Source organism: Anomaloglossus baeobatrachus, chromosome 3 (genome assembly GCF_048569485.1).
Source record: "Anomaloglossus baeobatrachus isolate aAnoBae1 chromosome 3, aAnoBae1.hap1, whole genome shotgun sequence".
In the NCBI taxonomy this organism is placed as follows: domain Eukaryota; kingdom Metazoa; phylum Chordata; class Amphibia; order Anura; family Aromobatidae; genus Anomaloglossus; species Anomaloglossus baeobatrachus.
This window is the reverse complement of record NC_134355.1, coordinates 335,000,174-335,144,352: the sequence shown is the minus strand read 5'-3', so window position 1 is coordinate 335,144,352 and position 144,179 is coordinate 335,000,174. Positions and strand designations below refer to the sequence as shown.

The 144,179-nt window shown below is 46.2% G+C and overlaps 1 protein-coding gene across 1 annotated transcript; it reads right to left on the bottom strand.

Moving 5' to 3' along the window:
* Nucleotides 1-25,484: 25,484 nt before the first annotated feature.
* POPDC3 (popeye domain cAMP effector 3) lies at nucleotides 25,485-135,071 on the bottom strand. The gene is made up of 4 exons (XM_075340088.1): nucleotides 134,839-135,071; nucleotides 94,003-94,822; nucleotides 29,242-29,350; nucleotides 25,485-26,322 (listed from the first exon to the last, which is right to left on the bottom strand). The coding sequence occupies exons 2-4, from the start codon at nucleotides 94,572-94,574 to the stop codon at nucleotides 26,002-26,004; spliced, it is 1,002 nt and encodes a 333-aa protein (XP_075196203.1). The 5' UTR covers nucleotides 94,575-94,822; nucleotides 134,839-135,071; the 3' UTR covers nucleotides 25,485-26,001.
* Between the last annotated feature and the right edge of the window lie 9,108 nt (nucleotides 135,072-144,179).

Here is a 144,179-nt window from a genome sequence, read left to right as displayed (position 1 = left end):
TTTAAAATGTGGTTTTGGTGATGTATGTAATGTAAGATTACCTTGGACCAAAAAAATGTTGAGCACCCCTGCCTTACAGCATATAGCCCCCAAATTACTTAGCAAAAACTTACTGACAGAGACCCTTTAAAGTTTCATCATACTGGAAAAATCAATCTTACAAGAATCTGCACAAATTTGCAAGTCAAATTTATATATGAGATAACCAAGATGATTGTCTATAAAATGAAGAATGCTGTAAGCTGTAGCAGATGGTGAGATATGGAGTCTGAAAGTAAAAATTTCAAAATATTTTTATCCTTTTACTCGTACTTACTCTTATAAATCGCTGCGGTTTCCAGGGAGCAGCTGCGGGAAACATGAGGACGTACCTGCGGATATATCCGCAGCGAAATAGCTGCGGAAAACCTGCAGACATTCATACGACTTACCTGCGGAAGTCCCGACTCTATCTCCATAGTGGAGGACCGGGAATTCCGCAGGTATTTCCGCAGAAATAATTGACATGCAATTACGTGCGGCTGCGGGACATCCGTAGCATATTCTGCAGCCGCACAGCATGGACACAGACACTTCCCATGTCCCATAGGATAACATGGGGAGTGTCTGTACTTGCTTAACCCCTTAACGACCGCGGGCAGTAAAATTACGTCCTAAATGACATAATGTTACTGCCCGCGGTCCTCCGGTGGCAGCATGCCGCAATTGGCGCACATCTCAGCTGATTTTCACAGCTGAGATGTGTGCCTGCTAGGTACGAGCAGAATCGTTATCTTCTCGTGCCGATTAACCCCTTAAATGCGTGACAGCGCCATTATAAGCGCGATCGCGGTAAAGTTTTACTTACCGCCCGATACCGGAAGTCACATGACGCGATCACGTGACTTCCGATAGTTGTCATGGTAGCACAGGGTCATGTGATGACTCCTGTACTACGCCTGACTTGCTTTCACTTTCGCTGTGCCAGCGGCACAGCTAAAGAGAAAGAGAGCGTATCTGCTGTTTACAGCCTTGTAGCTGTGATCAGCAGATACTGCAGAGCGATCGGAATGCTGATCGCAATAGCCCCCTAGGGGGACTAGTAAAATAAAAAAAAAAAGTTAAAAAAAAGTTATAAAAAATTAAAAAAAAACAAAAAAAACTAAAAGTTCAAATCACCCCCCATTTGCCCCATTGAAAATTAAAGGGTTAAAAAAATAAAAAAATATACACACTTTTGGTATCGCCGCGTTCAGAAACGCCCGATCTATCAAAATATAAAATCAATTAATCTGGTCAGTATACGGCGTAGCGGCAAAAAAATTCCAAACGCCAAAACGACATTTTTTGTTGCCACAACTTTTGCGCAAAATGCAATAAGAGGCGATCAAAACGTAGCATCTCCGCAAAAATGGTACCGTTAAAAACGTCAGCTCGAGACGCAAAAAATAAGTCGTCACTGAGCCATTGATCCCGAAAAATGAGAACGCTACGGGTCACAGAATATGGCGTAAAACGTGCGCCACTTCTTTTGGACAAACTTCCGATTTGTTTTAACCCCTTATATAAAAGTAAACCTATACATGTTTGGTGTCTACGAACTCGCATTGACCTGAGGCATCACACCCACACATCAGTTTTACCATATAGTGAACACAGTGAATAAAATATTTCAAAAACCATAGTGCTATCGCACTTTTTTTGCAATTTTTCTGCATTTGGAATTTTTTTGCCGTTTTCCAGTACTCTATATGGTAAAACTGATGGTTTAAAAGTACAGCTCGTTCCGCAAAAAATGAGCCCTCACATGACCATATTGACTGAAAAATAAAAAAGTTACGTCTCTCAGAAAAAGAATGGCAAAAAAAAAAAAACGAAAAGCGAAAAATCGGCCGGTCGTGAAGGGGTTAAACCTGCAGATTTATCTAGAAAATCCAGATAAATCCGCAGGTTTTCCGCAGCAAAATCCGTGGGTACAGAGTCCCGTGGGCACATAGCCTAATGCTCACCCACCGCTGTCTTAATCGGTTATTGCAGTTCATGACTTGCTGGCTGCTACAGTGTTTCATGGAGCGCGCTGGAGGTCACAGCTCAATGCAAGTCTACAAGATCCTTGTTCTTGCTCTGATAGAGTTGCATTGAGAATTCATCATGTAACTAATGATTTCTGGCCAATCAGAAGTTGTGGTCACAATAGGAGGGAGGGTCCCTGGCGGCTTCTCAGCCCCTGCTGCCCTGATTTGACAGGTCTCTATCTATAAATACATGTACAGTCATGGCCAAAAGTTTTGAGAATGCTACAAATATTAATTTTTACAAAGTCTACTGCTTAAGTTTTTTTAATGGCAATTTGCATATACCCAAGAATGTCATAAAGAGTGATCAGCTTAACAGCAATTACTTGCAAAGTCAATATTGGCTAAGAAAATGAACTTTAACCCCCAAAACACATTTCAACATCATTGCATTCCTGCCTTAAAAGGAGCAGCTAACATTGTTTTAGTGATTGTTCCATTAACACAGGTGTGGGTGTTGATGAGGACAGGGCTGGCGATCAATCAGTCATGATTAAGTAAGAATGACACCACTGGACACTTTAAAAGGAGGCTGGTGCTTGGTATCATTGTTTCTCTTCAGTTAACCATGGTTATCTCTAAAGAAACACATGCAGCCATCATTGCTCTGCACAAAAATGGCCTAACAGGGAAGTGTATCGCAGCTACAAAGATTACACCTCAGTCAACAATCTATCGCATCATCAAGAACTTCAAGGAAAGAGCTTCCATTGTTGCCAAAAAGGCTCCAGGGCGCCCAAGAAGGACCAGCAAACGCCAGGACCGTATCTTAAAACTGTTTCAGCTGCGCGATCGGGCTACCAGCAGTGCCGAGCTAGCTCAGCAATGGCAGCAGGCTGGTGTGAGTGCTTCTGCACGCACTGTGAGGCGGAGACTGCTTGAGCAAGGCCTGGTTTCAAGGAGGGCAGCAAAGAAGCCACTTCTCTCCAGAAAAAACATCAGGGACCGACTGATATTCTGCAAAAGGTACAGGGAGTGGACTGCTGAGGACTGGGGTAAAGTCATTTTCCCAGATGAATCCCCTTTTCGATTGTTTGGGATATCTGGAAAACAGCTTATTAGGAGAAGAAGAGGTGAGCGCTACCACCAGTCTTGTCTCATGCCAACTGTTAAGCATCCTGAAACGATTCATGTGTGGGGTTGCTTCTCAGCCAAGGCAATCGGCTCACTCACAGTCTTGCCTAAAAACACAGCCATGAATAAAGAATGGTACCAGAATGTCCTCCAAGAGCAACTTCTCCCAAGTGTCCAAGAGCAGTTTGGCGCCCAACAATGCCTTTTCCAGCATGATGGAGCACCTTGCCATAAAGCAAAGGTGATCACTAAATGGCTCATGGAACAAAACATAGAGATTTTGGGTCCATGGCCTGGAAACTCCCCAGATCTTAAACCCATTGAGAACTTGTGGGCAATCATCAAGAGACGGGTGGACAAACAAAAAACAACAAATTCTGGAAAAATGCAAGCATTGCTTATGCAAGAATGGACAGCTATCAGTCAGGATTTGGTCCAGAAGTTGATTGAGAGCATGCCAGGGAGAATTGCAGAGGTCCTGAAGAAGAAGGGTCAACACTGCAAATATTGACTTGCTGCATTAACTCATTCTGTCAATATAACCTTTTGGTACTCATAATATGATTGCAATTATATTTCTGTATATGATCAGACAAACACAATTAAAAACCAGAGGGCAACAGATCATGTGAAAATATAATTTTGGTGTCATTCTCAAAACTTTTGGCCATGACTGTAGAAACAGACTTCTCAGTCCAGGGTTGCAGTAGAGTGAAGGTACCAGGAATCCACCTGTCCACCTGGTTCAGTCCTCAAGGGCTTTTAAGGTATGTTCTTCTCTGAAAAAGATTACTTACTGAGGTCATGGAGCCAATGTCTGATAAATGCTGCCCATGGATTGGTAAACCTTTACAGATTGAGGGTCAACCCCTTCACGACCGGCCGATTTTGTCGCATTCCGTTTTTCTATTTTGCCTTCCTTCTTCCGAGAGCCATAACTTTTTTATGTTTCAGTCAGTCTAGTCATGTGAGCGCTCATTTTTTGCTGAACGAGCTGTAGTTTTAAATGAAACCATAAGTTTTACCATATAATGTACTGGAAAATGGCAAAAAAATTACAAATGTGGAAAAATTGCCAAAAAAGTGCAATTGTACTTTTGTTTTTGAGATATTTTATTCACTGTGTTTACTGTATGGTAAAACTGATGTGTGGGTGTAATGCCTGATGTGAGTGCGAGTTCGTAGACACCAAACATGGATAGGATTACTTTTATCAAAGAGGTTAAAAAATAATCAGAAGTTTGTAAAAAAAAGTGGAGTACGTTTTGCACTATTTTCCGAGACCCGTAGCGTTCTCATTTTTCGGGATCTATGGCTCAGTGATGGCTTATTTTTTGCGTCTTGAGCTGACGTTTTTTAACTATATCATTTTTGCGCCGATACTATATTTTAATCGCCTTTTATTGTATTTTGCGATAACCAAATAACGTAATTTTGGCGTTTGGAATTTTTTTGCCGCTACGTAGTTTACCGATCAGATTAATTGTTTTTATATCTTGATATATCGGGCAATTCTGAACACGGTGATACCAAATATTTGTATATTTTTTTAATTTTTTTAACTTTTTAATTGGCAGAATGGGGGTGATTTGAACTTTTAGGTTTTTTTATTTTTGTTTTAATTTTTCAAAACTTTTTTTTTAAATTTTTTACTAGTACCCCTAGGGGATTATAAGGATCAGCAGTCTGATCACTCATTCATTTCTCCCGACCAGAGCAGCACGGCCCAGATTGGGAGAAATGATCATCTCTTATAATCTGCAGTTCTTGGCTGCTGGTTAAAGGACATGAGTCATGTGAGCTACAGGAGTGATCACATAACCCTGTTCTACCATGACAACCACCAGATCCACGTGATCACGTCACATGACGTCCGGTATCGGGCAGTGAGTAAACTTCTACCGGGATCGCCATTAAAATAGCGCCATTTAAGGGGTTAACAGGTATGGGTGGTTAGCAATTCCACTCGCACCTGCGAGGCACATGTCAGCTGTATAAATCAGCTGACATGTGCACGGATCCGCGCCTGCAGCAGCAGGCGGGTATTAACACCATGACCGCAGAGACATAATATTACTGCCTGCGGTCGTTAAGAGGTTAATAGCTTATTTTCAGAGGCAGACTGCAGTAAACAACGCACACTGAGCTATCTGTACAATACACATGGGCTGCCATAAATCTCAGCAGTGCGAGTCCTAAACAATATACTGCCAAGAATGATGATCTTTTGCACTGCCCAAAATATCAATTCACTGGATGAACGAGCTCATTCATCAGGTGATTGGCAGCTTCTTTACACAGAAAGATTATCGGGAAACAAGCATTCTTAAGAATGCTCATTCACAATTATCTTTTAGTAGACATGCATCTTTAGAGACTGGCTTAGGCGAAAGAACAGATGTGGTGAACAGAAAAAGTAAAAGTTATTTGCTGATAATTTTATACAGAAATGAAGACACCCTTAATCAGCATGGCTACCACAGCATTCTGCACCAACAGGTTTATCCATTTGCTTTGTTCATCGCTGGGCCATTATTTTTAAAAAAATATTGACTAATTTTGGGCGAGCACGCTCGCCACTGTTTGGTACATTATAGACCATTGGGGCGCTCGGGTGCTTGCGGTGTCCAGCCGAGTATTGCGGATGCTTAGATGTTTCGGCCGTGAAACAATGACCCCAAAACACAGGCTGAGTTCACTGCATGATGTGTCACCCCAGGGAGAGCCATTCGCAGTCTCTGAATGGCTCTCACTGGGGTTAAAACAACATTTTGGATGTAGTGTGTAAAAAACAAAACAACCCACCCTACCCCTAAAAGTTCTGTTTATGGCTGGCTGTATGTGGGCAGAGAGACAAACTGCCCAATCACTGACGTCCATTATACTCGTTACTTGAGTTGATCCCGTCCGAGCAGCTCTATTCGAGGATCGAGCACCCGAGCGTTATAGTGCTCACCATCACTAGTATTGACCCAAACTACACCTTCATGTTATGTAATACTTCCCCAACAATAAAAATACTTCTTGTTTTGTCCTCTATAGTTCCTTGAACAAAATGCAACAGGGATAGTTTGAAATGATCTGGACAATCAAAGACAAAGCTGCTGACACAGCAGACATAATGGCAACACACATGCAAATTTCTTCTCCCAACTGAATTGGTTAGCAGTTATGTAATTATGTAGCATAATTGTTGGAAATAAACATAATCAATATCTGTTGCAGTTCTATTGAATATATTGTATGGTTTTATTATTGTGAGGCAAATGTCACAAATTCTTGCGAAGCTGCGCCTCGCTCTCCATTTATAACATTAGATCTACAATTACTGAAGCAGCTGCTGATGTCAGAAGCCTCGTAGAATCTTTTGTGCCTCAGCAATTCAATTTGTGTGATGAGCGGGACTCCTAAAGGAAATGAAAAACCATATTACAAAGGATAACATTGAGTATGGTAATATTACCTATTAATTCACTTGACATCTGCCAACACATCTGGGTGAAACTGTGGGCACTTAGAAGTATGGCAGATGTTTGAACTAATGATAGGCCATGCTGACATGCAGATTTTTCTACAGATTTCACCCCCTTTTTCAGCACACTGAGTACTTGTACCCTATGGTGCACAGTATACAAAGCTTTTCCTTGACCTTGAGAAGTACTGGATACATTTTACCAATACAATTACTTTGGAATCAGAGAAAGCAAGTAGATAACTCAACCAACAACACCACCTATACAATATATCCATTTCTTAAGAACATGACATCCACTGTAATTTTAATCAGAAAGGCTTATTGCCAAAATTACAATGTGGTCTTATAATAATGTACATATATTTAAAATGTGTTTGTTCTGGCAATATTACAGATTTTTAAATCTGGCCCATTTTGCACCTATTAACCCCCAACGGATGTCCTTCCAGTTGTCACTAGAACTGTCCTGGTCGATCACGCACAATGTAGTCTCTCAGTTGTCTTCCTGCTAGCAGAGCCATGCCTGCACCTTTGACACTGTGTATTCCACCCTTTGCTCCTGTGCACTGAATACTTCTGTATCATACTCTACCTGATATATTGATAAGGATGGCAGAAACTAAAATCTAAAGATGGCTTTACACACTGCAACATCGCAAACGACATCGCTGTAACGTCACCGGTTTTGTGACGTAATAGCGACCTCCCCAGCGACATTGCAGTGTGTGAAACACATCAGCTACCTGGCCCCTGCTGTGAAGTTGCTGATCGCTACAAATCGTTCAGGACCATTCTTTGGTCCTTTGTTTCCCGCTGTGCAGCATGATCGCTAGAAAGTCTCAGTGTGTAAAGGGGACTTAAATGTGCAGGCAGCAGGAGCCGGCTTCTGCGGACACTGGTAACCACGGTAAACATCGGGTAACCAAGAAGCCCTGTCCTTGGTTACCCGATATTTACCTTCGTTACCAGCCTCCGCTGCTCTCACTGTCAGTGCCGGCTCCTGCTCCTTGCACGTGTAGTAGAGTACACATCGGGTAATTAACCCCATGTGTGCTGTAACTAGCAGAGCAGGGAGCCAGCGCTAAGCAGTGTGCGCTGCTCCCTGCTCTCTGCACGTGTAGCTGCGTGCGCTGGTAACCAAGGTAAATATCGGGTTGGTTACCCGATATTTACCTTAGTTACCAAGCGCAGCATCGCTTCAGTGTGTCGCTGCTGGCTGGGGGCTGGTCACTGGTTGCTGGTGAGATCTGCCTGTGTGACAGCTCACCAGCAACCCGTGTAGCGATGCTCCAGCGATCCCTGCCAGGTCAGGTTGCTGGTGGGATCGCTGGAGAGTCTGACTGTGTGACCTCTCACCAGCAACCTCCTAGCAACTTACCAGCAATCCCTATCAGGTTGTATTGTTGTTGGGATCGCTGGTAAGTTGTTTAGTGTGATGGTACCTTAACTGCTAGAGAGTTTTACATTATTGTTAGCTGGTGTCTAGCCAAGCTCAACTCTCCTGCACCAAGAGGTTTGTAATAATTCAGCAATACAGAGCTAAACTGTGTTTCTTGCCTGCTGCTGACAAATCAATGATGTGAAATTGTAAATGTTGCTATTTTGATGCATCTGGGGAAGCACTATCCTTTGCCATATGCAACAATAATGTAGCAATTGCAGTGTCACATCACTGATCTCTCAGAGCAGGTAAAAACAGCTCAGCACTGACCAGTACAACAAAGTTGAGCTCTGCTAGAAACCAGCTAACAATGTAAAAACATACAGGCAACTATACTGATGTTGATGGCAGAAGATAAAATATGTCCTGCAAAGTACTGTATAAGAGCACAGAAGCAGAAGGTGAATTCTAGACTTAGGTTATTTTAGTGATAACTTACAGAGGTGGGGCCTCTCAGGAGGGATGTGTGTACAGCACTGAGGAGAAGCAAGGTGCTGTTGTAGTTTTAGCAGTGCAAGAATAGGACTGTTCATTCAGTTATATAAGTTGGATGCACAGAGTAGCAAATAGAGATGAAAAAAGCAAAGGTACAGGAAAAAAAACTTTATGTTGGGTTTAGTATGTACACTGTTTGCAGAATTATTAGGCAAATGAGTATTTTGATCACATGATAATTTTTATACATGTTGTCCTACTCCAAGCTGTATAGGCTTGAGAGCCAACTACCAATTAAGTAAATCAGGTGATGTGCATCTCTGTAATGAGGAGGGGTGTGGTGTAATGACATCAACACCCTATATAAGGTGTGCTTAATAATTAGGCAACTTCCTTTCCTTTGGCAAAATGGATCAGAAGAGAGATTTGATGGGCTCTGAAATGTCCAAAATTGTGAGATGTCTTGCAAAAGGATGCAGCAGTCTTGAAATTGCCAAAACTTTTGATGCGTGATCACCGAACAGTCAAGCGTTTCATGGCAAATGGCCATCAGGGTCGCAAGAAGCATGTTGGGCAAAAAAGGTGCAAAATAACTGCCCATGAATTGAGGAAAATCAAGTGGAAGCTGCCAAGATGCCATTTACCACCAGTTTGGCCATATTTCAGAGCTGCAACGTTAATGGAGTATCAAAAAGCACAAGGTGTGCCACACTAATGGACATGGCCAAGGTAAGGAAGGCAGAAAAACGACCTTCTTTGAACAAGAAACATAAGATAAAACGTCAAGACTGGGCCAAGAACTATCTTAAGACTGATTTTTCAAAGGTTTTATGGACTGATGAAATGAGAGTGACTCTTGATGGGCCAGATGGATGGGCCAGAGGCTGGATCAGTAAAGGGCAGAGAGCGCCACTCCGATTCAGATGCCAGCAAGGTGGAGGTGGGGTACTGGTATGGGCTGGTATCATCAAAGATGAACTTGTGGGACCTTTTCGGGCTGAGGATGGAGTGAAGCTCAACTCCCAGAACTACTGCCAGTTTCTGGAAGACAACTTCTTTAAGCAGTGGTACAGGAAGAAGTCGATATCGTTAAAGGGAACCTGTCATCAGAAATTTCGCCCAAAAGCTAAAAGATTCCCCCTCTGCAGCTCCTGGGCTGCATTCTAGGAAGGTCCCTGTTATTATTGTGCCCCATGTGAGACCAAAATAAAGCCTTTATAAAGTTCTACCTTTTTGTATGCAGCTTCTGTAAATCCGTCACGGGGGCGGGCTCTCTGCCGTCCGTTATTCTGCCCCCTGGTCCTGTATGCCGCCCCCATCGCTCCTTTCCATATCTGATGCACCGCCCACTGCTCCAGCCATCCCCGCGCATGCCCAGTGCCAGTCTCACAGGACTGAGCAGTGTGACCGCTGGTGACGTGTGCGCAGGCAAGTGATTATGGACGGGACTGTGACTGTTATCAGCAAGTACCCGGCCATAATCTCTGGAGCGCGCAAATCTCTCCAGCATTCACACTGAGCTCAGTGTAGATGCTAGACTGTATGGGCTGCTTCCAGGAATGACGTCCCTTTGTCACGTGATAGTATTTCGAACACGCCCCTATCACATGACAAAGGGACGTCATCCCTGGAAGCAGCCCATACAGTCTAGCATCTACACTGAGCTCAGTGTGAATGCTGGAGAGATTTGCGCGCTCAAGAGATTATGGCCGGGTACTTGCTGATAACAGTCACAGTCCCGTCCATAATCACTTGCCTGCGCACACGTCACCAGCGGTCACACTGCTCAGTCCTGTGAGACTGGCACTGGGCATGCGTGGGGATGGCTGGAGCAGTGGGCGGTGCATCAGATATGGAAAGGAGCGATGGGGGCGGCATACAGGACCAGGAGGCAGAATAACGGACGGCAGAGAGCCCGCCCCCGTGACGGATTTACAGAAGCTGCATACAAAAAGGTAGAACTTTATAAAGGCTTTATTTTGGTCTCACATGGGGCACAATAATAACAGGGACCTTCCTAGAATGCAGCCCAGGAGCTGCAGAGGGGGAATCTTTTAGGTTTTGGGCGAAATTTCTGATGACAGGTTCCCTTTAAAGAAAAACATGATTTTCATGCAGGACATCGCTCCATCACATGTATCTAACTACTCCACAGCGTGGCTGGCCAGTAAAGGTCTAAAAGATGAAAAAATAATGACATGGCCCCCTTGTTCACCTAATTTGAGCCCCATAGAGAACCTGTGGTCCCTCATAAAATGTAAGATCTACAGGGAGGGAAAACAGTACACCTCTCGGAACAGTGTTATATTAACCTATAAGGAGCCCCTTTAAATCTCAAAAGTTGATTCCCATCAAAAGACCTAATACCTATAATTAAGACACAGGAATCTAAATTGCTTGCAAAAAGTGAAACAATTGTTTTTATTATTAAAACAAAGTGCATTTACATTGTAATTAGTGACATTTCACAAAAGGACCATAGTTTAGTGAAAAAGATAGAGGGAAAATAGTATAGCCACACTAATAGTTCATATGGTGATGCACCCCGAGTAGGCAGAAACCCTTTTAATTTTACCAATTTATTGAATGCCAGTTGAGACCAACCGACTACATTGTCAGGGGAATGCTGTCTATGAGATTAAACCCATGTATTCAGATCTCATCAAACATATGTGCCAACCAACCTGTTGGGGTCGAGTAATAACACTAATTATATGTGGATGTGACCACCCTCAATCCGACAATACAATTGAGAGCTACACACAATCACCCTAAGAAGCATATGCCAAAAGTATACAAAGGGTTAATTTGTTATGGTCTATAGTGACACTATTTATATGTGGATGTAAACACCCTCAATCCTACAGTTAGATTGAGAGCTGCACAAGAACCCCAAGAAGCATATGCCACAGGTAAATAGTGGGTTAATTGGTGTATCACCCCAGAGTTAAAATTACTCCAGGCCACACGTAAGTATATTCTTAAATATCAATAATAAGGTCAGAAGACACATTAACCCTGCAATAAACCTGCAATACAGACGATTTGGTCTTTACCTGAAGTCATATTTAGTGATGGCTAGAGGGTTTCCACGTGGTCGGGGTCCGTCACCAGTGACTCTGCCTCAACGCGCGTTTCACCGCTTCGGTTTCGTCAGGAGGCTTGTGTATTGAAAAGTGATGTCCCCTCTTATAGATCCCCCGATCAGGTACAGGTGTGCACGGACGGTCAGCTGTTATGGACGCGCCCACCGACATGATGCAGATCCCGCGAGCCCGTCGCCAGTCGAGCGCGTCACACGCCGCATGACCGCGTACGTGCGGTCAGCGGTCATGTGACACGGAGCCAGCAAGGAAACCGGATGTGTCATCCGGTCGCCATGCCAACTCACTCAGTCGGCTGACTTGCTCGCGGTGATGTGCAGCGCATGCTGGAGGCGCGTCAGAACCGTCATCCTGCACAACCCGAACCCGGTCGTTCAAGATCCTGATTGTATCATAACCTCACCAATAGTAAGTAACCCATTTTACAGAACGCATCAATACACGTGCACACCTGTACCTGATCGGGGGATCTATAAGAGGGGACATCACTTTTCAATACACAAGCCTCCTGACGAAACCGAAGCGGTGAAACGCGCGTTGAGGCAGAGTCACTGGTGACGGACCCCGACCACGTGGAAACCCTCTAGCCATCACTAAATATGACTTCAGGTAAAGACCAAATCGTCTGTATTGCAGGTTTATTGCAGGGTTAATGTGTCTTCTGACCTTATTATTGATATTTAAGAATATACTTACGTGTGGCCTGGAGTAATTTTAACTCTGGGGTGATACACCAATTAACCCACTATTTACCTGTGGCATATGCTTCTTGGGGTTCTTGTGCAGCTCTCAATCTAACTGTAGGATTGAGGGTGTTTACATCCACATATAAATAGTGTCACTATAGACCATAACAAATTAACCCTTTGTATACTTTTGGCATATGCTTCTTAGGGTGATTGTGTGTAGCTCTCAATTGTATTGTCGGATTGAGGGTGGTCACATCCACATATAATTAGTGTTATTACTCGACCCCAACAGGTTGGTTGGCACATATGTTTGATGAGATCTGAATACATGGGTTTAATCTCATAGACAGCATTCCCCTGACAATGTAGTCGGTTGGTCTCAACTGGCATTCAATAAATTGGTAAAATTAAAAGGGTTTCTGCCTACTCGGGGTGCATCACCATATGAACTATTAGTGTGGCTATACTATTTTCCCTCTATCTTTTTCACTAAACTATGGTCCTTTTGTGAAATGTCACTAATTACAATGTAAATGCACTTTGTTTTAATAATAAAAACAATTGTTTCACTTTTTGCAAGCAATTTAGATTCCTGTGTCTTAATTATAGGTATTAGGTCTTTTGATGGGAATCAACTTTTGAGATTTAAAGGGGCTCCTTATAGGTTAATATAACATTGTTCTGTTATTTCAGATGCCTCAGCCAGTGGCTACATGGATTACAAAAAACGTGACAAAACGTGGATCTCACAAATAGGCACACTGTTTGGTGAAGGGAGTGCCACAGAAAGTGATGTACCTGATATAAGGGACTTGAAACTCAAAATCAAGGACTCTCTTAAGCGTCGCACTCGCGTATGGTGGAACAAGGTGTCCTTAGAAACATATCTGCAAAAAAATATAGTCCCACGTGGACTGCGTATACAAAAATTTCCTACAGCAGTAATTTCTGACTCCCTGTTTATTGAACGGTGGGAGGAGGCATTGACTAGATGCTCTCGCACTCTTATAGAGTTACTTATAGGATTAGATAAAAAAGCCATTGACTCAGTTGAGAAGGACCTGGATAACTATAAGATCCAAATTCAGGAAAGCCTATCTCCAGAGGAGCATTCCAAATTCGATAAAGAGCTTGAATCCGAAATTAATAAATGTGAAAAGGAAGTTCAAGATAGGAAAATCAAGAAATACCAACGTGATTTATCTGATTACCAAAATAAAAAGATATACCGTTGGTATAACAATAATTCAAGTGGGAGAGGGAGGATTGCTAGAAATTCAAGATCATCATCCCTAGCATCAAGTTTTTCTGACGAATCATGTGGAGAACATTTTTTAGCCAAGCGGCAAGGGAGGGGAGACATATCGGAGCATGGCCCCCCACCCGATGCCATAAATCCAAGTGGTTCCGGAAGAACTCTGAGAAATCAAAAGAGAGGAACACAGAAAAACAGGATAAATTAAAGGTAATTAACCTCTCTAGTATAACACTCACTAAATCCCAGATAAGTGTACTTGAAAAGGGACTCACTTTTTCTCCCACAGCTAAATTAGATCATTTTACTATCATTAAGGACTTAGAGCTGTTTGCGAGAAAATTGAGGTACAAAAAATTCTTTGCTAACAGTAATGATAATGGTCTATTCTCTACATTTAGGGAACAACAAGCTCTTTCGGATTTGGAATCCTTACTGGAAGAACAGCAAGAGGTGGAAGCATCTACACCTGTCAAATTTCCTACTTATCTGCACAGCCGAACACAAGTTTTCCCCCCTCATGGCCTCTGCCCGAATGTGGATATCTTCGTGAAAGTGGTAAGAGAGGCATTATATACCATTCCAGAAAAAATTAAAAAACATAATTTGACCTTTAATGAACGACGAGCAATAAAAGAGTTGAAAAATATGAAAACGGTGGTGATAAAACCCGCCGACAAGGGGGGGAACCTTGTAGTGTGGCCTGCAGATCAGTATGAATGTGAGGTGTATCGACAACTAAACACTAGGAGTTGCTATAAGAGATTGGAAGCCAACCCTACCGTTCAGTTCAAAAGGATATTGGATGACATAATAGAAACGGGCTTTAGGAAAGGTATTATTTCATGTAAAATGAGAGATGGACTCATGGTTGATTGCCCCAAGACTCCAACCTTTTATGTCATTCCTAAAGTCCACAAAAACAGGGATCACCCACCTGGTCGCCCCATAGTATCGGGAATTAACGGACTAAATGAAAAGGCTTGTAAATTTATTGATTTTTTTCTCCAGGGATGTGTCGGGACCCTGCCTTCATATATCAGGGACACAACAGATGTCTTAAGGCGCCTCAACCACATTCAACTTGAGCCAGATATGTATCTGGTGACATGTGATGTTGAGGCGCTATATACCTCAATTGTTCATAGCCATGGGACCACTGCGTCTAGAACCTTTCTGCAAATGACCAACATGGACACAGAACTTATGGAATTTGTTATGGAGTTATTGGATTACATCTTAACCCATAACTATTTCATTTTTAAAGACCGTTATTACCTACAGCTCCAGGGGGTGGCAATGGGGGCGACGTGTGCGCCCTCATATGCTAACCTTTTCCTGGGGCTGTGGGAGCGGGAGGTTGTCCAATATATAGAGGGTTTCGATGCAGTGGTCTCATGGCATCGGTATATTGATGATATCCTGTTTATATGGCAGGGCCCTGAGACATCCCTGGTGAATTTTTTGAAAAGATTGAATGTGAACGAATATAATATTCGGCTCACATCCAAATATGACTATTCAAGAGTGGAGTTTTTGGACATTCTAATCATTAGAGGTGAGGACGGTCAGATAGTCACGGATGTATTTAAGAAAGAAACGGCGACTAACACACTTCTGCACGCCTCGTCCTCACACCATCCTCAAACTATCAAAGCGGTACCCACAGGACAATTCTTACGCATGAGGAGAATATGTTCGAGTGATAAGAATTTTGATATTCAAGCCCAACGATTACGGACCAATCTGGAAGAACGTGGGTATAAGTCTAAAAACATCAGACAGGGCTTCATGAGGGCAGCAAAAAGTGAGCGAGAGCATCTATTGGTCACACATAAAAGAAAACAGAACCTCCAACCAGTTAGATTTATCACTAATTTTAGTGATAGATGGAACGAGATTGGAGGTATCTTTAGAAAATATTGGCAAATTTTGCTGGCAGACAAGGATCTGGCCAAACACTTGGCTACATACCCAGCAATGACTTGGCGGAGGTCCAAAAATTTGAGAGACATGCTCACGCGTAGTCATTACGTCCCCCCGCCATATAATATACTGGGTCAAAAAGGACCTAGATGGGGATGTTTTCAGTGTGGGAACTGCACTGCGTGCAAATATATACAGAGGAGCATGACGTTCGATGACAGTTCTGCCTCTAAAAATTACTCCATCACTCACAATATTACCTGTAGGACAGATATGGTCATATATTACGCTTGGTGTCCGTGTAACAAAATATACATAGGCATGACTACAAGGCAATTACGTGTGCGAACCCTGGAACACGTAAGGGACATAGTCAATGCTAAGGGTTGCCAGGACATAGTGGGTTTAAAATCAATACCACGGCATTTTTTTCTCCACCATAAGAGTAACCCTACAGGGTTCAAGGTAAAAGGCATTGATCATGTCAGCCTGGGCTCCAGACCGTCCGTGCACACCTGTACCTGATCGGGGGATCTATAAGAGGGGACATCACTTTTCAATACACAAGCCTCCTGACGAAACCGAAGCGGTGAAACGCGCGTTGAGGCAGAGTCACTGGTGACGGACCCCGACCACGTGGAAACCCTCTAGCCATCACTAAATATGACTTCAGGTAAAGACCAAATCGTCTGTATTGCAGGTTTATTGCAGGGTTAATGTGTCTTCTGACCTTATTATTGATATTTAAGAATATACTTACGTGTGGCCTGGAGTAATTTTAACTCTGGGGTGATACACCAATTAACCCACTATTTACCTGTGGCATATGCTTCTTGGGGTTCTTGTGCAGCTCTCAATCTAACTGTAGGATTGAGGGTGTTTACATCCACATATAAATAGTGTCACTATAGACCATAACAAATTAACCCTTTGTATACTTTTGGCATATGCTTCTTAGGGTGATTGTGTGTAGCTCTCAATTGTATTGTCGGATTGAGGGTGGTCACATCCACATATAATTAGTGTTATTACTCGACCCCAACAGGTTGGTTGGCACATATGTTTGATGAGATCTGAATACATGGGTTTAATCTCATAGACAGCATTCCCCTGACAATGTAGTCGGTTGGTCTCAACTGGCATTCAATAAATTGGTAAAATTAAAAGGGTTTCTGCCTACTCGGGGTGCATCACCATATGAACTATTAGTGTGGCTATACTATTTTCCCTCTATCTTTTTCACTAAACTATGGTCCTTTTGTGAAATGTCACTAATTACAATGTAAATGCACTTTGTTTTAATAATAAAAACAATTGTTTCACTTTTTGCAAGCAATTTAGATTCCTGTGTCTTAATTATAGGTATTACCTCTCGGAACAGTGTCTGGGAGGCTGTGGTGGCTGCTGCACGCAATGTTGATCGTAAACAGATTGAGCAACTGACAGAATCTATGGATGGTAGGCTGTTGAGTGTCATCAGAAAGGAAGGTGGTTATATTGGTCACTAATTTTTTGGGGTTTTGTTTTTGCATGTCAGAAATGTTTCTTTCTAAATTTTGTGCAGTTACATTGGTTTACCTGGTGAAAATAAACAAGTGAGATGGGAATATATTTGGTTTTTATTAAGTTGCCTAATAATTCTGCACATTAATAGTTACCTGCATAAACAGATATCCTCCTAAGATAGCCAAATCTAAAAAACCCCTCCAACTGCCAAAAATATTAAGCTTTGATATTTATGAGTCTTTTGGGTTGATTGAGAATATAGTTGTTGATCAATAATAAAAAAAAATCCTCTAAAATACAACTTGCCTAATAAGTCTGCACACGGTATATATTAACAATAAAAGGTATCCCTTTACTGTGCTCTGTTAAAAATAATGCAATTGTGGGAATAATCATTTACGTTTTCCAGGCACTGTAATATTCACTTTTTGTTCAGAGTATTTCTGATTCTAACAGTCATTACTCTGCCATTTCTGCAATGATAAAGAAGAACTTTAAAGTGTAGATTATTGTTGCATTTCTATTAGAACATGTAGGAATTACCTGAATCATCCTCCTTTCTGCATTGCTGACAAGCTGAACAAGCAGAGCATATATCAAAGGATAGAGAAGCAACCAGAGCATCTGATGAGACAAAGTGGGTTTGAGTACCAAATATTCCATTTAAGTCTGAATCAGTGATCCCACAGCTACCCTAATATAACACCTAAAAAAACATTCATTACAGTGGTTTTCATGTGCTTTTTTGAGAACACAACTGAGGAAATCTTTGAAAGCCAGTGATCTCAGTTTTTTTCTCATTTCCGCCAGTAATATGGATAAATTACTTGCTCACAATAAGAAGTCTCTTCTATATATGATTGGGTCTAGTCATTCCCTCTGCAATCATTATACCGACCAATCACTCAGTTCCCCTCAGGAATTGAATATAAATAATTAATAATGTTTAGAAGCCGCATATTCTTGACCTTGATGGTGTTTGTGCTATGCTCATAAGCCACACATCTTCACCTCTCACTTGCTCTATGCTGTATAAATGGAAGATACTGAACTCTAGATTTAAAGGGGTTTTCCTACAAAGTTAAGTTAATTTTAATCAATTGATCTTGGAATAATAATAAGATCCACAATTAGATGTGTTTAAAAAAAATGTTCCCATGCTGAGATAATGTTATAAGTGTGCACTGCTGTGTACTGTGTAATGACCGTGTCTGACCGTACAGGGACATTGTCTGATCATATCACATCTCCTGGGCAAGGGAGGAGTATGTAGACAATCAAGCATGAGATCACGGCTGATTGCTTTTGTGAGGTAAAACATTTCCCAGTCTGTTTTTAAGAAATGTTTTATCTCATAGAAAGATTTGCGATCCCATGTTGTAATGTTTGTATAATTTTTTACATCCTCCCCAGCCCAAGAAATGTGATATGATCAGACCATGTCCCTGTACGGGCACACGGACATTACACAGCACATGGCACGGACATATTTATAGGATTATCTGACCACAGGAAAATATATATTAATTTTAAACCCAACCAATTGTGGAAATTATTATTATTCCAAGATCTTTTGATAAAAAAGGTATTTTGTTCGTAACACAACCTCTTTAATGCTGAATAAGGCAGCCTGCACGCCAATTAAAATAGGCCTGGAAGAAATATCTTGTTTTAACAGGCATACTATGTTTAAAGCACCACTCCAGACATTTTTTTTCCCCAGTGCTGGAGTGGTACATTTACCTGCCCCTACTCTTACTAACCCTCTGGCTTTTTCACCTTTTTTATGTGACGCTCAGGTCCCAGGGCATCATCTGGTGACCACAACTTACAGTATATCTTATGCTAAATGCAAGTCTATGAGAGCCAGAACAAGACCAGAATGATGCTCTCATAGACTTAAATTGAGTTGTGACTAGTGATGAGAGAATCCACAGATACCCGGGATCGGCGGGTCCAACTGGATTTAAAAAAACTAAACAAATCAGGTTCAGGCCCGGAATTAATACCGGACATCTGGCTCCACACCAATCCCCATACAAGTCTATGGGGACCTGAATCATGCACTTTAAAATGGTGGTAGAAAGGAAGAAGAAAAGGCGAAACATATGTTGGGGTGACGGGACGTGGAGGGAGTTGAAGTGAGTACTGTGCGGGTCTTTATGCCTTCTATATTTGTATGGTGATTACGGCTGGGTCCGTCACTTGTAACAGGGAGTAGCATATACCTCGCACATCGCACTTAATCAGCAATAAGCTTATAACTCTGGGTGATCTAGATACCGCAGTTGCTGTTCTGATAGAATATATGTATAGTGACCATATAGAACTATTGAGCATGAATATTTCTGGGAATTCCTTAATGATATGAACCATATTAAAAAAAAAAATTCTGCACTTGCTTTATAAACTTGGTGAATATATGTATTAAAACTAAGCACTCTACAAGTAGTGCTGTTTATTTATTTATTTATAAACACCTTTAATATTTTTCTATCTATTTATTTAAACTAATTAGTTCATACAGTTAAATTGAGTCTAACCAGAAGTATTTGTGTTTTTATATATATATATATATATATATATATATATATATATATATTAACTATGTGCATACTAAATTATTTATCATAGAACAGATCGATCACTTACAAGGATATATATATTATTAAATAATTTATTAAAATCTATTTATATTTGTAATTAATATATATTTCTTATTAACCCCTCGTGTCCCTTGTTGTATTAAAGTGGAACTCCTTTGGAAATTTTATTATTGTATGTATTAATATTTTTTGATATTTGAAATAGAAATTATTTTAATGATTTATTGATTTCTATAGCTTCTTTTGGTTTGGGAATTGGTTTTAACCAAACCACAGTGTTTTACTTTAAAATGGTGGTAGAAAGGACTAGGGGGATTAGAGTAGTGGGTGGAGGAAGAAGTGCATACACACATGGTCAAAATTGTTGGTACCCTTCGTAGAAGTCCCAAAGAGGGGTCATTTAACATTTCTACCATTGAAAACCTATGCAGCTCGAAATTTCTGGGACTTCTAGTGTTAATGAAAGAAAAACCCACAATGCTCACAGAAATAACTTGAATCTGACAAAAGTAATAAAAAAAATCTATGAAAACAAATGAAAGTCAGACGATGCTTTTCAACCATGCTTCCACAGAATTTTTAAAAAACTAAAACTCATGAAACAGGCCTTGACAAAAATGATGGTACCCCTGAAAATAATGTGACAAAAGGGACATGTTAAATCAAAGTGTGTCCACTAATTAGAATCACAGGTGACTAAAATCTTGTAATCAGTCAGTAGGCCTGTATATAAGGCTATAGATACTCACTATGCTGTTTGGTGACATGGTGTGTACCACACGCAACATAGACCAGAGGAAGCAAAGGAAAGAGTGGTCTCAGGAGATTAGAAAGAAAATTATAGACAAGCAGTTGCACAGATTATTCAGAAATTTAAGATCCATAGGTCTGTAGCCAACCTCCCTGGACAGGACGAAAAATGACGACAAATCAAAGAAAAACCTCTTAAGAGATTAAAGGTGAACTTCAAGCTCAAGGAACATCAGTGTCAGATCGCACCATCCGTCGTTGTTTGAGCCATAGTGGACTTCATGGGAGACGACCAAGGAGGACACCATTGTTGAAAAAAAAAATCATAAAAAAGCCAGACTGGAATTTGCCAAACTACATGTGACAAGCCACTAAGATTCTGGGAGAATGTTCTATGGACAGATGAGGCAAAAATGGAACTTTTTGGCAAGGAACATCAGCTCTATGTTCACAGACGGAAAAATGAAGCATATCAAGAAAAAAACACTGCTCCTATTGTGAAACATGGAGGAAGCTCAGTTATGTTCTGGGGCTGCTTTGCTGAATCTGGTGCAGGGTGTCTTGAATCTGTGTAGGGTACAATGAAATCTAAAGACTATTAAGGGATTCTAGAGAGAAATGAGCTGCCCAGTGTCAGAAAGCTTGGGCTCAGTCACAGATCATGGTCTTGCAACAGGATAATGACCCAAAACATACAGCTAAAAACACCCAAGAATGGCTAAGAGGAAAACAATGGACTATTCTGAAGTGGCCTTCTATGAGCCCTGACCTAAATCCTATGATCTTTGAAAAGATCTTAAACATGCCGCCTGGAAAAGGCAACCTTCAAACACGAGACAACTGGAGCAGTTTGCTCTTGAGGATTGGGCCAAAATACCTGTCGAGAGGTGCAGAAGTCTCATTGACAGTTACAGAAATCGTTTGATTTCAGAGATTGCCTCAAAAGGTTGTGCAACAAAATATTAAGTTAAGGAGGAGGGAACCATCATTTCTGTCCAGGCCTATTTCACGAGTTTTATTTTTTTTAAATTCTGTGGAAGCTGAAAAGCAATGTCTGACTTTCATTTTTTCATTTTCATGGATTTTTTAATTTATTATTACTTTTGTCAGATTCAAGTTATTTCTGTGACCATTGTGGGTTTTTCTTTCATTAAACGAGGGGTACCAACAATTTTGACCACGTGTGTATGCATGAGGTTAATGAGCAGCCCTAGAATTAGTGTCACCAGCACGCAGGAGACTGGTAAGTGTAATGCAACTGCTTTATTCTTATTTTCATTTTGCTTTCTTTTTTGTTTTTGTTTTAAAATACCAGGGAGGCTGGATACAGATAATTACCCAGTGTTTCCTGAGAACTTTGGGACCGAGATCGGTGCATGGTAGAATTTAACCCGTGCGGAGGCGGACTTTTACAGTCCGGGTCCACCCATCACTTCGGTAGTTGTGACCCCTGTCTCGCCTCATGAAACACTAAAGCAGCCAGCAGATCATAAATTGCAAAAGACCGACCAGAGCGGTGGTGATAACAGATGAAGATGCTGGAGAGTGAGTATAAGTCTAGGGGCAGGCGATTTGGATTAGGAGCTCCACTTCAGGGGTGAAATAAAAAATAAATAAATGATTGAGTGGTGCTTTAACTCAGCTTCTCATTTATTAGAATGTTACTCTCAATCATATAATGTAATGTTAATTAAAATGTACTTTTATTAAAGTTTGCTCATGTTTGGGATACCTTTAGGATCCAATCCAAATGTAAAATATGCATTTGTTTGACAGAAACTTTGGTTTATGATTTTTTTTTGTTTACATTAATTTTGAACATATCAGTTTCTGTGTGTCACGCTTGAGTAGGGGAGGTCCAGCGTAAGGCTAAAAACACAACTAAACAGGGAAAATACAACAACAAACAAGGGGTACACCAGGGACACTTCAACAACGGAGGGCCCTAACGCTAGTGAAAGGGAAGATGGACACCTCCTCACTTATTTGCCGCAATACCCTGCACTCCTAGCCAGTCCCTACACAGTTTTCTCATCTGTCACCGAGCCGGAAACTGAAGCCCTGAGCTGACCATACTAGTTCCTGACTAGGGTGTGAGCAGGTGACGGATGTATGCGTCACCACTGCACTGAAACAAAACACCGAGAAAGGAAGACAGTCAGGGGGAAAACACCACAACAGACTGATAGTCAGCACAAGGACTGCAGCCACACCAACAACTCCAAGAGAAGGATGAAGCAGCTCCGTCCTCCTAAATCAGAATCCAAATAAATCAAGAATAACCAGCACCCTCTGCAGGTAGCAGAGGGTATATAAAGGGACTGGGAGTGGTCCAAACCGGAAACACCTGATCAGGAGTCTGAGGCTGCGGCAAAGCAAACTGACATCAACTCTCTATACGCCAAAAGAAAGAGAACCACATTTAGGGCTCATGTCCACTTGCGATTTCCATGTGCGAGTGCGATCCGATAAAAAAAAAAAAATCAGATTGCACTCGCACCAGTGTTAAGCGGGCTTTACACGCTACAATATCATTAATTAATTATCGTCGGGGTCACGTTGTTTGTGACGCACATACGGCGCCATTAACGATATTGCAGCGTGTAAGACTTATGTGCGACCGCAAAATCGCAAAAGCGGCCAAAATCGTTTGCCGCGGAGAGGTCGTCCTAAAACAAAAAAATCGTTTTCCTCTCATTAACGATGTTGTTCCTCGTTCCTGCGGCATCACACATCGCTGTGTGTGGAACCGTAGGAGCGACGAACATCTCCTTACCTGCCTCCATCGGCAATGCAGAAGGAAGGAGGTGGGCGGGATGTTTATGTCCCACTCATCTCCGCCCCTCCGCTTCTATTGGCCACCTGCCGTGTGACGTTGCTGTGATGCCGCACGACCTGCCCCCTTAGGAAGGAGGCGGGTCGCAGTCCAGAGCGACGTCGCAGGGCAGGTAAGTCCTTGTGATGGGGGTAAGCGAGGTTGTGCGCGATGGGCAGCGATATGCCCGTGTCACACAACCGACGGGGGCGGGTACGATCGCTTGCGATCTTGCTAGCGAGATCGCAGCGTGTAAAGCCCGCTTTAATCTATGTGATAGTGTCCTCTTGCTTAATTTTATATGGCACGAATCGTGCTCTCGGTGCAATCGCAGCATGTCTCAGCTCACGCGTGTGTAAAATCGCACTGGACTCAAATGTTATGCGACTGCAGTGAAGTGTACGCAGAGACAGACAGTGGAAGAGATGGGGAGAGAGTGCTCCCTCCATGTTCTCCGCCCCTGTGATGCGATCGCAAGATCGCACCACAGCCGCATGACCCTTGGCTGACACCGCAGCAGAGGCTCATTAGCATACCGCTTTCAATGCTCTCGCATCGGAAGCGGTATGCAAGTGGACAAGAGCACTTAAAGTGAGACTCAGACCCAGAATGTCACTAAACTCTTACCGTAGAGAGACGACCGTGACACTGTCTCTGAACACCTCCTGTTTTCTACATATGCACATAGCTCAAAATAAATTAAATAGATATCTTAATGGTTCACAATCACAGCGCATTACAAAACCATTTCCCATAAACTTTAATGTTAAAAAAAAAACAAAACAGCAACAAAAAATAAAAGCCATCCGTTTTTCCTGCGGTCCATATTTTTGATAGAAAACAAGATTGTATGGACTACATTTTTTTGTACCTCCAAAACATGGACAGGAGATGGAACAGATTGACTTTAATGCTAAAAATAAAACCTATGGGAAATGGGTCGGAATGGGCTGACAACCATTATGCCATCCATTTAATGAATTCATTTTTAAGCTCTGCACATATGAAAAACACAGGAGATCTTCGGAGACAGAAACAGATCTGGTCAAAATGAATGTAAACAGATACAAATCATAAACCTGAGGTTTCAGTTTTAAATAAAACAGAACGGAGCAGACAGAGCAGATGTAAGCTGATGACATTTCAGGAAAAATAAAAAATTAAAATGAATGGATCAGAAAAACGGATGTGAGGACACAACCTTATTTATACAGGCAATTGTACAATTTTTGCATTTAAAGGGAACCTGTCACCAGATTTGTGGCCTATAAGCCGCACCCCCCACCAGTGAGCTCTTATATATACAGCATTTTAGTATGCTGTATATAAGAGCCCAGGCCCGTGTGTAGAGCGTAAAAAACAATTTATAATACTTACCTAAACGGTCGATGCAGAGCAGATGAGCGGGCACCTCCTCTTTCAGCCATCTTTGTCCTCCTTCTTCTGAAGCTAGTGTGGAAGACGCGTCTGACGTCATCCAGAATAGCCGGCATTGAGGTATCGGGCACACTACAATACTTTGATCTGCCCTGCGCAGGACCCCAGTGTCGGCTTGTGTGGATGATGTAAGACGCGTCATCCACACTAGCTTCAGAAGACGGAGGACAAAAGATGGCTAAAAGAGGAGGCGCTGGTACCGGAGAACGAATACTCCCCTCCGACCCATCTGCTCTGCTCCGACCGTTTAGGTAAGTATTATAAAGAGTTTTTTACGTTCTACACAGCGGCCTGGGCTCTTATATACAGCATATTAAAATGCTGTATATAAAAGAGCCCACTGGTGGTGGCCGCAGCTTATAAGCCCCAAATCTGGTGACAGGCTCCCTTTAAACACTGGTAACAGGATAATTTATCTCACAAACAAAAAGCATTTGTAGGTGAAAATAGTGAACGAAAATGACGGACTGAAGTTGAATGTTCTTGGAAAATCCCTCATCTGTGCGTGACCGTCTTCCCCTCTAGTAGACCCTTCAAATCTTACAACTCCTGTCATACTTGACTAATTCTGGATTGTCATATTTTGACAAAGTTGTAGAAGAGGGAAAGCCAGCCTGGAGGATCACAGTGGGAGATCAGGTAATCTGTCGTAATTCAGGACCATTATCTCTCCAGGATTCTTTCATAAATATTCATCAGTTCCTACTAATATGAGGTACAACGTGCTCTGATATGCGCGAGCAGATGTGTTTTATTATTAACATTTCTTTTCATTGAGTGTCTATTAGTTTCCAACTGCAACGTGCAATTTCAGCTTTAGTTTAGCATAAGTAGGAAAAGAATGGCCGAGTCTGACGTACAAACAAGGTAAGAAAAAAAAAAAACAAAAAACGTTACAACTGATTTTTTTTCTATGATTACATGTTTTGTTTATTTATGATTCACTAATATTAGAAATTTCTAGCAGAATATCTTGCTTACAAAATTCTTGATTGCATATACAATCTGAATGGCGAAGAAGTTCCCAGTAATCATGAAATGTCAGAAATAAATAAGTTCTTCTTTCTGTAGCTTGTACTACAGAAAATCCAGGGTAGAAGATCCTATGTGGAACACGTATTACATTTACTTGGCAGCCGTTCAGTGGAAGATGCATCACATGTCTACTAGATATTTAGAAGGACTACAAGGATTACGTTGGATTATCTTACAAAATGCCTCATTTACCCCTAAGATAATACTATGGCTGTCTGCAATACCTTTAATATTGTCTTTATTAAAATTTCAACTATTAGAAGGCATTGTCAAGAAATCAGTAGACCATGAGCGTTACAAAAACAGTGAATCATGAATTCCTGCTAGGGATGAAAGCAGCAAGTGGCACTTTTACTTTGACCAGTTAATGAGTTATGGAGCTAATAATCCAAATCAGAGTCAGAAAGTTGATGAATGGTTTGTTATGGCCTCTTTCCTGCTTTTTTTCCGTGTGGAGAAGTCCTGAACACGAATGGTGGGAGCACTCGACTGTGAGTGTTCTGGCAAGGCCATGTGGTAATAGTTTGGGAGCCTGATGTCAAATCGAAATCCACTGTCCACATATACCTTTTCATTTAATGCATAGAGTTTATTTGCAATATCTCCTCTTATCAACATTGAAAAAAGTCTTGAGATGAAGCGATGTTTCGCAAATAATAAATAGAGTTTTTTCCTCCTCCAAGTAATGTACTTGCACTTTGTTTCTGCAGTAAGTGTTACCTAAAAAAAATAAAAAAAACAGCATTAAAAATATCAAAAACAAGTGAAGACATTTAGCTTGATCAGAAAATGTGAGATTAACCTTTATTACTTTACTAAAGGAAATCTGTCACCAGATCTGTCCCCTATAAGCTGTGGCCACCACCAGTAAGCCCTTATATACAGCATTCTAGAATACTGTATACAAGTGCCCAAGTGCGATGTGTATAACATAAATAACATCTTTTATTATACTCACCTACAGGCGGTCCGGTCCGATGGGCGTCACTGGTCTCAGTCTAACGCCTCCTCTCTTCTTGCGATCGCCATCCTCCTTCCCTGCTCCATGTGCATGACGCGTCCTACTTCATCCACACAAGTGTCCTCCATTGCACACCAGCACTTCTTTCTGCTCGGCTGAGGGCAGATCAAAGTATTGTAGTGCGCATATGTGGGCGGTCTTTGACCATTCCCTGCTCCTGCGCATTACTGTACTTTGCTCTGACCTCAGCAGGGCAGCTAGAAGTACGCCTGAGAAGGAGCGAAGTGAAGGACACGGTGTGGATGATGTAGGATGAGTCATCCGCACAAAGAGAACAGCAATCATAAGAAGATAGGAGGCGCCGTGCAAAGACCAGTGACGCCCATTGGACGGGACAGCTCCACAGGTGAGTATAAAAGCTGTTTTTTATGTTATAAAGATCGAACTGGACACGTATATACAGTATTCTAGAATGCTGTATATAAGGGCTTACAGGTGGTAGCCGCAGTTTAAATGGGAAAAAGCTGGTGACAGGTTCCCTTTACAGCAGCTCTCCAAGCAATTTTTATTTTCTCTATCTCTTCCTAAAATGTGTGTGTGTGGTAATATGTAAGTGTGCTAAAATACTGTTATATTCTTCAGTTCCCATCGCCGCTCCTGTTCACTTCTGGGATATATATGACCACCATTCAGCTTTGTCGACTCACATAAGGTCTACATGGTGGAGCACTGGCAGCTTTCCCAATGTAAAGCGGGCTTTACACGCTGCGACATCGCTAATGCGGAGTCGTTGGGGTCACAGAATTTGTGACGCACATCCGGCCGCATTAGCGATGCCGTTGCATGTGACACCGATAAGCGATTTTGCATCGTTGCAAAAACGTGCAAAATCGCTAATCGGCGACATGGGGGTCCATTCTTAAAAATCGTTACTGCAGCAGTAACGAAGTTGTTCCTTGTTCCTGCGGCAGCACACATCGCTGCGTGTGACGCCGCAGGAACGAGGAAGCTCCCCTTACCTGCCTCCCGGCCGCTATGAGGAAGGAAGGAGGTGGGCGGGATGTTACGTCCCGCTCAGCTCCGCCCCTCCGCTGCTATTGGGCGGCGGTTCAGTGACACTTCAGTGACGTCGCTGTGACGCCGCACGGACCGCCCCCTTAGAAAGGAGGCGGTTCGCCCATCACAGCGACGTCGCCGGACAGGTAAGTATGTGTGACGGCTGTTGTGCGACACGGGCAGCGATTTGCCCGTGTCGCGCAACAGATGGGGGCGGGTACCCACACTAGCGATATCGGGACCGATATCACAGTGTGTAAAGTAGCCTTAAGTCTATGAGACTTCGAACGAGGATGGTAGAAACTTAAACTGATGAGGCACGCTCTCATCTGCGTATAACAAAATTAGTAAGATTTTCATCCACAAAAATTGGATCAGTGAAATCCGTTTGGTATTCCATATGTCATGCGAGTGCTTTGCGAGTTTGCGATCTTTTTCCTGCCTTGCATCCGTATGCTATGGTTATTTTTTAACTCAGCGATTGTTATTCTACAATCATTTACCACAGCATGGTAATGTATCCATAAAAAACGGACGGCATATGTATGGTCCGTGTGCCGTCCATTTTTTTCCGCTCACCCATAGATTTGCATTGGCGAGTCTCAGTCGTTTTACACGACCATACACACCATGCTGCAATTTTTCCCTCAGGCCAAAAACAACTGGAGGCAAAAAAAAAAATCGAAGATCAGCACTGACTCATTGAATAACATTAGTGCAATGCGATTTTTTTATTGACTTGCACTCAGCGTATTTATACGCAGATGTGAGAGAACCCATATAGAAACTTCTGGTCCACACAAAACCCCATGGAAGCCGGTTACTCTGATTGAGGTCACGTAGTCGTGAAAAAAAGGGGAGTGACGCTAGAAACCAGAAAATATGGAAATTGGTAAGAATTTTAATACAGTTACACTGAATACATACTTGGAAAGGATTAGGGAAAAACTGTTGGAAGCTTCTTTAGGGTCACTTTTTCCATAAAGAATACTTGAATTCATGCATGACTTAAAGAGAACCAACCAGCAGCATTTTGCTATATGAGGTAAAGGCAGTGCCATACTAACAGTAAATGCTGAATGTAGGCATACCTGTTCTAGAAAGATCTGATGCTTGGTTGCAGAATTATCTTTAAATGAAAGTTGCAGAAATGCACTGCACTTTAATTAATGTGTGCAATGGGGCAGGCCTTTGTGGGTTGGGTCATCGCGTTTATTTCTCCTCCTACAGCGTCCTCTTGGTTTGCATTAAAATGGCGCCAGAGTCCGCGAATGCAAGTATCGCGATCTCGGGCGCCCCTTTATTGAACATACTGCGGTGAAGACCATGAGAAGCATCGGCGTGCGCGCAGATGTTCTTTTTTTATCTGCACACGCGCCGATACTTCTCAGTCTTCACCGCTGTGTGTTCAATAAAATGGCGCCGGATATTGCAATATGCACATGAGCGGACTCTGGGGCCATTTTAATGAAGACCTGAGTACTGTTGCAATCCTGTTGATTGGTCCTCTTTAAAGTGGCCCTCTAGTCCTAGTCAATAGCCATCTTGTAACCCAAATGTTTACAGCCTATCATAAATTGTCCTAAATAAGCTAATTTTTGACAAAAACACCAATACTTTACCTGAAAAACACCCTCTTCAGAAGGTCTCAGCGAGTCCCATTCTGGAGAATCCAAAAACTGAAGTGGGAAAACATAATGAAGAAACTCTCCATCGACTGTCACACGTATTCTGTAAAATTGATAAGATATCCATCATTACATAATGGTTGACATCCTCGGGTTACATGAACATATTTGATTCTGCTTGGAGGTTGTTCAAGAGTAATTCAACAGTAATAAAATCCTTTGTATTTCCATACAATTTCACTTGCAGTGTAGTATCATATGATAGTGATCACTATTATTACAATATGCCACAATCAGGTTACATGATAAATTTTAGATTATATGATTATATCAAGAATTTAATGTTCATAGTAGTAATGCATGTCTATATTCCCATATTCTTTGTTACACATATCTTAGCACTAAAGAGTGCAACTATCTCCTTTTTGTTACTATGTCTCATGTTCCGTTTGCACCTGTTCACATTAGGAAGGTAGGATGTGTCATCAGTCTTTTCTTAGATAAAAGAGTTATGCCTTCTGATTGAGCACTCCTACTCTTCATCCTTATGCCGGCGTCACACGGTACGATATATCGGGCGATAAGTCGTTGGGGTCACGTCGTTCGTGACGCACATCCAGCATCGTCAGAGATATCGTACCGTGTGACACCTCTGAACGACTGTGAAGGAGCAAAAATACTCACCTTATCGTTGCTTGTTGACACGTCGTTCATTTTCAAAATGTCGTTCCTCCTTCTGTGCTCCGGTTGTTCATCGTTCCCGAGGCAGCACACATCGCTCCGTGTGACACCCCGGGAACGACTAACACAGCTAACCTGCGGCTACAGCCGGCAATGCGGAAGGAAGGAGGTGGGCGGGATGTTACGTCCCGCTCATCTCTGCCCCTCCGCTTCTATTGGCCAGCTGCCGTGTGACGTCGCTGTGACACCGAACGTCCCTCCCCCTTCAGGAACAGGATGTTCGCTGCCCACAGCGACGTCACCCGGGAGGTAAGTGCGTGTGACGGGGGTTAACAACCTTGTGCGCTAATGGCAACAAATTGCCCGTGACGCACAAATGACAGGGGCGGGTACGCACGATCGCACGATAGATCATCCCATGTGACGCAGGCATTAGGCAATTTTAATTCTCCATTTGCAGGTTCCTGTCTGCCCATAAACTGAAGGTTTTTTAACCCAACGAGAGGCTTTAGTTTGATATCGACCCAACGAAGAGAGGTTTGCCTTGCCATTGGCTGTTGGGCTCACATAAACCTGGCCATTTTTGTGTGCTAAGTATCTCAAATGTTACATGTTTATCATAGCAGTAATGCATGTCTATATTCCCATATTTGTTGTTAAATATATCTTTAAAGGTAATCGGTCACCTGTTTTTTTGCCACCTATGCTGAGAGCAATATAACGTAGGGGCAGAGATCCTGATTCCAGTGATGTGTCACTAACTGGGCTGCTTAGAGTAGTTTTCATAAAATCACTGATTAATCACCAGTAGATTATCATTAGAGGACTACTTGGAGTGCTGCATATTCATGAGCTCTGTATAGCTGCTAGAGAAAACATTGATTCTATCAAAATGATAGCAAATAACTCAGTAAGTTTCACATTGCTGGAATCAGGGCCCCATGTCCCTACATTATGCAGCTCTCAAATGAGGGAGCAAAAACCTAATGACATAGTCACTTTAGTGTTACATTTAAACTGGTTGTGCCATGATACAACATACTGATTATGCTGTACATAGTTTGTAATTAAATATTTTTGTAATTTAAAATGTATTAAAAATTATGCTTAGTTTAAAAGACTGCAGCCCCCTAGTGTTAGTATTACTTGCCGCTCCATCCGTCCATCTAATCCTCTCTTCTGGCTGAGTATGTGCGGTTTCCGCTTTGAAATGGCCGCCTATAATATACAGGAGGATCCCTCTGTGCACGTCAGCCAGCCGGATCTTATACAGCTGATTGCAAGCTAGTATGTGCTGGGAGCATCTGAGATGCCTATATATAGATGCTCCAGGCATATCATCAGGGCAGGAGCTTCTCACCAGGCACAGACGTTATCTTGAACTGTATTACAACCTTCTGCCCAACATCAATCAGTGCAACTGGCAGCGGTCCCTTGTCTTCTCACTCACTGCTGGCAGTGCAGAGCACAGGGGTTGTGATGAGTTTGTCATCTGGCTGCTGCAATATGTACACAATGTGACAGATGACAGGAGTGTAATAAAGTGAGCTCTACCATTTTGGGGTATACATTTTTTAATGCTTTTTATTCATCATTTTCTGAAGCAGAATGAATTAAAACCAGAAATTCAATTATTGTTTTTATTTTTTTGTGCAGTTCACCCCGCGGTAACTGATAAGACCAATTTATTCTTCAGATCAGCACGTTAACAGGGATACAAGACATATAGCTTTTTTATGCTTTCCTACTTTCACACACTGAAAACAATATTTTAATACACTTAATTTGTTTTTGCTTTGCCATATTCTGTACCTTTTTTTAATTTTTAGGTGAATGAGCCATATTAGAGCTTGTTTTTTTGCATGACGGTTTGTCGTTGTCATTCATACAATTTTTTTGACAAATGACAATTTGTTCAAAATTTTTATTACTTTTTTTTGTGTGCAAGTATGCTGAAAAAGATATTTTTGGCATTTTTTCATTATTTATTTTTTCGGGAATTGGCCTTATGGAATAAATGTTGTGTCTCATGAATGGGAACAACGTGTTGTATATATTTCTTGCATTGCATATTTTTCCTCCTATCAGGAAATTCCTTATTGTTACTAGGTAGATTTAGACTGTATGAAGTTTGTCCCTATGTGCCTCCCTTAGTTGGCTTCGGTATAGAATGCTCCTCCCTTTCTTCCTCAGTTTAGTCTAGAGAGGAACCATTGCTGAAGACACATGTCTACAACTCTGTACAGATTATTCCTTTTTACCTGCCTTTACTTTGTACTAAATACAATATGTTAAAATAGCAACAAAAAGAGGACAATGTCCTCCAAAAATTAAGTATTACTCACAGCAAGTTGGGCTGCAGGCAAAGAGAACCCTTTCACTACCTGCTCTAGAGCAACAAGAGAAAGACATGGACTCACACTTAAATTACAGTGAAAGATCTAAGCGGTTGACCAAACCAACATGGAAGGTTAAAGAGAACCTAGAAACAGCCAGAAGGGAACTGCTTACCCACACAACATTATTGTGGCAAAGAGTGCAAAAACAAGTGACTGTTTTATCTACGCCCGATGCTCATGAGCTACCACCAGAGGGAGCCCTTGAACAATTGTACTCAACATACCGGTCCTACAAAGAAATTTGTAAAAAATATTCCTTTACCCTGCTGAGATCAAATACGTCTGAGTCTCAAAAAGAACTACAGGACTTCCAACAGCTTAATGCTGAACGAGACCAAACCGTGCGCGACATTGTGAGCGAGACTGAAGCAAAAATGGCGCAAATGTCAGGAGCGGCATCTTACAAACCAAGGTCCGTTAAGAGCTCAAGGCACTCACTCAAATCAGGCTCATCAAGGTGCTCAACCCTCAACGAGCAGCTCATAAAAGGTGCGCGCTGAAGCAGAAACAACAAAAGTACAAGCCATCTTCGCCCAGAGAGAAGCAGAGATGAAAGCAGAATCTGCACACAGAGAAGCAGAGATGAAAGCAGAATCTGAACACAGAGAAGCAGAGATGAAAGCAGAATCTGCACGCAGAGAAGCAGAGATGAAAGCAGAATCTGCACGCAGAGAAGCAAAGATGAAAGCAGAATCTGCACGCAGAGAAGCAGAGATGAAAGCAGAATCTGCACGCAGAGAAGCAGAGATAAAAGCAGAATCTGCACGCAGAGAAGCAGAGACAATTGCAGAATCTGCACGCAAGGAAGCAGAAATTGAAGCCCTACAGAAGAAATGTAAACATGTGGCAGACATGGCAAGGCTAAAGGTCTTTGAGCAAGCTCTGGGTGGGAGCCAAGAAGGCAGCGCCAGTTTGTGTGATCTCGACACAGAAAACTCACTTAAGCGTACAAGAGATTATGTGCTGAGCCAAGCCGACGAACTGCCAACTACCATCAACATTCCAGTCAGCGCTAACACTTCTCCAGAGCTTTAAGACACTGATCCACCTACAGCTTCCAGTCTTCCAGGTCAGTCTAATGTACCTCAGACTTTCAAGCCTGAACCTGCTTCATATTCCAATGCACAGCCACACCCTGCGCATCAGCAACCTCCGTATGCCCATGTCTACATACAACCTAACATGCCGGCAAGGCGCTACACTCCCAACAACTGTGTAGTTCCGGCCCCGCATACAACAAAGATTGTACACACCAAACCGATCACTGGTCTAAACGCCTACGCCACTCCGTACTTTCACATGTTCCCGAACCAAGAAGCTACGAACCACGCAACCAGCACCCCACAGTCAGCAAATGTGCCCCCAATGTCGGAAAGATCAGACATGTCCAACTTTGCGAGGTACATAATCCGCCGAGAACTCACCAACACCGGCCTCACAAAGTTTGATGACCAGCCCGAAAACTACAGAGGGTGGAAGTGTGCCTTCAAAACTGCAACGCGTGACATCGGCATTACGGCTGCTGAAGAGCTGGACCTGCTAATCAGGTGGCTAGGGCCACGGTCTACCGAGAGAATCAAGAGACTCAGATCCGTCTACATCAGCGACCCAACAACTGGTCTCGCAGCCGCATGGGAAAGACTAGAGAAAAGCTTCGGCAGTCCTGAAGCAATTGAAGATACATTGCTGAAACAACTATATGACCTTCCCAAAATATCTGGCAAGGATGCTTCAAAGTATCAGGAATTCAGCGACCTGCTGTCCGAGCTCCAGCTGGCCAAAACAGACAAACACCTACCTGGGCCTCAGCTCCCTGGACACTGCTCGTTGGGTGAAACCCATAGTCGCCAAGTTACCTTACAACGTGCAGGAAAGGTGGAGCAAGTTAGGAACAAACTATAAAAAAGAGCACCAAGTCTCCTTCCCTCTATAATCCTATTTCTGCGAGTTCATCAACGGCATCGCGGAACGTAAGGCAGACCCCAGCTTCACCTGTGGAGAACCCACTGACTCCACTTCACCAGCTCCCAGGTATGAGAGCACTCATCAAAATGACAGAAAACGTAGGGGCCCAGTATCTGTCAAAAAGACCGATATTCTACCACCTACACCAACGTCAGCAACAGACAAGGGCAATGAAGGCGGGAAGGCGGAAAATCCAAACCGCCAGTGTCCTATTCACAAACTGCCACACCCCCTGAAGAAGTGCATTGGCTTCAGGAAGAAACCCCTTCAAGAACGAAAAGAACTCTTGAAAAGGTTTGGGGTATGTTTCAGGTGTTGTGCCTCTACAGAACAGCTTTCCAAGGACAGTAAGGTTACAATTAAGTGCAAAGAGTGTGACAGCACAGATCACGTACAAGCGCTCCCCCCATCTCAGCCTAATCCTGCACCTACATCTTCTCCTACCACAAGTCATGGTGGGGAGAGTACAGGCCAAGCTGCAAACCACCTCACAGTATCCTCCTCGTGCACCGAAGTCTGCGGAGAAGATCTCTGGGACAAGTCTTGTGCGAAAATATGCCTAGTAAGGGTATTATTATTATTATTTATTATGATAGCGCCATTTATTCGCCATGTATATCCCAAAGGTCAACCAGAAAGGGCCGTGAAGGTGTACAGCATCCTGGACGACCAGAGCAACAGGTCACTCGCCAGGTCTGAACTCTTCGGCTTAAAAGGAAATGCCTACCCTTACCCACTAGGTACTTGCAGAGGCATCTCAGAAGCTTGCAGAAGAAGAGCCAGTGGTGTCGTGGTAACATCTCTTGAAAATACTGTAGAGATACCTTTACCGACACTTGTCGAGTGCATACAGATACCGGCTAACCGGGAAGAGATTCCGACACCTGAGGCAGCTCTTCACCACCCTCACTTGAGAACTATCGCCAGCAAGATCCCAGCTCTCGATCATAGTGCTAAAAACCTTATTCTGCTTGGAAGGGACATCCTCCGGCTACACAAAGTACGCCAATAAATCAACGGGCCACATGACGCGCCATTCCTTCAGCGCTACGACTTAGGCTGGGTGATCATAGGAAGCGTCTACGTAGGAAGAATGAAGAGTCCCAACACGATCTCCTCCTACAAGACGCACATCCTCCCAAACGGTCGCGGCACTCGCTTGCAACCATGTCCGCATCATTACTGGGTGAAAGAGAGGCTGAGCAACACCAGGTGGCGACAGCAGCCGCCTGACTGCGCGGACGCACACCATCTGTGGGATAACGACTTAGGGTCAACAGTGTTTGAGTCTACAAATGAAGACAACAAGTTGGCACCGACGAGAGAAGACAAGGAATTCATAAAGATTATGGATAAAGAGTTCTCTCAAAATGACTAACAGTTGGGTAGCGCCATTACCCTTTCGATCTCCAAGGCCAAGGTTGCCAAACAACTTCCAGCAAGCAACCGCAAGGTTCTCCTCTCTAAAACGAACCTTGAGAAGAAAACCAGAAATGGAGAAACACTTTGTTGAGTTTATGCAAAATATCCTCGACAGAGATCATGCTGAACAATGGCACCACATTCCCACCGAACAAAACCCAGCTGACCGAGGAAAGGGACTCACTGCTGTGTTCAAACTCGGCGACAACATGTGGCTGACACCTCCAAGTATCTTATACGAGGAGACCTGCGATAACTACGTCGACAACATGTACGAGCTGGTGGAACCAGAATCCGACAAGAAATTAGACCAATCGTCTCCGCTCGCTACACTTCAGTGACATCAAAACAGACCTCATCGACCTTGAGACCTCATCGCTTCGAGCGCTTCTCAAGCTGGTCATCTGCGGTACGAGCCGTAGCTCGTCTTATTCACATTGCTCACTGTTTCACTGACTACAAGTCTTAAACGTGCCACGGCTGGCACATGTGCGTGAATCATCCTGCTGTCATCGACAAAGAACATGCCAAACAATTCCGGTCCGACTGGGGAACTAATTTCACAGGGGCTTGTAAGGAACTGCAGCTAAATAAACTTCTTGGATGACAATGGGTGTACCTGGGTGTTCAATCCCCCACACTCATTACACATGGGTGGATCCTGGGAACGCATGATCGGAATCGCACGAAGAAGCTGCTAGATCACAAACGTCCTTTCACCCACGAAGTGCTGGTGCCCTTCCTCGCAGAGGTATCCGCTATAATAAACGCCAGACCTCTGGTTCCTGTATCATCCAACCCCGACGCTCCAATGATTCTCACTCCAGCCACACTCCTCACACAGAAAATTGGAGCTGTTTCAGTCCCTCCTGGGGACTTCAATCAAAAGGACATTTTCAGACATCAATGAAAGTACAACATCTGTCAAACATGTTCTGGCATCGGTGGAAGACCGAGTATTTGCATCTGCTTCAAAGCCGTCACAAATGGCAGAAGTCATCTACTAACATGCAAGTACGAGACGTTGTCTTGCTGAAAGACAGAGAGGCTCATCGCAACGAGTGGCCAATAGGACTCATCACCAAGGCAATACTCAGTGATGATGGAAAGACCCGGAAGGTAGAAGTGCAGGTGACAAAGGGCGGTTCAACCCGAATCTTCTTTTGTCCAGTCACCGAACTCGTGCTGCTTTTACCGAAAGAGGACGCCACATGAACTAACTTTGTCGTTGGACACTGCCACGGCAGGGAGCGTACCTTTCCTTACCCCTGCTGTACTAAGACACAACTGTCCGTGTCCAATTGAACCTTGAACCTTTCCTTTGGACTAAAACTTTACTGTTGGATTATTGGGTTGGAGGAAGAGTTGGCATGTTTGCGGCATCCCCAATCTGAAGATGGGTTTTTTGAACTTGAATTAATTTTCCATTTTTTCTACTTTTACATTTTAACGCAAGGACTATGCATCATCGACCAAGCATGGACTTGAATTCAGAGCATTACCGTTGCATTTTTTGTGTTTCTCTCTTTTTGTGACATCGAGGGACAGGATCGACTCCTTACGTCGTACAAGAACTTGTGAAATCAGATGATTCCAGACGGGGAGTGTTGTGTCCCATGAATGGGAACAACGTGTTGTATATATTTCTTGCATTGCATATTTTTCTCCTATCAGGAAATTCCTTATTGTTACTAGGTAGATTTAGACTGTATGAAGTTTGTCCCTATGTTCCTCCCTTAGTTGGCTTCTGTATAGAATGCTCCTCCCTTTCTTCCTCAGTTTAGTCTAGAGAGGAACCATTGCTGAAGACACATGTCTACAACTCTGTACAGATTATTCCTTTTCACCTGCCTTTACTTTGTACTTAATACAAGATTCTAGAAGAAAACTACAGCGTTTCTCCTTGTCTTCCTACAAGTCATCGTTTCTGGCTGAGTTGAACTATCTGTTGATGTCGGTAGTGTGAGTACAATCATACAGTTATCTAAGGGACTGATAATTAGAGCGCTTGGGATTCACAACTACCAAGAAAAGACAGAATAATAAATAAATCTTTCGATTTTATGGATGCAGCAATACTAAATGGCATATTTTTTTTTGTTTATTTCTGTTTTAAATACAAAAGCTGCGTTTCTTTTGTGGCAAAACTTGTTTTCATGATTTGTGTGCTCTTTTATTCCTGTGTGGGTTTTTTTTGTACTTTATTCTTTACTTTTTTACTTAGTCTCACTGTGGGACATGAATATTTTTTACTTTGATTTCTGGTCTCATGTATTGCAGTATTGTTTAACAGCAATGATGTCAATTATTCACTGACTGTGCCTGTAAGATCCTGCTATAAGCAAGGTCTAACAGGCCACTGTACCCTGGGATCATCAGATAACCTCAGGGCAACATGGCAACGATAAGCATCCGCAATTACGATCGTAGGGCACAACTCTGCCAAAGGGAGTCTTTTAAACCCCTTTTAACCTCTTAGATACAGCTGTTGTCAGCAGTATTTAAAGGGAACCTGTCAGCAGAAATTTCCCCTAAAACCTAACAGATTCCCCCTCTGCAGCTCCTGGGCTGCATTCTAGAAAGGTCCCTGTTATTATTGTGCCCCCTTTCTGACCAAAAAAAAGAGTTTATAAAGAGGTACCTTTTTGGCTTCGGATTCTATAAATGTGACACGGGGGCGGGCAGCCTGATGGCCGTTATTCTGCCTCCTGGTCCTGTATGCCGCCCCCATCGCTGATTTCCATACTTTTGGACGCCGCCCACTGCTCCAGCCATCCCCACGCATGCCCAGTGCCAGTCTCACGGGACTGAGCACTGTGACTGCAGGTGACGTGTGCGCAGGCAAGTGATTATGGGCGGGACTGTGACTGTTATCAGCAAGTACCCGCCCATAATCTCGTGAGCGCGCAAACCTCTCCAGCGTCACACTGTGCTCAGTGTAGATGCTAGACTGTATGGGCTGCTTCCAGGGATGACGTCCCTTTGTCACGTGATAGTATTTTGAACACGCCCCTAGCACGTGACAAAGGGACGTCATCCCTGGAAGCAGCCCATACAGTCTAGCATCTACACTGAGCACAGTGTGACCGCTGGAGAGGTTTGCGCGCTCACGAGATTATGGGCGGGTACTTGCTGATAACAGTCACAGTCCCGCCCATAATCACTTGCCTGCGCACACGTCACCAGCAGTCACAGTGCTCAGTCCCGTGAGACTGGCACTGGGCATGCGCGGGGATGGCTGGAGCAGTGGGCGGCGTCCAAAAGTATGGAAATCAGCGATGGGGGCGGCATACAGGACCAGGAGGCAGAATAACGGCCATCAGGCTACCCGCCCCCGTGTCACATTTATAGAATCCGAAGCCAAAAAGGTACCTCTTTATAAACTCTTTTTTTTGGTCAGAAAGGGGGCACAATAATAACAGGGACCTTTCTAGAATGCAGCCCAGGAGCTGCAGAGGGGGAATCTGTTAGGTTTTAGGGGAAATTTCTGCTGACAGGTTCCCTTTAAAGGCTTAATAGGCCCCGATTTTTTTTTTTAATACAGATCATGATTTAGAAAAAAAATAAAATAGCACAAAGTAGAAGAAAATACATAGATACAAAAACCTGTCTAATCTTTCTTCAAATGCAACAGTGCCTCAAGTATATACTCTCATGGACAGCACTTCAATACTCAATTGAATTCCATTAGTCCAATGTAACGCATCACTGGATTTTCTAGAAGTGACTAATTCAAATTAGTAATAAAAAATAGCTTTATTAAATGATAATTAAAAGAAGCTACAATGTAATACAGATAAATTATATGATAATAGGATAAAGTGCAAGTGCTTCCATAATCATCCCTCAAAATTCATTACCATACTGTTTACTTTATATACACTCTTTCAGGAAAATTTGAGGTTGGTATGCAATAACTGCCATAGAATAAGCAAAGCAATCTATACAGGAATCAGGTATTAGGCAAATTATGGCTATTAACAATGCTTTGGAGATAGAGTGCAGAATGAGTCTGGCATCCTCTCACCCTGAGCATGTTTTGCTGTGGCTTGTTCAGGGGGCATATCAGGGTAAAGAGGACCAGACTCACTCAGCTCTCCATCTCCAATATATTGTTAATAGCCATAATTTGCCTATACATTGTCTTGTGTTTTCTATAGCACTTGCACTTTATCCTCATCATGTTATTTATCAGTAATAAATGTACCTTCTGTCTGGGCCAGTGTCCCTTTATTTTGCTAATTTTTATTCTAGGTTTTATTTATCATTCAATAAAACTATTTTTTATCAATAATTTGAGTCACTTCTAGAAAATTTAATGATACCTTATATTAGACTAGTGGAATTTATTCTTTCTTCACGTGAACACCATTCCCCAGTTTCCTGCTTGTCAGGACGAAGGGGTGGTGCACTCATGCAGATTGACAGTTAGCCAGTAGTATGACCACGTCGCTGGTCCTAACCATGCCTCCGCCAATGCTACAACCACAGGCACTTTTACTCCTCAGCATTGGAGGAGCGCAGGGGCATTGGAGCCATCAGGTCCAGTGATTACGCTTTTCAGCAGAAAGGCAGGGGAGGTATGGTTTAGACCTACCACTGCACTCCACATACAACGTTGATCTTAGCAAATGTGGTGCCTCTGAGTGTCAGGTGCCACAGGGTACTGCATCCAGGAACAGGTGTAGTGCTATTCTCGGGATTCCTGGAAGACCAGTGCCAGTAAATAACATTCAAAACACACATCCATGCCCTTTTTTCCCAGACTGGGTAACAGGCTAGAGATGGATCTGATGGATGGCCACCTATTGGCTGGGGCTCATCCAAGCCACTAGTCAGAAACCCGGGAGGAGGAGGGGCTAGTCAGTGGAGTTGACGGAGACAGACATCTTGACAGACTTTGAGTCTAGTAAGACATCCGGTCAGTTCAGAAATCAATGCACAGATGGAAAGGAGGGCTAAAGTACGGTTGCCAGGGAGAGTACAGTGTGAGTACTCACTGGACCGAGCACCGGCGGGGTGCGAGCCCTAGTTCAGGAAGACGTTTCAAGCTCACCTGATAAATCTGCCCGGTGAGGGAATCACCACGGTTCCTCACCAACGTTAGTGTCCGGGACACAGCAGCAAAGAGGGAACCCAGGAATGGGGACAGAGGTCTGACGCAAGAGAGGTTCAAGCTGCCTGCCATACGGGCCAGGACTGTGACAACAGGAAGAGACCCCAAAACTCTTCAAGCCACGGGGACCCACCAATTGCAGACGGGTGCATGGAAGTAATGTTCTCCAGGTCACTACATCGGCACTGGGATCAAAGGAATACCGGATTATATGAGGACCAGATCAGTAGAGACCAGCACCAGTCGGGTTGCAGCTACTCCGAACCAGTGAATAAAGCACAAGTTAAACCGCAGCCCCTGTGTTGTCTGAATTCTTCCTATAACTCTGCATCACCAATTTCCACCATACTACAATCACCATTATCCTCCCCTGGGGCCTAGCTCTACTTGCAGAGGGCCATAACATCCAAGCTGCTCAATACCACCAGCCTCAGCAGTGAGAGACTTTGCAGCGGCGGCTTTCCCCACATAGTCGCATACTGCAAGTGGTGTCACGAAAAACACTATTTTTTTCCCCTTTTATTTTTCTCCTTTTTAAGCAACCCCAGGGTCACGGAAGCGGGCATCGGCCACCCGTGATGCGTCCCTGTTATTCAAGGCCTGGGAGAGAGTACCCCAAGGCCCTGGGGTGCGTCACAAAGAAGGCAGAGTGAGTCATATGGGTAGCACAAGATAAGGACCATATACGAGAAACGTTAAAATCGTTTTTAAATTCTTAGGTGGAGGGTCGCTTTAACCTCATTCACAAGATCAGAGTTATGTGGCGTTTTGGACCCTGTTTCTTGTGGTGACAGATGTCATTAAAAGCCGCTTTACACACAACAACATCGCGTTGGGGTCACAGAATTCAAGACGCACATCCGGCCTCGTTAGCGACGTCATTGCGTGGGAAACGTACAAGCGATCGCTAAAGAGCAAAAATATTCACCTTTTCGTTGCTCGTTGACACGCTCCTCCATTCCCAAATATTGTTGCTGCTGCAGGTACGATGTTGTTCGTTGTTCCTGCAGCAGCACACATCGCTATGTGTGACACCGCAGAAACGAGGAACCTCACCTTACCTGCGGCCGCCGGCAATGAGGAAGGAAGGAAGGAGGTGGGCAGGATGTTCGTCCCGCTCATCTCTGCCCCTTCGATTGGGCGCCCGCTTAGTGACGTCGCTGTGACGCCGAACGAACCGCCCCCTTAGAAAGGAGGCAGTTCGCCGGCAACAGCGACGTCGCTAGGCAGGTAAGTACGTGTGACGGGTTCGAGCGATGTTGTGCAGCTGTGCGGCACGGGCAGCGATTTGCCTGTGACGCACAACCGACAGAAGCGAATACGCACGATAGCGATCTTACTAGCGAGATCGCAGCGTGTAAAGCGGCCTTAAGACTGGGCAGCTTTCAGAAACTTTCTCATTTGTCAGTATACACTAAATCAATCCTAGCAAAAGGAAGTCTGTGACAAACCGTAAAAAACCTCTGTCATGTAATGGTTAACACCATCACTAGAACAAAAAGGTAACTACCTCAAAACACTATTTTGTCCTCATTAAGTTTTGCATTTTCAAAGCAAATAACCATGTACCAATGCATTTATATTTATTGGAATGTCTGGGCATTTCTGACAAAGTCTTGCAGTGCGCTCCTGTGCTTGTCATACAATCTATAACCTAGCCAAGTGTCACGCGCACATGTAGGTTCCACTCACAATTTGTTTCCTAGGGTCCATGTGTATCTGCAGGTCATCTTTCTATTTCTGGCACATATTCAATGGCTGTGAAAGATTTCATTCTCCATTCTCCTGTTTGGGAATGTGCTCTTTGTAAAAAGAAACAGAGCAGGACAGCCTCTTGTTATGTGACAAGTAACAAGTGTACAAAAAGTGATAAGGTTTGGTGACAAATCTATGCTGCCTTGAAAAGAGGCTTCTATATATTTACATTCATATTCAGGGGATGGATGAAGGTCTTGTAAATGTCACCGAGGAGAGAGGTAGCACTGGTGACCAAATAAGGTAGCACAACTGGATTAGAAAGTAAGTGCTCCAGGAGTACCTTATCACACGAGTAGTAATCCATGACAAAAAGTATCTATATACTAATACATCGGATTTGGTATGGGCACATTTAAAGGATTGTCAACACCTTTCAAAGTTGCTCACTTACCCCTGGAAAACAGAGGTGTTTGCCAGAGGCATCCAAAGCCAGCTCCCCTACAGTGGTCTTTCAGGGAGCAACCTATTTTTTTGCCACTCCCTCCCCCAATTCATTACTTTCTGCATTCGATTGAATTCACGTCTTTGAGATGTGGATATAATTGAAGATATGAGCACCAGGGCTGCAAGCAGAGAGGTAACGTGCAGCGGTGTAATGAGATCACCTCATCACATTGCAGATGTCACAGTGAAGACATGGGTTATGGCAAGTGTTTTGTAGAGAGGTGGTAGTTAATGTAAGTGCACATTATGGAGGGGAATCCAGAGTAGAAAAAAGTTTAAGTGTCTACAGTTTAATGGTATAATGTGAAGAGTGGAACCATGGGAGGGAAGGATAGTGATGAAAAGGACAGTGTGTAGGGTGGCAGTGTGGACAAAGGGACAGAATGAGGGGGTGGGGAAACAGTGTGAAGATGAGGAGAGTGCAGCATGAGGGCAGTGTGCAGATATATACAGTGTGGACAAAATAGTTCATAAGTGCGGATGGTGTAGCAGCCATAGTTGATAAGGGTAGATGATTTAAACTTAAGTCATAATGATGGACAGCATAGAGGCCATAGTTCATAAGGAGGGACAGCATTGCAGTTAAAATTCATAAGGGTCACAGAGAGTAGAGATTTAAGTTCATAAGGGTGGACAGTGTGGAGGCAATATTTTATGGTGGAGAACAGTGTGCACAATGTACCATAAGGGAGACAATATGGGAAACATATCTTGCACAGGGAATACAGTGAGGGACAATTATTTGTTCAAAGGAACAGCATGGTCATTATATCACCCCTTAAAGGGTTTATCCGGCTTATTTTGGCTTGTTTTTGTTTTTTAACTATGGGGCTACATTGGGGCAGGTAAGTAGATAGTGACCACTTACCTACCCTGCTGTCAGCCCCTCTCCCCCGGCTCAGAGCGGTTATGTGACCGCTTCTGCCATCATTTTGCTGCTTCCGGTGATTTCATGTCAACAGGGGCAGGACCTTGTTGACATGCAAAACAGTGAACAGCATGTTGCCGCCCTGGTGCTTAGTGGGCAGGTATAGTGCGATGAGTACGCGCCCCACTTCCCCGCCCCCTCCCACACATTTCGTAGTCGCCCTCCCCCCGCCTCCTGTGCCCAGCTACGTATCACCTGATAATCCAGCCGATTCACAGTGTCCAGTTCAATAAGGCAAGGAACAAGAAAGTTGCCCACTTGCTTTCAGGGACACTATCAGCGCTGTGTCCCCAGTGCTTTATCATGTTTAGTGCCCGACGCCCTGGGGACTGTCTCCCCCCTCCCCCGTGCACTCTTCTCAGTGCAGCGTTTTTATACTAAGGAGCCGGGAGTAAAGACCAGCACTAATCTCCTGCATCTCGGACATCCGCTCACATCGGAGGTGGGAAGAGAGAGCACGGAGAGTGGGAGAAAGCACGGCAGGGGGACGAGAGAGCATGGGGGGGAGACAGAGCACGGGTTTGTGAGAGACAGAGCACAAGGGGGGGGAGAGCACGGGAGACAGTGCACAGGGGGAGAAGAGAGAGAGCACGGGAAGGGGGGAGAGAGAGCACGGGAAGGGGGGAGAGAGAGCACAAGGGGAGAAGAGAGAGCAAGGGAGTGTGGGAGAGAGAGCATGGGAGAGCGTGCACAGGGGGAGAAGAGAGACCACGGGGGGAGGAGAGAGAGCACAGAGGGAGAGGGAAGAGATGAACCCGAGTGTGGGAGACAGAGCACAGGGGGAAAGAGCACAAGAATGTGGGAGAGAGCATGGGGGGGAGATCACGGGGGGAAGAGAGAGCACGGGGGTGAAGAGAGAGCACGGGGGGGGAAGAGAGAGCACGGGGGGGAAGAGAGAGCACGGGGGGGAAGAGAGAGCACGGGGGGGAAGAGAGAGCACGGGGGGGAGAGAGAGCACGGGGGGGAGAGAGAGCACGGGGGGGAAGAGAGCACGGGGGGGAAGAGAGCACGGGGGGGAAGAGAGCACAGGGGGAAGAGAGAGCACGGGGGGGGGGGAAGAGAGCACGGGGGGGAAGAGAGAGCACGGGGGGGAAGAGAGAGCATGGGGGGGAAGAGAGAGCACGGGGGGGAAGAGAGAGCACGGGGGGAAGAGAGAGCACGGGGGGGAAAAGAGAGCACGGGGGGGAAGAGAGCACGGGGGGAAGAGAGAGCACGGGGGGAAGAGAGAGCACGGGGGGGAAGAGAGAGCACGGGGGAAGAGAGAGCACGGGAATGTGGGAGAGAGAGCACAGGGGGGTAATAGAGAGCACAGGGGAAGAAGAGAGAGCACGGGAGTATCGGAGAGAGAGCACAGGGAGGGGGGGGAGAGCATGGGGGACAAGAGACCATGTTCCGCACCTCGCCAGTCCTTTAACACTGACAGTGCCGATCTGGGAGTTCGGGGTAGCCCCGCACCCCCCGGCCAGCATTGTCAGTGTTAAAGAGCTGGCAGAGTGTGGGGCATGGACCCATACTTTAAACCAGATTACGATACTTGAGTCACCAGAGGTCATACCGTGGGAACCCAGAAAGTAGAAAAAACAGCTCATCCACCTGGAGATCCGATAATGGCCAAACGGTGCAAGGAAAATTCAGCAGAGCCCAACTGAGATCAGTAGAAAGGAAAAAATCCAGCATCCAGTTCTGGCAAATCCATAAAATGAATTGTTTATTTATCAAAAATTAAAAAGGTAGACATCCTTCCATAATATTAAAACCACCTCATGGCAAGATAATAGTAATACGGTATGGTACTCTAAAGAGTAAGGAGGCAACCCTCCGAAACGCGTACCGTATTACCATTATCTTGCCATGAGGTGGTTTTAATATTATGGAAGGATGTCTACCTGTTTAATTTTGGATAAATAAGAATTCGTTTTATGGATTTGCCAGAACTGGATGCTGGATTTTTTCCTTTCTACCGTGGGAACCCAGGTATGACCTTCGGCAAACTGACTGATGTCACTGCTGCCAGCCGGGTCCTTCTAGTCAGTGTTTCCTGGAGCCTAGAGAGATCGGACATGTTTTCGGTCTCTCCAGGCTCAGATGTAGAAGAACCCAGGACCGTCATGGCACGTTGTGTGGATTACGGTGTGACTTCAAACATATTTTTAGGTTTAAGGACTCATTCAGACGGCCATTCCATCTGTCCTGGTCAGTTCCTGTTTTTTACGGACCTACTGACAGGACCATCTCTTCAATGTCTTTTGTGTCGAATCGGATAGCACACTGAAGCACTTCCTTATGCATCCAATCCTACAAAAAAACACATCGGATGCCATATGTCTGTTCCGTTATTATGAAACATGTGCCCACATTGCATTGTTTCAGCATCTGTCCGCACTGCGGTGTGTCAGCATCTGCGCGCACTGCAGTGTGTCAGCATCTGCCCGCACTGCAGTGTGTCAGCATCTGCCCGCACTGCAGTGTGTCAGCATCAGCACGCACAGCAGTGTGTCAGCATCAGCACGCACAGCAGTGTGTCAGCATCTGCCCGCACTGCAGTGTGTCCGCATCTGCCCGCACTGCAGTGTGTCCGCATCTGCCCGCACTGCAGTGTGTCCGCATCTGCCCGCACTGCAGTGTGTCCGCATCTGCCCGCACTGCAGTGTGTCCGCATCTGCCCGCACTGCAGTGTGTCCGCATCTGCCCGCACAGCAGTGTGTCAGCATCTGCCCGCACAGCAGTGTGTCAGCATCTGCCCGCACAGCAGTGTGTCAGCATCTGCCCGCACAGCAGTGTGTCAGCATCTGCCCGCACAGCAGTGTGTCAGCATCTGCCCGCACAGCAGTGTGTCAGCATCAGCCCGCACTGCAGTGTGTCCGCATCTGCCCGCACTGCAGTGTGTCCGCATCTGCCTGCACCGCAGTGTGTCAGCATCTGCCCGCACTGCAGTGTGTCCGCATCTCCCCGCACTGCAGTGTGTCCGCATCTCCCCACACTGCAGTGTCACAATCTGCCCGCACTGCAGTGTGTCAGCATCTGCCCGCACTGCAGTGTGTCAGCATCTGCTCGCACTGCAGTGTCCGCATCTGCCCGGACAGCAGTGTCAGAAGCTGCCCACACAGCAGTGTCAGAAGCTGCCCACACAGCAGTGTCAGAAGCTGCCCACACAGCAGTGTGCGAGCAGCTGCGGGGATGATGAAGGTTGCTGTCAGGAGGAAGTTCTTTACCTGCGGTGATGAAGTCCTGCACTCCTAACGTCAGCGCTCGTCACTGCCTTCTAAGCCCGCTGCGTTCTCAGATCACCTCTCGCTGGCAGCCCGAGACTGTTACTAGCGGTGACGTCATGGGCCACTCGCGATACTTGGTTTGTGAACCCAGCGGTCAATGAACTCCTGACGGTAGCGCTAGTCATCCCCTGCAGTGATCTGGCCTGACCTCATGATGTTAGCTCATTCACTGCTGAAAAACTAAATTCTGAATGGGAACACAGCTCCACCCATTTTGGCCATGTTTTTGCCCATCTCCTATATAAGGGTGGAAACACATCTACGCGAGTAAAATCGGTCTGACTGGGCTGAAAAAAACTCAGCTGATTTTAGTTCACGTTAGGTCCGAGTGCAACGTAAGTGCGATGCTTTTTCTGAATAAATTAATGATTTTACTAGCATGTGTAATGCGTGTGTAATGCGTATTTTTTACTATGTCATCTGCCATTCAGCGCTGCTACATGGCCGCTGACAGCAGACAGCCATGCAGCAGAGCTTAATGGCAGATGACAGCAGACACAGACAGAGCCACACTGTCAGAATGAACTTCACCCGACTTCATTGTCATGCTGCGGCTCTGTCTGTGCCGCGTCCTGATTAGCGGTCACCTGTGAAGGACTCACCGGTGACCGCTAATCCCCTGAGTGACTGAAGTTAGCAGCCCTCTCTCATACTCACCGATCCCCAATCCCCAGCGCGGCGCTGCACGGCGTTCACACTGCTGCAGCGGCTTTTACTATTTTGAAAAAGCCGGCCGCTCATTAAACAATCTCGTATTCCCTGCTTTCCCCGCCCACAGGCGCCTACGATTGGTTGCAGTGAGACACGCCTCCACACTGAGTGACAGGTGTCTCACTGCAACCAATCACAGCAGCCGGTGGGCGGGTCTATACTGTGCAGTGAAATAAATAAATAAATAATTTAAAAAAATGGCGTGCGGTCCTCCCCAATTTTAATACCAGCCAGATACAGCCATACGGCTGAAGGCTAGTATTCTCAGGATGGGGAGCTCCACGTTATGGGGAGCCCCCCAGCCTAACAATATCAGTCAGCAGCCGCTGTGAGGTAGCACGGTCGGCTGCGCAGCAGAAGACACGGGATCCAGGCATTAAGGTTCACAGCACACGGTTTTAATGTCCAAACAAAAGTCCACAACTAAATACATGTGCCTCTCCAGCAGAAAACTCAGGGAGTTCTGTTCACTCCCCCACACCCGACACACCTGCCCTTGTTCCTGATTCTATTTAACCCTTCCTTCAGCCTGTAGGGAAACAGCATTAACCCTAGAGTGGATTTACTTTCTATCATGGAGTGAGCACAACCGGGGCGAGACATACCGGCCGTCATAGATAACCCCGGTCACAGTCTCACATACCCCCCCCCTCAGTTCAAGCGTGCGGGGTTGAACTCCTGCCAAACACGGGCCACGGGACAAGGCATCGGCGTTGCCCTGCAACCTACCGGCCCGGTGTTCAACCGTAAACCGGAAGTTCTGCAGAGAAAGGAACCACCGGGTAACCCGGGCATTCCGTTCCTTGGCGGACCTCATCCAGACCAGTGGAGAGTGATCCGTCACCAAGCGAAACTGCCGTCCCAGCAGGTAATAGCGTAGGGACTCCAAGGCCCACTTGATCGCCAGGCACTCCTTCTCCACTACGCTATAATTCCGCTCGGGAGGGGTGAGCTTCCTACTTAAGAAGGTGACGGGGTGTTCCTCCCCCTGAACCACCTGAGACAACACTGCCCCCAGGCCGACCTCTGAGGCGTCAGTCTGTACTATGAACTCCTTCCGGAAATCAGGGTGTACAAGAACGGGCTGTCCGCACAGGACCCCCTTCAGGGCCCGGAAGGAGTCCTCGGCCTGTGGAGTCCAGCGCACCATGACGGACTTCTTGCCTTTGAGAAGGTCCGTCAAGGGGGCTGATAGTCCCGCAAAATCCTTTACAAACCTCCTGTAGTACCCCACGATACCCAGGAAGGCCCTAACCTGCTTCGTGGTCAGGGGTCTAGGCCACTTCTGGATCGCCTCAACCTTGTTAATTTGGGGCTTAATCACTCCTTGGCCTATCACGTAGCCCAAGTAGCGGGCTTCCGTGAGTCCCAATGCACATTTCTTGGGATTGGCTGTCAATCCGGCTGTTCGAAGCGCGTCCACCACCGCTTGTACCTGTTCCAAGTGGGTCTGCCAATCGGAGCTGTAAATAATGATGTCATCAAGGTACGCTGATGCATACGCCTGGTGGGGTTGCAGCACTAAGTCCATCAACCTCTGGAACGTGGCCGGAGCGCCATGTAACCCAAAAGGCAAGACAACATAGTGGAAGAGACCCTCCGGCGTAACAAAAGCGGTTTTCTCCTTGGCGGACTCCGTCAGTGGCACCTGCCAGTACCCCTTGGTCAGGTCGAGCGTGGTAAAATATCGCGCCTGTCCCAGCCTATCAATCAGCTCATCCACCCGGGGCATGGGGTAGAGATCGAACTTGGATATTTCGTTCAATCTCCTAAAGTCATTGCAGAACCTTAAGGAGCCATCGGGTTTTGGTATTAGGACAATCGGACTAGCCCATTCACTTCGGGATTTTTCGATGACCCCCAGGCGTAACATTGTCTTTACTTCCTCCGATATGGCTTGTCGTCGAGCCTCCGGTACCCGGTATGACTTCAGGCGTACCTTCAGGTGGGGCTCGGTGACCATATCATGTCGTATCAGACTGGTCCTACCGGGCAGCTCGGAGAAGACATCGGGGTTCTGCTGAACCAACCGTCTGGCCTCTCGCCTCTGAGTCTTGGTGAGGGCTTCTCCAATCCTTACTTCCGGTTCGTCCTCTCCGGAGGTCGCTGGAGCCGGATGTGAACGACCCGAAGAGGAGGGAGGTGGGGAAAAAACAGCCATCAGGCTTTCCCGTTCCTGCCAAGGTTTTAATAAGTTGACATGGTATATTTGTTCAGGTTTCCGCCTACCGGGCTGCAATACTTTATAGTTAACCACCCCGACTCTTTCCTTTATCTCGTAGGGGCCTTGCCACTGAGCCAGGAATTTACTCTCCGCCGTGGGGATTAATACCAACACCCGATCCCCGGGTTTAAAGGTCCGCACGGTGGCTTGTCTATTGTAGCGGCCGCTTTGCGCGGCCTGAGCCTCCTGTAAATGCTCCTTCACAATTGGCATGACCGCGCTTATGGGGTTCTGCATTCCTAAAATGTGTTCAATCACGCTTTTATGGGGGGTGGGCTCTTGCTCCCATGTTTCCTTTGCCAGGTCCAACAATCCCCGGGGATGTCGCCCGTATAACAATTCAAAAGGCGAAAACCCCGTGGATGCCTGTGGCACCTCTCGTATGGCAAACATCAAATAGGGAAGCATCATATCCCAGTCTTTCCCGTCTTTTGAAATCACCCTTTTGAGCATGGTTTTCAGGGTTTTATTGAAACGCTCGACTAAACCGTCCGTTTGAGGATGATACACAGACGTACGCAACTGCTTGATCTGGAGTAGCCGGCATAGCTCTTTGGTCACTTTAGACATGAACGGGGTCCCCTGATCCATAAGGATCTCCTTGGGCAACCCCACCCGGCAGAACACAGCAAACAACTCCCGAGCTATAAGCTTTGCTGCAGTATGTCTGAGAGGTATCGCCTCGGGATACCGGGTGGCATAGTCAACGATCACTAGGATGTGTTGGTGCCCTCGAGCGGACTTTACGAGGGGCCCCACCAGATCCATCCCTATCCGTTCAAAAGGGACTTCTATAATGGGTAACGGTACCAACGGACTGCGAAAATGGGTCAGGGGTGCGGTAAGCTGACACTCCGGGCAGGTTTCGCAGAACCGTTTTACCTCCCCAAAGACCCCGGGCCAATAGAACCTTTGCAATATTCGCTCCTGCGTTTTCTTGACCCCTAGGTGGCCACTCAGGTATTTATGAGCCAAGTCGAGGACCCGCCGGCGATGCGGCTGGGGCACCACCAACTGTTCTACCCCCACGCCCCGTATTTCATCTACCCGGTAGAGTAAATCCTGCTTAAGAGCGAAATGGGGGTACCTTACCTGGGCACCGGGCAGCTGTGCCACCCCGTCAACTACTATCACCCGACTCCGGGCATGTATTAACGTAGGGTCCTGGAGTTGGGCTGTCCTAAACGTATCCGGGGACGCCTCCAACTCCGGGATGGGCTCGACCATCTCAGCCTCTCCTGCCAATACCTCTAGGGGTGACCTATCGGGTTCACACTCTGTCCCTATCATGGTGACCCCTACGGCAGGCGTCCCGGATTCAGGATTGTAGGGCTCAGGTCCCGGACTGACCGATATCTGAGGGGACTTAGGGGGTCCCCTCCATAAAGTCCAAAAATAGGGCAGATCCCTTCCTAGGATCACGTCATAAGGAAGAGTGTTAAGAAGTCCCACCTCATGTTGCACCTGACCGCAAGGTGCTGTGATGGTGACAATCCCCGTGGGATAGTCTCGGCGGTCCCCATGTATGCAAACCACCCCCACGGTACGTCCTGTGGCCTTTACTTTAGCCCTCAAGGTGGATCGAACAAGGGTCACTAAGCTTCCGGAATCCAACAATCCTGTAACCGGACATCCATTCACCTGTATTTGGCACAAATGGGGCTCCGTCTCTGGGGGGACCAGGTCAGCGGTACACACCACCTGAGCATACATTGAACCCCGCCGGGTAACCCCACAATCCATGGGCTCCGTGGTGAGTGGACACTGGGCTTCCATATGTCCCACCCGCTGGCACCGCCAACATCTAATGGGGACGGAAACCCCCTTGACGGGTTGTCGTTTAGGGTACAGAACCTTCCGGACCTCAGGAATGGCGGCCGCGGCCTCAGACGGGACGGTAGGGGACTCCTGCACCATTGTCAGCGGTGGGTCCTTGGCCCTAGGCTTGGAGGGGCCGGACCGACGGGCGGTACGCAAAGTCTCAGTGTCCCGTATCAAGTCCTGCGTAGCCACATGCCGCTCTACCAGGGACACTAATTGGTCCAGGGTACTCGGGTCACCCTGTCCTACCCACCGTTGAACGTGACGGGTAAAGTGCGCACAAAACGATCCACTACTACCCTTTCCACCATTTGCGCCGGGCTCAGAGTGTCAGGCTGCAACCACTTTTTTACAAGATGCAATAAGTCATAGGCCTGGGGGCGTAAGGGTTTGGCTTCCTCATAGAACCACTGATTTACCCGCTGAGCCCGTACATATGTATTCACCCCCAACCGAGCCAGTATTTCGGCTTTCAGGGTCACATAGTCAATGGCGTCCTCGGTACAGAGGTCCAGGTACGCTTTTTGGGGTTCCCCCGTCAGATAGGGCGACAATACCTCAGCCCACTGGGGGGTCGGCAGCTTTTCCCGCTCGGCCACCCGCTCAAACACCGCCAGGAACGCTTCCACATCATCCCCCGGGGTCATCTTTTGCAACGCTTGTCTCACCGCTTTCCGGACGCTGCCGTCGTCACCCGGTCCCGGGGTTGTTGCTGCCGGTCCGGCACGGATCGACTTGGCCAGGAGAACCATCTGTTCTTGGTGCCTTTTTTCCTGCCCTTGCAAGGATTGCTGCTGACGTTCCAACGCCCGGAGCAGGTGTGCATTGGTCTGTTGCTGCTGTGCATTAGCCTCTTGTAGCTGTGCATTAGTCTGCTGTTGCTGTGCATTAGCCTGTTGTTGCTGTGCATTAGCCTGTTGTTGCTGTGCATTAGCCTGTTGTTGCTGTGCATTAGCCTGAGCCAGCTGCTTTAGTATGTCCTCCATGGCGTCACCGGGTTTGGGCTGCAGTATAGCCGCTCGAATCCAGGACATGTGCTACTGGGTCACCAGGGATGGATGCTACACCTCACCGGCTGTCATGCCCGCATTCTCCACCATATGTGAGGTAGCACGGTCGGCTGCGCAGCAGAAGACACGGGATCCAGGTATTAAGGTTCACAGCACACGGTTTTAATGTCCAAACAAAAGTCCACAACAAAATACATGTGCCTCTCCAGCAGAAAACTCAGGGAGTTCTGTTCACTCCCCCACACCCGACACACCTGCCCTTGTTCCTGATTCTATTTAACCCTTCCTTCAGCCTGTAGGGAAACAGCATTAACCCTAGAGTGGATTTACTTTCTATCATGGAGTGAGCACAACCGGGGCGAGACATACCGGCCGTCATAGATAAACCCGGTCACAGTCTCACACCGCCCAGAATTGCCGCATACATTAGATGCGACAGTTCTGGGACTGTACCCGGCTCTTCCCGATTTGCCCTGGTGCGTTTGCAAATTGGGGTAATAAGGAGTTAATGGCAGCCCATAGCTGCCACTAAATCCTAGATTAATCATGTCAGGCGTCTATGAGACACCCTCCATGATTAATCTGTAAGTTACAGTAAACACACACACCTGAAAAAAAAGCCCTCCATGTCCGGCGTAATCCACGGACCTCCAGCGTCGCTTCCAGCTCTGCTGCATTAAGGTGACCGGAGCTGCAGCAGACACCGCCGCTCCTGTCACCTCCACACAGCAACTGAGGTGAGTAGCACGATCAGCTGAGCTGTCACTGAGGTTACCCGCTGTCACTGGATCCAGCGGTGGCCGCGATTAACCTCAGTGACAGCTCAGCTGATTGCGCTACTCACCTCAGTTGCTACGTGGAGGTGACAGGAGCGGCGGTGTCTTCTGTAGCTCCTGTCACCTGCATGCAGCAGAGCTGGAAGCGACGCTGGAGGTCCATGGATTACGCCGAACATGGAGGGCTTTTTGGGGCTTATTAAATTGCTGAACCAGGGAATTTGTTAGTGTTTTTAATTTCTAATAAATGATTTTTTCAGGTGTGTGTGTGTTTATTTACTGTAACTTACAGATTAATCATGGAGGGTGTCTCATAGACGCCTGACATGATTAATCTAGGATTTAGTGGCAGCTATGGGCTGCCATTAACTCCTCATTACCCTGATTTGCCAACGCACCAGGGCAAATCGGGAAGAGCCGGGTACAGTCCCAGAACTGTCGCATCTAATGTATGCAGCAATTCTGGGTGGCTGCTGACTGATATTGTTAGGCTAGGGGGCTCCCCATAACGTGGAGCTCCCCATCCTGAGAATACCAGCCTTCAGCCGTATGGCTGTATCTGGCTGGTATTAAAATTGGGGGTACCGCACGCCATTTTTTTTAATTATTTATTTATTTATTTCACTGCACAGTATGGACCCGCCCACCAGCTGCTGTGATTGGTTGCAGTGAGACAGCTGTCACTCAGCGTGGGGGTGTGTCTCACTGCAACCAAACATAGGCGCCGGTGGGCGGGTAAAGCAGGGAATACGAGATTGTTTAATGAGCGGCCGGCTTTTTCAAAAGAGGAGAAGCTGCCGGAGCAGTGTGAACGCCGTGCAGCGCCGCGCTGGTGATCGGGGATCGGTGAGTATGAGAGAGGGGGGGAGAGGGATAGACCGACATGGACAGAGAGTGAGGGACAGAGATAGTGACCGACCGACAGACCGACAGAGAGATAGTGACCGACGCAGAGAGAATAGAGTCCGAGAGGGAGACACCGACTGACAGAGAATAGTGATTGACAGACATTGTGAGACATCACTCGTTTCCAGATTTTTAGGAAACATGCGAGAAATGTATTTAGAAAATCGCATGTCACTAGGATGATGTGAGTGCCGTCCCGTGACATCCGATTATTTACACGCTCCCATAGACTTGCATTGGAGAGACTCGCAGTAGAAACTCGCAAAAAAGCAGCATGCTGCGATTTTTTCTCAGTCCGATTTGGACTTAGAAAAAAAAGTCGCAGATGAGAGCTGAATCATTCACTAACATGTGTCCGATTCCAATGCGAGATTTTCTCGCATTGCTCTACTGCGAGAAACTCGCAAGTGAGAAGCAGCCCTAAGAAAGTCCTTGGTTACCCTTCTCCACACACAGAAGTTTTTAATTGCAATGAGATGACACAGAGTTAGGGTCACAGATCTAGGGACCCCAATATAGAGATAAACCTTGGCGAGGTATGTCGGCTCAGTTACATTGATCAATACGATTGCTAAATATCTCTTTTTTCCCCAAATATTCATAGCAGGTATGCATATCATTATTCACACTTTCACTTTCTAGTTAGCAAATTGCATTTTGTTGATGTGTAGCCTTCATCTTTATTGATTACGTATTTTTGGCTTGCACTCAGTACATATATATATATATTGGTGCTCACTTCAGATATATTTTTTAGTTTCACAGGAATACTGTCATGACAGGCATGGGGGTCTTTAGCAGACCTCTGGCTGTCCTGGCAACCCATTGGCACATAGTGGGTGCACCGATGGGTGGTTAAAATAGCACACACCCCTGCTGGTGCACTATAAATGCTGCTTAGATACATTTTGCCAAAAGGCAACTAAACCCCTAAACTAAAGACTCTCATTAAAATATAACTTTTAATAATTTCAAACAATAATAACACAATATAAACGCACAGTGTTCAAATATTTAAAATTACTTAGCGCAGCGATAGGTGTATTAATTACTGAGCAAATTGCTTAGATGAAGTGGACAGACAGCCCTGATTAGTTATATAGTTTGCATATAGCTGAACATCGATTGTCAGCACTAAATGCATGTAAGGGGCAGCCCTGATATTATCACTGCACTTGCTTTATTAAAATACAATCATTTGCCTCCCCAACATGTTTCACCGCACTGGCATTATCAGGGGTCTGAAGCTCAGGCAAGACAGGCACTATTTTCATTTCTGTTTTACACCATTTACCTGCAAGGGCGATTGCATCAAGTATCCTATTGACCCCCCCAAACAGCTGATATTCCTGTTAAGCTGCAGTCAGGCAGGCATTTTATTGCAGGAGATATTGCAAGGGAGATGTAACATCACGAGACAGTAATATAAAAGGAGTCGAGAAAGGTTGACTCTTCCCATGTACGATGTCCATATACCCTATATAATTGTGTTCTATAACCTCTTCACGACACATACCGTACTGGGTACGTCATGGATCGTGCGAGGTTAATCCCCGTCGGCAGTCCGTGGTGATCTGTGCATATATCAGCTGATTTCAACAGCTAACGTGTGTCTGCCAGCAAAAAAATTCCAAACGCCAAAATTACTTTTTTTTTGGTCACTGCAAATTTCTTCAGCGCTCTATTGGGAGACCCAGACGATTGGGGTATAGCTACTGCCCTCCGGAGGCCACACAAAGCACTACACTAAAAAGTGCAAGGTCCCTCCCCTTCTGGCTATACCCCCCCGTGACATCACGGGTTCTCCAGTTTTTAGCTTTGTGTGCGAAGGAGGTCAGACATCCATGCATAGCTCCACAGATTTTAGTCAGCAGTAGCTGCTGACTATGTCGGATGGAAGAAAAGAGGGCCCATATGGGGTCCCCAGCATGCTCCCTTCTCACCCGTGGATGGTGTTGTAAGGTTGAGGTACTTATTGCTAGTACAGAGGCCGGAGCCCACATGCTGTTTTCCTTCCCCATCCCCATGAGGGGCTCTGGGTGAAGTGGGATCTTACCGGTCTCCAGGCACAGAGACCGAGCTCCATCCACAGACCCAAAAGAACCTGCTGGATATGGAGCTGAGTATCGTCAGGGACAGGGCCCTGCTACATCAAGGTACTCTGTGTCCCCGGGCAAGCGCGCACACACACACCAGCATTGCTGGGAGTGTTAGTGCGCCGGGGACAACAGCGCGGAGCGCTGGTGCTATTATTCACTGCAGCTTTGCTGAGTGAATTTATGTATTGAAAACGGCCGCGCCGGCCGCTGCTGATTGTTTTTTACATTGTGGCGCGGCTGGGACTTGTGGTGCGCCGGGGGACTTCGGCGTCGGCCGTGCACATAGGACGGCCGCGCTTATTACTCGAGTCCCCGGCTTTGCGGCCTAGCTTTCGTTTCGTTCCCGCCCCAGCCCTGCCAGTCAGAGGAGGGGCGGGACGCTGTACAGAAGCTCAGCGCAGGGAGCTGGAGTCTGCTTTGCATTCTCCAGCCCCCTCTCACTGAACACAGTGAGACGCCGGGTTCCCGCTCTTGGCTGGGGCTCGCCCACGGCCCGCCCCTCTGCACAGGACGGGGAAGAGAAGCCGGCAGCCATTATGGTTTCCACTCTGGGAGAACGGAACCAGTCACAGGTTTTTGGGCGACCTCACACCCGCTCTTGTGCGGGCGGTAAGCAACTGACACCACTAATGCTGAAGTGGGCTTTTGGACTGTGTGCTGATATGCTATGCACTGTACTGTACTGTCGCTATTCTGGGCAACAGCAGCAAATAAGCAATGCTGCTGAGGCACAAGCTTTCAATGCTTCGTCGTTTGCATGTGCTGCAGTGTTTACTGTCAGATTGGGCAACAGCAGCAGTAGAGCAATTTGTGCTAAGGCACAAGCTTTCAATGCTGCTTCGCTTGCATGTGCTGCACGGTTTATTGTTATGATATACATTCACTGTATGTCGCTATTCTTGGCTAATGCGCCCAGATAAACAGACAAAAGCAGCAGTAGAGCAATGGTGCTACGGCACAAGTTTTCAATGCTGCTTGACTTGCATGGGCTGCAGTGTTTACTGTCATGCTTGTATGCTATACATTCACTGTATGTCGCTATCCTTGGCTAATGTTCCTGGATAAATAGACAACAGCAGCAGAAAGGCTAGGGTGCTAACGCGCAAGCTTTCAATGCTGCTTGGATTGCATGGGCTGCAGTGTTTACTGTCAGGCTTGTATGCTATACATTCACTGTATGTCGCTATCCTTGTCTCATGCTCCTAGTTAAATAGACAACAGCAGCAGAAGAGCAAATGTGCCAAGCCGCAAGTTTTCAATGCTGCGTGTACTACATGTGCTGAAGTGTTTATTTGTACTTCATGCTTGTATGACTATTCGCTGTACGGTCGCTATCCTCGGCTAGGCTCTTAGATAGCTAGACAACAACAGCAGAAAAAGACAAGTTGCCAATGCACGGGCTTTCTATGCTGCTTGTACTGCATGTCATACGGTTCCAGGACCCCCAGTGCGTGCAATTGCTCAACCGGGGTCTCTGCTATATGTGGCCAAAAGAACCACCTGTGATCTCTGTCCAGAGACAGGGACGAAGTTGCAGTTTTTCCGCTGATATATTGTCTGTGACTATGACTGACATCTTACAGACTTTGCACCCCAAGCAGACCGTGGGCAATATGGTTGCAATGACCCTGGCTGCCCTGATTTGGAGCATCTCAAGGCGCCAGAGTGATTCCAGGCATCCCAGAGAGCAGGCATCCGACACGGTCGACAGTCCCAGATGGCCTAAGCGGGCTCGCTGGCATTAGCCCTCGACTACATCACTGGTCAAGGTCCCAGCTGGAGTACTCTCTGTACGTTGAGGCAGACGTAGCTGTTCAGGACTCTGATCCTGAGACCGCTCTCAATCCGGATACACCGGATGGTGACGCTATAGTGAATAATCTTATTGCGTCCATCAACGAAAGGTTGGGTATTTCTCCCTCAACTCCTCCAGTGGAGGGGTCAGCTTCACAGCAAGAGAAATCTCTATATATTGAGTACTTGTTTAGCACTCTGACTCCAGAGACGCAGTCCAGAAACGACACGCTTATCACGATAAGCGTTTCTCCGACCGTATTAATGAGACGCGTGTCGCTCCCCCCTGACGTGGTCAAGCGCTAGACCCAGTATCTAAATGTGGATTCCCCAATCTCCATGCTTGCAGCTAGATCTATAGTTGTAGTGGTGGATAGGACTTCACTTCAAAAGGCCATTGACAGGCAGATTGGCCTCTGGTTGCAATCTGTCTATGAAGCTATCGGCAGGTCGGTTGCTCCGGCAGTCGCAGCCGTGAAGGCACTCCAAGCTATTTCAGCTAGTATTGCGCAGGGGGTCGCTGTCACAGGTACTCTCGGTCCCAGCAGCGTCTTTAACTCGCAATGTCGGCATGGCGAATCATGCTGTTATTGCTGTCCGAGACTCTACGAGCCGGACGTCAGTGGCACCCGCCAACTCCGTGTTTTTACGCAGAGGCTAGTAGTTGAGAGATTGGAACAGAGGCTGCTTCCAACGAAGTGCTTAACCAGGTTGCCTTTATCTAGTGATAGTCTGTTGGTAAGGGTTGAATGAAATCATTCAACTATCCAAGACGACTCAAAAAGCCCAGAAGGGCATAGATTCCTAGCGGGCTCAATCACGCCCGGGGAAGGTAGCCGGAGGACCCGCTACCAAAGTGTTTTTCCTCATAATTTTCAGCCCTCTCACTCCGCAACCGCGGGGGGGCAGACTCCCCCGCTTTAGCGGCATTTACCTACCGCAGGTCAAGGGCCTGTGAGTGAGAGTCAGTTTGTTTTCAAACTACCGCACCGACCGAGCCGAGGCTCTTCTGCAGGCGGAAAGAGCGGTAATCCCTGTTCCTCTTCAGGAACCAGATACGCATTTTGTTCCGACCTGGTCGTGGTGCCAAAATAGGACGGCTCCTTCCGTCCCGTTCTGGCATTTATACTGCTTAACAAGCACGTGAAAACCAGGCGGTTCCGGATGGCATCACTCCGCTCCGTCATTGCCTCTCTGTCTCAAGGAGTTTTCCTAACATCAATAGACATCAGGATGCTTATCTACACGTGCCGATTGCTCCGAGGCACCGGCGTTGGCTACGAATCGTTAGTAAAGACGAGAATATTTCGTTTCGTAGCCATACCCTTTGGCTGGCGACAGCCCCACGGGTGTTCACCAAGTTCGTGGCAGCAGAGGGAGCAGTCCCGCGCTCTCACGGTCACTCTGTGATCCTTTACTTGGGCAATCTACTGGTCAAGGCACTCTCCTTTAGAAGCATGCCAACACAACCTGAACATGGCGCTGGACCCTTCCCAGAGTTTCGGGTGGGTCTTCAACTTTTCAAGGTTGAACCCAATCGCTGGCATCTCCTGGAGAGTTTTCACACTCTCTCAGCGATAGTGAAGCTTCCGCTGGACAAACAGCGTTCACTACAGACGAGGGGGCAGTCTCTCCTTCAAGGAGGCGCCTCATCCAGAGGCGAGCTTTTTTCACGCAGTTTCATCTGCGTCCGCCTCAATAGCACATTCTTCGCTTATGGGAGGGAAGTCGATGTCCCTACACAGGAACGTGTCACTTTTCCAGACGGTCAAAGACCGTCTTCAGAGGAGTCCACTCTTCAACTCAGTGGTCTGGAGCTCTGGGCAGTGTATCTTGCACTGCAAGCCTTCCTGCAGTGGCTGGAATGCAAATAGATCCGAATTCAGTCGGACTATCCACAGCGGTGGCATACACCAACCACCAAGGCGGACTACGCAGTCGACAAGCCTCCCAAGAGGTCCGGCGGATTCTGCTATGGGTAGAAGACAGAGCATACACCATATCAGCTGTTCATATCCCGGGCGTACAACACTAGGAAGCAGAGTTCCTCAGTCGCCAGGGCGTGGACGCAGGGGAATGGGCTCTGCACCCGTTTGTTTTCAAGAAACCTGTAGCCGCAGGATGAAGACGGACGTCGACGTCATGGCTTCTCGGCAACAACAAGGTCCCGATTTTCATGACGCGGTCTTACGATCAAAGAGCTCTGGCGACAGGCGCCTTGGCTCAGGATTGGTCACAGTTCCAGCTACCGATTGCTGCCACACCATCCTCGTCGCCCCAAACTGGCCGGGGAGGTCGTGGTACCGAGATCTGTGGCACCTCACCGTCGGTCGACCGTGAGCACGACGTCATTGCCACTATGAGACGGGCTAGCCAGCCGCGGTCTGCCAAGATCTACCACAACTCGTGGAAGATATTCTTATCTTAGTGTTCTGCTCAGGGAGTGTCTCCCTGGCCATCGGCATTGCCTACTTTGCCTTCCCTCCTGCAATCTGGTTGGGAAAGAGGTTGGTCGCTCGGCTCCCTTTAAGGGCAAGTCTCGGCACTATCCGTGTTCTTTTCAGAAGCGTCTAGCACGTCTTCCTAAGGTGCGCACGTTACTACAGGGGGTTTGTCATATTGTGCCCCCGTACAAGCGGCCGTTAGATCCATGGGATCTGAACAGGGTACTAGTTGCTCTCCAGAAGCCGCCTTTCGAGCCTCTGAGGGAAGTTTCCCTTTCGCGCCTGTCACAGAAAGTGGCCTTTCTGGTTGCGATCACGTCGCTTCGGCGAGTGTCTGAGCTGGCGGCTCTGTCATTCAAGGCTCCCTTCCTAGTATTCCACCAGGACAAGGTGGTGCTGCGCCCTATTCAGGAGTTTCTCCCTAAGGTTGTATCCGCGTTTCTTCTTAATCAGGATATATCCTTACCTTCCTTTTGTTCTCATCCGGTTCTCCGGTATGAAAAGGATTTACAGTTGTTAGTTCTGGGGAGAGCACTCAGAATCTACATTTCCCGCACGGCGCTCATGCGCCGCTCTGATGCATTTTTTGTCCTTGTCGCTGGTACGCGCAAGGGGTTGCAGGTTTCTAAAGCCACCATGGCTCGATGGATCAAAGAACCAATTCTAGAAGACTACCGTTCTGCGGGGCTTCCGGTTCCTTCAGGGCTGAAGGCCCATTCTACCAGAGCCGTAGGTGCGTCCTGGGCATTACGACACCAGGCTACGGCTCAACAGGTGTGCCAGGCAGCTGCCTGGTCGAGCCTGCACATTTTTTCACCAAACATTATCAGGTGCATACCTATGCTTCGGCGGACGCCAGCCTAGGTAGAAGAGTCCTGCAGGCGGCAGTGACATCCCCGTAGGGGAGGGCTGTCTTGCAGCTCTAACATGAGGTGTTTCTTTACCCACCCAGGGACAGCTTTTGGACGTCCCAATCGTCTGGGTCTCCCAATAGAGCGCTGAAGAAGAAGGGAATTTTGTTACTTACCGTAAATTCCTTTTCTTCTAGCTCTTATTGGGAGACCCAGCACCCGCCCTGTTGTCCTTCGGGATTTTTTTGTTGTTTGCGGGTACACATGTTGTTCATGTTGAACGGTTTTTCAGTTCTCCGATGTTACTCGGAGTTAATTTGTTTAAACCAGTTATTGGCTTTCCCCCTTCTTGCTTTGGCACTAAAACTGGAGAACCCGTGATGTCACGGGGGGGTATAGCCAGAAGGGGAGGGACCTTGCACTTTTTAGTGTAGTGCTTTGTGTGGCCTCCGGAGGGCAGTAGCTATACCCCAATCGTCTGGGTCTCCCAATAAGAGCTAGAAGAAAAGGAATTTACGGTAAGTAACAAAATTCCCTTCTTTGCGCAAAATGCAATCAAAACGTAACATCTGTGCAAAAATGGTACCATTAAAAAAGTCAGCTCGAGACGCAAAAAATAAGCAGTTACTGAGCCATAGATCCCGAAAAATGAGACCGCTACGGGTTTCGGAATATGGTGCAAAAAGTGAGCCATTTTTTTTAACAAACATGAATATTTTTTAACCTCTTAGAAAAAAGTAAATCTATTTGTTTGGTGTTTGCAAACTCGTACTGACCTGAGACATCACACCAACACATCAGTTTTATCATGTAGTGAACGTGGTGAATAAAATATTCCAAAAACTATTGTGCGATTGCACTTTTTTTTTCCAGTTTTTCCGCACTTGAAATTTGTTTGCTGTTTTTCAGTACACTATATGATAATACTTATGGTTTCATTGAAAAGTACAACTCGTCCCGCAAAAAACAAACCCTTATATGGCAAGATTGATGGAAAAATAAAAAAGTTACGGCTCTTGGAAGAAGGGGAGCAAACAAAAAACAAAACAAAAATCACCCGGCGGTGAAGGGGTTAATATTATGACTCAACGTAGACAAGTTACTATATACTTCATGAAACACAGCTCATGAATGGAAGTGTAAATTTTTTAGTATTGATGGAATAATTAGAAAACAACAAAAAATGATCTGCAGGTAGTACATTCATAAGGGCATTGGATAATTGGATACAAGCCTAAAGTGCCAGCAATCGAGTGTTTACATTGCCCAAAATCATCTGTGTGACATCGCCTATTGGTTAACGATACCATATACAGTAAATAGGTGAGTTTCATTTAATGCTTATTTGGATATTAAAGACCACCCTCCTCATTAACCCTCTCCATCCTTCCCCACAGCATATGGCACCGCTGTCAAATGAATCATCATAAGGTCGGTACTGCAAGAAGTAGCGAGCGACACCAGTGCCGCCTCTTGATGACGCTTCGTTTGAGGGCAGTGATAAAGGCTATGGGGTGGCACTAATGTAAGAGGTGGTAAAATCCCTGCGGTACAGAATGTTGATACAGTGTGTAATGTGATGTGATATAAAGTGTAATATGTTTCTGCATAGTAATATATAGTCAGACGGTATAAAAGCATAAGGTAATATATGTGTATTAGGGAATGGTATAAGATAGGTTGCCCGGCAACAGACTGCAAGGCATGTGATAGTTGGTAGTCAGGTTTAGCCCTTGGGGGCAGGAGCTAGTGCTGAGAAAAAGGGCAGTCTCTATCTTGTAATTCAGATAGGGTTTCTAACTAAGAGAGCGAGTTGCTGGCATAGGTGCAAGGCACTAATGTGGCACCCTGTGTCTGAGTCACAACAAACATTAGCTGCATGTGTATTTCAATACAGTGCTGGCCAAAAGTATTGGCACCCCTGCAATTCTGTCAGATAATACTCAGTTACTTCCTGAAAATGGTTGCAATCACAAATTCTTTGGTATTATTATCTTCATTTAACCCCTTCACAACCTTTGACAGGTGTATCCGTCATGGAGCGTGTGAGGTTAAGCCCCACCCCCTGCTGCCGGCAGGATGCGGCGATCCGTGCACATATCAGCTGTTTTTAACAGCTGACATGTGTGCCTGCATGATCCGAATGGAATCGCATTCCACCCGGAACATTTAACCCCTTACATCTCACTGCCAAAGTCTGGCAGTGAGATGTATATGCGCGCAGCCATGGTTTTTACTTACCTCCGCCCCCACCAGAAGTAACGTGCGCGATCACTTGACTTTCGGTGGTTGCAATGGTAGCAAAGGGTCATGTGAGGACTCCTGTAGCTAACATGAGTCACTTCCTTTCAATGCCGGAATACAGCCGGCATTTAAAGTAAAGCACCGTATCTGCAGTTCTCAGCTCTGTAGCTGAGATCTGCAGATAGAGCAGAGCGATCGGATTGCTGATCGCTATAGCCCCCTAGGGGGACTAGTAAAATAAAAAAATAAAAAAAAAAAAGTTTAAAAAAATAAAAAAACCCTAAAAGTTCAAAAAAAAAACCCCTTTCGCCCCATTGAAAATTAAAGGGTTAAAAAAATAAAAAATATACACATTTGGTATCGCCACGTTCAGAAATGCCCAATCTATCAAAATATAAAATAAATTAATCTGATCAGTACACAGCGTAGAGGCAAAAAAATTCCAAACGCCAAAATTACGTTTTTTGGTTGCTGCAAGTTTTGCGCAAAATTCAATAACAGGCGATCAAAACGTAGCATCTGTGCAAAAATGGTATCATTAGAAACGTCAGCTCGAGGCGCAAAAACTAAGCCATCACTGAGTCATAGATCCCGAAAAATGAGAACGTTATAGGTTTCAGAAAATGGCGCAAAACGTGCGCCACTTTTATTGAACAAACTTGTGATTTTTTTTAACCCTTTAGATACAAGTAAACCTATACATGTTTGGTGTCCACAAACTCGCACTGACCTGAGGCATCACACCCACACATCAGTTTTACCATATAATGAACACGGTGAATAAAATATCCCAAAAACTATTGTACGATCGCACTTTTTTTGCAATTTTTCCGCACTTGGAATTTTTTTGCCGTTTTCCAGTACACTATATGGTAAAACTTATGGTTTCTTTTAAAAGTACTACTCGTCCTGCAAAAAACAAGCCCTCATATGGCAAGATTGACGGAAAAATAAAAAAGTTACGGCTCTCGGAAGAAGGGGAGCAAAAAACAAAAACGGAAAGTGCCCGGGGGCTGAAGGGGTTAATTTGTCTTCAATGAAAAAAAAAAAATGTCAAAAAGCCAAATTGGATATAATTCCACACCAAACATAAAAAAGGGGGTGGACAAAAGTATTGGCACTGTTTGAAAAATCATGTGATGCTTCTCTAATTTGTGTAATTAACAGTACCTGTAACTTACCTGTGGCACCTAACAGGTGTTGGCAGTAACTAAATCACACTTGCATCCAGTTGACAAGGATTAAAGTTGACTCAACCTCTGTCCTGTGTCCTTGTGTGTACCACATTGAGCATGGAGAAAAGAAAGAAGACCAAAGAACTGTCTGAGGACTTGAGAATCCAAATTGTGAGGAAGCATGAGCAATCTCAAGGCTACAAGTCCATCTCCAAAGACCTGAAAGTTCCTGTGTCTACAGTGCGTAGTGTCATCAAGAAGTTTAAAGCCCATGGCACTGTGGCTAACCTCCCTAGATGTGGAAGGAAAAGAAAAATTGACGAGAGATTTCAATGTAAGATAGTGCGGATGGTGGATAAAGAACCTCGACTAATATCCAAACAAGTTCAAGCTGCCCTGCAGTCCGAGGGTACAACAGTGTCAACCCGTCAGCATCTGAATGAAAAGAGACTGTATGGTAGGATACCCAGGAAGACCCCACTTCTTACCTCGAGACATAAAAAAGCCAGGCTGGAGTTTGCCAAATCTTACCTGCGAAAGCCTAAAATGTTTTGGAAGAATGTTCTCTGGTCAGATGAGACAAAAGTCGAGCTTTTTGGGAAAAGCCATCAACATAGAGTTTACAGGAAAAAAAAAAGAGGCATTGAAAGAAAGAAACACGGTCCCTACAGTCAAACATGGCGGAGGTTCCCTGATGTTTTGGGGTTGATTTGCTGCCTCTGGCACTGGACTGCTTGACCGTGTGCATGGCTTTATGAAGTCTGAAGACTACCAACAAACTTTGCAGCATAATGTAGGGCCCAGTGTGAGAAAGCTGGGTCTCCCTCAAAGGTCATGGGTCTTCCAGCAGGACAATGACCCAAAACACAATTCAAAAAGCACTAGAAAATGGTTTGAGAGAAAGCACTGGAGAGTACTAAAGTGGCCAGCAATGAGTCCAGACCTGTAGAACACCTGTGGAGAGATCTCAAAATGGCAGTTTGGAGAAGGCACCCTTCAAATCTCAGGGACCTGGAGCAGTTTGCAAAAGAAGAATGGTCTAAAATTCCTGCAGAGCATTGTAAGAAACTCATTGATGGTTACCGGAAGCGGTTGTTCACAGTTATTGTGGCTAAAGGTTGTGCAACCAAGTATTAGGCTAAGGGTGCCAATACTTTTGTCTGGCCCATTTTTGGAGTTTTGTGTGAAATGATCAATGATTTGATTTTTGTTTCATTCTCTTTTGTGTTTTTTCATTGCAAGCAAAATAAATGAAGATAATAATACCAAAGAATTTGTAATTGCAATCATTTTCAGGAAGAAACTGAGTATTCTCTGACAGAATTGCAGGGGTGCCAATACTTTTTGCCAGCACTGTATGTATAACATGCACTGCCAGCTTTAATGAGACTTGGTTTTCCCTGCTGTTCACCACATACAAACATTTGCCCACAATCTCTTTCTGGGGCTGTTCTCCTAAACTAATAACAAAGCTTGGATGTGCACTCTAAAAGGAGAAAGGGGAGGAGCTTAGGTGTGACGTAAAGTCAGTGGAAATTCAAGTTGATGTCAGTGTGTGAGGAGTGTAACATGGAGATGGTCCTGTCCTGAGGTAACCTTTGAAACCTCTGGAGGGGCCAGCTACAAATTGACAGGGTATCAGTCCCTAGGCCACCTGGATTTTCAAGGTCAGTGGCAAACTGAAAGACTGCTATTAGCTTTTTCATAGGGAGCAGTAAATTTGCCCAGGAACTAAGAGACGTTATTGAGTCTGGAAACTTGTAGAAGAAATAGAGAGTTTTCGCTCAGGATTCAAGTCGCCTGCTCACTGGAAGAGATCAAGGATCCAGAGTTTTCTGGTCTAGAAAATCCCAGGATTTCAAGACACCTAATCCCAGGTAGGGAAGTAGTGGCAGCAGGATTACACTACCACCACACAGCAGAGAAACCAAACACTCATTGGGGTAGGTCACACCACCATCATTGTGAATGCTGTAATGAATGTTCCAGACTGTTCTGCAGAGCTTCAGTAAAAGCTAAATTGTTCTCTGCTGCACCATCCTGACCTCAACATCCCCAAGAGCCAGCCCTAGTTGGGGGGGATGGCAAGGGGACAACCCTCTGGCACTGTGCATCACCACCTAAGCCCTGGAGAGTTTCATCAGTGCCCGGCCATACCAAAGCCGAACATCCCAACTGGCATCACAAACTCTCATTTTTTTTATTGTTATTCTCTCCCTTTTTAATATTATTTTTAAACCCCCATCACAAAAGCCTGTCACACGCGCCTGGTATGGCCACATCGCCACTCGGACCCACCATCATGACATCAGAGGTCTACTGGTGGTGGCACACTACCAGATATCTCATTGTTAACTTCTGAATGTCTGGAGCCAATGAATGGTATTTGGTGCCAGAGTGAGCATCCATTTTTCCTCCAATGGGGGATACAGACGTGGAGTTCAGCTGTGGGAAGAAGTAACAAGCCTGTTAAGAACCACAGACCTAAGCCAGGGGGTCGGAGTATAAAGTACAGAAAAATGCAAATAGATCAGCTGGGAGCCAAAAGAAAGTCATGAAGTGAGTTGTAACCTAAGAAGGAAGAAAGGCAAGAAAGTGTCTTTGTGCATATGTTGTACCACCATTTGTTGAAAAAGACTTTCAGTAAAGTGAGTTTTGAAGAAGAATTTTGGTTGTCCCGTGATTCATGTGTGGCCAATCCGGAGTGCCGAAACTTGGAAGATGGCAGTAAAATACAAGAAACCTGTGAGTGTACAATACACACAACCATCGATCTATTTTCACTGCATCTAGCACCGACATCTTTCACACAAGCAACAGCGGCAAAGAAAGAAGCAGCATGCTGCCTCTCTATTAACCTCGGCCAGAGCAGTCACACATTTTCCAGGATACAGGACATCAGAGGAAAGAAACAATTAACTAACTGCAGCGCTACCCCCTGATGACGTACTGTTCCAGTAGGGACAATGATGAGTGCAGCCCCAGCCTCCTGTGACGTCATATTTAAGACTCCTCTCAAACGAATTGTATAATAAAGTCAATTACAAAAGCGGTTAGGGGGTAGAAATAGAAAGTTAAGCACATTTTAGGTGTTGAACCACCCCTTTTAAAGGGAACCTGTCACCACATTTGGTGACTATAAGCTGCGGCCACCACTAGTGGGATCTTATATACAGCATTCTAACATGCTGTATATAACAGCCCAGGCCACTGTGTAGAACAAAAAAATGACTTTATAATACTTACCTAAAACGGTCATTTCGGTGCAGATGAGTCAAATGGGTGTCTCCATTCTCTGGGTGCGGTGCCTCTTCTTTCTGTCATCTTTGTCTTCCTCCTTATGAAGTCGGGGTGCATGACGCGTCCTGCGTCATGCACACGTGCCGACATTGAGGTCCTGCGCAGGCGGACTTTGATCTGGCCCTAAGCAAGGCAGATCAAAAGAATTGTACAAAACCAGGCCACAGCCGATAAGATGGGATCAAAATATATAAACAGTTTTACCAAAAAGAAAACCCCATTAAAATATAACTTAATAATGATATTAAAGGGTCAAAGACCATAAGCACAAAAAAAACCCAAACAATTGTGCAGAATGTGTAATAACAGAAGCTATGTGGGAGGAAAAAAGTTCAGACTGGCCCTAGATAAGCCATAATAAATCTCTCCCTACCTAGCAATGGAGGGTATGATGCCCTAGGGTTGTGGCGCCCCCATTCAATGACGGGAGACCCTTTTTAGCCCTAATTAGCCCTGCACAGATTAAACAACAACATCACCATTTAGAAATAAACAGAAAACCCCCATCAATTAGATGGTGAGTCAAAAAAACGTATCTAGAGAAATGTGTTACAGAGGACGCGTTTCCTTCCAAAGGATGCCAGGGATTCATCAGGGGACAGCCAGGGAGTAGAAAGTCAATGCAGGAGTCTCCCTGGGGTACCAGAAAGGTGGTACAGGAGGGTGATACCTGAAGTGCCCTGGTGTATGCTTGCTCTTATATCTTGCTTAGGCAGTGACCCAGGAAACAGGAAGTACTGTAAATCAATTCATCCATGGTTATTATGTACAAAACATAACAAAATGTATAGTGGATCAACTAAATAATATTGAGAATCCCATTAAGTATACCAGAATTGTATAATAAATAATATTGTATAAGTAAAATATACTGCCCGGAAATAGTAATGGCTGTTTCAAGAAATTTAATGTGTGGAACGCAAATGCGTTCCAAATTGCGCACCCAAAGTAAATCATCCCGGTAAGATGCACAGGACCTCAATGCCAGTGCGTAGGACGCGTCATGCATCCCGGCTTCAGAAGGAGGAAGACAAATATGGCCGAAAGAGGAGGCGCCGCACCCAGAGAATGGAGACACCCATTTGACCCATCTGCACCGAACTGACCGTTCAGGTAAGAATTATAAAGTCATTTTTTCATTCTACCCAGTGGCCTGGGCTCTTATATACAGCATGTTAGAATGCTTTATATAAGAGCCCAGTGGTGATTGCCGCAGCTTAGAGTCACCAAATCTGGTGACAGGTTGCCTTTAAATTGATCCTTTAGTGCAGAGTAAAAGTTGGACTACACATAGCAAATGTATGGTACACATACAGTAACTGGTGTACACAAACCCTTCTTTTGAAAGCTGTTGCCATCATTCTTCATTCTTGAACTTTGTTCACAGTCTGTAAAATGACTGCCAGTCTCCAAATATCCTGTGCACATTGAGGGGTAGGTTGATTTGTCTCAGATTTCCTTAGAACACTGTACCATAAGCAGTATCTGTCTTGTGACCTGGACAATCAGTAAGTATCCTCTCATGATGAATCAGCAAGCTGGAGACATTGCCTCCCAATGAGGAAACTGAAAGCTTGCCTAAATTAGCAAAGCATGTGATCTATGTTAAATGGAAAGACAGAAACCAGACCATACATTGTTGGCTGCATTGCCTTAAATCAGTGGACCTGGCTAACTTCCATCTGATGAGTGTGGGCAGCTTAAACAGAGGGGATCATCTACATGCGACCAGAGAATCTCATCTTTTTCCCCTCTTTCTCCTCAAATGTTCTTGGGTAAAGTTTATTAACTAACGTATACATTAGATCTAATTGTGTGTCAAATTTGCAATCTTATTGAATTCTACAGTTCTATGATGTTATTTTGAGTATTTTAATAAAAACTTTTAGGCTATGTCCGCACGTTGCTTTTTACCTGCTTTTTTGCTGCTTTTTCAACTGCAGCGTTTAATGCCAAAATGGATGTGTTCTGCTTTTCAAGCAAAGTCTATGGGAATTTGGGTTTCTTGTCCGCACTATGCAGTTCAAACTGCAGCCTTTTTGTTGCAGAACTTTGGTCAAAAACTCAGCTTTGCAGGGCAAAACCCAAATGGCAAAAACAATTGTCCTGTTTTTGCCATTTGGGTTTTGCCCTGCAAAGGTGAGTTTTTGACCAAAGTTCTGCAACAAAAAGGCAGCAGTTTGAACAGCATAGTGCGGACAAGAAACCCAAATTCCCATAGACTTTGCTTGAAAAGCAGAACACATCCATTTTGGCATTAAACGCTGCAGTTGAAAAAGCAGCAAAAAAGCAGGTAAAAAGCAGGTAAAAAGCAACGTGCGGACATAGCCTTAAATGGACTTATTTTTGTATTTGGCCTTGTGCGCACTAGGCGTTTTTGCCGCGTTTTTAGCGGCGTTTTTTACAGCGTTTTTGTGCTGAAAACGCAGTGACATTGCTTCCCCAGCAATGTCAATGGGTTTTCATAAGTGCTGTCCGCACACACCGTTTTATTTTAGCTGCGTTTTTGTGGTGACCACAAAAACGCAGCATGTCAGTTATTTCTGCGTTTTTCACTGCGTTTTTCACCCATTGAATTCAATGAGATGTTAAAAACGCAATGAAAAACGCATATAGCCGCGTTTCTATGACTAAAAACGCAGCTATAAACGCAAGGGGTGGGTACTACAGTGACGTGTACAGGAAGAGGATTCCTTCTGTTGGTAAACACAGAAGCATGAATCCTCCCGGTACCGTCACCACTGCTTCCACCTCCCGTCCTGTGCATGTCAGCTCCGTGCGGCGCCATGTCTGGGCGGGAGGTGGAGGCAGCGGCGAAAACCAAAGTGAACAGTAGAAAAAAAAAATGTCATATATACTCACCTGTCTGCAGGGTCCCGGTGCCTTGCCCGCTCCCAGATCCTCCCGGTCCCGCCACTCTGGCTGTGTGCAGTCTCCCCGGGGCAGGACCTTGCTTGCAGGACCTGGCGGTGGATCACCTGATGCAGTCACCTGACGCATCAGCTGATCGTAGTCTCGCCGGCTTTTTCGCGCCCGGCCGGCTATCAGCTGATCCTGCCTTCAGGGGACTTCATCAGCTGATTACCGGCAGCTCCTGCAGCGATCGGACGGGATCAGACTCCTGTCCAATCGATCGCTCCAGGAGCTGCCGGTAATCAGCACAGCACATAAGTGAGTATTATTTATTTATTTTTTTTTTCTACTGATGCATCAGCTGATTGTATAATCGGCTTTTATACAATCAGCTGATGTATGATGTGATTCACGTAGTTTAACCTGACACATCATCTGATCGCTTTGCCTTCCAGCAAACCGATCAGATGATATTGGATCCGGATTGGACGGCGCGGGACCCTGACCCAGGATTACTGCGGAGGGGGGTTTATTTCAATAAAGATGGAGTCACTAATTGTGTTGTGTTTTATTTCTAATAAAAATATTTTTCTGTGTGTTGTTTTTTTTTTATCATTACTAGAAATTCATGGTGGCCATGTCTAATATTGGCGTGACACCATGAATTTCGGGCTTAGGGCCAGCTGATAATATACAGCTAGCCCTAACTCCATTATTACCCGGCTAGCCACCCGGCTTCAGGGCAGCTGGAAGAGTTGGATACAGCGCCAGAAGATGGCGCTTCTATGAAAGCGCCATTTTCTGGGGTGGCTGCGGACTGCAATTCGCAGTGGGGGTGCCCAGAAAGCATGGGCACCCTGCACTGTGGATTCCAATCCCCAGCTGCCTAGTTGTACCCGGCTGGACTCAAAAAATTAGGCGAAGCCCACGTCATTTTTTTTTTTTAATTATTTCATGAAATTCATGAAATAAATAATAAAAAAAAGGGCTTCTCTATATTTTTGGTTCCCAGCCGGGTACAAATAGGCAGCTGGGTCATAACGACCTTTGCATAAGCTCATAAGAAACTTAAAGGGTATGTGCGCACTAGGCGTTTTTTTCACGCTGCGTTTTTATGTGCGGTTTTGTCTAAAAAAACGCACCCGCGGCTAAAAAATGCGGCAAAAACGCATGCGTTTTGCCGCGATTTGGTGCGTTTTTTTTGCTGCGTTTTTGCTCACTGCGTTTTTAATCAGTGCACAATGCCATTAAAGATTGTTGATGAAAAAAAAAAAAAAGGTCTGATGTCATTTCCTTCTTCAAAATGTTCATTGTATGCAGGAGAGCAGACAGCTGCAGAACTAGTGTATGCAGGAGAGCAGACAGCAGCTGCAGAACTACAAGTCTCAGCATCCTCCATTCACTAGTGTATGCAGGAGAGCAGACAGCAGCTGCAGAACTACAAGTCTCAGCATCCTCCATTCACTAGTGTATGCAGGAGAGCAGACAGCAGCTGCAGAACTACAAGGCTCAGCATCCTCCATCCAGGACTGTATGCAGTTTTTTGCCCAAAAAGAAAAAAAAATGACATGGGCTTCGCCATATTTTTGTATGCTAGCCGGGTACAGCAGGCAGGTACGGGCTGCCCCCAACCCCCAGCTGCCTATTTGTACCCGGCTGGGAACCAAAAATATAGAGAAGCCCTTTTTTTTTATTATTTATTTCATGAATTTCATGAAATAATTAAAAAAAAAAAAATGACGTGAGCTTCACCTAATTTTTGAGTCCAGCCGGGTACAACTAGGCAGCTGGGGATTGGAATCCACAGTGCAGGGTGCCCAAGCTTTCTGGGCACCCCCACTGCGAATTGCAGTCCGCAGCCACCCCAGAAAATGGCGCTTTCATAGAAGCGCCATCTTCTGGCGCTGTATCCAACTCTTCCAGCTGCCCTGATGCCGGGTGGCTAGCTGGGTAATAATGGAGTTAGGGCTAGCTGTATATTATCAGCTAGCCCTAAGCCCGAAATTCATGGTGTCACGCCAATATTAGACATGGCCACCATGAATTTCTAGTAATGATAAAAAAAAAAAAAACACAACACACAGAAAAATATTTTTATTAGAAATAAAACACAACACAATTAGTGACTCCATCTTTATTGAAATAAAGAACCCCCCTCCGCAGTAATCCTGAGTCAGGGTCCCGCGCCGTCCAATCCGGATCCAATATCATCTGATCGGTTTGCTGGAAGGCAAAGCGATCAGATGATGTGTCAGGTTAAACTACGTGAATCACATGACACATCAGCTGATTGTATAAAAGCCGATTATACAATCAGCTGATGCATCAGTAGAAAAAAAAATAATACTCACTTATGTGCTGTGCTGATTACTGGCAGCTCCTGGAGCGATCGATTGGACAGGAGTCTGATCCTGTCTGATCGCTGCAGGAGCTGCCGGTAATCAGCTGATGAAGTCCCCTGACGGCAGGATCAGCTGATAGCCGGCCGGGCGCGAAAAAGCCGGCGAGACTACGATCAGCTGATGCGTCAGGTGACTGCATCAGGTGATCCACCGCCAGGTCCTGCAAGAAAGGTCCTGCCCCGGGGAGACTGCACACAGCCAGAGCGGCGGTACCGGGAGGAGATGGGAGCGGGCATGGCACCGGGAGTCTGCAGACAGGTGAGTATATATGACATTTTTTTTTTTTCTACTGTTCACTTTGGTTTTCGCCGCTGCCTCCACCTCCCGCCCAGACATGGCGCCGCACGGAGCTGACATGCACAGGACGGGAGGTGGACGCAGCGGTGACGGTACCGGGAGGATTCATGCTTCTGTGTTTACCAACAGAAGGAATCCTCTTCCTGTACACCTCACTTTACTGCCCACCCCTTGCGTTTATAGCTGAGTTTTTAGTCATAGAAACGCGGCTATATGCGTTTTTCATTGCGTTGTTGAACATCTCATTGAACTCAATGGGTGAAAAACGCAGTGAAAAACGCAGAAATAATTGACATGCTGCATTTTTGTGGTCACCACAAAAACGCAGCTACAAAAAAACGCTGTGTGCGGACAGCACTTATGAAAACCCATAGACATTGCTGGGGAAGCAATGTCACTGCGTTTTCAGCACAAAAACGCGGTAAAAAACGCCGCTAAAAACGCGGCAAAAACGCCTAGTGCGCACAAGGCCTTAGAAGTCTCATTATCAGAAGGCTAAAATAGGTGTGCTGGTGTGAAAAGTGCAACATTTCTACAAAGTGGATTTTGTTTTGTTTTTTATAAAGGCTGTAAATAGGAGAGAAAAATAATATTGCCAAATATTGCACACAACTTCTTAAGCCAGGAAATCAGTGGTTTTCCTGTGAAAAATGTTGGGTATATAGTTTCTAAAATAAATATGAATAAGGCTACTTTCACACATCCGGTTTGAGCAGTGCGGCTCAATCCGGCTGTGAAACCTATGCAACGGATGCGGCGAAAACACCGCATCCTTTGCATAAGTTTTTACATGCGGCCCGTCCGTTTTTTTCCGGTTGCGGCACGCTACTGAGCATGCGCAGTGGAAGAAACCGCATGCGGCGGCCGGATGCGTTTTTTTTCCGTATCGCGCCGCATCCGGTGTCCATAGGCATGCAATGAAAAATGCGCCGCAGCGGCCGGATGCGGCGCAATGCTTTTTTTTTTGCCGGAGCAAAAAACGTTGCAGGCAACGTTCCATCCGGCCGCGCGATCGGCTAAATCTGTCGCATGCGGCAAGAACCGGACCGAATGCAAGCCTATGCGGCACAATACTGCACTAATGTAAGTCTATGCAAAAAAACCCGCAACCGGCGGCAAAAAAACGGTTGCGGTTTTTCTGCAGAGCGCCGTATTGTGCCGCAGAGCAAAAACCGGATGTGTGAAAGTAGCCTAAATAAGATCTGAGCTAATAAGGCTATAGGATCGAGCCTCATTTTACAATTCCGACCAGTGTCACTTTATGGCTATGTGCCCACGGGACTCTGTATCTGCGGATTTTTTTGCATCAAAATCCGCAGCTTTCCCCCAGAATCCGCACCTTTTCATAGGTGCGGATTTTGTGCAGATTTGACGCGGATTTGATGCGGACTTAGTTGCGGATTTTGCGATTTTTTTTTTTTTTTTTTTAATTCAATTGAATAGGCAAACTCCGCACGAAGATCCGCATGCTGCAGATTTTTCCGCACAAAAATCCGCACGATTTCCGCTGCGGAAAAATCCTCAGCGTGGGCAAAGCATTTCCCAAATGCCATAGAAATGGCTGGGGAGTAGCTGTGCTGCAGATTTCTGGAAAATCCGCGGCTTTTCCGCGAGAAATCCGCGGCAAAATCCGCGCATTTTCCGCAGCGTGGGCACATAGCCTATTATCAAGTAATAACTCTGGAATGCTTCAACAGATCCCAGTGATTATGACACAGTTTTTTTTGTGACACCTAATACTTCATGTTGTTGGTAAATTTTGTTCGATATGATTTTATGAAAATATCAAAAAATTGAAGAAAAAAAATGTTCAAACTTCTAATTTTTATGCCATTAACCCCTTCATGACCCCAGACTTCCTGGAACATCTAAGGTCCCATCTCTGGCTTTGATGCTGGCTCGCCCTCCGTGCAAGGATCTTTTCTTGCACATGTCGGCTGATCTGACCAGCTGACATGTGCCTCAAACAGCGGTGGGAAGATTGGAGATCCGCCCACCACTGTTAACTTGTTAAATCCCGCTGTCAGTCACTGACTCGTGCTATTTCCCGCTCCCATCAGTGGGCCAGTGAAGTGATTGTAGGGCGCCAATGGGATTTTATGACAGCTAGAGGTCAGCTGATGATCCTTGTTACGATGAACTTCCTGTGAACGCCGGCTGCGTGCCAGCATTCTGCTTTACAGAGCAGTGCTGAAGTCCTCTTCTGTACAGCACAAGCAATCAGAAGATCGCAGCTTCAAGTACCCTAAGGGGACTAATAAAAACCAAAAGTTGGGAAAAAAGTTTGTATATATAAATAAAAAAGTCCAAATCATCCTCGCATTGCCCCATTGAAAATAAAACAACAAAAACAAAAAAACACATATTTGGTATTGCTGTGTTCAGAAATGTCCGGTCTATTAAAATCTAAAATAAATTAATTTAAATCTGTAAACAGTAATGAAAAAAAAACAAATAAAAAGCCGGAATTTGGCTAATTGAATAATTTATATTATTTGGCCGCCGCAACAATGCAATAAAATAAAAGGGGTGATCAAAACATCTACCCAAAAAGAGTATCAGTAAAAAGGTCAGCTCAAGACGCAAAAAATAATCTCTCACACAGCCCCAAATCCCGAAAAAAAAGAGATCATTACGGTTCTCGGAAAATGTCAACAAAAGCTTTTTTTTTTTTTTTTAAATAAATTTTAAAAAAACTATATGTTTGGGATCTATGAACTCGTACTGACCTGGGAAATCATATTACAGGTCAGTTTTACCTTATAGTGAAAATGGCAAATAAAAAACCCCAAAAATAATTGTGGAATTGCACTTTTCTTTTGCAATTTCAGCACACTACATTGTAAAATTAATGGTTTCAGTCAAAAGCACAACTCGTCCCGCAAAAAACAAGCCCTCATATGGCTATGTTGATGGAAAAATAAAAAAATGTTATGGTTCTTAGAAGGGGAGGAAAAAAATGAAAAACAGAAAAAAAAAAAAAAATAGATGGGTGGTGAAGGGGTTAAGCTAGATATTTATTAACTATTTTGTGTGATATAACTAACATTTCCACATATGTCTACTTTACATGCGCATTATTTTTAAATGTCATTTAATTTTGTTAGGACGTTAGAAGGGTTAAAAGTTTAGCAGCAAGTTGTAATTTTTTCAAGATATTTAGAAAAAAAACAACCTATTTCTTTAGAGACTTATTCAGATTTAAATATCTTTTCAGTGGCTTATACATTGTAAACGCCACATAAGTATGACAATTTTAAAAACCGCACAACTCAAAAAGATCCTGATGTCAGTTTTGAACACTTCAGGAACTACACAAATTAATGCAAAGAGGAACGAAAAAAAATAAAAAAAATTGTAGGGTTTCCTTTAAAATTTTGCTTTAGCCCCAATTTTTTCACTTTTTACATAGGATGACATGAGAAAATGTACCCCAAAAACCTCTGTTTGAACAACTGGGAGGGATTGGAACGTAAGGAGCAATATTTGAATTTTGGCAAGAAATGTGACTAAAATAGATTGCGGGCACCGTGTCGCATTTACAGGGCCCCTAAAGGTGCCAATACAGCAAAAACAAAAAAAAACAAAAAAAAAAACAAAAACACAAAAGTGACAACATTTTGGAAATTACACCCTCAAAGATTTTATCCAGGGGTATGGTGAGGATTTTGAACCCACACGTTATTCACAGAATGTGATAACATTAGGTCGTCAAATTGAATTTTAGCCCCAATTTTTCACTTTTGCAAGAGGCAACATTACTCACATTATTACCCCCTTTCTTCTGAGCACGGCGATAAACCACACGTAGTAAAAAAGTTCTGTTTGGACAAATGGCATGATCGGAAGGAAAAAAGCAATATTTAGATATTGAAATATATATTTGGCTGAAATAGATTGTGGGCATTATAATGCATTTGCAGAGTTCTTGACATGCCAAAACAGCAAACAACCCACAAATGACCCCATTTTATAAATTGCATCCCTTTAAAGAATTAATTTATGGGTGCAATGAGTAGTAATGAGCAAATACTAAATATTCGGGTTTGGGATATTCATACCGAATACCTAGTACTATTCCAGTATTCGTCACGAATAACTAACCTAATGCAAGTCAATGCTAATTCCCGTACCCCAACGCTAGCCCGTGCTAACCATATCTAAACAAATCCCCCCCCCCCCCCCCTCAACTAATGCCCTACAACTAACTACAGCTACCTAATGACTGATGAATGGAAGCACAATTATATAAAAAAAACAAAACAAATGACAGGAGATGGGAGGAATGAGAGGGGGACGAGAGACACTGGAATAAAAATGTGGTTATTTAATTATAACCTCAACTTTCAAAATGAATTTTAGACCTTGAAGAGACCTAGAATCTCAAAAACCACTTTATTTAAGCATAAAAGCAGTAAAGGTTTAAGCCTACCCAACATTGCCAGTTATTTTTATAAATTAAAACAAACTCAAAAAATGGTTTCTAAAAGATAATTTCCAAAGTTGGGCAAGAATAGAACATGATAATAATAATAATTAATAATAATAATAAAAACCTTGATCTTCTCTCATTTTAGTCCACCTAATCAATCCAAAACTTATTTTACAAAAATATCCTATACTAAAATCTTCTATTTCTATTTTCTACTATCCCTATCTCTACATTTGAGATCCTTATACCAAAACTGTCACTTCGAAACTGGGAAAAAAGGGGAATTTATTATCTCTCTAATATACTCAACAAAAATCCAAACAACACTTTATTCTCATTTGAAAAATGTAATTAATTTTTAGAACTCCTGATAACCATTAAGAATTGATTATCAATATTTTGAAAAATACCTAAAAAATACTCTTAAACTCGCTCAATTAATAAAAACCTTTGATGACCCGAATAACATACTGTAACGTTGCACCCCGCAACCTGGGGGTTCAACTCGCTTGCAGCGGGGTGAGGTAGCTTCAGCAACACATTTACAGTCTTTTTATAAAAATTCCAGCCGTTTATTAAAAACTTGTCATAAACGGCAAACGTTAAACATAACAGGCCTCTCCTGGCTTAAGGCAAAAACATTGCACGACCACATACCGTGGGCTTCCAGTCCAATACAGTCTCTGTTGGAAGTGTGGCGCCTGTACACACTGGCTCCTGCCAGGGAACAACACTTGCTGTGGCTCCTTCCAAGAACCCAGAGACACTCTGCAGACTCCTGTCTGTCTCTTCACTCCAGGAGAGCTTTGGTCCAGTAGCCACAGCACTAACCAGCCTGGCTTGCACACTACTTCCAGTCTAAACCCAGAATGAATTCCAGAGCCCCGTGTTCAGCCTCCACACAGGCTGATACACCCAGAGCTCCCTGTTCTGCTCTCACACTCTGCAGAACACACACGGAGTCTCCTAAATCAGACTGGACACACCCACAGGTGGAGGTCTGTGATTCTCCAGACCTGCACAGCACACAGGTATTGTTAAAGGGAACCTGACCCTTATATGCAGAAACAAGCCTTTGTGGAACTACAAGTCCCATAGCAACCTCTTCAGTTTAATATTGCAGTGACCTTCTCCACTGCGACATATAGCGACCATTTACCACATTGGTGGTCGCTATCTCACATATCCCCCCCCTCTGTTCAAACTTGTAGGGTTGAACACTCGATACCCTACAGGGGCCCCGAGACAGGGCATCAGGGTCACCTTGCCCTACCAGTTGAGAGGGCCCTCTTTGACAACCTTGAGCTCCAGTTCTCGACATACCGTCTGTCACCAAACCCTTCACAGGAAACCCACTTCTCAGACACGGTCCCTGGTCAGACCTATCTCTCCATGACCGTCTCAAACAGTTAGTGTGGTAGTGAGACACTCTCTTAGTCGTAACTACTGTGCGGCTTGACCCTGCGCTATTCAGTCCACTAGAGGGGCTACTGTTTGGGTACTTCAGCCCTGAGGTTCTGCCATAACTAGATCCTATGCATTCTCTCTGTCCAGATCGATATTGGGCTCTTCTAGGACATCTTCGTCCGTTGCTCTGATTGTTCACTTTCTCAATGCCATCTTTGACTAGAGACATGTCCCATGCGCCACTCTTTCCTTCGGACATGGTCTTAGAGGGCTTAGAGCAGGGGTGGGGAACCTCCGGCCCGCGGGCCGTATGCGGCCCGCAATGACCTTTTCTGTGGCCCCCGGGGCACTGGAGCAGATTCCCGGAGGCTGCAGTGCTCGGGCAGCCGCTCATCTGGTCTATTGCCGGGAGACAGCACTGGGGGTGGGACTTCCTCCCTCTTGCTCCTACATGCTCCCTGTGAGATTGCAGCTAGAATCAGAGTGATGGGGGAGGGGCCTGCACGGGACATAGAAGGCTGTATAGTGCCGTGCGTTCTACCTCTCACACTCCCATTCTGTGCTCGGCTGTTCATGGCTAGCAGTAGCAGGTCTTTTCTTGGAGAGAAAAGACGAGAATGAAGCCAGCCCTTGAGCTGAGCTGCTGCATCCATCACTTGTGCTGCACCTGATCTTACAGGGCAACTAAGCAGCAGGTACTTATATCTGCGCTAAGTGTGTTTATATCTAATATATACCACCATATATCAAATGTATTTGTGACTTAACCTCATAACGACGGCCGTACGACTTAAAGCGGCGGCAAAACAGGGTACTTATTCTGTTCCGCCGCTTTAAAGCGGCGGCCCGAAAAAACCCTGTAGCGCCCCCCAGCGACCGAAAATCTTGGGGGTTTCAGCTACCGGGGGTAGCTGAGACCCCCCAGATTATGAATCGGGGTGTTTTTTTTGGACCCCGATCATGTGATCGGCGGTATACACCGTATACCGACGAACACATGAAAAAAAAAGAAATGGCCGGTAAAACCGATTTCTTTTTCATCTGACATGATCAAACATGTCAGATGAGAAAGAAATCTAACCCCCTAGTGCCCCCAAAGCCCCCGGTACCGGAGAGTCCCCCCACCCCCACCCCTACCCCCACCGGACATCCAAAATGGCGCCGAAGCGCACAGAAAACTGCCGCCGGCGCCGGCTCTGCAGTCATTTCCCTCCGATCTGAAATGATCAAACATTTCAGATCGGAGGGAAATGTCCTCCCCCTGACCCCTCCTCCGGTCCACCGGAGCCCTCTGGTCACCGGAGCCCCCTCCGGTCTCCAGAGCCGCCTCCCCCCCTCCCCCCTCCGGAGCGTGGAAGATGGCGGCGCACAGCGTGCGGCCGCCTTCATTCTGCTCTTTCTGCCGCATGTGACACGTCACATGCGGCAGAAAGGTGTCCCCAGGTCCCACTAGGTCACCCCCCCCCCCCCCCAAGCCCCCGGTTATACGTTACCTGTCTGCCGCTCCGGGCCCGCGATCGCCGCCTCCTTCCTCTTCAATGCTGGCGGCGCATGCGCAGACAGCGGCTGTCAGCTGGATCCCTGCAAGCAGGAATCCTGCTGACGTCGCTGATGCACAGGCTCCACTGTGGACCGGGGGAGGGTGAGTGCAGTGATCTGCAGCCACACTCCTCACATGGAGAGGCTGCTGTTCCAGAAAATGGGGGGTACGTTCTGTGAGCGTGCCCCTCATATTCTGGAATGAGGTTACTGCAGGTCACTCTGCCCTAGGTTGGACCGGGGCAGTGTGAGTGCAGTATTCTCAGATTACTGCACCCACACTGCTCATGGAGAGCTTGCTCTTCCAGAAAATGGGGGATACGTTCCCTGAACGTGCCCCCCATATTCTAGAAGATCCAGAGCCGGCGTGGGACCTCCAAAATGGATTATAGCGACCGGAATTTCTTTATTTTCAATAAATTGGTAAAAGAGGAATGTTTCGGGGAGTGTTTTTTCAAATAAATTTTTTTTTTGTCTTTTTTTTTTCTATTACTGACTGGGTTAGTGATGTCGGGTATCTGTTCAGATGCCGTGACATCACTAACCCCAGGGCTTGATGCCAGGTGACATTACAGCTGGTATCAACCCCATATATTACCCCGTCTGCCACCGCACCAGGGCGCGGGATGAGCTGGGGCGAAGCGCCAGGATTGGCGCATCTAATGGATGCGCCACTTCTGGGGCGGCTGCGGCCTGCTATTTTTAGGCTGGGAAGAGTCCAATAACCATGGCTCTTCCCACCCTGAGAATACCAGACCCCAGCTGTCCGCTTCACCTTGGCTGGTGATCTAATTTGGGGGGGACCCCACGTTTTTTTTTTTTTTAAAAAACGCCTGGGGAGCCCTCCAAATTGATCACCAGCCAAGGTGAAGCTGTCAGCTGTGGTTTGCAGGCTACAGCTGTCTGCTTTACCCTAGCTGGCTATCAAAAATAGGGGGGACCCCACGTCGTTTATTTTAATTATTAATTTTTTGGGGGGCTAAATACAAGGCTAGGCACCCTTTAGTGCCACATGAAAGGCACTAAAGGGCGCCAGCTTAGAATATGCAGGGGAATGGGACGATATATTTGTTTGACATCTATCCATTCATCCATTGTAGCATTTTACGCTGTGTGCCCACAATCAGGGTTTGCAGCGTTTTGGGCGCAGAGTGTTTTCCCTGTGTCCATAACGCTGCGTTGTGCAGTAGAAGCACAGTGGAAGGATTTTTAGAAATCCCGTGCCCACTGTGCTTCTCTTCTCCGCAGCATAAACTGACCTGTGGCGCAGCTTCCCGAGCCTCAGCATGTCAATTTATGCTGCGGAGATGAGTGTTCTCTGCAGGTAGCTTAGAGCTCCACAGCAGCCTGAACCCAAATCGTGGGCTTGGGCAGCTGCGTTCTCCCGTGGACAACACTCACATCTCTGCAGGAGGCTGACACTGTGTACTAGACGCCGTGTCGCTGGATCATGGCCACATAGCCTAACAGTGAGACATTTGTTGCTACAGCAACATTTTTGTGAAGTACCTGTGGATTCAAAATGCTTACTATACTCCTGAATAAAATCCAGTTTCCAAAATGGGGTCACTTGTGGGGGTTTTCTGATGTATAGGTACCCAAGGGGCCCTGCAAATGTGACATGGTGCCCGCAATTTATTTCAACTTTTCCAGAATTCAAATGGTGCTCCCTCCATTCCAAGCCCTCTCATTTATCCAAACAGAGGTTTTTGGCCACATGTGGGGTATCCCTGTGCTCATAAGACATTGGATAACAACCTGTGGGGTCCACGGTTTGTTGTTGTCTCTTGAAAAAGTGAGAAATTTGATGCTAAAGCAACAGTTTTGTGAAAAAAATGAAAATTTTCAATATGGCAACCTAAGCTTATCAAATTCTGTGAAGTACTCGTGGATTCAAACTGCTCACTATACACCTTGATAAAAGCCTTGAGGTGTCTTGTTTCCAGAATGAAGTCACTTGTGGGGGACCGCCACTGTTTAGGCACCTCAGGGGCTCTCCAAATGCAACCTGGCGTCCGCTATTGATTCCAGCCAATTTTGCAGTCAAATGGCACTCCTTCCCTTCCGAGCCCTGCCATGCGCCCAAACAGTTGATTTCCACCACATATAAGGTATCGCCAAACTCAGGAGAAATTGCACAATAAATGTTATGCTGAATTTTTTCCTTTTACTCTTGTAAAAAAAAAAGCTACCTGGTTGAAATAACAATTTTGTGGTAAAATTTTATTTTTTTTTTTTCATGGCTCAACGTTATAAAATTCTGTGAAGCACCTGGGGGTTCAGGGTACTCACCAAACATCTAGATAAATTCCTTGAGGGGCCTAGTTTCCAAAATGGGGCCACTTGTGCGGGGTTTCTGCTGTTTAGGTACCTTAGGGGACCTCCAAATGCGACATGGTGCCCGCAATCTTTTTCAGCCAAATTTCCTTTCTAAAATTCAAATATTGCTCCTTTCGTTCCAAGCCCTCCCATTTGTCCAAACAAAGGTTTCAGACCACATGTGAGGTATCACCGCGCTCATAAAAAAGTGGTTAACAAACCTTGAGGTCAAATTTTTGGAATTACCTCTTGAAAAAGTGAGAAAATTGATGCTAAAGCAACATTTTTGAGAAAATTATTAAAATTTTCAATATGACAACGTAACGTTAACAAAATCTGTGAAGTACCTGTGGATCCAAAATGCTCACTATACCCCTAGATAGAAGCCTTGAGGGGTCTAGTTTCCAAAATGGTGTCACTTGTGAGGGATTTCTTCTGTTTAGGTACCTTAGCGGACCTGTAAATGCAACATGGTGCTCGCAATCTATTTCAGCCAAATTTGCTTTCCAAAATTCAAATATTGCTCCTTCTGTTCCGAGCCCTCCCATTTGTCCAAACAGAGGCTTCTGACCACATGTGGGGTATCGGCGCGCTCATAAGAAAGTGGGGAACAAGTTTTGAGGTCCATTTTGTTGTGTTATTTCTTCTAAAAGTGAATAAATTTGGGTTAGAGCAACATTTTTAGGTAAAATTTAATTTTTGCTTTTTTTCATTCCACATTGCTTTTGTTCATGTGAAGCACCTGAAGGGTTAATAAACTTCTTGAATGTGGTTTTGAGTACTTTGGGGGGTGCAGTTTTTAGAATGGTGTCACTTTTGGGTATTTTCTGTCATCTAGGCCTATTGAAGTCACTTCAAATGTGATGTGGTCCCTAAAAAACTGGTTTTGTAAATTTTGATGTAAAAATGAGAAATTGCTGATAAACTTTGAACCCCTCTAACTTCCTAAAGAAAAAAAATTTTGTTTCCAAAATTGTGCTGATGTAAAGTAGACATGTGGGAAATGTTATTTATTAACTATTTTGTGTCACAGAAATCTCTGGTTTAACGGTATAAAAATTCAAAAGTTGAAAATTGCTAAATTTTCAAAATTTTTGCCAATATTCAATTTTTTTCATAAATAAACACAAAAAATATTGTCCTAAATTTGGTACTAACATGAAGTCCAATATGTGACGAAAAAACAATCTCAGAATCACCGGGATCCGTTGAAGCGTTCCAGAGTTATAACCTCATGAAGTGACACTGGTCAGAATTGCAAAATTTGGTCTGGTCATTAAGGTGAAAATTAGCTCCGTCACTAAAGGGTTAAGTGTCCAGCGTCTGTTGTGTATACGACATGTGCGTGTGCTGTGTATACGGCGTGTGTGCTGTGTATACAGCGTGTGTGCTGTGTATGTGCTGTGTATATAGCGTGTGTGCTGTGTATGTGCTGTGTATACAGCGTGTGTGCTGTGTATACAGCGTGTGTGCTGTGTATATGCTGTGTATACAGCGTGTGTGCTGTGTATGTGCTGTGTATACAGCGTGTGTGCTGTGTATACAGCGTGTGCTGTGTATGTGCTGTGTATACAGCGTGTGTGCTGTGTATACAGCGTGTGTGCTGTGTATACAGCGTGTGTGCTGTGTATACAGCGTGTGTGCTGTTTATGTGCTGTGTATACAGCGTGTGTGCTGTGTATGCGCTGTGTATACAGCGTGTGTGCTGTGTATGCGCTGTGTATAAGGCGTGTGTGCTGTGTATAAGGCGTGTGTGAGCTGTGTGTGTGCTGTGTATACGGCGTGTGTGCTGTGTGTGTGCTGTGTATACGGCGTGTGTGAGCTGTGTGTGTGCTGTGTATACGGCGTGTGTGAGCTGTGTGTGTGCTGTGTATACGGCGTGTGTGCTGTGTATGCGCTGTGTATAAGGCGTGTGTGCTGTGTGTGTGCTGTGTATAAGGCGTGTGTGAGCTGTGTATACGGCGTGTGTGCTGTGTGTGTGCTGTGTATACGGCGTGTGTGCGCTGTGTGTGTGCTGTGTATACGGCGTGTGTGCTGTGTGTGTGCTGTGTATACGGCGTGTGTGCTGTGTGTGTGCTGTGTATACGGCGTGTGTGCTGTGTGTGTGCTGTGTATACGGCGTGTGTGAGCTGTGTGTGTGCTGTGCATACGGCGTGTGTGTGTGCTGCGTATGCGCTGTGTATAAGGCGTGTGTGCTGTGTATATGGCGTGTGTGAGCTGTGTGTGTGCTGTGTATACGGCGTGTGTGCTGTGTGTGTGCTGTGTATACGGCGTGTGTGCTGTGTGTGTGCTGTGTATACGGCGTGTGTGTGTGCTGTGTTTGGCACTTAATAAAGTTTCATATTGTAAGGTTTATTGGTATATCTAATTCCTGGTGTGCACATGTTTACATGCAGAACTTTTTGGCTTGCTGAGTGCTGTGTATGGCTTATGTGTGTGCGGTATACGGCATGTGAGTGCTGTGTGCAGTATACAGTATCTCCTGTGCATGTGTACTATATATGGCCAGTGTGTGTCATGGGTAGTGTACAATATGACAACTGTGTCAAGGCTGTGTGCAGTATACGGGCAGTGTGTCAGAGCGGTGTGTGTATGTACAGTGTCTCCTGTGTAATATATATGATTTACCAATCTGCGCTTCAAACAAAGACAAACCTGGAAAAGCAGTTGTGAGACGCAAACATCACAGCGCACCAAAGAGAATCAGCTCTGGCCGCCACAGTAGGGGTATAGGGGTGAGTTAATTAATTGTTTGACCAATTATAGCCGGGTCATTTTCAAGTTGATGATTTTGTGCGGCCCCCGAAGGTTGGTAGAATTTTCCAAATGGCCCCCGGCAGTAAAAAGGTTCCCCACCCCTGCTCTTCAGAGTCTGTACTATAGCCCGATGTATAATTAGGTCCTCTATAACCTTGGCTCCTTTTACTACAGGACCTGCTTCCTTTGCCATCTGAAGCAAGACAGTCACCAGGTGGACCGCACTTTTGTGCCCTGGCCCAAAAGCGGTCGCGACCTCACACTAACTTGAAAAAGTTTCTCTGCAATCTTCTGTCTTTCAAGACTCAATTGCTTTAGTTCTTCCAGGTATCCCAGTCGGTATTCTAGGAGAACTCGTATATTTTTCAACATACTCCTTTGTTCCCACAATGACACAGGGAACCATACCGACTTCACAGAGTATCCTGGCTTCATTATGAATATTAATTCTTACTCTCTTCACACCGGTCGTATCAACCATCTCCTGCATGACTCTTCCATTTCTTCCAATCAGCTTCTTGACAAGTTTTCTGGGCACTTGTGTGACTTCTTCCACAAACTCCAACAGCCTTCTAGCTGTCTTCACTGCTTCTGCAGTTTTCCCATAGATTCGGAATGTTCCACTGTGTTCTTCTACTTCAACAGCTGTAATACCTGGAACCTTCCTGGCTTGCTGAATATTACTTCTCAGCGCTCTTATTGCAAGCCCAATTAATGGTTTCTTCACAACCACCACTTCCTGAAATGCTGCGGTGAGCTGCTTCATATGCTCCAATTGTTTGGTGTCTTCTGCCATCTTTGTAGAGATGAGCCACTTCGTACGAAGACACTGTAGGTGCATGCCACTCAGGATAGCCACCCGCTTCTTTGTGACATCACTTACAGAGCATACCACCAACCGACAAGACTCTGGGGCAAAGTACACTTTATAGGCTCCTACGGCCGTCTTGAAGTTTTCATGTACCGCCTCACTGGCAAAGGCATCTCTCAAGTCTTCTGGCACATCTACCATGCACTTAAGGACCAAATGGGCTCCTTTACCTTCAGTGACATTAAACTGTCCCTTTGGTCTCTTGCATACATCTTTATTCTTCACCAAAGGCTCCACCTCTCGAGTTACACATTCCTCAGGTTCAGCCCCAGCTTCAGAGCCTTTGGGTTTCTCTTTGCTTTTAATCTTCGGCGTCTCCTTCTGAGTGGAGTCAATCTCTGTGTCTTCCATCTTGGTCTTACCAGCTGGGTCAGTCAAGCTCTCAGCTCCGGATGAGACCTCTGGTCCAGACTTCACCTCCTCTGAGGCTCTTTCCTCTTCAGCATCAGCTGTTTCTTGGACCCTCACTGCATTACCTTCAACTTCCTCTTGGGGCTTTGCAGTGTCACCTTCAGCCTTTTCTTTTCCTGCCAGGGTATCACACCCTTCAGCATGGTACTCTGTTCCTTGTAAAGCTTTGGCGCTATTTTCACTGTCTATCATCCCAGCACTGGATGGACCACCAGTCTGGTCACCATAATATTTGTGGATTTTCTCTCCATCACCACTCTCTAGGATGTCATCTCTTACAGTACTTTCCAGGATTTGATATCCTATAGTGCTTACATTCAACAGACCATCAGCTTCACACTGGGAAGTCATAGGGGACACCACCAGTACTTCCTTGGTCTGCTCCTTTTCTGCGTTTTCACCCTGCTGATTTCTGTTGTTACAATGTGTCAGTTCCAGCTCAGACTCCTCTTTCTTTTGCATGATTTTGCTGTCCGACTCTACATTAGCGGTTGCTATCGGCAACGTGCCTTGCTCAACCTTCTCTGCACACTCAGATTCTGGAAGGGAATCCACACTTTGGGCAGAAATACACGACACTGTCTCTATCTGGACCATATTGTCAGAGGTTGTAGCTTGCTCCGCCCCTCTGTGCCTCTTGGGCCTTCGGCGACGGGAGGTTTTCCCCTCTTTGCTCATCAGTACGTCACTGTACTCATTTGTCACTTTAGTAAAGTCAGTGTCTTTACTGGATTCATCATCACTCCCCCTGGTGTCCTGGACTAACAAGCCCCCACTTAACCAAGTGTTGAACCCCCTGTCCGGAGCTCTCCCGTTTTTAACGGTCATACTATCCTTTGTTACTGTAAACGTCATATCCCTAAGGGGGGCACGTCCATTTCTTTCTTTGGTCACCCCTAACTTAGTACTGTCACCTCTAGTAGGCACTGTCTTCCCCTTATTACACAATATCATACTACTACGAACACTTTCTGCCTCCCGCTGTGATAGGGCTTCCTTTGAGCCTTTCCGGCTTTTACACAAGCAGCTGGCCATTTCCGCCATCGACCACAAGTCCTCAAAAAAATGAAAGTCCCAGCCTATTATAATGGAATGCGGTAAGTCAGGCACTACCCCAACATTAACGGATTCAAACACCCCATCCGTTTTAACGACAACTCGGGACCGTGGATACTCTCCAGTGTTCCCATGTCTGCAGCTGGCTTCCATCCTTCCAAGAATCGGGTAGGTATCAAGCGTGTCCCTCACCAGGGACACCAAGCTCACCGAGTCTACCAGCCCAGTCACACATTTGCCATCAACTTCCACAGAACACAGACGTGACTTCTCGTCAGCCGGGCAGTCTGTACCGCAGACCGGACACGCATAGCATGAACACCATTGTCCTTGGCTACTGTCCATTGTTGCCACTGCAACTTCAGATTTGGAATTCTCCGCACCCTTTTGGGCAACCACCCCTTTATGGGACTCCACACCCTTTTGGGCTTTCAGCGACTCCCTTATAGTGTCTTTAGACCCCAGTTCACACAGTTCCCCTTTGTCTCGCTGGGCACCCTGTGTCCACACTGGACCCAGAAAGGAACTCACAAACTGGTCCACTGCTGCCACATCGGTGCGCACTGACGGCTCCTGCTGGCCACGCACAAGGAACTGGTACAGCTCCTCCATAGCGTCCATATGAGCTATCCTTCTTTTTGGAATCTCAGCCCCCACGGCTGTTGCTGGACCTCCTGGCACATGCTGTTGGTGCTGCTGCTGGCTCTGCGGCAGGTGTTTCAGTAGCTCCTTCATGCTGAAACGAGAAGAGCAACAGGAGGGGCGCTCCAATGGGTAATACCCGGTGGTTCAAGAAGGGGGGGGGGGGGGGGAGTTTGGTTACTACTAACCTTTCCTGGTTGTACCGCCCGTACAACCAGGATCTCCAGCCTGTAGTGTATCACTGCTCACCAAGCAGGACCCAGCAAACCCGGATTGACCTGGAACCTCCAATCGCAGGTCTCCCGCCACTGCAGCATGGAACCCCGCAGACCCGCCGATCCACCGCCAGCTGCTTGAGTGCGCAGACAAAATTTTCGTGGACCCGCCAATCCACCGCAAACCACTTCAAAACAATTTTTCGTGGACCCACTGATCCACAGCAATACGTCCTAGGCCGTTGCCCTTAGCAACCAGGCTGCGTTTCCCCGAGCAACCAGACCGCATGCCCGCGTTCTCCACCATTTGTAACGTTGCACCCCGCAACCTGGGGGTTCGACTCGCTTGCAGCGGGGTGAGGTAGCTTCAGCAACACATTTACAGTCTTTTTATAAACATTTCAGCCGTTTATTAAAAACTTGTCATAAACGACAAACATTAAACATAACAGGCCTCTCCTGGATTAAGGCAAAAAGATAGCACAACCACATACCGTGGGCTTCCAGTCCAATACAGTCTCTATTGGAAGTGTGGCGCCTGTACACACTGGCTCCTGCCAGGGAACAACACTTGCTGTGGCTCCTTCCAAGCACCCAGAGACACTCTGCAGACTCCTGTCTGTCTCTCCACTCCAGGAGAGCTTTGGTCCAGTAGCCACAGCACTAACCAGCCTGGCTTGCACACTACTTCCAGTCTAAACCCAGAATGAATTCCAGAGCCCCGTGTTCAGCCTCCACACAGGCTGATACACCCAGAGCTCCCTGCTCTGCTCTCACACTCTGCAGAACACACACGGAGTCTCCTAAATCAGACTGGACACACCCACAGGTGGAGGTCTGTGATTCTCCAGACCTGCACAGCACACAGGTATTGTTAAAGGGAACCTGACCCTTATATGCAGAAACAAGCCTTTGTGGAACTACAAGTCCCATAGCAACCTCTTCAGTTTAATATTGCAGTGACCTTCTCCACTGCGACATATAGCGACCATTTACCACATTGGTGGTCGCTATCTCACACATACATACACGGGAAACAAGGAAATTTTATCTACAATTTAATTCCGATACTAATTTTGTTAAAAATACTAATATATCTAAATGGGAAACAGAACTCAAAAGAAAAAATTTACACAAACCCAATGGACAAATGCTTTTAAAATTATGCATTCAAATACATCTGGTTCATCATTGCATGAAACATATTATGAGATATCACGCGTTGGCACTTTACTCCATCTAGATTAAAGCTTTTTCAGCACAATCTCCTTTTTGCTGGAGAGGCTGTAATCAAACCTAAAACAGATTTTAATGGAATGTTCTCTACTAAAACTTTTATGGAAAGATACTTCTCTCTTATCAAAAATGTCATCTCTTAATATCAATCTCACCTCTAAACTGGTCTTATTATGTAGAAGTTTTGAAGAGTTTCCAGTTAACTATAGACTTTTATAATTTGCCCTATACTTATAGTTTGTGAAACATTTTATTGCACCTAAGTGGAAACAAACTTCGTCTCCTTTGATTTTGGAGATATTAGAGAGAATTTCAACTCATGCAATATATGAACAGAAATATGCCATTGGAGAAAATAATGTAAAGATTTTTACACCTAAATTGCTTTCTTGGATAAGAATGTTTCCTTCCAATCTCAATATTCCTTCCTTCTAAAGCACAATGAATGTAATATTTCCTTAATTATTCCAGTAATTATTTTAATTTTTTTTTTAGATATTTTAAATGTTAGATAATTGAAGCATAACATAATGTTTTGCATATTTACATTGTTTTAATATTTTGTACAAGAGGCTTTATCAATCTTTTGCCTATCCCTTTTACCCTTAGTTTGCCCCCCTTTTTTTTACCTTTCCCTTCCCTTATATTTTGTTTCCCCACATTTATCAAAAAGTTCAATAAAAACGACTTGAACAAAAAAAAAGTGGTGATTTAAACCTCTTTTTTTCATATATCTGACAATGCACAGCTCCAATCTCTGACATAGTCACTGACAGAGTAAAATAGGAGCTGTGCTGCTGTTTCTGCACTTCCACATTGGAAACATGTTGTGATTGGTTAATTACATTCAGTAACCAATCACAGTGATCAGAGACCACTGTAATTAGTCCCCACATATCTTCCCATGACAGTCAGATGTCAGTGACTGCTGTCAGCACGGAGCTGCCACTGTGCATTTTCACACAGTGACAGTTTAACCCCTTCACGACCCTGGACGGATCTATCCGTCCAGGATCGTGTCCCGTTGAGCCCCGCCCCCTGCCGCGGGCAGGCGGCGTGGATCGGCACACATATCAGCTGTTTTCAACAGCTGACATGTGTGCCTGCTAGCCGCGGGTGGAATCGCTTCCACCCGCGGTCATTAACCCCTTAAATCTTGCTGCCAAAGTCTGGCAGCAAGATTTAAATGCGCGCGGCCATGTTTGTTACTTACCGCCGCCCCCACGTTATCACGTGACTATCGGTGGTTGCCATCGTAGCACAGGGTCATGTGATGACGCCTGCTGCTACGATGTTTCACTTTCGTTTTCCCTCGGCCGAGAGCAGAGGGAAAACCAAAGTGACTGAATCTGCTGTTTACAGCTGTATTGCTGTGATCAGCAGATAGCGATCAGCGATCGGATTGCTGATTGCTATAGCCCCTTAGGGGGACTTTAGGGGGACTAGTAAAATAAAAAAAAAGTAAAAAAAAAAAGTTTAAAAAAAAACAAACCTAAAAGTTCAAATCACCCCCATTTCCCCCCATTGAAAATTAAAGGGTTAAAAAATAAATAAATATACACATATTTGGTATCACCGCGTTCAGAAATGTCCGATCTATCAAAATATAAAATCAATTAATCTGATTGGTAAACGGCGTAGTGGCAAAAAATTCCAAACGCCAAAATTACGTTTTTTGGTCGCCGCAAGTTTTACGCAAAATGCAATAACAGGCGATCAAAACGTAGCATCTGCGCAAAAATGGTACCATTATAAACGTCAGCTCGAGACGCAAAAAATAAGCCATCACTGAGCCATAGATCCCAAAAAATAAGAACGCTACGTGTTTCGGAAAATGGCGCAAAACATGCGCCACTTTTATTGGACAAACTTGTGATTTTTTTTTTAACCCCTTAGATACAAGTAAACCTATACATGTTTGGTGTCTACAAACTCGCACCGACCTGAGGCATCACATAGATACATCAGTTTTATCATATAGTGAACACGGTGAATAAAACATCCCAAAAACTATTGTGCGATCACACTTTTTTTACAGTTTTTCCACTCTTGGAATTTTTTTGCTGTTTTCCAGTACAAATATATGGCAAAACCTATGGTTTCATTTAAAAGTACAACTCATCCCGCAAAAAACAAGCCCTCATATGGCAAGATTGACGGAATAATAAAAAAGTTACGGCTCTCGGAAGAAAAGGAGCAAAAAACAAAAACGCAAAAACGGAAAGTGCCCAGGGGCTGAAGGGGTTAAATCCATGACGTACGTAGCACGTAATGATGTGGGAACCGACAGCTACTCATGATGTGCTATGTACACAATTTATTGTTATGGGGTTAAAAGGGAATCTGTCAGCAGGTTTTAGCTATATAATTTGAAGACTGCATGCTGTAGGGCTTAACACACAGATTTCAGACATGTATCTCTTCTCACTCTATGTGCTGTTGTTTACCTGCAATGTTTGTTTTATTCTCAGTTTATCGTTACCAGACTAGGTCAGCTAGTCCTGCATGCCCCCTGCAGTGATCAGCAGCTCAAAGTCTATACACATTTTACATAGACAGCCTGGTGTGGGCGGGAAGCTCTCTCAGCTCTGATTTGCTAAATCTTAAAACTGTCAGAAGCGTTGCACTCAGTAAACTAAGTAATATATTGTTGGCTTCAGGGTCTCTTTGTCTACATCGTACTTGTCTCAGAAGAGGTAGCAAAAACCTGCTGACAGATTCCCTTTAATATACGTAAACCAAAAGTGTTCACTGTTTCATACGGAACAGCTGTAGCTATTTAGGTTTTAAATTGGGAAAAAACTAGTGATATCGCTGATAGAATTGACTTCTTGCATTTTTAACCCCTTCGCAACACAGCCAATTTTTGTTTGAGTCTTTGTTTTAGCATATATAACAACAAATATATTTCAAAATACAATTACAAAGTAATGCAAATAATTTATGTTCCCCAGAAAAGTTATAGAAAATCCACTAACCTTCCAGACACAAGTAAAGAAAGTTTATCAATGGGTGTTTTCCCTTGAATTGCATAGCAATGTTCTCTTTCCAATGTTATCACCTCTGCATTGCAATAAGTGATGATTTTTCGGAAAACAGTTAGTGAGATCCCCAGTGGTTGAAAGAGTGACGTATAGACATCTTGGAATTCTTTCTCAAAGGTGACACTCCTCAGCTGATAAGCCAAGTGAATAATTTGCACAATACATATTACCAGGAGGATAAAGTTCCAGGAGAAGACGTCAGCGGCACAGACATTCAGCCAGGCCCAAATACACGTACAGAGAAAACTCAAGGCAAAAAAAATGTAGACATATAAAAGTCCTGAAAAGCCACTTCCTCCCATGCAGCCCAATACGAAGAGAATACTGGCCAGGTGGTATATGGATCCCTCAGCCTCTTGTTTCCAGGTGGGACACACAGGATGTCCAATCACAAGGCTCTCCCAAAAACTCGCGTTTCCATCCATACCTTCTGTTCTCATGTTGGCGTCTACATCTGAACTGCAGTGTTTCTTTCTTTCAAGTAACCACTCATGTTGCTTTCCCATATCTTTTGTTTCCTGAAATGTAGCAATTTCACATCCACTCCAAAAATAACTTGATGGTCATGACAGCTCAGAATGAGGATTGTGTTCATCCATATTAGATTATGTATTTAAAGTAACGCTGCAGTCATTAGGGAATGTGCAGATTTAGCATTTGAGCAGTCTTTCACAGCCACAGCAGCGTCCTTATCCTCAATAGTATTCAGATTTGTGCAAGCCTGTGGTTTCCCAGTGTAGAAAGTGTTGACTGTCTGAAAAGAAATCAAACACTTAATTATATGTATATAGATAAACTCTCTATATTCTAGGACAATCAGAAAGAGCAGCATGAGAATGTAGTACCCAATAAATGAAGCTGAATTGGTGAGGACGCTCATGTTATACAATGGCATGCTTACCTCCTACTTACTGCTAACACACCTCCGCTTCATTTCACAGTTATTTGGCTTCCCATGAGCATGTTTATCTATTACAACCAATGCCTAGTGTAATTCCACACTCATCCTGGTGTATATGTTCCCATCCTAGTGTATAGGTTCCCCCATGTTTGGTGTATATGTTCCCATCCTAGTGTATAGGTTCCCCCATGTTGGGCCCATCCTGGTATATATATATATATATATATATATATATATATGTCCCTTATCCTGGGCCCAACCTGGTGTATATGTTCCCCATCCTACTTTATATGTTTCCCATCCTGGTATAGATGTCCCCCATCTTGGGTCCATCCTGGTATATATGTTACCCATCCTGGTAAATGTCTCTCATCCTGGTATACATGTCCCCCATCCTGGGCCCCTCCTGGTATATATGTTCCTCATTCTCATGTAGATGTCGCCTATCCTGTGCCCTTCCTGGTATATGTGTTCCCTGATGCGCATGTCTTCTGCGTGCAAGCGATAAGCAGGGAATTACATCATTGTCACAGGTGCACTGATGTCAGCTGCCGGCCTCCGATTGGCCAGCAGCTTGTATTAATGTGCAGGGCCCCGGTGGGTCTCTGCACAGGAATATAGTACCAAAAAAAGAAAAAATACAGTTGTACTCTGTAGTGCCAAGATACGTAAACAATGAATATAAATACGTATTACTGCTATGGAAGACATGTAAAAATTGAGATACTTAAAACTGGGCATTTTTGCATGCTATGTGAGCGGAACAACTAACGCGAAGGCGACCTCTTATTGTTGGGTCCCTATCAAACTAATGCCTCTCTTTGGGTTTTCTTCTGCGCAGGAATACACTTTAGCTGAATGTGCATCTGAGGTCGCACATCCGGCTGAAATATGCGCTGATGCTGGCGGGGCCCCCTCTGCAGCACGAGCCTGGTTGTTACCTCTGTGACCACAATAGTTACACCCCTGCCTGTAGAGACACAAACATCTGCAGAGGAATTTTTGATCCTTTCTTCAGAAAGTGTTTTCAGTCATCAATATTTCTGGGATGCCTGGCAGGCACAGCCCTCTTTAGATCAGATCACAGAATCTCAAAGGGTTCAGGAGTCAATCTTTAGATCAATATTTTGTATGTCAATGTGTCTTCAGCTTGCAGGTCAGACTACTGCCACTACATTCTACTATAAAATGTTTTAATACGCTTTTGTATTTATTTGTTCCTCAATGATCTTAAGGCATCCAGACCCTGAGGCAGCAAAGCAGTCCCAAATCATGAAGCTCCCTCCATCATGCCTCACAGTTGGCTTGCAGTGTTGATGTAAGCGTTACTATTCCTACAAACATTACGTTTATGCTAAAATGGTTCTACTTTTCTCTTATCTCTCCATAAATTTTGTAAAATCATTGTGGAACATCAAGCTGGTCTCAGGCCAACTTGAAATGAGTCACAATGTTTGTTGGAAGGTAGAGGTTTCCTTCCTTCCATAAATATCATTCTTTTACAGTATTTTTTTGTAGTAATTTACGATTGTGAAAACTATTATGTATTGAGACTTCAGTAAGTCTTTCACTGTTAAGGCGGCGTTATATGCTATGATTTATCTGACGATATGTCGCCAGGGTCACGGATTCCGTGACGCACTTCCGTCATCGTTAGTGACGTCGTTGCGTGTGACACCTATGTCCGACTCCTAACGATCACAAATAGGTTGAAAATCGTTGATCGTTGACATGTCTGTCACTTTCAAAATATTGTTCATAGTTTGGAACGCAGCAGACATATTGGTACGTTTTACACCCTGCAAATGACGAACAACATCCACACGACCGCTTTGGGTAAACAATATATCGCTGAACGATTTTGTGTCGCTTGTGAGATCATTACGTGTGACTGCTAATAAACGACCTATGTGCGATCTCGGCAAATCGTAACTACGATCTGGGCGTGTCACATCGCTAATGAGATCGTCAGATAAATCATAGCGTGTAAAGCGGCCTTTACTCTTGGGTTCTTGTTTATATCAGTTAAGTTCACCTAATGTGATCTTTGAGTGACCTGTATACTATGCTTACTTCTAATGAGAGTAGCAACAGTTCCGATTTTTTCCATTTGTAAACAATTGACCTAACTATATATTGATATATATTTCTTTTGTATACTTTTCTAGTATATTGAGTTTCTATAGCAATGAATCCCAAACTCCAGTCGTCACGGCTCCCCCAACAGGTCCCATTTTCAGGACTTTCTTAGCATTGAACAGGTGATAGAATCATTATCAAGGCATTACCTGCAACGGAAATCCTGAAATCATGACCTGTTGGGACCATGAGGACTGGCGTTTGGGAACCATTGCTCTATAGCATTTGTCTTCGGGAAGTTGTTCTGTCGCTTACCTCCAGGCATGTTTCATACCAACTGATTTATGAGTGCCCAGGCTTAGTGCACCATAGAATAAAAAGTACCTGTGACACACACAAATCCAATCTTCCCCTTAACTGGAATAAAAAAAAAACAAAAAAAAACACACACACACACACACAAACAAAAAAACATAAAACCAATCAATAAATCTATCTTTGCCAATCAGCTATTGGAGGAGTGATAGGAGCACATAAAGGCCCATTTACAGGAGCAGATATTTTTAGAGGCGCTTGTGCTCTGATTAATTTGCTCCTAATTACCTGGCTGTCTAGACAGGCCAGCTATCTCCAGATGAATGAGCAAAATATGTATTCGCTGGGTGCGATCATTTTTAAGAAAGCTTAAAAATTATGAATACCAGCAGCATATTGTCTTGTGTAAACAGTGATGTGCTGCCAATCAAATGAACTTCTATGTACAAAAAAATAATCTATCTGTGCTCATAAAACATGTGTTGGCCTGTCTACACATGCCATGAAACCATAGCCAACTGGCAGCCAACACGTCCGAGTACCCTTACTTGCACTACCTGCACTGTGGTCGGTTACTCAGCGTGCACAATAAATACACATGAAATATACACATTTACTGTTAGTTTAGTTTGAGTGTGTCTAGAATTGTGATGTGGATAATAATCAAAACTAACTTTATTATTTACAACTGCAAGAAAAAGTATTTGCTTCCTGTTCTACTGACAGAAATTACATAGTCGGACATGCTAGAAGTTCTTGCACTGGGGCAACTTCTGGACGGCTGCTTTATCCTAACATTTGCTTGGGCAGGAAAAAAAAATATGAAAAACCATTTAGCAACCAGGGCTATAGTCCTAAAAATAAATGTACAGGCAAGTTTTTAGATTTTGGTTTTCACAAAGTTTGCTGCTTGAGTGTTCCTGGATCTTTTAGGCAGATGTTTCTATGGTTGCTGAAGTACAACTAAGGCCAGAGTCTCACTTGTGAGTGACGCGCGAGTCTCACATCGCATCACCCAGCATGGCCTGGCACTCTCCGGACAGGAGCGGGTGGGTTGCATGCATTTCTAAGCAGTTGAAATGCTCCTGTCTGGAGAGCGGCAAGTCGTGCCTAGCAATATGATGTGAGTGTGACTACAACCTAATAAGAATTGCGTTACTTTTTAACCTATCAATGATCAATAGATCAAGTTTATGCACAAGAATCAATATTTACAGTGATGACCCCAATTCTTCAAAATTTTTCAATTCATCCAGGCATGCTATATTTCTGCTTCTGGGCCACAATCTGGAATAGGAGTGGCTTTGTTGACCATCTACCCACCTTTGGAAGAAAAATACCATATTTTTTGGTTTATAAGACACACCAAATTATAAGACGTACCCCAAATTTACAGAAAAAAAGGGGTCCGTTATAATCCAGTGGTGTCTTACCAGAGGGGCGGCAGCGATGGTAGAGCAAGGTGACAGGAGGCAGGGGCGGTAGTGGAGCAGGGTGATGCTGGTGCAGCCGGCGGGTGTCCCAGATGCTGTTCCAGAAACTGTCATCGGTGGCAGCTGTGCTGATGTGGCTTTTCTGGTGCTGGGGCAGATGTGCTGGTGCAGCTGGACTGCGGACGGTGACGATTTCAAATGATGGCGCCCGGAACCGGCGCGTACGCAGATTAAGCTCTCGGCTCAATGACAAGCCGAAATCTCATCTGTGAATGCACTCATTGGGCGCTATTTTCCTTAAGGTCGATGCGGGGAAATCAATAGGCCATAGGCAGCGAGTGAGCAGATGAGATCTTGAGCCAAGAGCTATATCTTCTCACACGGCGGCTCTGTGCGCCATTATTTTAAACCCTCACCGCCCGCAGACCCAGGCCACCTGCCACAGACCCTGCACAGCCGCCACAGACTCTGCACAGCCACCACAGTATTGCCCCTGCCTCCTGCTACCCCTCTCCACCACCCCCCCGGTAAGCTACATTTGGATTTTAAGATGCACCCCTCACTTTAATCCCAAATTTTTGGGAGGAAAAGTGCGTCATATAATCCAAAAAATACAGTACTTATTATTGTAATGGTAGCTGGGGGCTTCCTAAATGTTCATGTGGCTACCGTGTTGGTACTTCTGCGAGGTCCCAGCACAGACAGAACTTCATAGAAGATTGTAAAATCAACTAAGTGCTATAATGCTAATCTATTGCTGTGTCTAAAGGTGGCTTTACACACTGCAACATCGCAAACGACATCGCTGTAACGTCACCGGTTTTGTGACGTTACAGCGACCTCCCCAGCGACATTGCAGTGTGTGAAACCTATCAGCGACCTGGCCCCTGCTGTGAAGTTGTGATCGCTACAAATCGTTCAGGACCATTCCTAGGTCCTTTGTTTCCCGCTGTGCAGCATGCATCGCTACAAAGTTTCAGTGTGTAAAGGGGACTTTACAGTGACTTCCCTTTCAAATAGCAGCTTTGACACGTCCCCAACAACCAGCTAGGTCGCTCTGCAGGTCCGGATCGCTGTTGCGTCGTTGGCCAGGTTTGCCTGTTTGACAGCTCACCAGAGACTTTGTAGCGATCCCGGCTAGGTTGAGATCGCAGGTTGGATCGCTAGAAAGTCTCAGTGTGTAAACCCAGCTTCATACTAGCAATCAAAATATTCAAGTCCTCTACGCGGTCTAAAAATATTATGAAAAGAAAAAACATTTACTTAAGAATGTTTTTTAAAAAATAAAATAAACCCCCTAAACCCCCTATAAAAAAAGTTCAAACTGACTGTTCCATTCAAGAAATACAATTTTTCAACTATTTTATCACATTCGGTGAACATTAAATTTCAGAGTTTATCATTAAAAAAAAAAAAATATCTCACTTTGTCAAGTGATATACTACCAGGACATGTAGATGCGAGACCGAAGTCCTCATTTTATCCCTTGCAACATAAGGTACATTTTTTTGAGATTTTCAAACATTATCCTTGAAGGATTTAGAATAATACAATCTGCTTCAGAAATTAGTCATGATAGTTTACTAAAGTATGCACGTCAGGCTATGTATTCTTATTGTAAAAATGAGCAAGTAGTTATATGAATGTTAGATAAGTGGGGTAGAACTGTTGACCTAGCCTGCTCCTATTACATTGAGAAAATGAAGCGTATTTAGAGTGACTCACGATATTACCAGGTAAGCTATGATTTTTCAGATATATACTACTCACAAAAAGTTAGGGATATTTGGCTTTTGGGTGAGATTTCAGGGTGATCCTAAAATGCCCTCTAAGCTTTTCAGGTGAACATAGTGTGACCTTCTCTAAACTTTTGAATGCACATGTTCAATGTTTCAGTATTTTTTGCCCAATAAAAAGTACTTTTGAACTATTTGATGCAGTGTTTTCCCAATGGTCTTTCACCATGGAGTGCTTTTCTTTGTTCTTATTGTTTCTATACTGTATAAGGAACCTACCCTTTTGACCAGGAAAATGGAAACACCTAGTTATAAATGTAATCATAAATATCTAGAAGGAACAACACAATTCAATAAGTTATACGTAAAGATGCTCCAGAGTTGTTACAAGTGCCATGCAAATGTTTGGGCACCCCTGGTTAAAATTTCTGCTTTCTGAGGGCCATTGTAAAACCTTCAGCTTGCGCCTTTTGAGGTAGTCTATTGTGGATTTTGACGTGTGTTTAGGATCATTATCCATTTGTAGAAGCTGTACTCTTTTCAACTTCAGCTTTTTTGACACATGGTGTTATGTTTGCATCAAGAATTTGCTGAAATTTCATTAAATCCATTCTTCCTTCTACTCATGAAATGTTCCCCGTGTTACTGGCTGCAACACCCCTCCAAAACATAATTGATCCACCCCCATGCTTAATGGTTGTCGAGATATTCTTTTCATGAAATTCTGTGTCCTTTTACCTCCACATGTACGTACATTTGATCATTGTGACCAAACAGTTCTATTTTAACCTCATCAGTCCAAGGGACTTGTTTCCAAAATGCATCAGGCTTGTTCAGATGTTCTTTTGTTTATTTTTGAAGCTGAATTTTATTGTTAGACTGCAATACAGATGTTGTTCTGATGACTCTTCCATGAAGGCCATATTTATGCAGGCGTCTCGGAACAGTAGAAAAATGTACCACAACTCCAGAGCCTACTAAATCTTCCAGAAGATCTTTTGCAGTCAAGTGGGGGTTCTGATTTGCCTCTCTAGCAATCTTACGAGCAGCACAGACATTTTCATTAATCTTCCAGAACTCTTCTTGACCTCCATTGTTTTTGTTAACTGGCATCTTAATTACATTTTGATCTGAGAAAAGGGCAACTTGAAACCGCTTTGCTATCTTATTATAGCCTTTTCTTCCTTTGTGGACCTCCACCAGTTTTAGAGTGCTAGGTAGCTGCTTTGATAAAAGTGTGAAATTTGCATCACCTGTCCTTTCCTAACGATGATAGTGAACAAGCTATAACTTTTAAGACTATGTGCCCACGATGCGTTGTGTCCCTGCAGACATTTCTGCAGCGATTTGAACAGCACATGTGCACTTCAAATCGCTGCAGAAACACTGCGTAATGAATGCAGTGAAAAAGCCGATTTCCTGCGCTCTGGATGCAGCCCCCACCATAGACAGAGAGGGAGCTGCAACCAAAGTGCACGGAATAAGTGACATGTTGCTTTTTAGAACGCAGCGATTTGGCAGCATGCAAATCGCTGTGTTCTAAAATGCAACGTGCGCATGGATTATGCACAATCTTCTTAGATTTCGCTGGGGACGCAGGACACATGCACTTACGAAATGTGTCCTCTTTAAAAGGTAACCAACCAACAGGTTTTTCATATATACAGGCAGTGCCATACTGGCGCTTGGATGCCAATTCAAATTCTAACTCTCTGTTTAGAGATTGGATGCTTTATTGCAGAAAAATCCTTTATCAAAGCTTGAGAAATGACATCATTAGTGATGTGGCTTGAGCATTGAGGCGGTACTATATGGGTCAGGTCTTATGTAAATATTCCTCCCCTGTGAGCTTGGCTAGCCGCTATGTAAATTTCTCCCCGTCGTCGCCACCTTTTAGGTATGACTGATGTGTGCCCAGTAGAATCTTGAAGTATTACAAGAACGCTTCAAAAAATGGCGTCTGAATCAGCACATGCGCATACCGCCATCTCCGGTGCCATTTTATTGAAGACACTGTCCTCCTGCTCCTGACTTGTTGAATGTGCTATTGTGATGGTGCGCTCCAATGGTGTTAAGGAAAGCAGAAGATGTGAGTGCAGATATTATTATTATAATAATAATAATAATAATAATAATAATAATAATAATAATAATAATATTTATTCACATATAGCACCATTACCGTAATTCTGCAGCGCTCTACATACATTGGCAACACTTTCCCCATTGGAGCTCACAATCTAAATTCCCTATCAGTATGTCTTTGGAGTGTGGGAGGAAACCGAGGTACCCAGAGGAAACCCAAGCAAAATGGGGAGACCATACAAATACCAGAAGCAGAAGGCTAATGTATTCAACAAAAATTGCACCGGAGATAGCAGTATTTGCATACGCTGACTCAGACGTCATTTTATTGAAGAATTCCTGTAATACTTTAATATTCTACTGCCCATGCGCCGATCATAACTATAATGGCGGTGACTGAGGGTAGAAATTTACAGAACGGTCAGCCAAGCACACAGAGGAGGAATATTTACACAAGACAAGACCCACATAATATCGCCCCGATGCTCAAGCCACAGCATCAATGATGTTATTTCTGCAGCTTTGATAAAGGCTTTTTCTACAATAAAGTATCCAATCTCTTGCATGCCACTGTATGTCTTGCATGTCACTGTAGGGAATACAAGTGTTAATGAGGTTGTCCACTACTTTGATATTAATGGCCTACCCTATCTCATCAATATCTGATCAGCCAGGGTATAAAACCCATGCCGATTAGATGTTCTTTGTGTCGGCAGGGGTAGCATGTGGCCAAAAATTCTCAGTTCAGAAACTGCTCAGTCTTCTGGTAGTGGCCACGGCCAGATACTGTACATCCCATCCGCCTCCCATTGATTGGAATGGGAGGCAAATGTGCAGTACCCAGCGGCGACCTCTATCAGAAGAGGGAGTATTTGAGCGATAACACCAAATTTAACACACCTGAGACCTTGTAATACTGAGTTACATGACAAAATGGATGGAAAATGGTTAATTGGGCACAATATGTCCATTGTCCCTTAGGGGTGTACTCACTTTGGTTGCCAGCAGTTTATACCTTAATGGCTGTGTGTTGAGTTATTTAGAGCACACCAAATTTACACTGACAGGCCTAAGACACACGGCATGAAACATCGCATACCACTCAGACAAATATTAACCTATGTGTCAGCACCCATGAGCGATTATTTTCTCAGCCCCAATCAGACCGAGAAAACAATCGCAGCATGTTGCGATTGTAATGCGAGACGCTTTCTCTCGCACCCATTCAATGGTCTATGGGGCAAGAGAAAGATAGCACTGCACTCGCAGTACACCGGTGTACCGTGAGTGCAGTGCGAGAATGGCAATAGCCGGCTACGGAGGAGAGAGGGAGATAAATCCCTCCCTCCCCTCCTCAGCGCTGGCCCGCCCCCCCGCAGCTGAGGTCCAATCGCATGATCGGACCTCAGTCGCAGGGACACTCGCATGACACGCTGCTCCTGCAGTGCTGCCAGCGCGAGCGGAGTGTCATGCAAGGATCGCAGTATTCCCCAGTGTGGCCCTGGCCTAATATGATCTGTACGCTGACTACATTGAAGATATGACATTGTGATACAGTGTTGTCCCATGAAAAGATACAATAAAATATTTACAAAGATTTGAGGGGTGTACTCACTTTTGTGATATACTGTATATGCGATAAACATATTGCATAATTTCATTTGCAACATTTATAGCAAAATGTTGTGGTCTTGTAAATGAATACACTCTCGGAATATTTCAGGAAAGCAATCTTCCTTAGTTATATAACAATTTCCCAAATGAGTCTGGAAATGAAAACTGCAGCAGAAGAGGAAAACTAGCTGAAAATTACTAACTAAATTACTACCGTATTATGCTACATTCAAGATGGCAAAACTAAATCAATATACTATATAGAAAGTAAGTATATTCAATTTTTGCCAAATGCAAATCGTGGCAATTTGAACCTTCTATTTTTGCCATAGAACTGTTACAGACAACATAAAAGCTTTACATAGCATGGCTAGGCTCATTAGCCGGCGGTAATACTGGTGACACATTGACCACCAGCTTAGCCGATTAACAGGACAAGCGCAATAATCTATGATAAAGTAAAAACTGCAACCATAACAGAAATCATTGAGGTCACTGTGTATGTCCGGGCCTGAGGCACATTTTCAGATCAGCAGCATTCTTGCATTTATCAAATCCAATCCAGTGCAGAGATCTGTCTTCTTATCACATATTTTATTGATTCTTAAAAAGGTAAAACAGATAACGGCAGACACAGTCAGCTCTTCTGAAATGACAGTTACATTTTAAATATCTTTAGAGGTTTTGCTATGTAATCTGAGAACAGCATAATGTAGGGGCAGAGACCCTGATTCCAGTAATGTGTCACTTACTGGGCTGATGGCTGTCATTTTGCTAAAAAAATATCTATGGCAGTTTTCTGATTGCTGAGCTCTATAAAACCCCACCCACTCCACCGATTGCCAGCTAAATAGTTATCGAGTGAATGTCCAGATGATAAAACAGATTTCAATGAAGCAACACAGAAACATATCTTGGAATCAAGATATTTATTTATTTTTTTAACTACGGTATTTATTAAAGAATGTTTCATATAAACTCAGAGTGGAATCAAGATATCTACCCCTACATCATGCTGTTTTCAGATTACATAGCAAAAACCTGCTGACAGATGGTCTTTAGGAAATATTTTCATTAATTAGCAGTAACACATTTATATTAAACATGTAACCAAATATTGTTAGCAAAACTACATGTAAAGCATTATATGTAGGTATCAGCACATAATCTTGTCCTATTACAAACACATTTGCATGTAAATCTAAAAATAAGAAGCGCTGATAGTGTAACACCAGATGAACAAGTGTAGTATATAGGAAATATACACTCACCTAAATCAGTTGTGAACGTCACAACCACTGATAAGCAAGAGATAATGGCATCTGCTACAGCCCCACGTGGATGAGCATTCAAAATGGAGTAGAGAAGGGGTTAAAGCCGCGCATCAGCCAAATGAAACTGTAGAAATGTTGATGAATAATATCTTTTATTCCATCGGTCTACGCGTTTCGAGGTCAAAAACCTCTTCCTCAGGACCAGTACATCAACAAAGGTTTTTGGTGATGAACTGGTCCTGAGGAAGAGGTTTTTGACCGCGAAACGCGTAGACCGATGGAATAAAAGAAAGATATTATTCATCAACATTTCTACAGTGTCATTTGGCTGATGCGCGGCTTTAACCCCTTCTCTACTCCATTTTGAAAACACATTTGCATAAAAGTGTTAAATTTCTTAAATTCCAATTTTGGGAGAGAAGAAGATATTAGGGTATTCAAGAGCCCAAGTGAGCAAGCATCTGCAGCGTGTGTGCTCAGCAGATTCCAAACCAAAGAGTGATTACAGGAAGTTCACTATATAGTGAGTGGTGACTGTTAGGCTATGTGCACACGCTGCATCTTTGTGGTGACCACAAAGATGCATGTTTTTGGTCTAAAAAACCCCGAAATGCTCCCTCAGCATGCATTTCTTGATGCGTTTTACTGCGGGTTTTTTTACAGCGTTTATGCTCAGTGCGTTTTTAAGTCAAATCCATTGACTGGAAGGGCTCAAAAACGCTGGCAAAAATGCAGAAAGAATTGACATGCTGCACCTTTGTGGTGACCACAAAGACACGGCCAAAAAAAAAGCTGCAACGTGCTGACAGCAAAAATGAAATCTCATAGACTTTGTTGGGAAAGGGAAATGCATGCAGTTTTGAGACCAAAACTGCACCCCAAAAAACACTCAAAAACGTGGCAAAAAACACAGCGTGCGCACAAGGCCTTAAAGTCCCTGCATTGCCCCATTGACTGGAACCAAGCGGTTGCAAGGAGAATAACTTTGTTTTCTTCCTGTAGCTGCTGGCAGGCATGATTTAAATGCCATTTACCAGCAGATCACCACTGTATCTGCAGTTAGTTTTGTGTTCGTAAAAGATTCCCTTGAAAAGGTTGGACTGATCAAGGCATGAGATTCTGCAGGTTCTTACCAGTTCTCCCAAACCAGCTATTCAAATCATAGCCGATTCGCAGAAACAGCAAGAAGTGCCCCGACCTGAACGTGTCTCTCAAGGAATGCCACAATTCTCCTGCAGCAGGAGAAATTACTATACAAATGAACACTGAGCATTGCACTGCAGGCTGCTCAGGTGCAGAAATACTTATCCCAGCCTTCAGTCAGCAGAGAAGCCAGGAGCAGAGCAACAGAGCCCTCCTCTCCAACACTGTCACAAAAGGCAGACTGTGGAGCCAGCAACAAGCAGAGAGATGGAGACAAGGAAAGAAAAGAGTGGGAAAGAAAAAAAGATGGAAGAAGTAACGAGAGAGTGAAGCAGGATACAAGAGATCGGCCGGATACAAGAGATCGGCCGGATACAAGAGATCGGCAGGATACAAGAGATCGGCAGGATACAAGAGATCGGCAGGATACAAGAGATCGGCAGGATACAAGAGATCGGCAGGATACAAGAGATCGGCCGGATACAAGAGATCGGCCGGATACAAGAGATCGGCCGGATACAAGAGATCGGCCGGATACAAGAGATCGGCCGGATACAAGAGATCGGCCGGATACAAGAGATCGGCCGGATACAAGAGATCGGCCGGATACAAGAGATCGGCCGGATACAAGAGATCGGCAGGATACAAGAGATCGGCAGGATACAAGAGATCGGCCGGATACAAGAGATCGGCAGAATACAAGAGATCGGCCGGATACAAGAGATCGGCCGGATACAAGAGATCGGCCGAATACAAGAGATCGGCCGGATACAAGAGATCGGCCGGATACAAGAGATCGGCAGGATACAAGAGATCGGCAGAATACAAGAGATCGGCCGGATACAAGAGATCGGCAGGATACAAGAGATCGGCAGGATACAAAAGATCGGCAGGATACAAGTGTTCGGCAGAATACAAGAGATCGGCCGGATACAAGAGATCGGCCGGATACAAGAGATCGGCCGGATACAAGAGATCGGCCGGATACAAGAGATCGGCCGGATACAAGAGATCGGCCGGATACAAGAGATCGGCCGGATACAAGAGATCGGCCGGATACAAGAGATCGGCCGGATACAAGAGATCGGCCGGATACAAGAGATCGGCAGGATACAAGAGATCGGCAGGATACAAGAGATCGGCCGGATACAAGAGATCGGCCGGATACAAGAGATCGGCAGGATACAAAAGATCGGCAGGATACAAGTGTTCGGCAGAATACAAGAGATCGGCCGGATACAAGAGATCGGCCGGATACAAGAGATCGGCAGGATACAAGAGATCGGCAGGATACAAGAGATCGGCAGGATACAAGAGATCGGCAGGATACAAGAGATCGGCAGGATACAAGAGATCGGCAGGATACAAGAGATCGGCAGGATACAAGAGATCGGCAGGATACAAGAGATCGGCAGGATACAAGAGATCGGCAGGATACAAGAGATCGGCAGGATACAAGAGATCGGCAGGATACAAGAGATCGGCAGGATACAAGAGATCGGCCGGATACAAGAGATCGGCCGGATACAAGAGATCGGCAGGATACAAGAGATCGGCAGAATACAAGAGATCGGCAGAATACAAGAGATCGGCAGGATACAAGAGATCGGCAGGATACAAGAGATCGGCAGAATACAAGAGATCGGCAGAATACAAGAGATCGGCAGAATACAAGAGATCGGCCGGATACAAGAAAGAGAAACAGCTAGACAGGATACAAGAGATAAGTAGGATACCTGAGAGAGAGACAGGCAGTATACAAGAGACATGCAGGTGACCTGAGAGAAAGGCATGATACAAAAGACAGGCAGGAGACCTGAAATAGAAACAGGAAAAGACGAGTATGTGGTTAGTGTACTCCCGGCCAAAATCCAATGACTGTTACTGCCCTCGCGCAATGCACTTGCATTCAGTGAGGCCTCTAGTCGGATTGTAGCAGGAAGTGCATATCGCATACTCATGTCTCACAGCGGGCGATCATTGTTCTATGGCGCTCGCTGTGAACTTCAGCTGAAGCACAGCAGGAATCATCGTGGGGCCTCGTGTGAATCACGTCAAACCTACAGGGGTGTTTTTGGGGTTAATAAAGTCGTGAAAGAGGGTGTGTTTTTTTGTATTTTATATCAAACACAGGATCTTTTTGTGTTTGTGTTTATTTACTTTCATTTACAGATTAGTAATGAAGGGGGTCTCATAGACCCTCCCCATAACTAATATAGGACTTACTGGCAGCTGTGATTAAGCCCTTATTACCCCAATTGCCACTGCACCAGGGCAATCAAGAAGAGTCGGGTAGTTGCATATAATGGATGTGGCAATCTTGGGCGGCTGCAGGCTGCTATTTTTAGGCTAGGGGATTCAATAACCATGGGTCTCCCCAGCCTGACAATACAATCCCCAAGCTGTGGGGCTTTATCATGGTTGGATATCAAAATTGGGAGGACCGCATTCTGTTTTTTAAATTATTATTATTATTATTATTATTATTATTATTATTAATAATAAAAAGCCACATGTGGTTCCTGTTATTTTGATGCACGGCTAAGATAAGCGCACAGCTGGGTGCTGCAGCCGTAGGCTTTATCTATGCTGGGTATCATAATAAAGGGGGACCCTATGCCAAATAGTTTATTTTTATACCACAATAGAAGCAAACAGTGTCTGTGATTGGAAGCAGTCAGCTGCCACTGAGGGTTGGGGCGCATCTGACTGCAACCAATCACAGATGCCAGTAGGCAGGAAAAGTAGTGCATATGCAGTGAAGGTAATGAGTGGCCCTGGAAGTGAATGAGCGGCCAGGAAGCAGTTACAGCTGCGCTGGAGACCTGGTAAGTATAGCCTGCTTGCTCCTATCCATTCTACCACCATTTTTAATCACCAGATTGTGGTCCCCATAGACATATGGGGACTGGCGTACAGCCAGTTATCCAAGCTGGAACCGGATTTTTTATTTTTAATTTGGTTAGGTCCGTCGATCCCGGTTATCTGCGAGTCTGGAAAATCACTAGTATTTGACATTCCGTGGAAGCTCGGGCTACAGCTTCTCTCTCTCGTCTTCCCAAAGTTTGATTTGTTTCAAGAAGGGTAAAGTGAAGTCAGCGCTGGATGACCACCGGGATCGGTGTACTATAATGTCACGTGATCCCCAGGAGAGCTAGCACTAACCTCATTGAGACGGTGTTGGCTTCAGATGGGAGTGAATGCACTATTATTTTAAAGGGGGAAAAAATTGGGATTGAGAAGAGGTTGTCCGAGTAGTGGACAACCCCCTTAATTTCTCATGTACAGCTCCATGGAATCAATGGTGCTCTATAAATAAATAATAATGTGACTGTAAATGTTTCATATTGTCAAATGTCAAATAACAGAATGCTAGGGTATTGCACTCACACCAGCTTGCACTTGTAGATACATTTTATTTTCTAGAATGTTCTATTTTTTTTGTTGGGGGCAGGGGGTACAAGACAAATGTGAGGATTTTTTTTTTTTTCATCTGAGCATCTGGTGCAACTCAAGATGCGTCATATTGACCTATATCACTTAAGCAGCCAGGGTCCTGAGTCATGTTATCAGCTGTCATGCAATATCCAGCTTGCCTGTAAACAGGCAACCACTGTAGATTGCCATTTCTGCATACAACAGATCAATTTACACAGAAGTATTTGGTGTGAGTTCAAGGCGCTGCCTCGTACTGCCTTAAGGGAGAATGAACCTATGTAATAATATATACAACGTATAAATAAGGACAGCATGAATCACGGTCAAGTAGCGTATTGTTCAATTGAAGAACTAGTCCCATCTCAAAAAATATGTTGGCTATATCTTGATGCCTGCCTCCTAATGGTGTGTATGGCCGAAATGCTGAACAACAGAGCACACTGTGACGCTATCTGTATCATTATAGTCAATGGCCCTAACAGTGCACACATATAATTCCTGTTTTGGGGGAGGTTCAGACATAAGCCACGGATCATAGCCTAAAGTGTGTATAAGTATATAATCCAATGCAATACTCTCTGTCGCCAATCTATTAAAATATCGACAATATTTTTTTCATAGATGTCCATACGTCAGTAATCTTATGTCTCATATCCAGGGAAATCTCAACAGGAGCAGTTGCTGGTGTAGTGACGGCCATGCACTTTCTTTATGCACAATGACACTTTTATTCCATTTAGTAAAGCACACTGTCTACAAGGACAGCTGCGATATTGTACACATAGTTCTCTGCCACCGTCCGCTCCAACGCATGATCGATTCTAACCAGGGGGTACAAAACCCTGTCTGATGTAGAGGAGCAGAACAACACAGCAAAGTAAAGTATGAGAATGAACCTTAACGGAAGAGAATCATAAAAACTAGTCCGAGGGTGGAAATGCTGATTATTACCAATCAAGTTACTGCTTAAGGCTGGTTTCAGACGTCCGTGTTTAATCAGGTACCAGTCACATGCATGGTTATGGTCATACGTGTGTCATACATGTGTTATACGTGTGACACGTACCGGGTAAAACACGTGTCTCTGTAATGAAAAGATGTTCTATATTTACCTGTATCCAGCGATGCTGTCTCCGGCTCTTCTGCGTCCCGCTCCTGATCCCTGCTCATTATTTTCATTGATCATTTGTGGCGCCCCTGAGGCTTCCTTCGCCACAGGACATTGCACTCCATCCAGCGGTGTGATGCCCCATTCTGGGTGAGGAAAGGAAGTGAACGCCGGTCCCCTGGTAAATCTACACAACACCCATTGTTAGGTACATACTGGGACCAGGGACAGTGGCAGTAACCCTCCCATGCTGCATGCTGGGAGGGGCCGTAAGACCCATCCCTGCTCCGATAGGGTACAGCTTAGCAACTGGGGAGGTGGGAGGAGCCATTAGAGAGCAGACAAAGAAAGGAAGGTCAAGTTAGTTTTAGTTTACCTCAGAGAGTGAGAGAGTGAGGAGACAGCATGTAGCTGTGAAAGAGAAAGGAGCTCTGTGAGCTCAGAGTGTCCGCACAGAGAAAGCAACAGAAGTCTGAGAGAGAGTGGGGAAGGAGGAGGAGGTCTGCAGGAGGCAGACGAGAAGGAGAGAAGGAAAGACAGCTCTAGTCAGACAGGAGCTAAGAAGAAGAAAGTGACGCTTCCTGGTGAAGATCCTGGGACTCAGAGGGTCCAGGTGACACCAAGCAGAGAGAAGAAGGGATTCCAGGGCCACGGATAGCTGTAGAGCTGTGGTGGCCTGGTCCACAGGAACATCGGTGGAGGGATCAAGCTGCAACAGGGGACGGTCCCTAGAAACCGGAGGAGTGCAAAATCATCTCCAAACAGTAAAAAACCGAGGCCCAGGGAAAGTTGTAAACTCCCCGGGCCACAGCCCACAGCAGAACCTCTAGAAAGGGGATAATCATCCGACAGGTGACTCCCCAGCCTGGAGGCTGTAGTGGAGGCCGAGCAGGTTCATCCTAAAAGAGCTAGGCTTAGGAAGACAGCTGAAGACAGAGACACCTTAGAGAGAAGGGTACCGGTTTTTACTCCAGGAATCACCCAGAAACGGCGGAGGTCCCTGACAGTGGGTTCCAGTCGTCTGAGGGCACCAGTGAGCTCCTACCAGGACGTGTGAGTAAAGAACTTGAAACTGCACCCTTGGAGTGGTCTCTGTTATTTTATCTGCTTAGCCTTCCATTACACCATAGACTCTCACGAGCACCAACTGTGCCCCGGGGTATTGCTCCACCTGTGGGGAGCAGTACCATCATTGCTGCCATATCATCACCCCGGAGGCCTTACACAGCAGCGGCGGCTTAATAGCCGCATACCACAGGTGGCGTCACGAACACAAACTTTATTCACCCCCAACACTGCAGCCATATTTTAATGACACCCACCAGGGCCACGGAGTCGGGCCCCGCCACCACTGACGACCCCTGGACTAGTCCGGCCCGGCATCGGGTGTCCCATAGCCCTGGGGTGGGCGAGTCATATTCACTGCCTGAGGATCTGGAAGCCGGAACATCGCGGGGACAGGCTGGGTACAGCACAGCCGAGGACAGCATCGCCGGGGACATCGCCGGTGACAGGTGAGTATACAGCAGTTTGTGCAGTGACATCCAGGGACTCATCAGGGTTCCCAATGAACTCTCATGAACCCCTGGAAGTCACCATCGTGACACTCGCTATAACGCAGTTGTCCCAGGGGTGTCATCAGGAGGTCATCAGAGTTCATTGGGAAATCCGATGACATCCTGGACGTCCCTGAACACACACTGCTGGCAGGATACTCACCTGTCACTAGCGATGTCCCCAGCGATGCTGTCCTCGGCGGTGCTGTCTCCTGCGCTGTCACCGCGATGCCCCTGCTCTCAGCTGCTCACTGCGGTGAATAATCAATGAAAATAATGAGCGGGGGTCAGGAGCAGGAGGGAGCAGAGCCGGAGACAGAATCGCTGGATACAGGTAACTATAGAAAATGTTTTTATTTAAAAACCCGTGTTTTCTCCGGTACGTGTCATACTGATGTCACACGGATCACATCAGTGTGTGGTCCGTGTGACATCCGTGCTGCTGGAGAAAAAACGGGCACGTCTCCGTGTGAAATAGCGGGGCCACACGGTCCGTGTAAAAACACGGTCCATGTAAAAACACGGCCGTGTGAGAGTGCAAAATAGGGTAACATGGGTACGTGTGACATCCGTGTTAAAAACTGATGTCACACGTACCTAAAACACGGACGTCTGAAACCAGGCTAAGGCCCTGTGCGCACTGGAAAATAACTTTTTCTTAACAAAAATCTGCACCCTCTGGCAGAATACCACAGTAAGGCCGGGGCCACACGGGGATTACTGCAATCCCCTCGGATGACACTCAGCTCACACTGGCAGTACAGCAGAGTTGAGTGTCATGCGAGTGTCCCTGTGACTGAGGTCCGATCATGCGATCAGACCTCAGCTGCGGGAGGCGGGCCAGTGCTGAGGAGAGAAGGGAGGGATTTATCTCCCTCTCTCCTCCATAGCCGGCTATTGCTGTTCTCGCGGTGTACCGCGAGTGCAGTGCGATTTTTCTCTCGCCCCTGATCCGATTAGGGCTGAGAAAATAATCGCTCATGTGCGCTGACGCACAGGCTCATATTGGTCAGAGTGGAATGCGATTTTTTTTATTGCACTCCACTTGCACCGTTTTTCTCGACGTGTGGCGTAGGCCTAATAACGCTCCCGCGTTTTTGCCGCGGTTTTTCAATGGGTTTTTTTTACCATTTTACCAGAAATTCTGCAGCAAAACCTAGAGGTAAAAAAAAAAAACAAAACAGTGTGCACACAGAATTTTTTTTTTTACCCATAGGTTTTGCTGGGGAAGGCCGGCAGCAAGGTTAAAAACAAAAACTGCACCTCTTCTGCCGTGAAAACCACGGCAAAACTGGGGCAAAAACCGCAGTGTGCGCACAGGGCCTTAGGGTATATTCACACAAGACAGATCGGCTGTATGGCAGAAGGAATGTGGATGAAAGTTTGTCAAAGTGTGCCCTGTGCTGCGGAAAAAAAATCTTAGTGGAATTTGGATGGAAAAAGACCTGCAGATTTTATATTTACAGCGTGTCAATTGTTATGTATCCTATCCTGCCTATCCAATATTTGCAAGAGTTAAAATAGAATTAAAAAAAAAAACCAAAACACTATACTCGCTTCTACTGAAGCTCCTGTGGCATCAATGCCTGGTTCTTTGCCAATATCTAAATAAGGCTACTTTCACACATCCGGTTTTTCCTGTGCGGCACAATCCGGAGCTTTGCAGAAAAACCGCAACCGTTTTTTTTTGCCGCCAGTTGCGGGTTTTTTGCATAGACTTACATTAGTGCCGGATTATGCCGCATGGGCTTGCGTTCCGTACGGTTTTTGCCGCATGCGGCAAATTTAGCCGATGCGGCGGCCGGATGGAACGTTGCCTGGCACGTTTTTTGTCCGGCAAAAAAACTCGCATCTCGCTGCAGCCAGCCGCTGCGGCGCGATTTGTAATGCATGCCTATGGACGCCGCATGCGGCGTCCTGCGGCAAACACCGCATCCGGCCGCCGCATGCGTTTTTTTCCACTGCGCATGCTCAGTAGCAAGCCGCAAGCGGCAAAAACCGGCCGGGCCGCATGTCAAAAACTTATGCAAAGGATGCAGTATTGTCGCCACATCCGTTGCATGCTCTAACCGGAGGTGTGAAAGCAGCCTAACTGTGCCATCTGTGATGATGTCTCATTTGTTGTGATCCCTGTAGCCAGTATCAGGCCACAGTGACCCCATAGGACGAGTCATCATTACAGGAGGCCGGTTTGCAGAAGAACATTGAAGGATGATGATTCCGTATCAGTTTGTTCACATTTTTGCCCAGTTCCCCCCCCCCAGCAAAAAAAAAAAAAATCAACGTTTCATCCATAAAACAAAAAAGACGATTTTTCATGTTTCGTATTCCAATGCCATCTGTTTTTTTTAGGCCTCTGTCACACATTCGTGCCTCCGGTACGTGTATGGACAGTTTCCTCACGTACCGGAGACACGGGCACACGTTGACATATGTTTTCCTATAGTTTCGGGCACACGTAAGTATTTTTGCATGGAATGTGTGTCCGTTCCGTCCTTACGTGTGCCCGTGTGCTCCATACGCCGACATGTCCGTTTTTCTCCGGCATCACGGGTGTCACACAAAATGCAAATATGTCACACGTAACACACACGGACCACACGGATGTGTTCAATGTGACACGCACTGGAGAAAAGATGTGTCTTTTTAAAAAAAACAAACCTTTACTCACCTTCTCCAGCCCTGCAGTCTCTGCCGCTGCGGTCACTTGCTGCCGACCGCTGCTCATTATGCTCATTTAATATTCACTTCACTGCCGGAAGCAGCAGCAGCGGGGAGTCGGCAGGACCGGAGACCGAAGATCAGCACCACGGACAGCGACGCCAGGCACAGATGAGCAGAAAGTTCCCATTCTCCGTGTGTTATCATGGATAACACACGGAAAACAAACGTATGCCATACACACAGCACACCGAGGACAATCCGCATCTTTGACACGTCCATGAAACATGTGCGTGATTTTCACGGGCGTGTGACAGAGGCCTTAATAAGAGCAGTACATAAAATTAATAACACCAGATATTTTTTCCTGTGTTAAGAATTGCCAAATATCTCTACAAATTAGATGCTATACGGATGATCCATAAGGGATAGGATTCTTTGTGCACTCAGACTTGAATAAGTGAGTTTTGTACAGAAGCACAGGCTGATTTTTTTTTTCACATGGACATTCAGTCAGCGTGAAAAATGTCATCTCAACAACCCAACTGAATATCATTAGTCCGAGTGCCATCCGTGTGTGGTCAGTGTCAACCGTGTGTGGTCAGTGTCATCCGTGTGTGGCCAGTGTCATCCGTGTGTGGCCAGTGTCATCCGTGTGTGGCCAGTGTCATCCGTGTGTGGCCAGTGTCATCCGTGTGTGGCCAGTGTCATCCGTGTGTGGCCAGTGTCATCCGTGTGTGGCCAGTGTCATCCGTGTGTGGCCAGTGTCATCCGTGTGTGGCCAGTGTCATCCGTGTGTGGCCAGTGTCATCCGTGTGTGTCAGTGTCATCCGTGTGTGGCCAGTGTCATCCGTGTGTGGCCAGTGTCATCCGTGTGTGGCCAGTGTCATCCGTGTGTGGCCAGTGTCATCCATGTGTGGTCAGTGTCATCCGTGTGTGTCAGTGTCATCCGTGTGTGTCAGTGTCATCCGTGTGTGGCATTAGGCAGTTGTTTTTCTGTTTGGTTGTAGGAACAGAAAAATATTATTTCCACAGGTGACGGATCTGTTTGATGATACAAAAGGCACCAGTCGGACCCTGTCTACTGTAATTTTCGACATGCATTTGTAATTTTAAGGCTATGTTCACACTAGAAAAATGATTTTTCTTAAGAAATTTCTTTAGAGTGCACCTGTGTTAAAAAACGCACCAAAAACGCACCTGCGTTTTTGCCGCGTTTTCGGTGCGTTTTTGGTGCGTTTTCGGTCCGTTTTTGGTGCGTTTTTACCGCTGGTTGCTCCCTGCGTTATTGTGCCAATTATCTATGGCAAAAAACGCAGTTAGCTGCAGAAAAGAAGTGACATGCTCATTCTTTTTCTTAAGAAAATCTACTGAAAGAATTTTCTTAAGAAAAAAACGCAGTGTGTGCACAGCTAATTTTTTTTGCCATAGGTTTTGCTGGGGAATGTCTGCAGAAAGGTCACAAGAATTTCTCAAGAAATTTCTGCAGCAAAAACGGACCCAAAACGCAGGTAAAAAACGCAGTGTGTGAACATAGCCTAATGGGGGGAATAAATAGTGCAGCAAGCTACCTTTTTTGGTCACAATATTTATAAAAAAAAAATGTAAAACATACACTAGAAAAACTATCAACCTAGACTTACAGTATGTATGGTTCCTCCACCCCCAAATTTATCAGGAGTGTATTACATTCAGTTCTGAGGAACCCGAGTGATCAATTTATCAATTGGTGGAAGTTTCCTACTTTTAGCATTCTGTACTTAGCACGTATGACTTAGCGAAGCACCTCCGACATTTTTATGTCTAATCTTAAACGGAACCTGACATTTGATACATGCTGCTCAATCCGTGGGCTGCAGCTACCAGGCGTTGGCTGTATGATCCCAGCCAGATATGTTTAACTTTGAGATGATGCAGCATTTCAGAGAAGGACATACTATAATAGGCGGACAGAAAACAAGCTACACAGGTGACTAGTCAGCCAGGCGAATTCCTGGCAGCTTCTCCCCGGCCGCTCTCCTTGAGTGACAGGTTTCTCACTGTACGTACATGTAGCTAGAGACCTGTCATTCACTGTCAGCAACCGAGAAGAAGCCGTTGGGGACTTTAGTGAACAGTGCAGTCAAAGCTAGCGGCTAATAAAGTATGTTTTTCTCTGAAACTGCGCAACATTTCAGAGTGAAACATATCTGGCTGGAATCATACAGATGTTACTGTCAGGTTTCCCTTAATCACTTTAGGCTATCTTTCATAAGCGGGCTTTACACGCTACGATATATCTAACAAGATGTCGGCGGGGTCACGTCGTAAGTGACGCATATCCGGCATAGTTAGTGATATCGTAGCGTGTGACAGCTATGAACGAGCAGAGATACTCACCTTCTCGTTCATCGTTGACACGTCACTCATTTTCTAAAAATCGAACGTCCTGTTGTTCATTGTTCCCGAGGCAGCCCACATCGCTCCGTGTGACACCCCGGGAACGATGAACACAGCTTATCTGCGCCCGCCGGCAATGCTGAAGGAAGGAGGTGGGCGGGATGTTACGTCCTGCTCATCTCCGCCCCTCCGCTTCGATTGGCCGGCCGCTGTGTGACGTCACTGTGACGTCGAACATCCCTCCCCCTTCAGGAAGTGAATGTTCGCTGCCCACAGCGAGGTCATTTGGAAGGTAAGTACGTGTGACGGGGGGGTTACAACATTGTGCGTCACAGGCAAGAAATTGCTAGTGCCGCACAAACGATGGGGGCGGGTGCGATCGCAAATGCGATCGCACAATAAATTGTAACGTGTAAGGCAGGCTTTAGTGTACTTTTACACTTGCGTTGTTTTCCTTCCGTCACAATCCGCCCTTTTGGAAAACAGCGGAATCAGTTAACGGATTCCGCTGTTTCCCATAGACTTGTATGGATGACGGATTGTGCCAAAAGGACCTGCGTTGCTTCCGCTGGGCGACGTTCCGTTGCTTCCGCCCAGCGGGAGGAATGCAGCATGTAACTTTTTTTGAGCAGCGGAATCCTTAGGATTTCACTGCGCATGCTCTCTCTGGCTCCCTGCACCCGTAACCAAGGTAAATATCGGGTAACCACGCAAAGTGCTTTGCCCGATATTTACCCTGGCCATGTGTTCAGGGAGACCGACACTTCCCCACTCGGCTCCGCCCCCTCCCGCCACACTCCACTCCGTGTGTGTGTGTGTGTGTGTGTGTGTGTGTGTGTGTGTATGTGTGTGTGTATATATATATATATATATATATATATATATACATACATACATACATACACACACACTCGCCCACCTGTCCTCAGCGCCATGGCTCCGCCCCCTCCCGCACTCCACTCCGCATGTATATACACAAGCACACACACTCACCTGTCCTCAGCGCCATGGCCCCGCTCATCTCCGCCCCCCGCACACATTCTCGGCGGCCGAGCGATCAGCTGATCACCCGGCAAGCGGCTGCTGGGAGCGATCAGCTGATCACCCGGCGACTGGCTACTGGGAGCGATCAGCTGATCACCCGGCGGCCGGCTACTGGAAGCGATCAGCTGATCGTTCACAATAGTCTGCCACCGGTAAAACTGTAAAAAAATAAATAAAATAAATAAATAAATAAAAACAGATTCCGTTGTTTTGCAGCTTCCGTTGCATCCGTTGTGCCACTATATGCAACACATCCGTTGCATCCATCACACAACGCAATGCAACGGATACCGTTCAACGCAAGTGTGAAACTAGCCTTAGGCTACTTTCACACATCAGGTTTTTTCCATCAGGCACAATTCGGAAAAAAACGGGTAAAATGGATCCGGTACCGCATCCGTTTTATCCCCATAGATTTGCATTGTTACCAGATTGTGCCTGATGGCTTTGCGTTGCATCCATTTTTTTCCGGATGCAGCAAAATTAATTAAAGCGGCGGCCGGAGGCAACGTATCTTGCAAAGTTTTTTTGTCCGGCAAAAAAACCGCATCGCGCCGCATCCGGCCGCTGCGGCACATTTTTCAATGCATGCCTATGGACGCCGGATGCGGCGCGATGCGGGAAAAAATGCATCCAGCTGCCGCATGCGGTTTCTTCCACTGCGCATGCTCAGTAGCGTGCCGCAACCGGAAAAAAACGGACCGGCCGCATGTAAAAACTTATGCAAAGGATGCGGTGTTTTCGCTGCATCCGTTGCATAGGTTTCACAGCCGGATTGAGACGCACTGCTCAAATCGGATGTGTGAAAGTAGCCTTACCCAGAAGTTCTTAGGAACATAGTGATTGCCGACAGATCTGCAATGGTGACTACTGAGTGTACTGGTCATTAGGTTCCCTCCTATCGAACAGTGCATATAGGAATCCATCGGCAGAAGTAATTAATGAGATCTTTTATAGGATCCTCTTATGCTGAAGCAAGATGGACAATATCTGATCAATTGTGTGTGATGAAGCTTACAATCCCTATACAGTCCTGCACCATGTGTACTGGATGAGAGGAGGACAGGGGGGGGATGACCTTAGAAAGCATTCCTAGAGGTTATCTGGGGAGTCCTGTACATGACACAGAAGGACATGGCATTTGTGGACACCACACTGCCATCCTACACTGCCATCACAGTGCCATGCTACACTGCCACATCACAGAGCCATATAACATAACTGATCGAAATCAGGACTAATGCCAATCCAAAATTTAATAAAATATCCTTTATTTATATATTTATTTATTTTTTTAAAAAAATGTTTAAAACAAACTATAAAAAATATTCACACACACACTTTTACTTCCTCCCTTGCCCCCCTTTTTTTTCATCAACACAGCAATAAATCAGTATAATTATACAGTAGTTTAGGCAACACGTTCCTTAAATCACATACACCTTTTCCCAATTATCAAATGCTCACTTCACAATGGTTATAAAAACATTGTTTAATAAATAATTTCAGGTTTAGTACATTCACATTCATTACTTTCAATTAATATTCAATGACCAACACTGAGGGTTAATTTAGCATTTCACACACACTTAAAAAAAAAAAAAAAATTCCCCCTGTTTTTTACACTTACACAGTAATAATTTAGTGTAACTATATAGTAGTTCTGGTAACACTGACTGTCTGTTTAATATACAGTATATGCCATTAATCACATTCTCCTTTCACAGCCAATAATGGTCTACTTCACTATGGTAATAAAAACCTTTTCTAACAAATAATTTCACTGATTTATTAATATGTTCTTTTTAATATTTATGCACACTCACCATATTAAGATATACAGCTCATTATTTTACTCCTTCATTAATATGCTGCTAATATTATCTTCACTACATGAATCATATACTTGTAGGGGCTGATAAATTTTCAAACAGAGGGAACATTCACTGTGCGCATGCGTGGTGACGGTTGGGTAAGCCCTTCCTCCGTTGCGGCAATGAGTGTTGGCATTCGTGCACGCACAGTTGTCCGAGCAACATTGCCTGGATGCCCGCAGTGGGGGGACGCCCACTCAGCCGCGGGGGGGGGGGGGGGGGGGAGTGGACATTTTCATTTCCCGATCTTCACTTCGCTATAGCGATATATTATAACTATTTATTCTTAAACTATAAATGTCTTTTAAAGGTATGCCATAGCCCAGAGGTTCCCAACTCCAGTCCTCAAGGCACACCAACAGTGCATGTTTTCAGGATTTCCTTAGTATTCCACAGGGGATAATTTAATCACCTGCAAAGGTGCTGAATCCAACACCCATGCAATGCTAAAGAAATCCTGAAAACATGCACTGTTGGTGTGCCTTGAGGACTGGAGTTGGGAACCTCTGCCATAGCTGACACAACTTAACATGGATAATAATTGCTCTGTTTGATATACAGTATGTCAGTGCTGTGAGGTGCGGGCGCATGCGTGGGCGGCTTTGCATTTATAGTGACAGCGCCCATGGTAAGCTTGCTTTCCACCGTCCATACACTAGACAGAATATTGATTTAATTTCCAGTGCGTTCCATTAACATGTCACAGATAGGCGACGGTAGTACAATCAGACAAAGCTATTCATAGTAATTATAACTCCTATAAATACACACACCCGCATTACCGACGTGTCCACATGCCTCCTGAGGAAACGGGAGTGAAACGCGCGTCGAGGCGCCCGGTTGTCATCCCTTGGCCACGGCACATTGGCGACTTACATGGTTAGTAACAGTACTATTATTATTTGTCACTTTAAAATGATCCCAGTGCATGAATGGATAGTACTGACATGGGGTGTAATAGTGCCTAGTCTTGTTACAGAAGTACAGGTGGTACTTAGCACGTTATGTATTTATAACAAATGTATAGTGCTTTATGCTAATATTTAAAATACAATTGGTGTTATTGTAGTGGTCAATAAGTGATACCGGTAGTGGAACACCTGCTTATTTTTATAGTTTGTTTTAAAAAAAATAAATATATAAATAAAGGATATTTTATTACATTTTGGATTGGCATTTGTCCCGATTTCGATCAGTTATGTTATATAGTTCTGTTTGGTGCCATATTCCTTAGTAATGGGGCCCATTTGGTGAATAAAGTGAATCTCATCACAGAGCCATCCTACACTGCCATCACAGCGCCAACCGACACTGCACTCACAGTGCCATCCTACACTGCCATCACAGTACCATCCTACACTGCCATACTACACTGCTATCACAGCGCCAACCTACACTGCCCTCACAGTGCCATCCTACACTGCCATCACAGTGCCATCCTACACTGCCATACTACACTGCTATCACAGCGCCAACCTACACTGCCCTCACAGTGCCATCCTACACTGCCATCACAGTGCCATCCTACAATGGAGATCAAAATTAGAGAACAAGACACAATTTCCTAAATATTAATGTTATCGCGTAGTCCTATGGGATTATATCCTAACATGAGTAAACTAGCAGTATTTTATGCTTACTTAATAAATTGAATTTTTTCCAAGGCACATAATAAAAATGTAAATGAGATAAATGAAAAAGAACACTGATCAAAAAGAAAGAACACTTTCAGATACCTGCAAGTTATTGGTGTTAATCTGGTACCTGATGCTAATTTCCATAATTATCTGACAAACCCTATTTAACTGGCAGCCTAACTTTCCAGTTTGCACTGACTTTGCAAAAATGGTGTGCTGTTCCAAAGTGACTGAAACCCTCCTGCAGCAGGTTGTCCAGATGAAGGCCAAAGGGGTGACCCTATCCGTCTTAGCAAGAGAAATTGATTGTTCCAAGTCTATGATTTCGAACAACTTTACAACATCACAAACTATTTCAAGCCGTCAAGAAGGCTGGTCGCCCTCAAACGTCAAATGCAAGAGGGGACAGGATAATGCGGAGACTCTCCATGGGTAATCAGTACAACACTTTAGCTGCAATTGCTCGCTCGTTCAGCACTGAACAGAGTAACGATCTGTCTCGTCATACAGTGTCACAATGTTTAAGAGCATTTGGAGTGAAAGCCCACTCTGCAGTGACCAAACCTCTCATTAGCAGCAAGAATCAAAATGATAGACTGACCTTTGGTGAGGAGTATGTTGTGTGGACAGAGGAGAAGTGGTCCACAGTTCATTTTAGTGATGAAAGCAAGTTCAATTTATTTGGGTCTGATGGGAAACATTATGTTCATCAGCAAACTGGGAAAAGACTGAACCCAAAGCGTGTTAAAAGAAACCTGTCAGATGCAATATGCACCTAGAACCACGGGCAGTTCTGAGAGCATATTAGTAATCCCTGCCTAACTGTGACTGTATCTAGTAGCATAGATAAAGGGATCTTTACAAAACTTATTTCTAAAGATCGTTTCCTATTTGCTAATAAGGCCCAAGACTAGTTGCAAGGGCGTGAGTTCCCTTGGCTAGCCGGCCCACATAGCATGTTATCACGGCCCTGGGGGCGTACTAACATGCTAATGAATGTGCAGCTTCGCCGCACAATACCTCAGTCTTCATAGCAGCCGGCGGTGGATGGATGCGCACTGCGCATGATCTGGAGTCCCCTGGACTTCAAATAGTACGCACTAAATTGATGCCGGGTGTAAGCTTCTCGGATTCGGTGAGGTATAGTGCGCATGACCGGAAGTCTCGGAGACTGCGGATCACGCGCAGTGCGCATCCATCCTCTGCCGGCCACCATCAAGACTGAGGTATGTGTGGCGTCACTGCGAATTCATTAGCATGTTAGTATTCCCACAGGGGCGTGCTAAAATGCTAAGGGGGCCGACTAGCCAAGGGAACTCACGCCCTTGCGACTAGTCTTGTGCCTCATTAGTATATAATAAACGATGTTTAGAAATACTTTTTCTAAAGATCTGTTTATTTATGCTACTAGATACAGGGACGGTTAGGCATGGATTACTAATATGTACCCAGAAATGCTTGAGGTTCTGGCTGCATATTGCACCTAACAGGTTCCCTTTAGGAAGTCAGTCAAAGGTGGTGGAGGAAGTGTCATGGTTTAGGGCAGGGGTGGGGAACCTGCGGTCAGGGCATGCGGCCCGCCATGACCTTTTATGTGGCCCCGAGGCAGATTCCCGGGGGAGGCAGTGCTCGTGCCGTCACCGCGGTCTTGCTGCCGCCGGCCCTTTAAATCCACACATTGCTGTTTGTGCTGCAATGTGTTCTCCCGTCGGCCAGTGCCAATTGTGGGCAGGTCCACAGCAGCCTCACAGCTTCCAGCCTTGTGTGTCCGCCCCCTGCCCTCCGGAGATCAGTGCCTGCCTTCTCCTTCTGATGCAGTGTGTCCGGCTCCTGCACTCCGGTGATGTGAATGCAATGCTGCTGTGAGTCCAGCGTCGACCCTCTGCTGCTATGTGCCCTGCCCAATGCTTTGTGCCTCCCCACCCCAGTTCTGTAAACCTTCTCCACCAGAGTTGCATGAAACTCTCAGCGCAGTGCGCCCCCCAATGTCCTGTGTGCACCCCTCCCCCATTCCTGTGTGCAGACCCCCAATGTCCTGTGTGCATCCCCACACAATCCTATGTGCACCCCTCCCCCAGTCCTGTGTGCACCCCTCCCCCAGTCCTGTGTGCACCCCTCCCCCAGTCCTGTGTGCAGCCCATCCCCCAGTCCTGTGTGCAGCCCATCCCCCAGTCCTGTGTGCAGCCCATCCCCCAGTCCTGTGTGCAGCCCATCCCCCAGTCCTGTGTGCAGCCCATCCCCCAGTCCTGTGTGCAGCCCATCCCCCAGTCCTGTGTGCAGCCCATCCCCCAGTTCTGTGAGCATCCTCCCCGTGATGTCTGTGCCTCCCCCCAGTGATGTCTGTGCTCCCTCCAGTGATGTCTGTGCCCCCAGCCCCTCGTGGGGTGTCTGTGCCCCCAGCCCCGCTTGTGGTGTCTGTGCCCCCAGCCCCGCTTGTGGTGTCTGTGCCCCCAGCCCCGCTTGTGGTGTCTGTGCCCCCAGCCCCGCTTGTGGTGTCTGTGCCCCCAGCCCCGCTTGTGGTGTCTGTGCCCCCAGCCCCGCTTGTGGTGTCTGTGCCCCCAGCCCCGCTTGTGGTGTCTGTGCCCCCAGCCCCGCTTGTGGTGTCTGTGCCCCCAGCCCCGCTTGTGGTGTCTGTGCCCCCAGCCCCGCTTGTGGTGTCTGTGCCCCCAGCCCCGCTTGTGGCGTCTGTGCCCCCAGCCCCATGCCCCCAATTAATTAATTGCTTCACCCAATATAGCAGGGTCATTTAAACATTGATAATTTTGTGCGGCCCCCGAAGGTTGGTAGAAATTTCCAAATGGCCCCCGACAGAAAAAAGGTTCCCCACCACTGGTTTAGGGAATGTTTTCTGCAGCAGGAGTTGGCCCTCTCATACAGCTATATGACAGAGTGAATGCAAGTGTGTATCAGAACCTTCTTCAACAACACGTGATTCCTTACTTGCATTCATCACTTAATCAGCCAGCAAATTTCATGTAGGACAATGACCCCTGTCACACAGAAAAACAGGTAAAGCAGTTCCTTGAAACAGAAAACATTGAAACAATGAAATGGCCAGCACCGAGTCCTGATCTAAACCTAATAGAAAACCTCTAGAAAATCTTTGGTGACAAAGTTTTGGCCAAGAAACCCGCAACAGTGCTAGAACTGTGGAAGAGACTGGAAAAAGAGTGGACCAAAATCACACCAGAGCAGCGTGAGAGACTAGTGATGTCCTGCGGCGGCAGATGTGCTGAATTCATTCACAGCGACAGCCTGTACACTTCCTACTGATTGTTGACTGTTGTTACCTTCAGAAAATGCACTTATAATCTTTCTCTGTGCTACAGTCATTGTTGTTCTCTATTGATGATCATCACGTTTTGGGCAAAATAAAGGTTTTATGTGGATAAATTTTGGATCTTTTGTAAAACCCTGTTCTAGTGGCATGGTGTACCACTAACAAAACCTTCAAATGTTGATCACTGGAGATTACATTACTTCTGAAAGAAGCAAGTGATCATAGGGTGTGGGCACCCTCACTAAACAAGTCTCTGGATGGGTAGAGGGTATCCTTAAATCCTTGGTAAGGGATACAACCAGCTACATCCAGGACATTACTGACCTATTGAAAAAACTATCAGCATTAGGTCCTCTCCCAAAGGGACTCATCCTTGCCACCATGGATGTGGAATCCTTGTACTCGAATATTCCACACCAGGATGGATTGAATGCCTGCAAAGTCTTCCTGGAAAATACAGGAACTGATGCCGATTCTGTGGTGAAACTTACAAAATTCATCCTCACCCATAATTACTTTGCATTTGACAATAACCTATATCTACAGGAGACTGGGACTGCAATGGGAAGCAAAATGGTACCACAATATGCAAATCTTTTCATGTCCAAGCTGGAGAGTGACTTTTTATCCTCTTGTTCTATCAGGCCTCTGGCCTACTACCGTTACGTTGACGATATTTTAATCATCTGGACAGAGTCTGAGCAGCAGCAGAAGACCTTCCATGAACACTTTAATCAGTTTCATCCCACCATCAACCTAACACTCAACTATTCCTGCACTGAAATCAACTTCTTGGACACCATCATTAAACTACGGAACAATGAAATAGAGACATCCCTGTACAAGAAGCCAATTGACCGTCCAACATACCTGAAATGGGACAGTTTTCATCCAAAACATATAAAAAACTCTATTGTATACAGCCAGGCTATCAGGTACAATCGGATATGTTCCAACAGAACAGATAGAGACAATCACCTTGAGGGCCTCAGAAAGACCTTTCTGAATCAAGGCTACCACCCAAGAACAATTGAAAACCAGATTACAAGAGCCACCAGAATATCAAGAAACCATCTCCTACATTATAAAACTAAAGAAGAAAACAACCGGGTCCCTCTTGTAGTCACCTACAATCCAAATCTGGAGGTGTTTAGAGGAGCTGCACGGAAACTACAACCATTACTGCAAAAAGATGCCCGGTTAAAATCTATTTTTCCAGACCCCCCACTTTTGTGTTTTAGACAGCCCCCAAATCTAAGAAGCATCATTGTCAGAAGCTCCCTGTCCTCTCCAACAACAGGAACATTTCCCTGCAACCAGAAAAAATGTAAGACCTGTCCATTTATATTGACAACGAACAAGATAAAGATTCCCAGATCACATCAGGACTGCAAGATCCCAGGTACCTTCAGCTGCACCACAACCAATGTGGTGTACTTAATTATATGTACCAAATGTCCAACAGGGGGTCTGTATGTAAGGGAGACAGGACAACAGCTCAGGACATGGATGAATTCTCACCTCCACACAAAAAAGGATACAAGAATACTGTAGATCTACCTGTGGCCAAACATTTTTGTAGCCCAGACCACAGCATCATGGACATGAAATTGCTGGTATTGAAAGGAAACTTCAAGTCCCAGAGAGATAGGAGACTATGGGAGTACAAACTTATGATGACCTTTGACATATTCAGAGCAGAAATGAATGTGACTCATGGATTCATGTCTTTTTACATCAGTTAAAGGGAACCTGTCAGCAGAGATTTCGCCCAAAACCTAAAATATTCCCCCTCTGCAGCTCCTGGGCTGCATTCTAGAAAGGTCCCTGTTATTATTGTGCCCCATGTGAGACCAAAATAAAGCCTTTATAAAGTTCTACCTTTTTGTATGCAGCTTCTGTAAATCCGTCACGGGGGCGGGCTCTCTGCCGTCCGTTATTCTGCCTCCTGGTTCTGTACGCCGCCCCCATCGCTCCTTTCCATAGCTGATGCACCGCCCACTGCTCCAGCCATCCCCGCACATGCCCAGTGCCAGTCTCACGGGACTGAGCAGTGTGACCGCTGGTGACGTGTGCGCATGCAAGTGATTATGGCGGGGCTGTGATTGTTATCAGCAAGTACCCGCCCATAATCTCGTGAGCGCGCAAACCTCTCCAGCGGTCACACTGTGCTCAGGGTAGTGCTAGACTGTATGGGCTGCTTCCAGGGATGACGTCCCTTTTGTTACGTGATAGGGGCGTATTCAAAATACTATCACGTGACAAAAGGGACGTCATCCCTGGAAGCAGCCCATACAGTCTAGCACTACCCTGAGCACAGTGTGACCGCTGGTGAGGTTTGCGCGCTCACGAGATTATGGGCGGGTACTTGCTAATAACAATCACAGCCCCGCCATAATCACTTGCCTGCGCACACGTCACCAGCGGTCACACTGCTCAGTCCCGTGAGACTGGCACTGGGCATGCGCGGGGATGGCTGGAGCAGTGGGCGGTGCATCAGCTATGGAAAGGAGCGATGGGGGTGCATACACGTCCAGGAGGCAGAATAACGGACGCCAGAAAGCCCGCCCCCGTGTCACATTTACAGTATCTGAATACAAAAAGGTACCACTTTATAAAGGCTTTATTTTGGTCTCACATGGGGCACAATAATAACAGGGACCTTTCTAGAATGCAGCCCAGGAGCTGCAGAGGGGGAATATTTTAGGTTTTGGGCAAAATTTCTGCTGACAGGTTCCCTTTAAGAGATGTGCACCTCTGACCATCTGAGCGCATCACAGCCTGGACCAGACCCCAATCAGAGGACAATAAAACTTTCACACTGAACTGCAGCAATATTTATGGCCACAACAGTTTGCCCCCCGCCATAGTGATAGTTCTGTTTCATATAACTTGATTGTTTTTTTTTTTTACTACCCCATTCTATGTCCTGTTGTGACTCTTCAGATTTTGTGTTATACCATGCCTGAAGAAGAGACCTGAGCAGTCTGGAAAGCTTGCTATTATTACCATCTTTTCAGTTAGCCATTAAAAGGTATCAACCACTGAGGACTTCAGTTCTTTTAAACAATTTTTTATCTCTACTGGCTAACACGGTACAAAGATATATTTTACCTGTATCATACAGTGTTCATTAATTTTAATCTATAGTGTACACCCTGCACCGCCAGCACAGCAGCATCTGCACCCTGCACCGCCAGCACAGCAGCATCTGCACCCTGCACCGCCAGCACAGCAGCATCTGCACCCTGCACCGCCAGCACAGCAGCATCTGCACCCTGCACCGCCAGCACAGCAGCATCTGCACCGCCAGCACCGCCAGCACAGCAGCATCTGCACCGCCAGCACAGCAGCATCTGCACCGCCAGCACAGCAGCATCTGCACCCTGCACTGCCAGCACAGCAGCATCTGCACCCTGAACCGCCAGCACAGCAGCATCTGCACCCTGCACCGCCAGCACAGCAGCATCTGCACCCTGCACCACCAGCACAGCAGCATCTGCACCCTGCACCGCCAGCACAGCAGCATCTGCACCCTGCACCGCCAGCACAGCAGCATCTGCACCCTGCACCGCCAGCACAGCAGCATCTGCACCCTGCACCGCCAGCACAGCAGCATCTGCACCCTGCACCGCCAGCACAGCAGCATCTGCACCCTGCACCGCCAGCACAGCAGCATCTGCACCCTGCACCGCCAGCACAGCAGCATCTGCACCGCCAGCACAGCAGCATCTGCACCCTGCACCGCCAGCACAGCAGCATCTGCACCCTGCACCGCCAGCACAGCAGCATCTGCACCCTGCACCGCCAGCACAGCAGCATCTGCACCGCCAGCACAGCAGCATCTGCACCCTGCACTGCCAGCACAGCAGCATCTGCACCCTGAACCGCCAGCACAGCAGCATCTGCACCCTGCACCGCCAGCACAGCAGGATCTGCACCCTGCACCGCCAGCACAGCAGCATCTTCACCCTGCACCGCCAGCACAGCAGCATCTGCACCCTGCACCGCCAGCACAGCAGCATCTGCACCCTGCACCGCCAGCACAGCAGCATCTGCACCCTGCACCGCCAGCACAGCGCCATCTGCACCCTGCACCGCCAGCACAGCAGCATCTGCACCCTGCACTGCCAGCACAGCAGCATCTGCACCCTGCACTGCCAGCACAGCAGCATCTGCACCCTGAACCGCCAGCACAGCAGCATCTGCACCCTGAACCGCCAGCACAGCAGCATCTGCACCCTGAACCGCCAGCACAGCAGCATCTGCACCCTGCACTGCCAGCACAGCAGCATCTGCACCCTGCACCGCCAGCACAGCATCTGCACCGCCAGCACAGCAGCATCTGCACCCTGCACCGCCAGCACAGCAGCATCTGCACCCTGAACCGCCAGCACAGCAGCATCTGCACCCTGAACCGCCAGCACAGCAGCATCTGCACCCTGCACCGCCAGCACAGCAGCATCTGCACCGCCAGCACAGCAGCATCTGCACCCTGCACCGCCAGCACAGCAGCATCTGCACCGCCGGCACAGCAGCATCTGCACCCTGCACCGCCAGCACAGCAGCATCTGCACCCTGCACCGCCAGCACAGCAGCATCTGCACCCTGCACCGCCAGCACAGCAGCATCTGCACCCTGCACCGCCAGCACAGCAGCATCTGCACCGCCAGCACAGCAGCATCTGCACCCTGCACCGCCAGCACAGCAGCATCTGCACCCTGCACCGCCAGCACAGCAGCATCTGCACCCTGCACCGCCAGCACAGCAGCATCTGCACCGCCAGCACAGCAGCATCTGCACCCTGCACTGCCAGCACAGCAGCATCTGCACCCTGCACTGCCAGCACAGCAGCATCTGCACCCTGCACCGCCAGCACAGCATCTGCACCGCCAGCACAGCAGCATCTGCACCCTGCACCGCCAGCACAGCAGCATCTGCACCCTGAACCGCCAGCACAGCAGCATCTGCACCCTGAACCGCCAGCACAGCAGCATCTGCACCCTGCACCGCCAGCACAGCAGCATCTGCACCGCCAGCACAGCAGCATCTGCACCCTGCACCGCCAGCACAGCAGCATCTGCACCGCCGGCACAGCAGCATCTGCACCCTGCACCGCCAGCACAGCAGCATCTGCACCCTGCACCGCCAGCACAGCAGCATCTGCACCCTGCACCGCCAGCACAGCAGCATCTGCACCCTGCACCGCCAGCACAGCAGCATCTGCACCGCCAGCACAGCAGCATCTGCACCCTGCACCGCCAGCACAGCAGCATCTGCACCCTGCACCGCCAGCACAGCAGCATCTGCACCCTGCACCGCCAGCACAGCAGCATCTGCACCGCCAGCACAGCAGCATCTGCACCCTGCACTGCCAGCACAGCAGCATCTGCACCCTGAACCGCCAGCACAGCAGCATCTGCACCCTGAACCGCCAGCACAGCAGCATCTGCAGCCTGAACCGCCAGCACAGCAGCATCTGCACCCTGCACCGCCAGCACAGCAGGATCTGCACCCTGCACCGCCAGCACAGCAGCATCTGCACCCTGCACCGCCAGCACAGCAGCATCTGCACCCTGCACCGCCAGCACAGCAGCATCTGCACCCTGCACCGCCAGCACAGCAGCATCTGCACCCTGCACCGCCAGCACAGCAGCATCTGCACCCTGCACCGCCAGCACAGCAGCATCTGCACCCTGCACCGCCAGCACAGCAGCATCTGCACCCTGCACCGCCAGCACAGCAGCATCTGCACCCTGCACCGCCAGCACAGCGCCATCTGCACCCTGCACCGCCAGCACAGCAGCATCTGCACCCTGCACTGCCAGCACAGCAGCATCTGCACCCTGCACTGCCAGCACAGCAGCATCTGCACCCTGAACCGCCAGCACAGCAGCATCTGCACCCTGAACCGCCAGCACAGCAGCATCTGCACCCTGAACCGCCAGCACAGCAGCATCTGCACCCTGAACCGCCAGCACAGCAGCATCTGCACCCTGCACCGCCAGCACAGCAGCATCTGCACCCTGCACCGCCAGCACAGCATCTGCACCGCCAGCACAGCAGCATCTGCACCCTGCACCGCCAGCACAGCAGCATCTGCACCCTGAACCGCCAGCACAGCAGCATCTGCACCCTGAACCGCCAGCACAGCAGCATCTGCACCCTGCACCGCCAGCACAGCAGCATCTGCACCGCCGGCACAGCAGCATCTGCACCCTGCACCGCCAGCACAGCAGCATCTGCACCCTGCACCGCCAGCACAGCAGCATCTGCACCCTGCACCGCCAGCACAGCAGCATCTGCACCCTGCACCGCCAGCACAGCAGCATCTGCACCCTGCACCGCCAGCACAGCAGCATCTGCACCCTGCACCGCCAGCACAGCAGCATCTGCACCCTGCACCGCCAGCACAGCAGCATCTGCACCCTGCACCGCCAGCACAGCAGCATCTGCACCCTGAACCGCCAGCACAGCAGCATCTGCACCCTGAACCGCCAGCACAGCAGCATCTGCACCCTGAACCGCCAGCACAGCAGCATCTGCACCCTGCACTGCCAGCACAGCAGCATCTGCACCCTGAACCGCCAGCACAGCAGCATCTGCACCCTGCACTGCCAGCACAGCAGCATCTGCACCCTGCACCCCCAGCACAGCAGCATCTGCACCGCCAGCACAGCAGCATCTGCACCGCCAGCACAGCAGCATCTGCACCGCCAGCACAGCAGCATCTGCACCCTGCACCGCTAGCACAGCAGCATCTGCACCCTGCACCGCCAGCACAGCAGCATCTGCACCCTGCACTGACAGCACAGCGCCATCTACACCCTGCACTGCCAGCACAGTGCCATCTACACCCTGCACTGCCAGCACAGCGCCATCTACACACTGCACACTGCACTGCCAGCACAGCGCCATCTACACCCTGCACTGACAGCACAACGCCATCTACACCCTGCACTGACAGCACAGCGCCATCTACACCCTGCACTGACAGCACAGCGCTATCTACACCCTGCACCGACAGCACAGCAGCATCTGCACCCTGCACCGCCAGCACAGCAGCATCTACACCCTGCACCGCCAGCACAGCAGCATCTGCACCCTGCACCGCCAGCACAGCAGCATCTGCACCCTGCACTGACAGCACAGCGCCATCTACACCCTGCACTGCCAGCACAGCGCCATCTACACCCTGCACTGCCAGCACAGCGCCATCTACACACTGCACACTGCACTGCCAGCACAGCGCCATCTACACCCTGCACTGACAGCACAACGCCATCTACACCCTGCACTGACAGCACAGCGCCATCTACACCCTGCACTGACAGCACAGCGCCATCTACACCCTGCACTGACAGCACAGCGCCATCTACACCCTGCACTGACAGCACAGCGCCATCTACACCCTGCACTGACAGCACAGCGCCATCTACACCCTGCACTGACAGCACAGCGCCATCTACACCCTGCACTGACAGCACAGCGCCATCTACACCCTGCACTGACAGCACAGCGCCATCTACACCCTGCACTGACAGCACAGCGCCATCTACACCCTGCACTGACAGCACAGCGCCATCTACACCCTGCACTGACAGCACAGCGCCATCTACACCCTGCACTGACAGCACAGCGCCATCTACACCCTGCACTGACAGCACAGCGCCATCTACACACTGCACTGCCAGCACAGCGCCATCTACACCCTGCACTGCCAGCACAGCGCCATCTAGACCCTGCACTGACAGGACAGCGACATCTACACCCTGCACTGACAGCACAGCGCCATCTACACCCTGCACTGACAGCACAGCGCCATCTACACCCTGCACTGACAGCACAGCGCCATCTACACCCTGCACTGACAGCACAGCGCCATCTACACCCTGCACTGCCAGCACAGCGCCATCTACACCCTGCACTGCCAGCACAGCGCCATCTGCACCCTGCACTGCCAGCACAGCGCCATCTGCACCCTGCACTGCCAGCACAGCGCCATCTACACCCTGCACTGACAGCACAGTGCCATCTACAACCTGCACTGCCAGCATAGCGCCATCTACACCCTGCACTGACAGCACAGCGCCATCTATACCCTGCACTGACAGCACAGCGCCATCTATACCCTGCACTGACAGCACAGCGCCATCTACACCATGCACTGACAGGACAGCGCCATCTATACCCTGCACTGACAGCACAGTGCCATCTACACCCTGCACTGACAGCACAGCGCCATCTATACCCTGCACTGACAGCACAGCGCCATCTATACCCTGCACTGACAGCACAGCGCCATCTACACCCTGCACTGACAGGACAGCGCCATCTACACCCTGCACTGACAGCACAGCGCCATCTACACCCTGCACTGACAGCACAGCGCCATCTACACCCTGCACTGCCAGCACAGCGCCATCTACACCCTGCACTGACAGCACAGCGCCATCTACACCCTGCACTGCCAGCACAGCGCCATCTACACCCTGCACTGACAGCACAGCGCCATCTACACCCTGCACTGACAGCACAGCGCCATCTACACCCTGCACTGACAGCACAGCGCCATCTACACCCTGCACTGACAGCACAGCGCCATCTACACCCTGCACTGACAGCACAGCGCCATCTACACCCTGCACTGCCAGCACAGCGCCATCTATACCCTGCACTGACAGCACAGCGCCATCTACACCCTGCACTGCCAGCACAGCGCCATCTACACCCTGCACTGACAGCACAGCGCCATCTACACCCTGCACTGCCAGCACAGCGCCATCTACACCCTGCACTGACAGCACAGCGCCATCTACACCCTGCACTGACAGCACAGCGCCATCTACACCCTGCACTGACAGCACAGCGCCATCTACACCCTGCACTGACAGCACAGCGCCATCTACACCCTGCACTGACAGCACAGCGCCATCTACACCCTGCACTGCCAGCACAGCGCCATCTATACCCTGCACTGACAGCACAGCGCCATCTACACCCTGCACTGCCAGCACAGCGCCATCTACACCCTGCACTGACAGCACAGCGCCATCTACACCCTGCACTGCCAGCCTAGACACCGCTGCTTTCTCACTTGCCCTGCTGGTTCCATACAGTACCAGTAGATTGCCCAACGTTCCGGCTCTAGTATTAGCCCTGGCAGGGAGGTCTGAGGAGAAGTTCAGCGCCCGCCGTCCTCCCGCTCCTTACCTGGCTGTGGACAGCGGCCGTCCCGGGAAAGTTTGTCACTGAGGAGCTGACGAGCAGCCGGGAAGACGTGACTAAAATAGGCATGAAGAGGGGAGGCTGCAGCCCGAGCCGCGCACACTCCCCTTCATAGCGCGGCAGCTCCCTCACTGCTGGGGAGGAGGAGACGGTCGGACAGGGACAGGGGAGGAGGGAGGAGGTCGGTGCGTACACGCAGAGCAAGCCAGGAGGTGAAGGCTTCCCTGCCAGTGACACCTCATGTGGGAGAAGTCATACATAATATAACATGGCCGAGCGCATGCTCTCATATCACGTTACAGGCACTGATTTGTCAGGAGAAATTAGACTTTTAAGAGAAAAAGTGAATAAAATACATATACTGGAATACTTATATAATTTTTTTTCACTTTATTTTTTTTAATTTAATTGTTATAACAAATTAAATTTCCTACATAAAACATTCCCTCAGGTTTCTCTTCACATTGTCTTGTTTCCCTGGGGTTTCTGTCATAGTTGCACGTAATAGTGCCGAGGAGCCCATTATTATTAGGCTAAGCTCTCAAGAGCGTCTGAAAATATTGCCATCCAGAAAAAGCTGACGATTTGTCCTCTCTATTTTCATCCATATGGTGTTTTTATACATCAGCACTGAATGACATTAATAAGATCAAATTTCTTGTTAATAATGGCAGTATATTTATAGAAATCGGATGCTATACATGTGGGATCTGATTTTTTGCGGCACCCGTTGACTTAAATCGACAAGTCCTAACTAGAGATGAGCCACCCCCCTAGAGTTCGAGTTCTGTTCGTCGAACGGTTCCCCATTCGACGAACCTTTCGAACCCCATAGGAAACAATGGGAGGCAATCACAAACACCTAAAAACACCTGGAAAACACCCTCAAAGGTGTCCAAAAGTTGACAAACAACTCCCAAGACAACACAAACACATGGGAAAGTGACAAGGACATATACTCCTGAGAAAACAAAACAGCTGGACGAGGAAAAAGAGGACGAGGCACAGATATAGGCATGTCATGCCCTTCTAAAATCATGTAAAACATAGCAAGCGGACTCCAAGCAGAGTCTCCCTTTTTATTCCAAAAATTGGGCCCCACAGACACCACTTCAGTGGCAACACTTGTGCCCCAGTTGTACACTTCACAGGTAGATTTGCATCAAGCACATTCAAAAATACGCCAGCCTTAGCTGTCCCCAGGATGACACAGGACTAGGTAGCAAAGTCTTTGCTGAACCATGACTTGTTCATCTTGGCTCGTTTTTTAAAAACACACAAGAGTTACTCCAAGTGGAGTCTCCCTATTTTCCAAAAATTGGGCCACACAGACACCCCTTCAGTGGCAGCACTTGTGCCCCATTTGCAAACTTGACAGGTAGATTTGCATCAAGCACATTCAGAAATACGCCAGCCTTAGCTGTCCCCAGGACAACACCGGCCTAGGTAGCAAAGTCTTTGCTGAACCATGACTTGTTCATCTTGGCTCGTTTTTAAAAACACAGCAGGGGGACTCCAAGCAGAGTCGCCCTTTTTCCAAAAATTGGGCCACACAGACTCGCCTTAAATGGCATCACTTGTGCCCAAGTTGCAAACTTAACAGGTACATTTGCATCAAGCACATTCCAAATCCACAAGCCTTTACTCTCCCCAGGATGACACACGGGTAGTAAAGTCCTTGCGGATCCATGACTTGTTCATCTTGATGAACGTTAGTCTGTCCACATTGTCACTGGACAGATGCGTGCACTTATCTGTCAGCACACACCCAGCAGCACTGAAAACACGTTCTGAGACAACGCTGGCAGCTGGACACGACAAGATCTCCAAGGCGTAAGTGGAGAGCTCAGGCCATTTTTCAAGATTTGAAGCCCAAAATGAGCAAGGCTCCAGTTGCAAAGTCATAGCATCGATGTTCATTTGGAGATACTCCTGTATCATCCTCTGCAGCCGTTGACTATGTGTCAGACTTCTTGTCTCTGTTGGCCTTGCAAAGGATGGTCTAAAAGAATTATGAAACGATTCAATACAATTGCTATTACCAGCAACAGATAAGGTGCTGCTGGTACGGTTAGACTGTTGATGACGAGACAGTCCCATGTTTGTCAAGTTACAACCGGGAGATTCACTCCGTGCACCACTGGTGTTTGGTGGAAAAGCCGAGCTAAGAATGAGTAACAGCTTCTGCTGATACTCCTGCATACGTGCATCCCTTTCTATGGCTGGAATTATTTCACAAAATTTGGACTTGTACCGGGGATCTAATAGTGTGGCAACTCAGTAGTCATCATCACTTCTAATTTTGACAATCCAAGGGTCATGTTGTAGATAGTGCAGCAAGAAGGCGCTCATGTGTCTTGCGCATCCATGCGGACCAAGTCCTTGCTGTGTTTGTGGCATAGAGGTGCTAATCGTTCTTTCTTCCTCTGACATCTCCCCCCAACCTCTTTCAACTGAAATTTGACCAAGGTCTCCCTCATCTGCTGAGTCTTCCATGTCCATGGACAGTTCGTCCTCCATTTCTTCATGTTCTTTTGCACCTTCCTCAACATTTTGCCTGCTACCATACGCCCTTATTAATCCCTCTCCCCCATCGTCCCATGCCTGCCACCTTGGTGATGAAGAACGTCTGGACCTTGGTGATGTTGTTATCCCTTGTGCATATGAATCCTCCTGTACTTCCTCCCCTTCCTGTTGTCCCACCCCCTGACTCCGAATAGTGTTTAGCGTGTGCTCCAGCATGTAAATGACTGGAATTGTCATGCTGATAATGGCATTGTCAGCGCTAAACATATTCGTCGCCATGTCGAAACTGTGCAGAAGGGTGCATAGGTCCTCGATCTGAGACCACTCCATCAGGGTGATTTCCCCCACCTCTGCATCTCGTTGGCCCAGGCTATACGTCATGACGTATTGCACCAGTGCTCGGCGGTGCTGCCACAGTCGCTTTAACATGTGGAGAGTCGAATTCCAGCGTGTCGGCACATCGCATTTCAGGCGATGAACCGGCAGGCCGAAAGACTTCTGGAGCGATGCAAGTCGGTCAGCTGCGGCGCTTGAACGGCGGAAGTGAGCAGACAGTTTTCATGCCCTGTGCAGAAGGCCATCTAGGCCGGGATAGTGTGTTAAAAATTGCTGGACAACAAGGTTCAACACGTGAGCCATACAAGGCACGTGTGTCACCTCGCCCAGACGAAGGGCCGCACCCAGGTTTGCAGCATTGTCACACATGGCCTTACCTGGCTGCAGGTTGAGTGGAGACAACCATTTACGAAACTTGGACCGCAGAGCTGTACACAACTCAGCCGCTGTGTGACTCTAATTTCCAAGACATTTCAAGCTAAAGACCGCCTGATGCCATTGCGCTCTGCTGCCAGCATAGTAAGGAGGTGTGCGTGATTCCTTGTGCGCAATTACAACGCTGGTGGCCTGACTAGGCAGGCTTGGGGCGGAGGTGGAGGAACCAGACGAGGTTGAGGAAGCAGAAGTGTTGGAGGAACTTCTACATACAGAGGATTGACGCACAAGTCGTGCGGACGGCAAGACTTGTTCAGCAGACCCTTCTCCATCTCTCACCATGGTTACCCAGTGCCCAGTCAGCGACATGTAACGCCCCTGTCCATGCTTACTGGTCCAAGTATCGGTGGTGAATGGTGAAATGCACGAGTTCACACACAGAGTTTCTCAAGCAAGCGGTGATGTGTGCGACATGCTGGTGTAGCGCAGGCACAGCTTTCTTAGAGAAGTAGTGGCGACTGGGCATCTGGTACTGGGGCACAGCGACGGACATAAGGTCTCGAAAATCCTGTGTGTCCACCAGGCGGAAAGGCAGGATTTCGGTAGCCAAGAGATTCCTAGGGATAAAGTCAACCTCTTAGCTTTGTCATGGGTCAGAGGAAATGGCCTTTTATTTGTCCACATCTGAGGGACAGAGATCTGGCTGCTGTATGGAGACGGTGGTGAGTAGTGTGTCCCTGGAAAAATGCAGGTTTGTGAGGAAAGTGCAGGCGTAGACATGATGTTGCCTTCATCCAAAGTTGGTGCTATCGATGTCTGAGAGAGCTGTACACCCACAATTGTTTCCCCTTCCAAACCAACTGACGACCTACCAAGCAACATGCCTGTTGAGGTTACAGTGGTGGAAGGTGTGCGTGGAAAACCAGGTGTGACAGCTGTCCCCACAGTCATAGAAGATGAAGAGTGCGCGGATGCACTGGAAAGGGCATGCGGTGGTTGGCCCGCTACGCTAGGCCGCATTACAGCACAGTGAGCTTCCCACTGGGAATTATGCTTGGTATTCATGTGACGATTCATGGAAGAAGTTGTCAAACTGGTGAGCTTTTTGCCACTACTTATAGATTCCCGACAAATTTTACAGATCACATGATTTGGGAGATCTTTTGCAAGGTCAAAAAAGGACCAGGCTAGTCAAGGCTTAGAGGACATGCGACCTGCAGAGCCACCCCGACTTGTGCTCAGAGGCAGAGTGGTGGCTGAGAATGCAGTTGTAGACATGCTACCAGTACTCCGACTCTGTCCAGGAAGGCGCAAAGTAACTTCGTCGTCAGTTGCATCCTCCTCCACCGCCTCTGTTGACCTCCTCAAGTGCCTGACTGTCGGTTGACAGTAAGTGGGATCTAGAACTTCATCATCAAGCGTTGTGTTTGCACTCCCCTCGCCCTCAGACCTAGCCTCTTCCTGCCCTGACCGAATATTTAAGTTGTCATCCCAATCTGGTATCTGCGTCTCATCGTCATCAGTATGTTCCTCATTGTCTCCACCAACAGGTGTTACAGTTTGTGAATGAGGGTCTACATTATACTCAGAAACTTGGTCATCAGGGCCTGAATCTGAGTCACAAAGTTTCTGGGCATCACTGCATACCATTTCCTGGTCTGTACTCACTGTAGGTTGGGAGCAGACCTCTGATTCCCAGGCTATAGTGTGACTGAACAGCTCTGCATACTCAGCCATCTCTGTTACACCATACTGTGCAGGGCGGGTGGAGACTTGAGAGCTGGGAGAAAGCAAGTGTGATTGGGATGACAACTCAGAGGACTGTTTTGTTTTTTTTTTATGTGGTAGTTGAGGTGGAGGAGAGGGCACTTGTTGGAACACTTGAGATCCATTCAAGCATGTTCTTTTTTTGTGCATCATCTACCTTTCTTACAGTTGTTTGGGTCCGTAAAAAAGGTAGCACATCGGATTGTCCACAGAAAGTAGTAGACATCTTACTTTTGCTGGAATATGGCCTATCTTCAGCAGATGTTAATGTAGCTTTGCCACCTTACCCACGGATACAAACTTTTTTTCCTTTTCCAACACGCCTTTTCCCCTTTCCACCAGCATCTGTCCTTTTGCCACTCATTTTGTTAGCAACAAGATTAGCCACTTAAAATGTGGTAGCAAAAATTGAGAGGTGGTTTATATTGCAAAGGTGGTCTAGCTTTATTGACAGCTGAAGAACCAACACTGACTATTCTTGACAATGCGCAGCACTGTTTGCTATTAAAATAGCATTGCAAAATGTGCAGGAGGGTCGAATACAGAGGTATTGGAACTTGCTTGGCACCAGTGGGACACTAATTTAGTATAGCAGACACTTTGTGGATGCCACTAAGTTTCAGCACTTTTTGCTATAAAAATAGAGTAGCAAAATGTGCATGAAGGTAGAATGCAGAGGTGGTGGGACTTGCTTGGCACAAGTGGGACACTAAATTAGTATAGCAGACACTTTGTGGATGCCACTAAGTTTCAGCACTTTTTGCTATAAAAATAGCGTAGCAAAATGTGCATGACGGTAGAATGCAGAGGTGGTGGGACTTGCTTGGCACAAGTGTGACACTAAATTAGTATAGCAGACACTTTGTGGATGCCACTAAGTTTCAGCACTGTTTGCTATTAAAATAGCGTAGCAAACATGGGTAGAATGCAGAGGTGCTGGAACTTGCTTGGCACCAGTGGTACACTAATGGAGTATAGCAGCCACTTTTTGGATGCTACTAACTTTTAAGCACTGTTTGCTATTAAAATAGCGTGGCAAACATGGGCAGGAGGGAAGAATGCAGAGGTGCTGGAACTTGCTTGGTACCAGTGGGACACTAATGGAGTATAGGAGACACTTTGTGAATGCCACTAAGTTTCAGCACTGTTTGCTATTAAAATTGCGTAGCAAAATGTGCATGAGGGTAGAATGCAGAGGTGGTGGGACTTGCTTGGCACAAGTGGGACACTAAATTAATATAGCAGACACCTTGAGGATGCCACTAAGTTTCAGCACTGTTTGCTATAAAAATAGCGTAGCAAAATGTGCATGAGAGTTGAATGCAGAGGTGGTGGGACTTGCTTGGCACAAGTGGGACACTAAATTAATATAGCAGACACTTTGTGGATGCCACTAAGTTTCAGCACTGTTTGCTATAAAAATAGCGTAGCAAAATGTGCATGAGAGTTGAATGCAGAGGTGGTGGGACTTGCTTGGCACAAGTGGGACACTAAATTAGTATAGCAGACACTTTGTGGATGCCACTAAGTTTCAGCACTTTTTGCTATAAAAATCGCATAGCAAAATGTGCATGAGGGTAGAATGCAGAGGTGGTGGGACTTGCTTGGCACAAGTGGGACACTAAATTAGTATAGCAGACACTTTGTGGATGCCACTAAGTTTCAGCACTGTTTGCTATAAAAATAGCGTAGCAAAATGTGCATGAGAGTTGAATGCAGAGGTCGTGGGACTTGCTTGGCAAAGTGGGACACTAAATTAGTATAGCAGACACTTTGTGGATGCCACTAAGTTTCAGCACTTTTTGCTATAAAAATAGCGTAGCAAAATGTGCATGAGGGTAGAATGCAGAGGTGGTGGGACTTGCTTGGCACAAGTGGGACACTAAATTAGTATAGCAGACACTTTGTGGATGCCACTAAGTTTCAGCACTTTTTGCTATAAAAATCGCATAGAAAAATGTGCATGAGGGTAGAATGCAGAGGTGGTGAGACTTGCTTGGCACAAGTGGGACACTAAATTAGTATAGCAGACACTTTGTGGATGCCACTAAGTTTCAGCACTGTTTGCTATAAAAATAGCATAGCAAAATGTGCATGAGAGTTGAATGCAGAGGTGGTGGGACTTGCTTGGCACAAGTGGGACACTAAATTAGTATAGCAGACACTTTGTGGATGCCACTAAGTTTCAGCACTTTTTGCTATAAAAATAGCGTAGCAAAATGTGCATTAGGGTAGAATGCAGAGGTGTTGGGACTTGCTTGGCACAAGTGGGACACTAAATTAGTATAGCAGACACTATGTGGATGCCACTAAGTTTCAGCACTGTTTGCTATTAAAATAGTGTAGCAAACATGGACAGGAGGGTAGGATGCAGAGGTGCTGGAACTTGCTTGGCACCAGTGGGACACTAATGGAGTATAGGAGACACTTTGTGAATGCCACTCAGTTTCAGCACTGTTTGCTATTAAAATAGCGTAGCAAACATGGGCAGGAGGGTAGAATGCAGAGGTGCTGGAAATTGCTTGGCACCATTGGGACAACAATGGAGTATAGCAGCCACTTTTTGGATGCCACTAAGTTTCAGCACTGTTTGCTATAAAAATAACATGGCAAAAGTGGGCAGGTGGGTACAGTGGCCGGGTTCTGTGGGTCAGTGGACAGGAAAGGAAGCCTCACTTTCTATCCCTCCTAATGATGAAATGCAGCGAGGAATTCCCTGAGCTTAGGTACACAGACGCTATCTAAAGCTGTATACAGCGTTTCCACGGACCTGCCTGTCAGCTATGGCTCTGAGCCCCAGGAAATCAGCCCTGAAAAGGGCTGAAATAAACTTCTATCCCTAATCTGTACAGCGCTGTGTGTGTAGTGTACACAGCAGGAGCGGCGACAGGAGCTGCGTGAGCGGTGACTGTCACCCACACGTAGAAGGCAGATAATGGCGCCGTGAGGGAAAATGGCCGTATTTATAATGCAAGGACATGTGACATTCACAGCCTTTGACACATGCCCTTGCTTGTCTAGCAAAAAGTCCACTTAGCTGTGTGTGTGTCTGGGATTGGCTGACATGCTGGGCCGCCCCACTGCACGCGCGCTTAGGAAAAAAAAAAATGTCGATCGCGATTCTCCCAGCAGCACAGATCTAAACGCGTCCCCCCCGCACACTATACGCTGAAATTTGATAATAGTGTGAATCACAGCGTGACTCACACTATTACAGTGAAAAGCCAGCTGGTAACTAGCTAGGCTTTTTACTGATCGAACCGTTATCGAACCTAACTCGAATATGAAATTGGCGAACCTCGAACCTCGCTCATCTCTAGTCCTAACCAAACTACGGAAGAGACTTGTGCATGCTGCGATTTTTTCCATGTGGACATTTTGTCCTTGTGAGAAAACACAAACAGCCCTATTGAGTAACATTGTTTCAAGTACTGTAGTTTTCACCTCCGACATCACTGGGACCGAAATACAGTCATGTGAAGGTAGCTTAATGGCTTAATACACGCAGTACAGAGTCTAAGGCCACGTCCACATGTAGTGCCCCTGAAGCCATCAGCGTGCTACAAGGTTCTGCATCCCCACAAGGATCCAGGGCCTACCCCTTTAGGAACCCAGAACCCCAGTGCCGGTAACACCAAAAACTTAGGTAATCTCAGTTTTCCCCAACAATCCCCCATACAATGGTACCTAGCTAGGGTGGGACCATGGATAGCCTCCTATAGGTAGAGCCAATCCAGTCCACTAGTTGACCAGGTGGGAGGGGCAGACTGTGGACAGAGAGAACACAGGAAGATAGAAGAGTAGTGACTGTGGAGAGTAGATGAGAGAACTGCAGTGACTGTGGAGGTGTAAAGGTGGAAGCAAAGTGACGTCCTGACTTGGGTTAATGGTGACCTAGTACCCAGGAGAGGTGGTTGCCGGTGGAGTACGGTGGAGTACTCCCAGAACTACGCACTAACGGGATACAGGACCCTAGGACAGGAAATAGCTTCAAGCCGACTTGTTAACACCTGTACAGCAAAGGGGACCATCAAGGACCTTGCTGACCCTAAAGAATTTGAAGACTCAGTAGCAAAGGGAAAACCGGGGACAGGACTAGAAACTCCATCCCCACAGGGTTCACGCTACTGTCAGGCGGACAGAAGTGGACAAACCACAGAACGGGGACCCACTTACCAGAGAAAGGTGCAGGGGAAGAAGGTACCAGAGAAACCAGACTGGCACTGGGATGAACGGAACCTGGAGGCAAAACCAGTCGGCCTCGGGCCCTTAGTTACCATCTCAAGAAAGTGAGTAAACCAGTTGCACTGAATACCTGTGTG

Coding starts and splice junctions, on each gene's coding strand:
- POPDC3 (XM_075340088.1), bottom strand. CDS start 94,574: ATGGGAAAGCAACATGAGTGGTTACTTGAAAGAAAGAAACACTGCAGT. Junction 29,351..94,002: donor TCTTTACTTGTGTCTGGAAG/GTTAGTGGATTT, acceptor TCAATTTTACAG/AATACGTGTGACAGTCGATG. Junction 26,323..29,241: donor CTGAAGAGGGTGTTTTTCAG/GTAAAGTATTGG, acceptor TATTTTTTTTAG/GTAACACTTACTGCAGAAAC.